Below are 116,168 nucleotides of genomic sequence, written 5' to 3'. Positions count from 1 at the left end.
CATTCTTGTTTTGCATCAAGAACTTGGCAGGATGGATTTTCTATAGCTTTCCTCCAGTAGTATGTAACAGATGGGACGCATAGATGAGCTTGCTTGTTAAATATTAGAATTATTCCTGTAGTGCTGTTTTGCATAAGAGAAGCAAACAAGCTATGTTCCTAATCTGAGGGAACATAATATGCACATAGAAAACAGGTATACAAAACTACTGAAAAAAGCAAAAGGCTCAAGAACAGTACAGGCAATGCAGTGAAAAAGGAGTTAGATATACCATACTTAAAGGAAAACAATATGAAAGGCTACAAAACAGTGTAGGCAAAAAGTTTTATTTTATCCTAAAATGTCTCTATGCTAGAAACATTTCAGTAACACGTAATATATTGTGCTGTTCATTTAGAACAAAAGGCAGTGCAGATTTGCACCTTTGTAGACTGACTAAATAAGTCAGATATGGAGAGCACAAGCTTTTGTGAAGTGAACTTGGGTTCATGAAAGCTTGTTCTCTACATATATTTTATTTAGTTAGTTTATAAGGTACATATCTACCCTGCCTTCTGACTGACTTCAGACTAACATAGCTAACTACCTCTCCCTGCATTTAGAAGAATTCAGCGCCAAGTGTCATGTTCTCTTAATTCATTTTGTGTGATATGTACAGAAGGAGGCAGGCATGCATGAAATCCATACATACTCCAAACATATTATCATGTTGTTACAGAAGAATTAATAGTGTAGCCCGGGTACACCCAAGGGTGTGCCCTATCCTCAGTCAGATGGGATGGGTAGGCAGGAGAGGGTGCTGTGAGAGGGACGCCAGAATTTCGAGAGGATTGCTTTTTATAGAGCTAGCCCAGCCCAAAGTTCTTAACTATATACAATTTATTGAGTTACCAATATATATATAACTCTTAAGATAGATATAATTACAAATATGGATACAAATATACATATAAAGGTCTGTTAGCAAGAGGAAGTTGGCCCTAGGGAGGACATTTGGATAAGTACCTGTGCCTCAGGCCTAAAAGAGGGGTGTATCCCAAGACAGTCAATCCAGCAAGTTAGTACCACAAGTGGGTTAGCTAATAAGGACATCCTTACAGAGCCCATTATACAAATTAATACACCCAACTATCTATAACACCAACAATAACAATAGATACCGAATAAGAAACATAACTTATCAGATATTAGACGCAACCTATCTGGGTTCCAACCATTTGGTCCCTCAAATGGGATAGGGTCTTCTCCCCCCAGGTTCTCTTGCCCAGGGATGCCTCCCCTGTGGGACCCAGGTTCCCTGTAACTCACGGTCCTTCCTCTGGGGGCTGTTGATCTGGCCTCTGGGTCCCCACACCGTCTCAGCCCTCCTGGAGCCGTTGGCCTCGAGTTGAGGGTTCTCCCCTCTGGCCCCTGGGCCCCACATTGGGCACGCAGGGAGCTCCTCTGGGAGCCGAGCCCTCGCTGGCTCTGGTTCCCCAGCCTCATGCCAGGGGCCTTTCCTCTTCCTGCGCCCTGCTCTGGGCACCGGGGCTCTTTTGGTTTAATGCTGAGCCACACTGTGGGACTCTGGTTATCTGGCCTAGAGCCAGGGCTAACTTGAGCAGCCTTGAGCTGCTCCCAGGGTTGGCTCTCCATGCACTGGGCTGCACACCATGTGGGGCCCAAGCAGCTTTGAGCTGCTCCCTGGGCCGGCTCTCCGTGCACCGATCCATGCACTGCCTCACCCAGCCACTTGCCAGGCTCAAGTCGCCTTGAGCGCCTCCCAGAGCCTGAGCACTGTGCGCACCATCAAGGCTCAGGCAGGGTCCGAATGCTGGTCTTCTCTGAAGCTCCTCTCTCCTCGCTGACCTTCACTGTGTCTGCCCAGCGTGCTCAGCATGCTGGGCTTTTATTTACACCGGAGGCCCCGCCCCTGAAGTCTGCCGGACCTGCAAAGTGCAGTCTTCAATCAGGTCCAGGGGCTTCTCGCATCCCCACCCTCTCTGAGCAGGGGCGGAACAAGTCCCTCCCAGCTGTTACCTGATTGGTGGAAGTGTTCCACCAATCCGAAGTGTCATTCTCCAAGCCAGGCTTGCCAGGCAAAAGCAGTGACCCATCACACTAGCATACAATTTTATGCAAGACCGAATTTGTGTGTTTGATAACGACATCAGGGCCCAAACCAAACTTCGCATCTACCAGGCGGTTGTCATCCCTACCCTGCTGCATGGGTATGAAATTTGGACAACATATCAGAAACACCTGAAATCTTTGGAAAATCCTCCATATCAGTTGGAAGGACAGAAGAATGAATGCTGGCATACTGACCCATAGTGCTGTTACTGAACGTAACATCGAGCACCCACCAACAACCAGCATTGAAGCCATGTTTATATGGAACCAGCTGCATTGGATAGGACATGTTGTAAGGATGCCTGACAACAGGCTCCTGAAACAGGCCTGAAACGGGCTCCTGAAACAGGTTATTCTCTACTAACTGACGGATACCACTCCAGAGGTGGGCAAAAGAGATGCAAGGACACTCTGAAGGCCAATCTGAAGAAATGTGAGATTAACATCAGTACCTGGGGGACTCAAGCACTGAATCATCCCCAGTCGTGCCATGATGTACAACAGGGCATCAATCATTTTGACCAAACTCACCTCACTATGGAGGCGGATAGACAAGAGAGACCAAAGAAAAGAGCTGTGACCTGACATCACCAGGATTTACTCCTTCCTTCTGTAATGATTTGCCACAGCTGCAGTTGAACATCTGGATCTCAAATTGGCCTCCTCAGTCGTCTACAGACTCACTGATGACTTCCATATTTCCTGGAAGACTGTCACCCTCCTATCAACGGGTTGCTGCTGAAGACAATGGGACTCAGAGTTTTTCATTTTCCCCAGTCTGCTGCTCTCCAACATGTCTGTCAAAGTGGGGAAGCTAAGGGATGCCTAAATAGTGATTCACTCTTCTTACTATTAGCTATCAGACAAGTACAGTGTTTTGTAACACCGATTTCCTTGTGGTGGCAGCCATCTTGCGGCTTGTCTGCCTTCTAGCAAGAACCTAGCAATAAAACACACCGTGAATCCCTGGTGTTGTTTTTAAATTGTGTGTCATGTGGTAGAGTAGAGAAAAAAACATAGAATTGGTTTAAAAGAAGATACAAACTTTTGATCTTACTTTCCTATTTTCCTTCTCCAGATGTGACTGGTGGGGGGGGGGGGGGCATGTGCCCCTCTGAGATTGTCTCCTGACTCAGCCCTGCTCAGGACAGGGCAGTTTTTTTGCCACGCAGGCCGGCAGCGTGTTGGCGGGGGGAGGGGAGGGGGGAGGGAACTAAGATGTGGCACAGAAGTATAGGAGTGGATATGGGGCTTTTGGCCTGCCCCAGGCCCAGCCACCAATTGTGCCCCCCCAGACTCAGGAGGCACCAGTCACCCCTGTCCGTCTTTATCACTGAATTATTGGGGCTGTATGCCCCCAATCATTCCCACAATGTGGTGCATTCAAAATTGAGATAAAACCCTTACAGGGGTATAGGTTTCATAGTTTCAATATGGCTATAGCCATGTTGGTCTAAGGACATAGGCAGACCAGATATAAACCTTGGAGTTCTGGGCTGTTTCTACACTCCACCTCTCTGTGCCTTAATTTCCTTTTCCTCTTCTGTGGAATAGGTATAATAATCACTCTGCAGGGGTGCGGCTTACAGTTTGCAAAATGGATTTGATGTCATTTAGTTAAAACCGTGATGTGAGTCCCACTTTGCCACTATAGTAAAACGTTACCTTTGTTAACAAACCTTTGTAACAAAAACTTCATCGTTCTTAAAAGCAACAGATAATTACAGGTTCAGAGAGGTTTGCAAAATTCAACAAATGACAAGAAAATCACAGTGGGTCTGACCATTTTTCCCCAGAAAATGTGGGGTAATTTCAACCCAAAAAAAAGGTGCCCATGAGCTAAGCCAAGGAGCTAGAGCTAACACTTTCTATGATGACACTCCTTTTCATGGACTTGCCTGCAGGAGGAAGGATCTTTTGACAGGCCTAAGGCTCAGATGGGAGTTTTAATTAGACGAAACTGCAGACTTTTTAGAGGGGGAAGGGTGAGGAGCGGAGCCTGTTGCTATGGGATTACTGTTAATTACCATAATAGCCTGTCCTCATTAGGGATGTTTGGAGGCAGGGATGAAGCCTAGCGTCACTCACTGCTTTTTCAGTTGTCTTGTGGTGCCCTCTTGAGGACAGCAAATCACAAAATGGAGAACAAACCGGATTCGCAGCTCTTAACTGTTTCCCTTGCTCGCCTGTGTGCTGAAATCAAAACCATGGTTCCTGCCATACAGCGTTTGAAAATCATTGCTGACTTCTTAAAGAAAAGTCCCACGTAATGGATGAAGAACTGAAACCTGAATCAGCAAATCACGTTGGTGCCGTCATTCATGGTTTCTAATGTATCAGGCTAGAAAAATCTCTTGTATCTCAATGGGATTTCCTATGCATTCCCAGTTCCATAAATGAAGACATCGTTTCAAAGAAAGCTTAGGTCATTCAAGTGTAACTTTTACATTCAATCCTTAAAAATAAGGGAAAGCCAAGTTAGGAAACGCTTCTTAACGGTACCCTGCTGCCCAAACAGGAAAGCTGTCTCTAGGCCAGTTGTAGATGAACTGGGTTAATTAGCCTGTGTTGATAGCCGTCATATGCCAGTTGTATATGGTTATACTGCTTCTGATACCCAAACTTATCATTTAGAGCTACGTAGCACTCTATGGGGGCATCGCTACATGGCACTGCATTGTGTCCTGCAGAGTTACTATATCACGTGCTAGGTCAAACTTCCTGTCTCCGGAAGATAAGGACCCACAAGGCCAGCAATATACAAATCCTTCACAATCCAACACAAAATCTTTGGTACAACTGCAGCAGCACTTGCAAATATTCAGTATTGGGTTATGGACAGTGGTTAAAATCGGTGATGTGTTCATGGGGAAGTAGGCGAGTGAGCTCTATGTCCTTCCTGGCTGTTTCAAAGTCAGTTCTCTGGTTTTGATTACTATTGCCACACTTCTCTGAGGGACAGCAAGAGGTCAGCTTCCCTTATAATAGCCATGGTTAGCCTAACCCTTGTTCTGGAAACCAGCTTTTATCACAGACAACCCCTTTATATATTATCTGCTCTTGAAACCAGGTTTGGGGAACCTGAAATATCTGGAGTTCTTGAACCTCATGAAATCAGTGAGTTTTGTTTTAGGTTGGGTAGAGGCTGGAGACTGCAGTGGAAGAGCTGGAGTAATGATCTTTGACTAATGAGGAACGAAGATCGTGGGTGCATGTTGAGTTATCTCAGCTACGTCTCATAATGTTGATTCTGGACTTTTATTGCCATGAATGTGATACTTTGTACGGGCAGAGGAGTCTGCTAGGCTGGCCTCACATCTCTCTTTTTTTAAGAGATCCTACAATAAAACAGGTCAATTTCTCATTGTTCCCATTCAGTGATTACGTGGGACTTTTGGGCACGAGAAAGTATGCGTGAAGCACGTTGCAAATACCAGTTTCCATATTCCCATCTCTTCTTACCAAGAAAAGTTGGAGATAACACATAGAGAGTAGAGGAGACGTCGTCCCTTGTATCCGTATCCCCAAAGGGAGTAGGACATTACTTACCATTTACCATTTTTTACTAAGGTCTTTAGACTGAGTCTCGCCGGCCTTCCAGCTGCTTCTAGATATGCAGACACTAGCAGTTGCTGAAAGTCTATCAATACACTGATCAAGGTCGAGAATTTGGTGATACTGTTCTGTTCTCTTCTTTTGGATGATGATCTTACCATGGTTATCCAGGACTTTGTCCCCTCCAGGCTGGGTTGCTGCAGCGTGCTCTCCATGGAGCTATACTTTCAAGCCATTTGGAAACTGCAACAAGGACAGAGCCTTTAGCCTTCACTTCTCCCAGCTGCTCTCCCAGAGCCCAGACCTGATGATCAACAAGACTTCTTCACTTGCAGTCTTCTGGGGAGGAAACACTAGCTTCCCACTCATTTGTGGGATAGGAGGGCTTGCTTTTTAATGCCTTTTAGGCCAGAGAGACCTGCTTTTTTAAAACATCTCTGCTTTTAGAGGGTTTAGGGATGGGCCTGGTTGGTAATCATCATAAGCAAATGTTGGGCAAGCGTCCAAGGCAGACAACACTAATCCCCCACAAATAGCTGCTCCTTTAAATTTAAGGCACCAGCCCCACTTGTCTGAAAAGGGGCATAATGGCCTAACAAGGAAAAAGGTGTTGATAAAGCCTGGGTTCCCTGTTACAACATGACAGTTCATGTGGTTTGGGAGTGGTGCCAAGCTGAAGCTGGCTTATTCCTCTTGTAACCACCGCGATTAGAAATCCGGGTTGTGAACTCTGCGGGGCAGGGGCCACGTTTTTGTTGTGTGTCTGTACAGTGCCTAGCACAATGGGGCCCTGCTCCACAAGCGGCGCGTCTCGATGTTGCAGTCATTCAAATAGAAAAACGAAGACCAGTAAGAAGCCCCGGCAAGGCAATCACACTCGCAAAAGAACAGGAGAGACAGAGAATGCATTTTCTGTCTCTGAGGAGCACGGCCCTTTGCAGCCTGGGTGCTGGAAAACCAGGGGTGCAGCCCATGGACCTGTCAGCCACTGAGTAAAGCTGGCAAACCAGGGACCCGCACCAGCGCTCTTCGTTGTTTCTCGGATCCCAGGCGTTGCAAAAGATGGTGTGCTCGAAGGAACAGAGCCAAACTCTAATCAAACACACAGAGAAAATAACAGAGGGAGAGTCTGTCCATCCCGCTCTGCTCCCAATCAGTGCCCCTCCCCCTCCTGCGAACCGGTGGCCGAGCAGGGCTGGTAGCTTTGTTTTGTTGGCATCGACCAATCACGACAGGCTCGCACGTCCTCATCCGTCTATAATGTCCCGGCTTGTTTGCCCATCAAATCGGTGACTTTACTGGGGCTCTCAAGGCCTCCCGCCACGGTCGCTGCAGTGTAAACCCGGCCCTTTCTTCCAGTCCGTTGCCAACTTTAGTCGAATTCCTCAAGCAAGTTACGCCAGAGGATGAGTTGGCTTTTCCATTTTTTTAAACCTGAATCAATTGACAGTATCAGCTTCTGCGTCAAGCTTAATCCTATATCCAGGACAGCGCTGCTTTCTTCCCAGGCCGAAGCAGTGTCCCTAACTCCCCCCATACCCATCATCACCCCACCACCTTCTCTCCTTTGATACACAATGTATTTAATGAGGTTTCCTTGTATGCAAGTGTAAGACAAGGCGCTGTGTTTTCCCTATGCTGACTGGGGGGGAAAAGCCTTGTCTTATATTTGAGTAAATATGGTAGTTCCCACTGTCTTTAATACAAATCCTTGTATTCCAAAATAAGGGTACAAGATCTTGCAGTCCTTGCTAGACCTGATGGCAACCTTGGACCTTATGAAGTATCCAGCATCCTGCTTTTTTACTAGTAGCCACCTCTCTCCTCCGCGGTCCCCGGCATACTCGGCCAGGAATCTCAGAGGAGGTTTTTGGATTTCTTCCAACTGACATACGTTGAACTAATTAACGTTTAAAGGAACGATTTTGGTGTGACATGAAACCAAATGGTGTGACATGAAACAACTTTAATGCTGTGTGTTGTATTGAGTGTATGAACTAGTCATGAAATGCAGGACTCTGGGAATTTTTTAAGAAGGACTACTTTTCTTGAGTAGGCGAAAGAGCGCTTACACTAAAAAGCACTAAAGTTTAGACACACAAACAGTCTCATTGAAGTCAAATGGCACTGACTGATGTGAATAACGTTACAGATTCACAGACTGTACGGTCGGAAGGGACCTGGGAAGATCATCGGGTCCAGCCCCCTGCACCAAGCTGGAGAGATAACGGGGGTGTGCTTAAATGATTGCCAGATTGGGGTCTCAGAGGCAAAGGAGTCGGGAACATAAATAATAGCTTTGCCTTCTCTCTCAGAGAGCAGAGCCAAAAAATAATGAGACCGTGTGAATAAAGAACAAACATAATAATCAAGCTCAAAACCTTTCTAGAAAATTAGCACCTTTTTCAAAATAGTAATGGCTGCTGCGAAAATGGTACAAAATATTAACTGTCAGGTTATAAGCACCCTGCCTTAATCAACATGCCTCAAGTACCACTGATGTGTCCTCAAAACTGTTGCTTAAATACTATTTAAGGTCAATTAAATAAACAAAAATGGTTCAAGCCCAATAACAGAAAAGACATAACTAGCATAAAGACCTGTAATGGTTAAATGATTTGGTGTTTAGCCCTTCTTGATATAAGACAGAGCAGTTTAAAATGTTGGAACTCGTGAAGGTGATTTTGAAGATGGAGAAGTGACTGCACTGCACAAACAGCAATCAGAGACAATTAAGAGAACTGGGACAAGTGCCTCATTCTCTCTGCGGACTGCATGGGAAATTATACTTTACATTGCCGTCTCGTTGCATTTAAAATACAGCCCCCGGCTAAGTCACTTTTCAAGACCAACTCCAATCAAAAGATATTGCTTAAAATCTTCCTATTACGGTAGAAGTGAAAGGAATGATTGTCTATGCTGATGAGCCTAGAAGATTGTCTTGGAAAGAATTTGACGGTTTTGTCTACCAGGCCCATTATAATGTTATTACCGCCCCTGAAGAAGGCTGACAAGGCCTGAATGAGTAGTGGGGTGGCTTAAGAAAGCACTCTCCTGCTGCAGATTTTGTACTGCTTCTGTAAACAGTGTTCCCTGCCACAGGGAGGGTTGGGTTTTTTCCAGGTTTACTCTTCGGATGAGTCTTGGATTGCGGGAACAGATCGGCGAAAACTTTAGCAAGGTACAGAAAATAGATCCAACATAAAGGCTGAAATCAGGGTTTCTTACAATGCGTTCTGAGTCTCTGCTGTACAACTGCAGCCAGTTAAAATCTTGCGAAGAGCGAGCTAACTACCCGTGAGCAATATACTCTACTAGAAGGCGCAGAACATTTTTTCATCTGATTCATGAGCAGATATATTGATGTGCTGCAGCTGCATAATGCCAGGGATCATTTTTTTTTTTTTGCAAATGCAGGAGTATAATCTGCCATCAGACCCCTCGCACCTGCCCAGAATTGAGGCTTTTAACAACACTTCACAGTGCTGAAATAGGGCCCTTCATTTCTGCTTAGGTGATCAAATACAGATTGAAGGGCTTAATTTTTAATTCCAGACTATACTGGCTTGCATATCAGTTACGTAATAACATAGCGCTCGTTCATGTGTACGCTGGTGTGAATGAGGAGGACAGGCCATACACAAGATGAAAATCCTACCCCGTCATTACTCAAACAAACGCTCCCTGTGACACACTAAGAAGATCGACCATTTTGGACTCACGACACCTATCAGAAAATGCCGGCTTTTTGTCTTCACTTGATTTTTGCCTACAGGGAAAAAGAGCAATTTTTCTGTCGCAAAGGACTCAGAAATCCCACAACAGGTCCGAATGCTTTCAATACCATGGAGTCCAATCTGAAAGCTCTGGGTTTCTCTGGCGAATTGGGTTTGCTCATCTAAGAGTGCTAACATTGTGTGGCACCCCACAGCACACCTGAAAGGATCTCAAGGCACCCCAGGGTGCTGCAACACCTTGCTTGAGAATTACTGATCTACATGTCAGAGTTACCGTGACATGGCCCATGAGCCCTGAGGAAGGGGAAGTGCTTGCTTGCTCTTTCCCGGGAGTCTGCAACCAGATGCAGCGAGTCTCAGGCTGGAAACGGATGTAACCGTTATGCCTCCATAACAATTTTTATGGCAGCACAAAAAGAAAGCAAAAAGATGCCCATGCCCATTGTCATGCTACAAATGCCTTTGTTTCTGGCACTAACAACAGATAGTTACAACTAGCAGGATTTAGTTGGCCTGAGAAAAGATATCACCTCTGCCCAAAGACTTCGCCTGCCTCTTATAATCAGTGCTGCTTTTGGGGGACGGATGTCTGTTTGCTTTTTGGTGGGAGAGCATGGGCAGCCCAGAGCTGCCTGCACCCGCCAGCTGCTCCAGGCAGATGCTGCCAGGGCAGCGGGACCTGGCCCCTACATTTCCTGCAGGATTGGGCCCTCTCTGTAAGTGGGGAATACGCCACCCATTGTCCTGCATGATCAACAGAAGGAACGACACGCGCTGTGTTTCACCCAAGGAAGCAGATCAGCTTCATATGGCAACTTTTATATATGTCTGCAGCATGGTCCTTGCTCCCCCTTTTTTCTAGCCTTCAGGGAAGTACTGTGAACAGCGCTGCCTATGGCTGCTTACTTTCCCCTCTACTTTAGCAGGCCAGTGCCACGGCAGGCTGGCGAGCGGCGGCTGCCTGCAGGCACCACCGGCAGTGTCGGCGGCGCTTCGTGCAGGGGTGCACCGTGAAGCTCGGGGGATGCACATGCACCCGCCGCGTCTAAGGCATCGTGCGTTACTGAGCTGGACGGTAGAATGAAGGGCTTGGAGGCCCCAGGGCACGTTGCTGAGGCTCCAGTGCTGGTCCACGCACTCCTGGCAAGTCATGCTGATTTCTAGGGGACCATCTGTGGAACGTGGTCCTGGGGGTGGCGGTACGCTGCATCCAACTGGAGGGCCTGCAGGCAATGTGGTGGAGCTACTCATGGCAGGGCAGCTCCTATGAAATACCACAATTGTGCAACCTCCGGAGTAAGGTGCCTCAAAACCCTAGCTCCCGCTGCCTTGTGGGTACTCCTGGGTTGGAGAAAGGCTAAGGGGCATCATCCTGACAGAAATGCGCCCTAGCTGAGGCATTAGGCAGTCCACAGCTGTTCTTATCTGTTGCTGTCTGGCAGAAGCTGCAGCCATTGAGGCGCTGAACGTCTGGACTTGGTCTGGCCTTTGGATTCTGTGTAAAGGGGAGCTGGTAGGTCTTGGGCAGCCTCCGCTCCTCCATCCTCTTGCCTCGGTGTACATGGCAAAGGTCTCGCTGTGATGGTTGCAGGCACCTGACTAGACCTCTGATGCATGCACCGTGATCCAGAGGATCGACAGGTGCCTGCTACCTGAAGTACTGCGCGTCAGGACAAATGGTGGCAGGCCTGGGCTTGAGGGCTGTTGAGAACTGGGATCTGGGCATTTGGGGAAAGTCACCTGATATGCGGGCAACATCCAGGGGCCAGGTACCGGGAAGCCCGGAGTCCAATGCTGGAGTCCTGCGGGAACCAGCAGCTGGTGCGGAGCAGGAGGAGCTGAGTCCGAACTGGAATCAGCAGCCCGAGCCAAATCAGGGTCTGCTGGAGGCAGGACCAGATTCAGGTATGCCAAGGCTCAGAGCTGGAGTCAGCTGACCAGGAATCCGGGCCAGAGATCCAAGGAGTAAAATAAGGAATCAGAGGAAGTAAGTACCTAACTCTCTGCCCAGGCAGGACGCTGCGGACCAGGCCTAGGGTTTAAGTGCCGGAGCAGGTGGGACCTGCTGCCTTGGCCTCAAAGTATTGGCTGCCCTGATTGCCCTGCTAAAATGAGCTGGGCCCAGGGCACTGATCTGGGCTCACTGCAGGTGACAAGTTTCTTTACAGTCTCAGGAGACAATCTGCCCTGATCCTGTGCTTGGGACCAGGGCTCTGATCTGGCCTCATTATGACATCCCACTTTTTGAAAAACACTTAGCAAAAATCTATTTTTAAAAAATCCTTGAATTATTATTGCTGGTTCGAATGAAGTCAACAGGATTTTTGTCATTGGCTTCAGTGGAATCCAGATGCATCCCCTAATGTTATACAAAGAAACAGCTGCTCTCATATGTACCCCAAATCTGTAACTCTTGAATGGAATGATCATACAGGAGTCAAATGGATGTAGAAATAAAAACATCCTGCCTTCAACTGCAGATCCATAGTTTGCTCTGTCTATACCTGCCTGAGGGACCAGTAGAAACAAAGATGCCAACACAACTTGGCAATCTAGAATGGAAAGAAATGCCAGGACTGAGATGGGATTTCAGCAGAAGAAATGGTTTTCAGTTATTCACATTATCTGCTCAAAGCCCCAGGTCTTCAGTACCCGCACAGTGGACAAAGGCCTGACTGACCTGAGAGCTGGTGCCAACCCATCCATGTAGCGGGACAGATCAAGCATTCAGGAGAAACAAGTGTGGGTTTTGGAGGCAGCATTCCCAGCAGAGGGTATCTGTACCGGGGGAAGTCAGGGAGTGAATGAAGTGCGGATAGGAACGGTGGAACGTGGGTCTTCTTGCTAACGGCCACGTTGCTAGAGGTGGCTTCATACGCGCAAAATGTGGGCAATCAAAAAAGGAACTTTCTTTTGAGTCCTGGCAAGAGCGGAGACCAAGGAAGACATTTGTGTGGCCACAGAGATCCCATGTGCTTCTGCAGAACTTCCTTCCTGGCTGGTGTGTGGAAGGGCAGCCCCTGGGAGATGTGTGGCTCATCACAAGCAGAAAGCTTGAGATCTAAGAGTGAAAACCTGGTGCTAGTAGGCATCTTGGCTTGGATAATATAGTTGGGGATGGCTCTGCTTTGAGCAGGAGGTTGGATTAGGTGACCTCCTGAGGTCCCTTCCAGCCCTCATTTTCTGTGATTCTGTGGGCTCCTGTAGACATGCAGGGAGCCAGCCCTGACACGCTTGAAATCCAGCACGTCGGACCAGACTCGATTAATCGAGTCTGCTGGAGCACGGAAATTAGTGCACTCGGGCCAACTCCAGCATCACGGGTATCAGCGCCCCCTCGCTGAAAAATGGTGGCAGGGTGCTTTGAACTAAAACTCGTTTGATGAACTTTAGTTCACTGTGGGGGGCGCTGATACACATGACGATCGGGCGCTTCTAATTAGCATGGCTCACTAATTAATGTGCTTCCTGGAGCACATGTGAAAATGCCCTATGATTCTATGATCTTCCCAAAGGAAATAGTTTGAAGTTAGCCAGAGCCCTACACTGAAATTACATTTTATTGTCAGTGTAATGTGAAGATCTGCAAGGCAAGCTGTTCTAGAGACATCAACGATCTGCACAATAAAATGAATTTAAATGATCCACTCCACAAATCAGGGGACAATAATAAAACAGAAATCTTTCCCATTCGAGTCTCCTATTGCAGGTTAGCTGTAGCTGGAAGCTGTTACCATGGGAGAACTCGTTCGTGTCATTTGTCAGCGGTCCACCCGTCTGCTTGCAGCAATAAATGTCATTACTGAACCCGACCCATCTTTACCTTGATTCTTGCTGGTTACAAAAGAGAGGCTAAGTTTAGTGTCTGTGGACCTGCAACTATATTTTCACCCCTACACATCAACACATCAGTGCTGAGGAATATCGGTGGGTCCATATAGGAAGCTGGCACTGTAACGTTTTAGGGTCTATCTCATTTTGACATATGCAGCACATTAACCTCAAAGCCTAATAAATCAGCACCTTTCATGGACACTAATACAATTTAAGAGGTTTTTTTTTTCAATCTAGTTTCCAAGGATGACCTCTATACTAGTGTATGAGCCTACAGCTCTTGCTGTGTCTGTAACATGTCATCTCAGTGCCTTTCTGAACCTCTTAATTTTGCATTTAGATGGGCGGGCAACTGAACTGCACTTTAAGGGTTTCTTCTACAGGTGATGCTTAAAGAGGCTATAATAAGTAGCATATGCAGAAAGTGAATTAAAGAGAAAAGGAAATATATTGGAAGACCATTAAACATATGAAACTACCAACAGGCATGATTACATGTATTGTTCAGGAGGAAATGTGGTCTTCCTGAATGCATGAATTTGGCCCTATCATGAAAGGACTGGACACTGCGTATGACCTGTCCTCCCTAATAGGCAGAAGCTAAAAGCAACTATCTCACCCCAACGTTAAGGCAATGTAGTTATGAAGTGAGCAAGGGGAGAGTGGATCAAAGATCTCTCTGCCCTGTTATGTTATTCACCCCCTCGAATGAAACAAGGCAAGCCACGTGCACAAGAATTAGAAGAATTAATGCAGGACTTAGGTTGCGTTGCAGACTAAACACATTCCTGTTAAGCAGAAGTGCACCATATGCTCTCCAGTACCTAGACACAAAGAGGAGCCACCTTCACCCCATTTTCCTATGGAGCTGGAGGACACATTGGTGGGTTTGGGGCAGAGCTGTAAAGGCCTTAAATACTTTGTGGTTGTGGTTGCAATAACACACAACCCAGCCACCTCTTTCTGAACATCAGTTGCTTTGCTAGGTTTTTATTTTGGAGGAGAAAGTAAGACAAACAACAAAATGCTGAAGGTGGGAGGGAGATTTAATGTAAAGCAGATTTAGGGGAGTTAAGTCTTCCTCTTTCCCACAGTCCAATGACATGCCTCCTGGAGCAGCTACCAGGCGAACTGCCACCATGGGACGGCATGTCTTGTAATCCGGTTGTCGGTCTCTCTCCATGAGACAGTCTCCAAGTAGATGAGTTTTGAATCTCCTTAGAATTAAGAAGGGTTTGGCAACCAAATTAATTGTTTTGGAAAAAAATCCTCCTTTATGGATCACAAAGAGGATAAAAAGGGGGGAAACATATCTTCTGCCGAGGTTAGTCAGATGTTCTTTTGGAATGACCATGATTGCCATTTTAATTCCTCTCCTTGTTGACATTTCCATTAAAAGACTAATGAGAACTATGTTTGCTGCCTTAATGCTACTCAACCTTGTGTACATTATGAAATCTTTGCATTAAGCAGCCAAATGGGTTGAATCCTAATATAAGGCAGACATTAAAAACAATTGCACTCCCCTGTAGGCAGGCATAAAAGCACCATATAAATTGATACACTACAGTACAAGTGATAATAATTGCCAGTACACTGTACAGTAATTTGTTTTAAAGAGGCGATTGGACCCAGACAACTGAGAGCATGCATCATACTGGCTCAGCAGAGCTGAATTATTTTGCCTTTGGATTTTTAATGTTTCTGTACTTACCCCTTTACCAGCAAGGTTGAGATACTTTGGAAAAATGTACAATATGTATTATTAATGCCCTGTTTAAATAATAGTAGGCGATTAAGCAATCAGTGGGTAATCATTTCCCAGGTGTATATCTATTTATGTATTTTGTGGATACACGATGTATTCTTGTAGGGTCTACATTACTTAATTATCCAATGCTTTTAAAGTGATTTGGTAAAAATAGGTGCCCCAGAGAAGGTATTATTACTTCAGAGGCCGCATAAAGGAAGCTGTGGTAAAGAGACTAGTGCTAATAATGCTTTAATACATAAAGCCAGGAGACAATTCTTTACATGGCAAATTAAACAGTGAAATATGTCAATTTTGACTCGAGTTCTATCCCCCTAAACTACCCTACATTCATTTGCTCTGGCTTTAAATCCCTCCATTCTAGTGTTCTCCAGCCTCCGTTATAGAATTGCAGCTTGCTTTTCACCTATCTCCTAACAGTTTAACATAGATGTCTGGGTCCAGTCCATTGTTCCAATTGTATATAGTTTAAAAAGCTCTGCAGTATTTTACTCTTTCCATTGTATCGTGGCTTCCCTGAGTGCTCTGCTCGCTGCATTTCACTTGTACTGGCTCTGTTTTCTAAACCCATTTATGCCTTTTTCTCCTCTACACACTTGTTCATTGGGGAGCTTAAATTGACTTCTCTCCATTCTGTTTCCTTAACTAAAAATGCACCATTAAGGTTGATTGAAGTCTTTTGAAAACACTTCATAAAAAATGAAAGGCCACAAGAAATTAGGCTACCAGTGTTTGCAAATACCTGTTTTCAGCCAAATTGATGGGAAGGAATAAGAAGGAATTGAAAACTTAAAAACATTATTGATATATGCCTGTATACTACCTATTTTGTGAGAATTGGAAAAACACATCTAAAGCATATTGGGGAATAAAATATTAAGACATTGCAACAAAATGTGCCATAACGTAGCTTTTTGTCACTTAAGACCTTTAGCCCCTGAACACAAGGAACAGTTTTGAAGAGAAAGAGAGAACTAGCAGATATTTGGATCATACTGTTATTATTTTAGTAGTTTTCCAATTTTAGAATTAAATAATTATTTTCAAAATATTCTTCAACTACTGCTACTGCCCTTGTAGTTGTAAACAATTTTTAAAAAGCACAGCAACATACTTCTCAGGTCTGAAGGTGTACGAAAGAGTCTGCTTTCAAATAGAGGGAAATTGTTAGGTTAAACAGTGAAACTGTAAGGCTTTTTCCAGCACAAACACTTCTGTGCAATGGCTGAAGACATCAGACACATCTAGCACTATGGACAACTAATTAACAAAGACACTTTATTTTTCTAACAAACCAACACAAGGAAATTCTGGACAGCACACATCTGTCAGGGAACCTTGTACGGGCATAGGGAAATGCATCTCACTTTAAAAAGAGAATTAGCATAAGGGTTTTGCACAGAAGTGAAAAACAAGTGCTTCAAAATCCAAAGTGATGTGATCGAAGATGGCAGCCAACTTGTCAGTTCAGCCCTCTCTGAACAAGATACATTCCAGCTGTTTCCAAACATCCCCAATGTTGCTATTTCTTACTAGTAAAAAAATTAGAAATTCCCTAACAGAATAATCCTCGGCTTTTAGATTACTCACGATATCTTTCTTTTTCAACCAACTACATTTTAAGCCCAGTAGGTTTTATCTGCTAGCTCTGTTAACTGGGATTTTTAAAAATTTTAGAAAGATTTCTCTACATGCACGTGGACAATAACTCCACCGTGCTGAAAGACCTTAAATGTCAGGGGGAAAATTCTCAAAAATTAGCATAATGTAGGCTTTGTAAAAAACCAAAAATCTAGTTTCTTTCATCACAAAATCTTAAAATGTAATATATAGAGATATCTATCTATCTAGACATGTTAACTCGAGTTAAACATAGACAAAATAACACGAGTTAAAATTGTTAAGGCTAAGTTAATGAGGACCAAACACCGTGGTGTGTAAACGCATATATAGATCTCTCTCTCTCTATGTATATATATATTGAAGGCTTTTGAAAACACTTCATAAAAAATGAAAAGCCATAAGAAATTAGGCTAACAGTTTTGCCTATATATAGAGATTTATATATATAGATATCTATATACATTATATTTTAAGATTTTGTGGTGGAAGAGGGTCTCTCTCTCTCTATGTGTACATGTATATGTATGTATGTATACGTGCGTGTGTGTATATATATAATACCAGCTTTTAGGTCTGTTCAGTGGAAACCCTTGCCATGGCAATATAGCATTGCCTTTAGCAACACAATTCATTTTAATTTGTGTTTTATTTTAATTTTATTTTATAATAGAACAAGATAACTGCCAGACTTAAACTACCCTATTATTTTATGGAATAGTGCGAACTCCAATTGCAGCTCATTCCCTTTAAGAATTCTCCCTTTAATGGAGAAAAAGAGCAGCAAGATCAACAAGAAAAGTAGCTAAGTACGCGGGGGTCATTCAGAAGCGATGAGTTCTATAGCAGACGTACAAGAAAAACCTGTCAGTTTCCATCCCATTAAACAAGCTAAGAGCCGTGTGTGCGACTCGCCGGGATTACCAGCCAACCCCTACTAAGATGTGCACCAGCCCCTGCTCACAGGGAGCTATAAATTATTCAGTTCCTTTTATGCAAATAATGTTTCATAGAAACCGGGGAGATCCATAATGGGAGGAAGCGTAACATCCATTTAGAAGAATTAAAAGCTAGATGAAATGAATGACACTTTACAGGCAAAACCTACTGAAGATGGCACAGTACCGGTACCTTTCTAAACGGGTCTGCACACACACAGATGCCAAGGTTTTTGGGGGGATTTTTTACCGTCGACTCTACACAGGTAGAGAGAATGAAGCAGTAGCCCATGATTCCTGCTTTCACGGATGTGCTCAAGGGGATCAGAGTCGCAGGCACCGTTCTCCAGAGTCCAGGGCTTCATTTCTTTTTCACAGATTTCATAGCCATTAGGGCTGGAAGGGACCTCATAAGATCATCGGGTCCAGCCTTCTGCCCAAGGGGCAGGAAGTCAGCTGGGGTCAAAGGACCCCAGCAAAAAAAAAGCATCCAAATGTTTCTTGAAAGTGTCCAGAGTAGATGCTTACACCACCTCTGGGGGAGTCTATTCCAGGCCTCGGGGGCTTGGACAGTAAAGAAATTTTTCCTTATGTTCAGCTTAAAACAGTCTTCCAGGAGTTTGTGACCACCAGACCTTGTCATTCCTTGGGGCGCTCTGGTGAACAGGCATTCCCCCAGATCTTGATGCACACCCCTGATGTACTTATAGGTGGCCACCAGGTCCCCCCGAGCCTGCACTTCTCCAAGCTGAAGAGTCCCATGGCTCGCAGCCTGTCTTCATAAGGCCTGTTCTCTTGCCCTCTGATCATGCGCGTGGCTCTCCTCTGGACTCTCTCAAGCTTCTCCACGTCCTTCCTAAATTGTGGAGCCCAGAACTGGATGCAGTTCTCCAGCTGCAGCCTCACCTAGGCCAAGTACAGTGGGAGGATGACATCCTGGGTTTTGCTCAAGATGTATCGGTAGATGCAAGCCAGAGTTTTATTTGCTTTGCCAGCTGTGGTATCGGATTGGTGGCTCATATTCAGCTTATGGTCAATCATGACCCCCTAGTTTTTTTTGGTCATGGTGATAGCAAGTATAGCATTGTCGAGCCTGTAAGTGTGATGTGGGTTATATGCTCAAGGTGGAGCACCTTGCATTTCTCTGTACTGAATGCCATCAGGTTTTCATCCGCCCACCTTGCAAGCCTGTCGAGGTTGGCCTGGGTCACCAGCCTATCCTCGAATATGGACACTCTTCCCCAAAGTTTGGTCTCATCAGTGAACTTTGCCAGTCTGCTTTTGACACCAGTGTTCATATCATTTATGAAGACATTAAAGAGTACAGGTCCAAGAACAGAGCCTAGGGGGATGCCACTAGTCACCGAGCGCCATGTTGATTCAGTTCAGTCACCTACCACTCTCTGGGTCTGACTTCGGAGCCAGTTCTCCAGCCATCGGGCTGTGGAGAAGTTGAGGCTGCATTTGCCCAATTTTTCCAAGAGGACATTATGGGACACCAGGTCAAAGGCTTTTTTAAAGTCCAAATATATGATGTCATGTGAATGCTTCTAAGATGCCTGGTTGTAAAGCAGTGTTGGGCAATTATTTGGGGTGGAGGGCCACTTTAGGAGTTTTGGTGAGCTCTAGAGGGCTAGAGGGCTGGCGGTGCTGACCTTGGTGGTGACCCCCTATCACAGCTGTTTTCACCATCCAGCCTAGTGCGGGCTGGTAGGGGTGGCCTGGGGAAATGCCAGTTTATCCTACTTAGCCCTAGGCCCATCCATCCTGCACCCATCACTGGGTTGCTGGATGAAGCGGGTGGGCAGGTATCGTCTCTGTGGAGACTGGCCTAGGAGCAACATCTAGGAGCAGGCTGGGTGGGAAGGGGATTGCAGGGTGGTGACAATGCGGAGCTGTGATCTGCTCCACGTCCATCCCTGTGACGGGCGCCAGTTCCATGGGGAACCACAGGCAGGGAACTGACACCTGCTGCAGGGACAGGCGGGAAGTGGATCGTTGCTCTGCCCAAGGCCCTGACCCTGTGCTGTCGCTGCCCTGCAATCCTGGCCCTGGCTGCGGCTACCACCTGCCTATCCCACTCTCAGATGTGCTCCCTGCCTGCCTGCAGCCCCATCCCACCCATCCCAAGCGCACCCTGCCCACAAGACTCCATCAGGCACCCCCACAGGGGTGAGGGGTGAATGGGTTGGGGTGTCCAGGCAGTGGGGCTGGCAGTGGCAGCAGCGGGACATGCACCTGCTCCCAGGCAGCAGGGTCAGGGGCTGCCAGGAAGCCAAGTCCAGCTGTTGTGCCACTCCGGCCCCCTGCCCAGCCACACAAACTACAGCTCCCGGCATGTTCAAGAACCAGGCATGGGGACAGAGCAGGCTGCACCAGATGGCACCTGTGTGTCCAGGGGGCAGTGGGACCAGCCGCGTGCACCACAGCCCGAGTCGCCCCCTGCACCTGGGCCAGTTGGGGGCAAGGGACCTGCTGCAGGCTGTATATGGCCCGCAGGCCGTATTTTGTCCACCTCTGCTGTAAAGGATGTTTTGAACAATGCATGGAGACTTTTTGACCCAAATCCACTCTTTCATATCTTAGGCTGCTTTCCTGTTAACTTTGATGGACATAGAGGGTCAAAAATGAATCTTTGATGTAATGTTGCGGGAATGTACTGGGCCAAATTCACCTTTGGCATTTGTAGGTGCAACTCCATTTCCTTCAGTGGAATGTAGCCTATTAAATGCAATGAATGATATACGGATGGCAAAGACATACCAAGGCTGCTGTCAGAGACCCTTCCAACAGCATGGGCTAGTAGGTGTGTTTAGAAAATGGGGGGGGAGGATCCAGACAAGGAACTGAGTGCATCTCTGCTGTCACCCTCTAAATCCATGTCTGGGCTCTTTCACTGGAGTTTATTCCTTTTCTAAAAACCAGTACCCTAATTAGAGAGAGCCCTTGTTGTAGCTTGTTTGCTTATCTGGGCCCAGTCTAAGATCAGTCAAGGGGACAGGTATTATTCACCACTGGTGCTGCTCCACTCTTCGTCACAACAGTAAGAGCAACAGCTAGTCACACTTACACAAAACCAGATAGCGAAGGAGGGGCAGGAGACGGGGACGTCTGTCTGTCCATGGGCCGAGATAACGGTGTGAGATGTTCCTGGTTCTACTCTGACTTCGCACTAAAGGAGGGAAGCATCAGGACACTTCGTTTTCAATTCTGCTGCTCTCATGCGGGCTCAGTTTATCAGTGTTACGACTAATGTTTTCAAGTCGTTGGGGTGCACAGTGAGTGCCGGTGACAAGTATTAACAAGCATCAGAACTTTTTTTCTGGTGGAAGGTGAATTTAAAAAAGATTAACACACATTTCCCTGCTAGAAATCAAATTGCCTCAGATTGACAGATGTAGTTTTAGGTCCCTGAGGGCAGCCAGCTGCCTTGTGACTCAGTGCATTTGTCATGTAAAAGCCCTTGGGATGTCACTGGATGCTATGTTGCTTCTATCTTTGATCAACATGAGCTACCCTGTTATTCACAAAGGAAGGAAATATTTTAATAAAGTGAGACTGAGCAAAGTATTGATGGGATCCAGCTAATACCCAAAAAACAGCCTGACGTTTTTGTTCCAGAGCTCTACCCTACTGGAAGAAAAAAAAAAATGGATATAGGCAGAATTTAAAAGACAGAGGTATAAAAATCTATGCAAGGCAGAGAGAAACGGAGCAAACTCAACAGAGCTGAAGCCACAGCAGCTGCATTTCTAATTGGATCAAGCTGGGCATTAACTGCTTTATGTAAAGAAAAACTGCTCACCTGGCACTGGAGGTCTCTCAACAGAACACATGTACCTGTCCAGCCACCGCATAGTCGGCTGAGTGTGCTAGGTCTGTGTGTGCACAGTTGTGCATCCACAGGGCGAGATAGAGCCAGAAATGCCCAGGGACATGGCTATGGGACTGCCACTTAGAAGCACAGAGAACAGACTGCCACCCCCAGTGTCCCCGTTTCAGACACACATCTCCCCTTCTTCTCTGTGTTGTCCGCATCACATCCTAATCTACACTGCAAGCTCTGAGGTCCGTCCTAAGTGGGATCAACCCTGTTGACTGCACAGCAGTCAGCCAGTGCCTTCGAAGTGGCAGGACTCAGGCCTAGGGCTTTCACAGGGAGCTCTCTCACTCCAAATAACCACTGAAGTGAATGGAGCTACTCTAAATTTCCATAGACGTGCATGAGAGCAGCATCTGCTCCAACAAGCCGCCAGCAGACATGCTGCAGCAAATCCACAGTGCAACAAAGACACCTCGTGGCTGTTCTGCGAACTGCTCACATCACCACCACACACAGAACAAAGAAAACAACCCAAAACTGTGCCCCACATAAACAGGAATGCTGGTAGCCAGTGCAGCAGCTATTGCGGAGTATCCGTCGGTACATCTGCTGCAAAGTGTAAGAAACCCCATTGTCCTCTTACAAATCCACAGCGCTTACAAGGGAAAAAGACAAATGTATTAATGGCTGATTAATACATTTGTAAATAAATGAATGGCTGATTTCATGATAAAAAAAATACTCAATTTACAACTATTAGAGGTTGATTACCAAAATATTAACAGACTCCAATTTTAAGACAATCCACTAATTTTTTAGCAGCCATTTAATTGGGGCCCAACATGAAAAATGTACATCATGCACATTACATAAAACTTGGAATGCACAGCTCGTTTTATTCCATTAGGACAAGTATCCTAAAGTCTTTTAATAAAGCCTGCTAATGCTTAATTTGTAACCTGGTCACTTATTCAGATGACTTTTTATATAACCATGCAGCTAGTCAGATTAAAGTAGATCAGTAGTTTACTGGCATTTTGGCATTTATCCTGGTGATATTCTGTGGTATCTTAAATGTTTGTTATAAAAAAGTACAGTACAATCCTACTCTAGGAATATCCTGTGGTATTTTAATTGTTGTCACTGAATAATTCTAAAAAATAAAAATGTAAGAAGCAGGTCTAATGGGGATATGAAAATTACAGGTCATATTCTGGCTTCAGAAATACCTGAATGACCCCTGTTGACTTCAGTGGCCACATGTGTGAGCATATGTATGTGAAAAGGTTGCTGTGGATAAAAAAACCCAAATGTGTACTATAATGAAGTGGCAGTTTCCATAATGCCCCACCCCTCCAGCATGTTTTCAGGGCAGTGGATGTAGGTGGGAGTTTTTCCAGTGTAAGAACTTACACATTGACATTTTTCTTCCTCATCTACCTTTGCGAGATGACACACTGAGTTCAGTAAAACTGAAAAGTAATTAACTCACACTGTGCAGAATGCAAGGAGTTCATTCACATTTTTCACACCAGTTGTTATGAGCTTTTATACCATGAGTGTGAACCTAAGCAGAATGGACTAAATTACCCCGGTGTAGCTCCCCTGTAGTTTGTGAAGGAACACGACGGAAGAAGCTGGCATGTTATTTCACTCGCGCTCATCATTCCTACAGAAAGTTACATTCGGGTTTGCCTGGAGGGGCTATTGGCGGGCCTCCTGCAAGAAAGAAGCATTGCGAAGTCAAACCACACAGACATTCACTTAAACTGGTATCAGCAGTAAGTCATGTATTTTTGAGCAAGATAATAAAGCAAATAATTGGCTTTTCAATTGTATTAGACACTCAGCAGGTGACTACTATGTTATCCTAGACGCAAAAACTCCAGGCTTGCTGGCCCTTGGGTAGCAATCTTTCTGGGCATATTTGCATATGAAATGGTTAGTAATTAAGGACACCTAAAGAAATTCCCAGAACAAAAATAAATAGATAAATATGAAGTTATGGTTAAGAGTAAATATGAGTAATTTAAATGTAAAATGCTATGACTACCCCCAAGACAAGCCCAGGAAATTCAGGTTTGGTTTTAAATAGATCACAGCCTGTTGAGGTACAAAAAAATTTTAAAAAGCATGGTTTAGACTCTGATCAACAGTGATGCCACGAGGGAAAAGATATGAAAAACAGGTCTAATTTACTTGTACACATGAGATGACAAACAATCTGTTGTCCTGTTGCTGTTGTGTGATGTCAGGCATGTGCTAAGGTCCTAGGGGTGCCATCACTCCATGTGTGATACTTTAATAGGGTTGGATTTCTTTGAAGTGTAATGTTCAGTGCAAGGCTCCTGCTTTTTCACACTCAGCTTTGTATTAGCACGAGATCCTGAAGAGGATCTGGAAGAGAGCTCAGGAACTAGGGAGGCACGTAAAGGGAGGCCAACTTTCCTGGTAACGCAGGATCCCTCCTCCAACAGCTCACAAACAGCTTGTTCTCAGCTTCCGTCCCTGGGCTCGTTGTGCAAATCGACCAGCCGCAGTCCCCAAGTAGTGTGTGCTGCTGTAAAGGAAACGCTGTTCTGCTCTACACGGAAAATAAGTACGTGCTCCGGACCAGTAGCATCCCAGACCTTATGGAGCATGAGTGAAGTTCAGCCCCGCAGGGAAGGGCAGCACAGTGCCTATACGCTGCAGTGACTCACACCCCACATAACTCAGGGCTTTTCCGCTGACTGTTTGTGTCTGGAATCGGCATATGACAACGGAATTGACTGGGCAAGTCAAGGCTTGTACAAGAGGCCCTGAGTTAATGTCCCCTGGGTCACAGGATGCGTTGAGCTAGTGAGTACTGAATCATTCCAGGAACGCCGAGCCTCTGCGCAGAGGAGCCAGCAGCTTGGCTGTCGGCATCATGCTCCTGACTGTGGTGCCTGTGATCAGATGAAAAACCTGCACCAGAGCTGCACTGAACAACTGGAGACAGAAGCCATTGCTTCCCCAGGGGAACTGGCCCATTGGAGCTAGGTTATTGTGTCAGCCCACCACACAGGTTCAGTCTTATCAGAGCTTTGGACTGGTCCATCTCTTCTGGGTAAATTTCAAAAGAGGTCTGCCCAACAATGCAGGAGACTAGAAATGTGCTTCCCACCATAAAGAAAAGGGCGTGGGCAGGGAAGAAGCTTGGTTTGCAGGAATCCAGCTGGCAGAGTTCTTATTTCTGTTCATAATTTTAGTGCTACTGGGGTTCTGCTATTAGTAGTATCACTAATTAGGGCAACCTAATAGGTAGGATGACCACATTATTTTTAAGGAAATCTGGGATGGGGGTATGAGTGTAAATGTTCTGGTAGGGAAATACAGATCACCCGAGCGAGGGACTAACAATAGAGGGATAAGGGTGAGGAGGGGAGCGCAACAAGTTACAGGAGATACAGTGTTAGCCAACTAAGCCTGGGGGTTCACTTATTAGAGCATCTAATAGGTAGGACGACCACATTATTTTTAAGGAAATCTGGGATGGGGGGGTCATGCGCACATGCACGTCTCCCACTGCCCCAGTGCTTCCACAACCGCCTCCCTGCCCAAATGTACACACGCACCCGCAGAGGGCAGCAGCATGGAGCGCATTCACACACAAGGGCACTGAACATGCCCAGCCCCAACCCCGTGGCTCCCAGGAGGCCTGATGATGGAGTGGGGCAGGGTAGGACAGCACAGAGGCCCACGGCCAGGCTCCATCCCGGGTGTGCAGGGGCTGGACTTGGCTGGGAGCAACCCTGTGTGGTGCTCCCTGGTCTCCACCAGCCCATGCTACACAGCTACACAGTGCCTCCCCCCTGCCACCAGCAGCTGCCCAGGGACACCATGCACGGCCCAGGCCTCAGCAGCCACAGCAGCAAGGCACGAGGATGCTGGTAGTAGGCAGCTATCCTGACTTGCCCTGCACAGGTGCCTGAGCCTCAGCAAAACTCAAACAACAAAACTCTTTTTCCATTGGAGATGGGAACCAAAACCTGGAACTTAAGCAATAGCTAGGTGCATTGTAAATGCTTCATTTGCAAATGTGTCAGCCTATACCCTACCGCATCTATGGAAGCCAAGCAAGCAGACTAAAATACAAGCCAAAGCAATGCATTAATGGTGGCCAAGTACCACACCATGGTAGGGAAACATGACAGCAAGAAACCAGGGTCTAACTTTAGTTCAGGTCTCCAGCATAGCTTTGTCTTCCCATTACAGGCTGGACCAGTCAAAAGCTTTGTCTATGCTAGAGATGTAGGGCCAGATGCTATTCTCTTAGGTGTTAAGTGATTTCTACCCTGCTCAAGTCCTTGAAAAATCATTAATGTACCTTTCTTGCTGGCTGTTTTGCCAGACAGCACAGGGACTGCAGCACACGCATGTGGGCTAGGGGCCTATACACTCTGACAGAGGGTCCCTATAAAAACATCTCATCTTGTTTGCTTTGGGGATGGTTGATGACAGCAAATTCCACCAGCTAGTTTTACTTTGTGTGTAAAATATGGATTTTTAAGAGTGCTGCTTTTAACTGAATGCTGTTAGGCATCTCCTGGCTCTTGGGTTCATGAAGAGGAAAAGGCCTTCTGTCCATAACACATTTTTATATTTTATGTCTTGGCCACTTCCCTTCTCTAAATGTTGGTAACCATTCCATACCTGTAAACAATTTTTCAGCATCTCTAGATTCTTCTTTTTGTTATATTTTTGAGATGGAGCAAACAGCTTGATTGTGCTATTGAAGGTGAAAGATTTATCCAATGTATACAATGGAAGGACAACATTTTTGGCATTATTTTCTAAGCCACACTTTACACTTCCTGATACTTGGTTTGCTCTTTTGATTGGCATTATGGCTTGTGTGAAAGCAGGAAAAATGTCACCCTTTATTTTCATTTTTATAGTAAAAATGAACCAGGATGTGTAATAATGTTGGTAAATAAGTCCTAAAGTTTTCTTTAGGTGCTAGCTGTTTTCGTTTTTGCTGTATGTCAGATACAATGACAAGAAATAGATTTTTAGTTGTCTCAGAATTCTGAAGTCTGGAGATAAGAAAAATGCTCTGTTGGAGCTCAGTCCTAAAAATACTAACCACTAAATACAGTACTTATTTTAATGTGCAAAGAGCACATCAGAGTGACACTGTAGCTGTGATGGTCCAGAAATTGTGAGAGGGGCAAGGAGTTCTTAGGGTGATATTTTTTTACTGGACCAACTGTGTAGCTGGGATAAAAGTAGACAAGCTTTCACATGCAGGACATTCTTCGCCAGATCTCACTGAGGCCTGATGAAGAAAAACTTGCATTTGAAAGTTTGCTTAACTTTATCCCAATTACACGGTTGGTCCAACAGCAACCAAAGGTGTCCAATAGCAACCAAAAGCACCAAAGTTGATGCCACCCTGAGATCTCCCCATGTGCAGATAAATGCATGATTTGATCCAATGCACGATCCACACTATTGCGCTTCCTGCCATGCCACAAATGCGTGGCAGGAGACACGATTGTGGGAGCATACATTAGATTCAATTGCACCTTATTGCCAGTGGAGGGGGAGTCTGATCCTGGGCTCCCTCTGCATTGGCAAGAAGCAAGCTCCCACAGCTGGGAGTCCCCTTTGCTGAGGGGGATCTCAGTTGCAGGGGCAACGTGGAGCCAGGACCAAGAGCCTTGTGCCTGACCTTTTAAGGCAGGATAACTAATCTACATCTTTAGCCAGTCTAAATTTATTGCACACTTAACAAAGTAAGTGCACAATATCCTCCCCCTCTACGTGACACTGGTCAGGCCACAGCTGGAGTACTGCGTCCAGTTCTGGGTGCCCCACTTCAGGAGAGATGTGGACAACATTGAGAGGGTCCAGAGGAGGCCACTCACGTGATCGGGGGCAGCAGGGCAGCCCCTACAATGAGAGACTGCAGGACCTGAACCTGTTCAGCCTTCACAAGAGAAGGCTGAGGGGGACCTGGTGACTGTCTATAAACTCACTAAGGGGGACCAGAAGGGTTTGGGAGAGACCTTGTTTCCCCGAGTGCCCCCTGGCATAGCAAGGAATAACGGCCAGAAGTTGTTGGAGGGGAGGTTTAGATTAGACATCCGTAAGAACTACTTCACAGTCAGGGCGGCTGGGAGCTGGAACCAACTTCCAGGGGAAGTGGTGCTGGCCCCTACCTTGGGGGTCTTTAAGAAGAGGCTTGATGCCTACCTGGCTGGAGTCATTTAAGCCCAGGTTTTCTCCTACCCAGGTGGGGGGTCGGACTTGAAGATCTACAAGGTCCCGTCTGACCCGACTGCTGTGATTCTATGAGTAGATAGAATATGTAAAAAGGACCTAGACACCTTTTCTTTTTTCATTGTATCATTGTTTTTTTAAATTACTAAATGAAAATTCTCAACTCTGAAGTGAAGAAAATCAAGGAAAGCTAGGAATAGCTACAGAACAAAATAACTGGACCTCTGGGATAGCTGCTTACACTTGAACCCATTTTCAGGACATTAATGAGTTTGAGTCATTATTCTAGTACTAAAATTTGTATATGAATCCATTTCTGTCTTTCTAGTCACCTTGGGAGTCCTTTCAAAGGAAAGAGAGAACAAAATCTCCAGCAGAGGCTGGCAAATTGTGCTGTTTTAGTGATGGGACAAAAAATTAGGAGGGGAAAAAAACTTAGTAGCCCTGAAAAGATAACACAGTAGGAATTCCCTGCATGTATATCGAAGGAAGGAGGAATGGAAGCGTTGTGCTAGTGGACACAGGAAACACCTGTTTATTGCTGATAAAAGTCTCACCTGCCCTCGTTTTCCTTGCTGCTCTGGTGTGCTGGTGCAGATCGAGGCGTACCGCTCTGATGCGTCAGATGGCTTAGGAGATTAGCCGTTGCTCCTCTGATTTGCCTGAGAGCTATTTCTGGGTGGATACTTCGAGGATTATTTGTCGCCATTCCTGGGTTCTTAGATTTCTTAGCTGAAGCACAAAATGTATATGGATGCACTAATCATAAAAGCAGGGCTCCAGCTGCATCCCCCCCAAACTGCGCTCACCTGTCTGTACTACCCAAGAGCTCTACCCATTCTTCTCCCCTATAGGCTGCTAGAGACAATTCCCCAACTTTCCTATTGCTTGCTGGTATGCATAACAAGAACTCTGCAGTTCAAGTCATCCCTTCTCTTTCCAGTTTTTGGTATAGTTAAACATGCCATTCATACATTAATATTAACACTCACTGTTTCTAGAATAAAAAGAAAGCCTCAGAAATAGGTTAATTTGCATGGGAAATATTTCAAATTGAACAGAAGTTCCAAAAGTGGAAAAAATATTGCTGAAAACTGATACAAGCTGAGGGAAAATACTAACTTTTTTTTCCTTTGAAAATCCTTGAGCTTCACTACAATCCTCTTTACAGAGTTTAAATATATATATAATTATTTCAAAATAGCTAATTAGAAAGGTAAGAGAAGTGCTAGAAGTTCCAGATCAATTTCAAAGATAGCAGTGGCACGTCAAAGTGCCCCTTTTACAATTATTCTATTTATCATGAATTTGCAAGAGAGGTGTAACAACATTTTGGCACCCTGGGTGGTGTGCGGTGGGAGTAAGTGCTTATGTCCTCACACAGGAGCTACTGCTGCCTCAATGCAAGCTTCCCAAACGGGATGCTGCTGGTGCTTTGCTTGCCCCCCACCCCCTCTCCAAGTTACACTACTGATGTGCAAAGTAACATCAAGTATTAGAAAATACATAAACCAACATGAACATGAGCCACCAATGCGATGCTGTAGCTGGCAGAGTGAATCAAACATTGGCATGCATCTACTGATGCATCTCGAGCAAGACTAAGTATGTCATCCTCCTGCTCTACTCGCCCTTGCTGAGACCACAGCTGGAGTACTGTGTCCAGTCCTGGGCACCGCACTTCAGGAAGGATGTGGAGAAGCTTGAGAGAGTCCAAAGGAGGTCTGGAGAGCAGGTGATATGAGGAGAGGCTGAAAGACTTGGGACTGTTCAGCCTGGAGAAGAGAACACCTAGAGGGGACTTGGTGGCAGCCTATATTAGGGGTGTACATGCAGGTCTAGGGGAACATCTGTTCACCAAGGCCCCCTGTGGGAAGACAAGAAACAACGGGCACAAACTAATTGAAGACCGCTTCAGATTGGACATAAGGAAAAACTTCTTCACAAGTCGAGTGCTGAGGGTCTGGAACAGACTTCTCCCAGAGGTGGTACAGGCACCCACCCTGGCGATCTTCAAAAAGCGTCTTGACACCCACTTTGCTGGGGTCATCTGACCTCAGCAGTCTTTCCTGCCTAAGTGCAAGGGTGTGCTGGACCTGATGATCTTGTAAGGTCCCTTCCAGCCCTTAACATCTATGAAGCTATCAATGTATGACTATTACAAGGAAATAAAGTGCTACTATTTTCTTACACTCACTTTTATTTGCCTCATTCCATAAAGGTTCTTCAACCGCATAAGTAAACGTAACGTCAGGTCCAAAAAAGTGGTTGATGCCTTCAAGCAGATTCACGTTTGTTATTTTGAGGGAAGTAGGTTTTAGGAAGGTAGCTGGGAATCCAGAAAACCCAGACTCCAAAGGAGAGGTTGCAACTGGGAAGCCCTTCAGAATAGCACGGAAAAAAAACAAAACAGTTTGTATATCTTGGTGTTTGCGACAAAAATATGCCTGATGTTACAACATGATCCTACAACTGCTGACTAACCTGAGATGGCCTTGGAGAGACAGAGAATGGTTTTGTGGTTAGGACACTGGACCAGAACTGAGAATTTCTTGACCTTGGCTTTGACTGAGAACTTAAGTGACTGCAGACAAGTCAGTTAATCTGTTTGCTTCAGTTCCCTTTCTATAAAATGGGAATATAACTTTTTTTTTTCCCTGCCCTCTCTGTTGTCATGTTGGTAGCAAGATATTAAAGGTAAGGATTGGCTCTTCCTACATAATATGATAGCCCCTAGCACAGTGTGGTTCAGATTTGTCCAGAATCTCAATTAACTCATGTAATACATACAAGAACAACAACCAGTAATAGTCATATCAATGCAGAAATTGAGAGAGTAAAAAACAGTAGGATCAGGCCTTCAGATTCCTGTTATCAACTTGAGATTTGACTTTTTCATTTTCAGGTGGGCTGCTTGAAGAGGGCGGTTTGGTCGGCAGCATGAGGACATATGAGGGACACCTCTGGAACTAATGTAGGAGCAGCGTGCTGGAGCTATTTCAAAACATTAGTAGGATGATACCTTTGAGTATGTAACCTGACTGTAAACTGCTTGCTGACAGAAGGCTTGTAAAAAGGCAGCAGTGAATGAGCATTTATAATGTTGTACCAAGTGTTTTGTAAGTAAGACTATGTACTCGCTACTTTCTGTCTTGACTGATCTAATACTGAGTGCAAGTAAGTGCCTATTTGTTTGTTTTGTTCAAAGAAATTCATTATTTTTAAGTGAAAAAAATTAAGTGCCAAAAAATATAAAATATACCATGTAATTGACTGTCTGTTGTTCAAGCCACCTCTAATTCAGCAGTGGAAACGTTCAATGTGGAAGACAAATATAATCAACAGAACAAATGTATTGGATGGAATATTATGTACAGAATGCTGTAATGACTGCTTCAAGAAGTGGTAAATAAGGTGCTAACCTAGTTTTTGCTGGGAAAATCTCTTTTGAAGCTTAACATCAAAAGTGGTTTTTAAAGTTTAGACACCACCACATGGCTTCATGTCTTGCTTTCTAACAAGCACTTAAAAAAGCACAGCTAAAACACAGCTGACAAACTTGAAAAATCTTTTGTGTTGTTCCACTTCAATGACCTAATGAGATAATGGCTCAGTTCTGTTCTAGCTAATGAGGTATAACATCTCCACTGAACCTTAATACCAAACAGAGATTTCTCTTAAGATATAGCCTTAACATGCTTCTCTTGCTTCTATTCATCCTGCCATGTTTTTATTTAAGTGACGTCCGATGTATAAAAGTATGGGTCAGTTTTGCAATAAAAAACACTTGCACACGAAGGGGCTGAATCCACAAGTGCTTTGAATTCTTGAATACAAGGGCTGAAGCTTCAAGTAGCAAAAATGTGCTCCTAGCAAAATAACTCACTCAGGCCCTGATTCTGCATAGGGTTGTGTCAAGTACATCTATGTAGAGAGCTGTGAGAGCAAATGATTCTGCAAACATGTGCTGAGGTGTACAGGGACATTGAGGTACCTGGTTGGAAGGTGACTTGCTATCAACATTAGCCCCAAGATCAAGGAAAAACAAATGCCACCTATTTTTTTATTTGTACTAAAAGAGCACCCAGGAGGCCCTTATCACAATAAGGCTTTTGACATGCATGACAAAAGAACTGTTTGTGCCCCCAAGGAGCTGACAGTGAGGATATGGAAGACACCAGGTGGATACAGCCAGCACACAGGGGGAGAACAAGGTAACAGATTTACATCAGTGCAATAAGCGGTGTTTGCAGCATGTAAGTGAAAACCTGTAATAATCCTTGCTATTTCTATATGGCGCTGTTTAATCCATACACTTCAAACTGGTGGGCATGAACCATTAAACAATTTCATACAGAAAAGAACCAAGACATGAACAGCAAAAGTAACTTTCTTAGTAATTCAGAGTCTCGCAGCATGTAAGTGGCAGAGCTGGGAGCAGAACCCAGGCCTCCTCATTATGTTACATTTATCCTGTCGTAGAAATGGGCAGTTTAAAAATGTGCATTGCGCTCTGCATAGAAGGAAAATCATGGGAGAAATTAAGCCAAGTTTTGGAGAAGCTCCACTTCTGGGTATGAGCAAACCCCAGTTTGCTGTGGTACGACAGAGCTCTCAGGATGTGGTCTGTAGTAATGAGCAGCTTTGGCTCTTGTGGGCAAGGCTGCGTGCTGGTCTCCTATCCCAGCCGGCTTGTTGTTACATCTAAGAAACAAAGTCAGGGATCAGGACCCCATAAATAAAGAGATGATTTGTGCCATATACGCTTACAATCTAAGTATAGGAAAAGAGGCAAGAGGTAGATACAGGCAAACAAATGGATAAGCAGGCACCAGGAAACAATATGAGGATACTGGCTGGAGAGACAATCATTGCTCTCAATACAAACAGCGGTCAAGGTTTTGTTGGTGTCACAGCACAGAGGAGTGTTAGGGAGAGATGTGAAGGAGGAAGATAAAGTAGCTTGGCTAGGGAGCTTCTCCTGAGCATAAGGGGCAGCCCAGGAGAAATATGAAGGTGGCTGACAGTTTAACAAGTGGATGATGAAGCTGGCAACAGTGGCCACGCAGGAAGTATCCTTCCCCCACCCCACAAGTAGCTTCTAAGCAGAAACAGGTGGCAGGGGATAGTACAGGAGGGGCAATGAAAAAGACAACAAGAAGCTTCTAACAGGAAAAGAAGAAAGCAAAATAGCTTGATACAGACAGCAGCAAAAGAGGTCAGTGCAGCTGTGGACAGCATATTGTAGAGACATCATTATGGAGAAGCAGGGAGGTAGCTATCCCAGACTGAGACTTTCAAAGGAGCCTGAAAGAACTGATCACCCTGATCCCACTGAAATTCAACTGCTTCTGTGGGTCTCATTTCTTCAGCTCCTTTGAACATCCCATCTGTTATCTACTCAGTGGTACAACTGCATCTGGAGTATTGTGCTCACTTCTGTGCATCTCCTCATCATAAAGCCATTTATAAATTGACAGTGACACAGAGGAAAGCACAACAATTACCACGGGGGCTATGAGGAAACATTAGAAAACTTCTCTACAACAACTATGGAGAAAAAGGTCATTAGAACAAGCTTGTAGAGCAGCAGTTCTCAACTTTGTTAGACTTAAAGAACCCCATAGAAAATGGCAGCTCTTAGTTTTTCTGACGATGAGAAAAGAGTAGATCAATCCTTCCATTTAAAAAACTTGGAAAGACCACAAGAGGCCAGAGTGTTTCTGACCTTATGGAATTCTCTCTGAAACCTCTGGGTTTGTCTTGTGAATCATGGCTATATATCTGCACACCTAACAGCGCCAATATTGTGCAGCACCCTTATAAGGATCCCACGGCAACCCAGAGTGCCAGAACACCCCGGCTGAGAATCACTGTTCTACTGTGATTTGAAGGGCGGAGGGAGGAATTCTGTGGAAAAGTAAGGGTGGATTAAATAAAGGTTAATGAAGTCTGAGAGGACAAATTTCTGACTGTGTGGGGCTGGAAACTGGTTTCCAACATGAAGTGGTGGAAGTTCTATTACTTGTGCCTGAATCAGACCTAATGTATCTATACATACAGAATAATTCTTCACTAACAGAGAGGAACTTAAGGACTGAAGAGGCCCTTTCCATTTCTATGCTCTGTGATTTCAGATGGAGTCCAATAGAGTGGACATCAGATTTACCTGCTGTTCTATTAAATGGAGCTCTGCTTTCAGCTTCTCCTCTGTGCTCACTGCAGTGCCATCTAACACCTGGAGGTTTGGCAGTCGACACACAAGCAATAGGCGGTGGAACCCCTTGCGAGACACCTAGGGAGAGGGAACAAAAGTTACCCTGAGAACTGAATCATTATCCAGAATGATACCAGGCAGATGATGTGGTCTGCAGAGCAAGTTTTTGAATCAAAACTTTCTCAGCTACCATCTAGGAAACAGAAATAAAAATGAAGAGAGAAGACCATACACTTGAAGGAAGGACCAGTGACGAGGCAGGGAGTGATAGACAGAAAGTGATAAACATCAAGTGTTATATTTTAGTCCAGAATGTGATTAAAAAAGAGGGCCCCTTTGTTACCTGAAGGCCTGTAACAGTGCAGCAAGTTCTACTGTTATTCCCCTTCATTAGCAGAGGTCTGAATGCTGCTAATCAGAGGCATAACAGCAGAGCTCTGTGCTTGGGGCAACACTGACTCCTGCTGTGCTGGTTGCAGCAGCCCTATCAGCTGCAACTGTAGCAATGGTTCCTTCTGTGTGTCCCCCTTCCAAAATGCAACACATGGGGTTGCTGCCTCAGTTGCCCCCCTCCTCAATTAAGCTACTGCTGCTGATAGAGGTTCACTGGTGCATGGTGATTTGTGGTAGCAGGGATTTCTTGTGAAGGCCATGTTGAATGTAAGCGGTGAAAGTGACTCTGAGTGAGGAGTCCAGAGGTCATGGCCCTAATTCTTATAAAGAACTGCCAGGGCCAGTGATTTCATAGATTTCATAGACATCAGGGCTGGAAGGGACCTCGGAAGATCATCGAGTCCAGCCCCTGCCCCAGGGGCAGGAAGTCACCTGGGGTCATAGGATCCCAGCAAGATAAGCATCCAATTTACTCTTGAAGGTGTTCAATGTAGGTGCTTGAACCACCTCCGCTGGCAGACTGTTCCAGACCTTGGGTGCTTGGACAGTAAAGAAATTCTTCCTTATGTCCAGCCTGAAACGGTCTTGCAGTAGTTTATAACCGTTCGACCTCATCATCCCTTGGGGCACTCTGGTGAACAGACGTTCCCCCAGACCCTGGTGGTCACCCCGATAAACTTATAGGTGGCCATCAGATCACACCTGAGCCTGTGCTTTTCCAGGCTGAAGAGTCCCATGGCTCTCAGCCTGTCGTTGTAAGGTCTGCTTTCCTGACCTCTGACCATGCACATGGCTCTTCTCTGGACTCTCTCAAGCTTCTCCACATCCTTTTTGAATTGCGGAGCCCAAAACTGGACGCAGTCCTCCAGCTGCGGCCTCACCGAGGCTGAGTACAAAGGGAGAATGACATCCTGGGATTTGCTCGAGAAGCATCTATGGATGCAAGCCAGCGTTTTGGTCGCTTTACTAGCCGCAGCATCGCATTGCAGGCTCATGTTCATCTTGTGGTCAATGATGACCCCCAAGTCTCTTTCTTCCGTAGTGCTAGCCAGCATAGCACTGCCGAGCCTGTAAGGATGCTGCAGGTTTTTCTTCCCAAGGTGGAGAACCTTGCATTTTTCGGTGTTAAACACCATCAGGTTCTCGTCTGCCCATTTGCTGAGCTTGTCTAGGTCAGCCTGGATCACCCGCCTATCTTCTGGCATGGATGCTTTGCCCCAAAGTTTGGTGTCAACAGAGAACTTGGCCAGTCTGCTCCTGACTCCAATGTCCACATCATTAATGAAGATGATGAACAATATGGGTCCAAGGACCGAGCCTTGGGGGACCCCACTGGTCACAGGGCACCATGATGAGTGACTGCCATCAATTACAACCCTCTGGGTCCAACCACGGAGCCAATTTCCCAGCCAGTGGATCGTGGTGGACCCCAGGCCACAGCTGGCCAGTTTGGCCAAGAGGTGATCATGGGATACCAGATCGAAGGCTTTTTTGAAGTCAAGATATATGACATCAATCTTTTCTCCCTTGTCCAGGTGAAAGGTCACCTGGTCGTAGAAGGAAATGACATTGGTCAAGCAAGACCTACCCACAACAAACCCATGCTGGCTATCCCTTAGGATGTTGGCATCAGCCAGTCCATTAAGGATGGCCTCTTTAATAATCTTGTGAGAACATGTGGGTAGGAGTTGATGCTGCTGGCCTTCGTTGAGCTCTTGTTTGTTGTCCAGGTCCTTCACACATTGCAGCCAGGTTTGTTTTTTTGCTAGAACTGCAGCTTGCTAGGAGTTGGGACTGCTGTGTCTTCATCCATTTACCTTTGTCATATAGCTCTGGCAGAGACTGTTTGGAAAAAAAATCTCACGACTCTAGGAACTAGTGTTGATAAGCAAATGGCATTTCCACCCTGCTCCAGAAACAGAGTGCATAGCCCTGTTGGGTAGGCTACTCTGAAGAGTTTGCCTGAAGTCTTGCTTCTAGTTCCTCTTCTCAGTATGTGAAATGTGAAGGGGTGTTTTCATCCTGGGCTAGGGCATGGGCTCTATTTTCACCCATGATAGTAATCTGCCCACTTTGAATTGATGACATAGGCTAAAATCACTTGAGTGCCAAGTCCTTCAGTGCCTTCCTATAATACTCCCCCTTGTCAGAAAGTATCATAGAATGTCTCAGACTTGATTAACTGAGGGGCACTTTAACTAAAGCTCATCAAACAAGCTTTAGTTAATGTGCTCCTGGCACCATTTTGAAGCGTGGGAATGCTGGTACATAAGAGATTGTGGGTGCTTTAATTACAGCAGCTGTTGGAGCCACTCTAATTAAAGCACACTCACCCCCTGCCCACAGCACGTGTAAAAACGCCCTCAGATCCTGATGCCTAGTGGCCTATGAAAGGCAATAAGTGCCATGGACAGGATTCATAGCTGAGATCCACATTGATGGAACAAAAGTCTATTTCATATTAGAAGCCAAACTTATTTCCAGTTTCCATTCACAGCTGAAAAGCATTTGCTTGATGACACTTTTAATTCTGACGCTTCTAAAGCACCTCAAATACATAAACTGAGATCCTAACTTACTCAAACTGTTGGTCCCACTGCATTCAAACCCACCCCTTTGAAGTCAATAGTGTTGTGTTTGACTGAATGGATCCAGTCACATGCATAAATGTTGACAGGGACCAGAGTTACATCTTTGTAGGCTTTTCTACAGAGGTGGAAAAGCCTGGTGATAACTTCATCCCCTCTGTATTATATTCTTCTAAATGTTATGTTCCCAAAGAAAGAAAACGCAAAACAAGTCTAACCAAACTGAAAAATAAAAGCAGAGTTAGGGGGAAAAAATAAGCATTTCATAGAGACCTTTTATGAGTGGAGTTATATAAATGAACAAAAATATAGTTGCGGAATATTTTTTATATTAAAAAAAATTCAGATCTTCTTTATCAAACTATGTTCTGGTTCCAAAATATGACCTATTTTTGGAATATGGAAAAGACAACTCACTACCACAGCACACATGTGCAAACACAAACTTTTTTTTATCTTGCAGCAAAACACATGAATTCTTGCATTCAAATTGCTCTGCCACTGTGACAGACACTGACGGTGAAAACAGACATTGCCTTTCTTCACCTTTGTGTTGCTATGAACATTTTTAAGGCAGCAACAAGCCCAAGCAAACTGATGTCCCTTGCCATGCCACAAATGCTCAAAATACATGGCTGTGATGAAGGTGGTATCAAGTTGTGCTGCTATTTAGTGACAGATATCTGTTTGCTTTATGGTGCGAGAGCATGAACAGCCTGGAGCTGCCTATGCTCTCTGGCTGCCCTGAGCAGGTATTCTGCGGGCTTGAGGGGCCCGATCTTGCGTACCCAGGAATTCTCACACAGGATTGGGTCTCTCAAGACCTGGAAGCCTCTGCCTGGCTTTCTCCTCTGCCCAGGACTCATCTCTGTAAATCTCAGGGCATGTCTTTATAAGCAGGGAAAGCCAAGGTTTCCCCACTTGCAGAGATGTGCCCTCAGGAATCTCTGGGGCGCATCTCTGTAAGTGCACTCAAGGCTCAAGAGTCCTGATCCTGCCTGGAAATTTCCAGGGAGCACAGGACCACGTCCCTCAAACCGCGGGAGAAATGAAACTTTGTAGTTAACTACAGAGAAATTCTTAATACTTTTAAATGAATCAGAAGGGTGATTACCCAGAACATTAACTGAAATGTGCCCCTAGTTTATGCATACTCACTGGATTTCCAGATATTGAAAGCTCTTTAAGGCTAGGAATAACTTCAAGTTTTTCCAGTTCAGACAGTTCCTGTTCAAATGTTAAAAAAGAAAGTTATTGCCAAGACATTTCAAGTCTTACAGTTAATTAATATACATTGGAGCAAATGCAGGGGTCTTAGCTCAGAAAAGTCCACTGAAAGTAAAGGGAGCTGGCCTGAGTAGGAGCTGCAACCTCTGGTCCACTGAATCTACAGTATCAACACTAACACACTGTACCTGGATTTTATTATATCCCAGGAAAAGTTTCTGCAGTTTTACCAACGACTGCAAATTGTTCAGCTCTCGTATTCGGTTTTCCTCCAGGTGAAGTGCACAAAGGGAGCTCTGCTTAGCAAAGGAGCTTTCCAAGATCGTTTTAATGCGGTTATGATCCAACACCAGCTCCTCCAGAAGCTGTAGGCCCTCAAGCCCCTCAATCTGACTGATTTCATTACCTGTTGGGCCAGCAGTAACAGTAGGGAGTGAGATGTAATATACCTGGCATTCAGTGTTACCCAAAAAACAATCTTCAGCCAAAGCAACCTATAAGCTTCCTAGATTACTTGAACAGTGTATAAACAGGTCTTTCTTTGTTAATCCATATTCAATCTACCACCTTCCAACTCCACTGGGTGCTCTGATGCAGAAACCAATGGTAGAAATTGCTTTGGTGAGCTCTATATAAAGCAAATTATCTAATTAATACTGGGGATCCTGAAGAACAAGCCACAGATAAGTCATTATGGCTGCTTAAATTCTTTGAAATGGTTGTAGCTAGTAAGGTAGTGCCACACATGCCAGCATCTCTCTCTGTCTTAGCTAAGGGTCCAATCTTGCAAGCGCTTGGAACAAAGCAGAGCACTAGCTCTTATATGTAGTTCTAGTGATGCCTTAGGGACTACATGTGGCAACAAGAACTGTGGGCTACATTCTTAAATGAAATCTAGAGAGGCCACATTCTAACTACAGTTAGTCAGCAGGGAATTTCCTCAGCATAGAACCAGCTGCTGGCAAAAAGCTGGAAGAGGAGTTTTTCTACGTTAGCTTCCCCTTCTCTTCCCAGGGTAGGGAGACTTAATGACAGTGCAAGGCAGAGGTCTGCTGTTCTATATGTAAAGCACCTTTTGTCAATGGCATAAGTGAGGGCAGTCCCACATGTGTTCTCTTTCTTACAGCACTAGTACAGGGACTAAGCCTTCCTAATCTAACACCCAACCTATACTGAGTGAATATGGAACCATCCATCGATTCTCCTATGGCCAAAGCAGTGTAACAATACACTGCAGAACATTAAATAATGGCAACAAAAATGCTGTTATTACTTACCCTGTAAAAAGAGAAACTTCAGGTTTTTCAATCTACTGAGCTGCAGCTGGGTCATGTTGCTAATTCCATTGTAGCCCAAATGCAGAACTTCTAAACTCTGCATTATTGGAGGCAGGTTTTCACCAAATCCTGCATCCCTACAACAGTATAGAAAATAGAAATATAAGTTCATTTTGTTCCCATTTTGTAACCCTCCCATACATACCAATTGGAGTAATTACATGGTGGTAAATAGGGATCTACCAACTGGACCAGGTTGAATATAAGTGATGCCAGGTTCCTACACAAAGTCTAACAAGTGCTGAAAGGAATCTAGTGTTTGGAGTTACACTAGGCTTAGGCAGACTTCCATGCTGGGAAGCTTGGTCAAGTTTAATTGGATGCAGACCACAGGCATCAAACAAACATGGAAAACCACTCTTCTGCCCACGGCAGCCTGAGCATGTATAAAGGAAATAGCTGGAAACTGCTGCTGAAGTCAGTAAAATATTTATGGCAAACTTTGGGTTTGTTCTCATGACAGCCAAACAGCAGGCAATATCCTACTACTTTGCTTGTGAAAGCTTCATTTTTGTTAAGCTTGACCCATAATCAGGCAGACTGAGAAAAATGCTGCAGTCCAGGGGTCTTATTGCACCTTTGCCACCGTCTCATGATGACCCCATTAACTTTACAAGGTACTGAGCAAACTCAGTTTTCACTGAGGTGTGTTGTTGCATTAGTACTACTGATGGTGACTTCACTATCCTGGTTGTGTGCAAGCAGAATACAACCCAATCAAGTATCAGCATATACATGGTGTTTCAAAAAGTCTGGTTTTACCAAGCTGAAGATAATTGTGAGCTGAATCAGCTGGAGAAACAAAGTTAAAGAGAAAAGAAGTGAATGTTGATTTGTACCCACTTGTGGATATTTTACTAAGAGCCTAAAAAAAGCTACAGTCCCACAACTGAGAAAGAAGTATACAAAAGTTCTAGGGAATTAAAAATAGTTGATAATGATGATAAAAATTAGAAGTTCGGTATCATAGAAAATTAAAAATAGTAGCATAAGGCCAGAAGGAGAAATCAGCAGCTAGCAGTTAAGGGGAATATATGAGTTTATAAAGTGTACTAGGAACAAAAGGAATCCTAACAATGGTGCTGCTCCATTACTAGATGGCAACAGAATTATCATCACAGATACATACAGAAAAGACTGAAGAATTAAATACATACTTCCAGTCTGTATTTTGGTAAAGGTCATTTGTCCTGACAATGATCATCTGAAACTTTCTATGTAACCAACAGGAACTGAGGAGGATGTTAAAGAACAGCTACTAAAGTTCTAGGTTTTTAAAAGAGCAAATGTGATAACTTGCACCTAAGTCTTGAAGGCCTGGTCAAAGAGCTCTCTGAGGCATGAATGCTCATCTTCAAAAAATCTGGGGAAGTTAGTAAATACTAAAACAAAGATAATGGTTGTCTTTCATTTAAGAAAGATAGATGCTACAAACTAAGTGTAAATCTGCCTGTCAGCTCAACATTGATCTGAGGCAAAATACTGGAATTGTTGACACATGACTGGACTAGTAAGAAAATAAAAGGGGACACACAATGAATGCCAATCAATATGGCTTTACTGAAAATAGGTCTTATCAAACAACCTTGATATCTTTTTTTGATGAGACTGCAAGCTTTGTTGGTAAAGATATAACATTGATATACTACTGCAAGGTATTTGACTCAGCAATGGCACAAAACACAAAATAAAGATATTAAAAACTAGCTAATTAAAATGTCTAATAATGTCACTGTAAATGGGGAAGCATCATGGAGCAAACATATTTTTTGTGGGTCCTACCAGAGTCAGTTCTTGGCCCTTTGCCACTGTACCTTCATATCAAGGAACTGGAAGAAAACAGCATAATTACTGATGGAGTTTGTGGATGACACAAAGATTTGGTGAGTTGTGAACACTGAGAAAGAAAGATTCTTGACATAGGTAAGCTGGGCACAAGTGAAAAAAACCACACTTGATTGCAGCCACATGTAAAATGATGCGTCTGGAAACAAAGGACACCTATACATGTGCAGTGAGACTGCTCTGATGCACTCTAATTACAGCACATCAGAGCAGACTTGATTAATTGCATCTGCTGGAGCATGGTAATTACTGCACTCCAGCAGACTCCAGTGTCACATGTATCAGTGTCCCTGTGCTGAAAAATGGTGGCAGGGATGCTTTACCTAAAGCTCATTCAACAAGCTTTAGTTAAAATGCCCCTGCCACCATTATTCAGTGTGGGGACGCCGATACACATGATGCTCCAGACACTTTAATTAGAGCGGTTCTCGGAGCCACTCTAATTAAAGCACACCCTGCTCCCACTTCTGGAGCAGGTCTATAAATGCCCAAAGAATACAGGCCAAATTTTAAACATGGGGATGTTACCTTGGGAAGCAGAGTTTGAAATGATCACCTAAAGAGGAGCTTCTATGCCATGCTGTGACCAAAAAGGCCAATGCAACATGCTGGTATAGCCACAGCAATACTGAGCAAGAGCTTAAAGAGACTGGTGTGGCTAATACGGGAAGAGTGTGTCTAGTTCTGTTGTCCACATTTCAAGGAGGATGTTGCAAAATTGGAAAGGATTCAGAGGAGGGGCACCAGAATTAATGAACTGGGAAATACATCCTCAGTATGCATATTACTTATTATACGGGATTCAATATATTTACCTTATCAAAGGCAAAATTAAAGGGCTATTACTGAAGAAAGAGCCCTTGGAGCTCTTGTGGATAGATCTCTGAAAACATCAGCCTAGTGGTTAGTAGTCATCAAGAAGGTGAACAGAGCATTAGGAATTGTTTAGAAAACAGAACAGAAAATGTCATTATGTCACAGTATAAATCCATGATGTACCCATCCCTTGAATAATGTGTGCAGTTCTGGTTCCCTTTTTCATCAAAAAGACAGAGAGTGCACAAGGAGCTTATAAGGAAACATTTAAAACTAACAGAAAGTTATTTGTTACACAGCACAGAGTTAACTTGGGAAACTTGTCACAAAATGTTGTGGAGACCAGTAATTTAACCAAGTTCCAAAGAGAATCAGGTACATTCATGCACAGCAGGCCAACTGATGGGTATTAAATATGTAGCTTCCAAACTAGGCCTCCCTGGTTCTCTGAATGCTGGATGCTATAGGGAAGAGGGTCAAAAAAACCCAGAAGGAAAAAAGATGGAGCAGCGCACGCATGGGCAGTGCTCCCTTGCACCGTGGAGAACATCTAAATGCGCAGTATGTGGTGGTGCAAATGTGTTTGTGGCACCACATATTGCATGGCCGTGCTCATCTGGACGTGGCCTGGGAGTCACTAAACACATTCTGCAGTATTGATCCTAATCTATAAATTCAAGTCACTTGGGCTGAACGCTTCAAAAGTAGCCCCTGATTTTAGGTGTTGCAGTCTTTGCCTATCCCAGACTTAGATGAGTGACAACAGTCTTAAATGGAACTCAAACAAACCCTCTAAATACAGAATCCTCTCTGGAAAATGTTGGCCATAACAGTTCTGTCTCATCAGTACAGTGAAGAAAATACTTATCTACCTCACGGGAGGGCTGGGATAATTAGTTCATAAGCCAAGTTCACTTCTGATGTAACTCGAGAAGACAAAGGAGTTATATCAGGGATACACCAGGCCCAATGTATGTGCCAAAGCAATAGCAATTTCCTCATAATTTAATTAAAAACCCTTGAATAACAGTTAATTGCAATGTTTATTTCATCGCAAGTCATTTTTTATTCCTCGCTTTCCTGTTTAAGAAGTTGGTGACATTATAAAATCCAAATAAAGCAACAGTAAAGAGGTGATTCAATGAATGTCATATGTGAGCACAGAAGCTATAGCTCCCAATGCAGTGGGCTATGTAATCCTGAGGATCACTAAAGGAAAAAGTCAGAAATTTCTCACACTTCAAACTTTCCCTGCCCACACAACCAGGCTCTGTGCGGACGGGGAAACAGAGATTGGGGTTAATGAAACCCACTGCACAACCCAGAGTGATGCTGTGGCCTCTGGATAGGAAGAGTGGGCAGCTTTAGCAGTGTGAGGCTTTTGTGTGGATCCTCTGAATTACCTCACTGGGAAGGCAGCACATCCCTTGGAAAGGAGATTTATCATTTAGAAAAGTGCCAGTGATGCATTAGTGGGGAGACACTCAGCTGTCTCCATCAGAGCCTCTGTATGAGCCCACAAGACCAGGAAAAAGCAGTAGTATCTCATGAGCATCCTAACCTAATGGAAATGAAAACAGACTCATCGTCTGACATACAGGAGAGCTGAACCAGCTCCACATGTACTTCTGCTAGTGTCTTTCCCCCTAAAGGATAAAAAAAAATTTAGGCACATAATCACACCCTCCAAAACGAAAGGGAAAAATCTGGGACAAGAAATACACCCAGGCAGATGCCAAACACACACCAACGAACGAAGTAAGGAGGAGCTGAATACTGGGCTGAGAAGTACACACGTGTGCAGCTACATCTTACATCTCTCTGTGATGTTCTGGAACTGTAATAATATTCACTAAAAAGTAGGATGGGAACCCTGGGTAGCAACTCCGCACAGCCTGTCTGATAGGACTGTAGTGAAACTGGCTGTGGTCGTTGTCAGAGCAGTAAAGCACTGACTGAATGAGCTTTGACATGTGCCTGAAGTTTCAATCCTCTTAGAATGCAAAAATAAGGACTGTAAACTGAAAGCTGATTTGGAAATGTTCTTCAGGACATGAGCTGACCTAATGTGTTGATGTCAAAAGAATGTAAAAAAGCTTTGTGGATGTCTGCTCCAGAGGGTGAGAAACAGAGGCATATCTGTGAGACGGGCACAGAAGAGGGTTATTGGCAGGATAAATGGCTGCCAGGACTAAATGAAGGATCAGGGAGGAAATGCGGATGAGGCTGTAAATACCTGTATAAAAACTTACTGCAGCATGAATGAGTCACTACGGCATGAAGCTCGCTGATTCTACTGATTGTGACTGCTATCGGGATACTTACATGCATAAGGCAAGCTGAGTTATCACACACCAGGCTCTAAGGCAGGGGCAGGCAATTATTTTGGGTGGAGGGCCGCTTACTGAGTTTTGGCAAGCCATTGAGGGGCTGCATGACAGGCAGCCAGGGGTAGATAAATAGGAATTTTCTAAATTTTTTAGGGGCCCCACGGGTCGGATAGAATGGCCTGGCAGGCAACATCCGGCCTGCAGGCCGCATTTTGCCCACCCCTGCTCTAAGGGGTCAGTATGACCTTTCAATACTGTCATGTCATTGTATACAGTTTTTGTTACTGATTTCAAATACAGAATGAGCTTAACTGTTGATTGACAAACATGACATCGCATACCAGGCAGAGGGACTGAGTTAAGGATCAATCAATACCAGATGCTTCAGAGGCAGGCAGGAACGTTCCATGCTATACTTAGACCAATGACTCTCAGTCAGGGTGCTATGACACCCTGAGGTGCCTTGAGATCCTTTTAGGGGTGCTGCAGGTTAGCAGGTAGGGGTGCAAACATGCTTCACAAGATAAACCAAAAGATTTAAAATAAGGATCCATAATGTTAAAAAAAAATTCTGACCTGCCGTGGTCTTTCTGAGTTCTCTGCATTAGAAAAATCGCTGTGTTAGTTATCCATAGTGAAAAAATGAGTGTAAACTAAGAACTGGCATTTTCCAAGCAGTGCCTTGGGTCTGAAAACGGGTGCCTTGAGCCTAAAAACCATTGAGAGCCACTGACATAGGCAGTTATGCTGTGCTATACAAGGAGAATGGGAGCAGAGAAGACAGGTACCTAATTTGTTTTCCAAAAGGTTAGAAGGTGTTGAGAGGCAGTAGTGGGGTTTCAGCAAAGAGCTTTTCCTCTGCCAAAAACGTTCTGCACAACCATCACTCAGGCTCTCAGTGCCTCAGTTTACCAAGCTGGGTCAGAACATAGAGCTGGTGATAGAAGCCTGAGCAGCCACTGATGTTACTGACTGAGAATGACACACTTCTGTCTCCTGAAGACAGCAGGGAGGGAAGCACCATGCTGCACTGTTAGTGGTCCCACCACCTCAGTAACTCAGGATGGAGGAAATGAATCAACCAGCTGCCCCACAAAGGATCTGTCTGTGTGCTCCCACATGTCAGGGGTGAGAGTGGCAGGGTGCAGAAGGCCCTGTCCTAATCAGAATACAGCCCAAGCAAGGTGGGGAGAAGAGAGTTTTTCAGACCCCTTGGGCTCTCCTTTTTCAGTAACAGAAGAAAGGACTAATAAGAAGTCATTGTAAAATGTGACTCTACCTGCTTCCTTTAGAAAGTCCTTGCTGCCCATAGCCACTAGAGGTCACTTTCTGGTACAGCAGCTGCCTGTTTGTTAAATGGCTTTGGGACTTTTGTCTGGGCATTATGGACTCAATATGATTGTAGTTCAGACACAATACCTGCATAAGCAAACCACATTGTTAGGCTATGACACAATTAATGTAATACAGATATTCCACTGCTGTCTGGTCATTATTTTGAAAAAAAAAATCTGACAGGCAGGAATAAGAGAGATTAGGAACTTTACAAAAGAGAAAACAGTTTATAATGAACATGGCTAGAAAAACAGGGAATAAAAGGACAGAATATGTGACTAACTCACCTTGACACTAGGCAGGAAGACTAAGCCACTGAAAGAGGTGAGATTGTTGTTCTGCAAATTCACATTGCAGACGTTTCTAAATTGATCGGCTGGCACCAAATCCACTGTTCTGAATTGAGTCAAGAACACAGTGAAAGATAAAAGTAGAAGCTGACGCAGACACGTGACCTAAACAAGCCCGCCTGTGTTGTGTTACTCACCAGAAAGCTAACATCTTCCATACAACAAACACACCCTTTTATTTCCTTAAGAGCAGTCAGCGAGAGTTAACTAATGCCCACATTAAAGGCAAATATCTGTTTTGTTCACATAATCGAACTAACTGGACTTTCTGAGGGCAATATATGAGCAGTGCAGACCTGGTGAGGAGAAATCCACCCCCCTCAGCCCAGAACCAAGGGATGAGCCTGCTACATGGGCTCTGAATCCGGATGGATGCCCCAACCCTGGCCCTGAGTCACCATCACTGCTACCCTCCACAGTGCCTGGTAAACTCTGGCTAATTCACATATGGGATGAATAATAAATCCACTAGGGTTCAATTAAACCCATATAACCCCACTAGGGTTTAATTAAAATGGCCACAGTCATAACTCGATTAGTAGACAACTGAAGTTTTGCCACTGGTGTCAATGGAAATGGGGTATTAGCCCTCAGTGAAACCCTTCTGGGCCATATAAGACCAAAGGCTAAGAGTCAATTGTTATAATCATCTTTACTGAGGTTCTTTCACTTTAAGAAACCAGGAGAGAAAAAACAATTGTCAGAGGACCAACATGTCTATGCAGACCACAGAAATGCTTTCCCTGTGGTTGTCACTACAAATGAAAGCTGGCAAAGTGTAAATGTTGGTAGGTGATGTGTGTGCTGCAGTAGGGCAGCGTATGGCCCGATGAATAGGCATTCTTATACTCTGGGGTATGTGAAAAAGCATGTAGTGCAAGTATTCTCTGATCATTCAGAAGTGAGTGCCCTTGAGGATTTACTGACGTGCGTTTAGATGCAGGATGGAATAACATCACATGGATCCTTCATAACACAGGAAACAGCAACACAAAAATATTTGTGCCCAATGTGCCAGTTTTCTGCATAGGTTTTTAGCTAGATTTCTGATGGATCAGAACAGGAATCAGCTAAGGCAAATACAGCTTTTCTGACCACAAGAAGTCACTTGCCCAGATGCCCATCCAAAATGTGCAAAGTCAGCGCAAATCCTTGTCTGGAGAAGAGAAGCATCTGAAGACAGAGACCATTTCCTCACCAACCCTGAGCAAAAGTATTCTGTTTGAGCTATGACATACCAACTCTGTGGATAAGACATGAAGATTTTACCCATAAACAGCTGCACATATGAGCTGCAAAAACTAAGCACAGGTTCTGCTTTGTTATATTTTCCTAACCATCATAGTAAATGCTATTTTTACCATATCAGTGACACTTTTGAAAATTACTGTACCTGATGGTGGAGCTTGTCCAGTTTAATTCTTGCATTTTAGTGAAGTTGGAATGCCCTAATCTTTCTGCAATAGTATCACAAGTCAGTCTACCACCAAATAAATCCTTGGCACTCTCGACTTCTGCTGGCTCCTGCAGGATGACATTTAAAAGTGAACTCTGCTGTATTAATGCAGACCTAGGACCTCCATAATATTGCAGGCATGTAAAGTTTCAGCTAATGCTGTCATTTTTAAAAAATGATAAGGACCTGAAAAATCAGACCTTGATATAAAGATGCCTTCAAAATTATAATTTAGCTCACAGATCAGCAATGTTTTTGGGCAGAGTGCCAACAACACCTGCAACCTCAACTTGTAAGATTTTGGCGTGCCAGGGGCAGACATTGGGAGAGCCTCCAGGGCCCTGATCCTTGTTGTGGTAGTGCAGCCCCAGCCCCTTCCCTGTCTGAAGGCACGCGTGTCAAGCAAAATGCCTTCACATGCCATGCAATGGCACATATGATGGGGGTTGCCTACCCTGATTTGGCTTTAAGACACTAATGTTATATTGGCTATATTTTTACTGAATAGGTTAATGACAAACATCCATGTGCTAAACTACAGAGCTGTGGCATAGACGATAACATTATTAGTTAACTAGCAAAATGTCCATCAAGAATGATGGGGAGAGACGGGGGCAGAGACGGAGCCCTGCATCTGGCTTTGTACCCTCCTCCCGCTGCTGCAGGTCTGGGACTGCTTGCCCCTTCCCCCCGCTGCTCCAGTTCCATCCCTGCTGTAACCCCACTCCACGCCACTCCAGGTCGAACTCTGCTCCCCTTGCTGCTCCTCGTCTGGCTCCGCTCCCCTCCTCACCTGCTGCTCCAGGTCCAGCCCTGCTCCCCTGCTTGCCCTGCCGCTCTGGGTCCAGCCCCATCCCCCTACTGTGGTCCAGCCCCACTTCCCCCTCCGCTGCTTCGGGTCCAGCCCTGCTCCCCCCACTCCCGCCACCATTCCAGGTCGGGCCACATTCCCTCCCCTCCCACCGCCGCTCTGGGTCCAGCCCCTTTTCCGCCACCTCCCACTGGTTCAGCCCCGCTCCCCACCTCCCCCTGCTGCTCCGCATCCAGCCCCATGCACCTCCCCCTCCCCACCTCTTGCCACTTCACCCCATGCCACCTCCCAGGAAGGAGGGGGGAGGGAAGCTTATATGCAGCGGCTGCAGCTGCCAGACAGTGCCCCCCACAGCAGTGGGCAGGGAGGAGAGGTGGCAGGGAGGAAGGGAGGGAGGGGAGTGGCGCCACGTCCCATGGCAGCATGGTCCACTGTATACTGGGTGGCCATGGGCCCTATGGCTGCACACCCCATAGTCACACACCGCACCCACCGTGGCAGCACGCCCCATGCCCATTGGTTGCAGTGCTGTGGCCACACACCTTGCGCCCCTTGGCTGCACAGCCGTGGCTACGCGCCCTGCGACTGCATGCCACATCTATGTGCCCCACCCTCCATGGCTGCACACCCCACAGCCATATACCCCAGGCCCCTTGGCTGCATGTCCCTTGGCTGTACACTGCAGCCACATGCCCTTCTCCCAATGGCCACATGCCCCATGCCCCTTGGCCGTGCTGCTGTGGATGTGCACCCCTTGGCTGCAGCCATACAGCCCCTGGCTGCATGTCCCACCCCAGCCGCCCCCATGGCCCTGCCCTGCTCCCTGATACCATGCACCCTGCACGCCCCTTGTCCATTGTCACATGGGGCGGAGCATGCAGCTGCGGGGCGCATGGCATGCGGACACAGGGCTAGGATAGGGCTGCGCGCCCTGCAGCAGTGCACCCCACCCTCCCACAGCTGCAAACCCCGCCCTGTCCCCTGCAGCTGCTTGCCCCACCCCCTGCGGCTATATTCCCTGCCCCCTGTGGCTGTGTGCCCCACCCTCCATGGCCCCAACTGCCTCCCCCTCCCTCCTGTCTGTCTGTGTGTCTGCCCTAATGCTCTGGGTCAATTGCCACCTGGCCTGGAGCGTTACAGACATACATACAGACAGACACACAGATGGAAGTACTACAGCTTTTATTATATTAGACTGATTTAGTAGGTGTTAGAATTTTTCAAGATGCTCATGCATCACTGTTGCTGCTGCACCTAGGATTGCTAATAATCATGGAGTAGGGTTCCTATAGTGCAAGGTGCTGTACAAATGGAAAGATGGCTTCTGCCTTACAGAGCTTGCTACCTAAGTATAAGACAAGAGTCAAAAGCTGAATAGAGACAGATGAGGGAATACTAGGAAACAGTGAGAATACTCGTCAGTGTGATAGGCAATGGTCTTGATTTAGAAAAAAATTGTTTTAACAAGATTATGGATGCATACAATAACTTACAACAGCAACACCATCTAAGGCTTTGAGTGATCCGAGATGGAAAATTACGAACAAGCGGTAGTTATCTTGTTTCCACACAATTAGATTACCATACATGTCCAGTATTATCAGATTAATTAAACCCTAAGAAAAAAATACACAGATTAAGCCTTATTATTATCATCACTCCAAACTTTAGTGAGCAAAGACATTGAGGCTGCTCTGTATGTTTGCCTGTAATCCTTTCTTCAGCTCACACCTCCATGTATCAAGTTTGCAACAACATTTTATAAAACCCAGGCCTTCTCATTTACACTTAGGCCACTTGATATCCATCTGGCTGCGTAAAGCAGGTATAAATTATGCTTGTACTTTGTTTAAAGCAATTCTGCCTTACCAGTCTGCTAAAGGATCTGAATGTAAATGAAAATCAGGCCTTCAGTCTCTTATTAAGTTAATAATGCTTGAGCCTTGGACTTGGTTCCTGGTAGCATTCACTGACTGCATCTGATGTGCAGAGTGGGTGGCTAAGGGAAGATAATTTTTAGCCCAATCCTGATGTGTTCAGCACCTCCTTCCCAGTGCTGAGCACACAAATCTAGATGGAAGATCAGACTAGAGGGTCTTAAGGACAATTATCATGGGTCCAATTTTTAAAAATGGACAAATGCAAGCCTTGCAGGGACAATTTAGGCAATCACTTGTTAACATGGCTGCCGACATTTATAGGAGGTATAAGGTAATTAGTAAAGAGCAATTTGCAAGTTTGTTCCCTGCTTTTCCCCAAACCTAAAGCAACAGCAGCCACCTTACCTTCAAGTGATATATCTCTTGGTTGGTAGATACATAGTTATTGCTTATGTAGAGTTCTATTAGTGGATAGGCTTTCTGCAAACCAGCCAATGACGTGATTCTGTTGCTCTCAAGAGAGAGGTAATGAAGATGAGACAGGTTGTCAAACACATGTCTCTCCAGGCTGATGAGAAGATTATTATTTACACTAAGTCGTGTTAGTTTGGTGAGTTTTGAAATTCCTGGGAAAATAAAGGAGATATCCTTAACAGACTACAGTGAAAAGCAAAAGGAATGGGCAACTGAGATGGTAAACCAAGCTACATGCAATATGATTTTGCTACCTGGGTCTGATGCCAGCAGGATCAGAAGGGACCACTGATGGCCTGTTCTCCTGGCAGCCCAAAGACTGTCTAGGGAGAGACCACTAGAGAGAGGCATCACCCTTAAAGCACCAGCAGAAGTCCTTGGGACAGGCTTTGAAGCAAAGGGGATGTGGAAGTTTGGAGGAGGATATAACAACTGCCCCAGGGTTACTGGAACATTGGATCTCAGAGTTTGCACACATAAATCTCTCCATTTAAAAGTGAATGTTTTATAACTTAGTTAATTACCATCACATTTTAGAGATTAATGACCAAAGAGATTCCAGCTATCACAGGAACTGTTATATTTCTTGTACCGAGTCTACAGGCTACAGCAAGTTTGTACGCTAAAAGTGCACATGCATCCAAACCTAAAAATGTTTTTTGATGTAAAGACCTAGACTTTGCTTTTCTGAAACACAGTTGCTCTGCCTCACATCTTTTCTTTGTTTCTGTCAAAGATTCATCACAAGAAATACCCTGGGGGTCTTCAAAAGGAGGCTGGATAATCACCTAGCTGGGGTCGTTTGACCTCAGCATCCTTTCCTGCCCATGGCAGGGGGTCAGACTTGATGATCTACTTAGGTTCCTTCTGACCCTACTAACTATGAATAGAGATCATTTATTTTTTAACCTGAAAACTTTAAATCATATAGTTCAGAAAGCAATAAAAATAAAAAGACACTAGAGTGGAAATGTTTCGATTGTGCCCAACTTAAATGTCTTGATTTAAATTAACTTTCTCAGTACAGTACCATCTAGGTTTGAAATGCAGTTTCCATCCAACGTGAGCTCTTCAAGGTTAAGGCAAGATTCCAATCCTTCTACTTTAGTTAGATTATTGTTGCTAAAAGATGCCCATTTTAAATTCCCCAGTTTCTCCAGGTTGGCAATTTTGGAGAGATGTTGTCCATCAAAATCTAAGACAGTGATCTGAATTAAAAGAAAAAGTCTCAGTCAGTCAATCTATCTGAAATTTAATTCTGACAAATGCTGCCATCACAATAATTCTATCAGCATTTTGCACTGATATCAATAAGAGTCTCTTCCTGAATAACACTGAATGTGCTACAGGTCCACAATACAATTGTGGAGGACTGGAAGAGGGCCAATGTGGTTCCCATCTTCAAAAAAGGCAGGAAGGAGGACCTGGGAAACTATAGGCCGGTTAGTCTTACCTTGATCCTAGGCAAGCTGTTTGAGAAAATTATGCTGGCACACATCCAGGAGGGGCCAGCAGGGGACTGCATGCTTAGGGGCAACCAACACGGGTTCATCAGTGGCAGGTCCTGTCAGACCAACCTGGTGGCCTTTTACGATCAGATCACCAGATCATTAGATGCAGGGGTAGCAGTGGAAATTGTCTTCCTGGACTTCCGGAAGGCTTTTGACACCGTCTCTCACCCTGTTCTCATTAAGAAACTGGGGGGCTGCGGTGTAGACACCCACACGGTCAAATGGGTCGCCAACTGGCTGGAGGGCCGCACCCAGAGGGTGGTAGTAGATGGGTCCTTCTCAGCCTGGAAGGACGTGGGCAGTGGGGTCCCGCAGGGCTCGGTCCTTGGGCCTGCACTGTTCAACATCTTCGTCAGTGATTTGGACGAGGGGGTACAAAGCACCCTGTTCAAATTTGCTGATGACACTAAGATGTGGGGGGACGTGGGCACACTGGAAGGATGCAACAGGCTACAATCAGACCTAGACAGGTTACAAGGGTGGGCGGATGAGAATAGGATGGGTTTCAACACAGACAAGTGCAAGGTGATGCACCTGGGGAGGAACAACCGGCACCATACCTACAGGTTCGGGAACTCCCCTCTTGTCAGCACGGAGGCGGAAAAGGATTTTGGGGTCATCATTGACTCCAAGATGAACATGGGCCGGCAGTGTGGGGACGCGGTCAGGAAGGCCAACTGCACCTTGTCATGCATCCACAGATGCATCTTGAGCAGGTCCAAAGAGGTGATCCTCCCCCTCTCTGCGGCACTGGTCAGGCCGCAGCTGGAGGACTGCGTCCAGTTCTGGGCACTGCACTTCAAGAAGGATGTGGACAACATGGAGAGGGTCCAGAGGAGGCCACTCGCATGGTCAGGGGGCAGCAGGGCAGGCCCTACGAGGAGAGGCGATGGGACCTGAACCTGTTCAGCCTCCACAAGAGAAGGCTGAGGGGGATCTTGTGGCCTGTTATAAACTAGTCAGGGGGGATCAGCAGGCATTGGGGGAGTCACTGTTCCCCTGAGCACCGCCAGGAGTGACCAGGAATAATGGTCACAAGCTGGCAGAGGGCAGGTTTAGGTTAGATATCAGGAGGCGCTACTTCATGGTCAGGGCGGCTAGGGTCTGGAACCAACTTCCAAGAGAAGTGGTGCAGGCTCCTACCCTGGGGGTGTTTAAGAGGAGGTTCGATGAACATCTTGCTGTGGTCGTTTGACCCCAGTACTCTTTCCTGCCATGGCAGGGGGTCGGACTAGATGATCTGCTCAGGTCCCTTCCGACCCTAGAAACTATGAAACTATGAAACAATTCAGGTTTTCATTTTAATATCTTCAAGAAGACTCCACCACCTGCACCAGAACAAACCATGATTGTGCAGCATAAATAAACATACTCTCAAATGCCCAATGCAGGTAAATCTAGCATCAGCATCATGCATAAAATGTTTCTAGTATAAACCGGATCTCAGTACTGGATTAATTTAACCCTTTCTGCAAACATGGAATAAGAATGATGTGATTTTGTTAGCCTGCTGTCACATGTCTTAATTCTAAATCCAGAGGTGAAATCTTGGTCTTGTTGAAGTCAACGGTAAAACTTTCATTTCCGATGGGTCAGGCTATCACCTGAATTTGTTAGCTTAGTATTCTATTAGGGGTTCAATGTTTATTAAAAAAGGATTAATCCTAATTTCATGGTTCCCTTTTATCTCTGATTCAGCATAAACATGTTCCTTTTTTTTCCTTTAATGTCTACATCATATTCATCTGTTTTGTTTTTCACGCCTGAAAAACTCTTGGGCAGGGATAAATTTAGATCCAAATGCATATTTCTCACTTAGCCTTGTCAAAGAACTGTTTTTCATCTGCAGTGACTGCAAACACTCACTTCTCAAAACCTTCGTGACAGACAGAAAGTGCAATCAATGATCTTTTCCACAATGTGACTGCATTGCCATGACACCACCCTTTCTCAGAAAACAACTAGTAAGGTTACTGTATATTTTATTAGACTAACCAAGCGTCTTAGCTTGGGAACTTGCAGGTTAGATCTTTGGGGGTCCAGGGTACTCAGCACCATCTCTGATCTACAACAAGCAATCGTTACAGAATTCAAAGCTGTTCTTTATTTTTGCTATGCTAATGGGCAAAGCATTCATTCTTCTAGGTCTTGTGATTTCCCTTTCTTTCTGCAAAAATATCTTCTGTCCCTACATGAACTCGGTTAATAATACCCCAAAAGTGTAACGCTGTGTGCAGAAACACTGGTTTTCTTGGCCGTTTCTGCAAACATGCACTTTGTAATGCACGCAGAGTAGGCCACTATGCTCATCAGCAGAAAATGTTTTCCTCTAGCTATTCTGTACTCTGCACAACAAATTGAACTGACAGAGGAGCTCTTAACCTTTTATCCTTGGGAGATTAACGTGATTTCAGATGACAGGTCAGAGCATGGACTATGACAGGTTAGGATGACCTTGGCTTTTCCTATATGGTTTTCAGTTGTATAATATGCTTCTAAACATAATTGGTCATTCAAGGTAAGAGACATTATTTGAAGCAATACCATCAATGTGCTTAGGCCTGAAATTAGACCTACCAGCTTTCTCCTTGTAATTGGGCTTGGTGTTGCATTTTCTTAGAACTCATTGAATACCAGAAAGTTTCAAACCTGCCGGCTCTGTAACTGAGAGTCACAAAGCTCCTGTTATTAGAGAATAAAAGACTAGCAGGCAGAGCAGGCTACAAGGAAAACAGCCAGCCAGGGGAAGTGGCAGAGGCTAGGAGTGCCCATCACACAGCTGATTACTCTGCAATAATCTAGCAAGGCAAAACCCTGCTTGGACCAGCAGTAGTAAGTTGCACCGGAGGCACATCAGCAAGCCCACTCAGGAAACACCTGTAGCAGCTCAGGGAGCTATGTGACCAAATGGGATGTGGCTTCCAGCTATATGAACCCAGGATCTGAGCCAGAGGAGGCAGTTGGAGGCAACAACTCCATAGCAATGCAGGAGATCTCTTAACTGGCACCAGGGCTATCTTGAGGAAGGCAAACAATGATGATGCCCTAGAAGGTAATATTACCTGGGGTAAGGGGGAAACCCTGTTATGCAGGCAGGTCACCATTGTCTATGTCTGGACCCAAAGGGGGCATAGTTTGTATTTGCCACAAGGCTTACTCCTGGGTTATAGTTTCAACGATGGTTTGAGAGTGGCTGAAAGGGGAGTGAGCAGAGGCCATGGTGGGGTGCCCGAGAGGTGCCTGGAGACACCTGGGGGCTTAACCCACAGCAGGGTGCTAGAGGGGCACACAGATGTTTAGAGCCCTGCTAGCAGCTCAGACCTGATGGGGAGATCCAAGCCTAGAGAGGGAGAAAGAAAGGCTGAAGCCTAGCTTGGACATGAGTTGGACAAGGGCCTGGGAAGGCCAGAACCAGGGCCAGGGGGTCCTGCGTACAGAGTAGACTCAATGTCTAAGGCAGGGCAGAGGCAGCTCTAGAGGGGTGAGACTGGTGCCAGGGGCCCAGATGAAGCCAGAGTAGGGTCAGTGCCCAAGGCAGGGCAGAGGTAGCCCCAGAGGGGCAAGATCTGGGCCAGTGGCCTATAGGCCAAGCAGGGCACAACCTGAGAGGGAATGATTCAGGCTGGGACCCAAAGAAAAGGGGCTGAAGCTGGGAAGGATGAGGTCCCAACAAGGGTATAGAGGACTTCGAAGTCATTCATTGGTAACTTTTGCGAGGCATGGCTGTGATGTAAGGGGCAGCTGGAACCATATAATTAACCCTAAGGCTCACAGGTGCCTTGGGTCATGGCCAGGCTGAAAGTGCTCATACAGCAAGGGAAGGATTGAGACTGGCGGAGTCCAGGAGGGACCTGCTGGCTCGCTCTAGGACCCATTAGGAAGCCTCTCTTCCAATCAAACAATTACATCAAAGGTGTGGCAGGAGAGTGAGAAGGGGCGGGCACACTACAGCTGGAGTAGAGTATGGGTTGTGCAGCCACCAGGGGCTGTTCCAGCCGCCCCTGGAGCACCAACTTGGTTACAGGCTCACAAGAAAGGAGCAGGTATACAGAGAAGAAAGAACTGCACTATACATATGTGAAACTGCAATTGTATCTTTTCAGCTTAAGGTCCAAAATAACTTGAACAGTCTAACAATTTTAGGGAAACAGTACATGTATGCTTAAAGATTAAGACCCCAGCTCCCCCTTCAGTTGCATACGTAGCACTTACACAACTATTTTAGCTAAGTAAGTGGCATTTTGAGCTATTCAGATGCTAGGTTCCTCTCACCATAGTGGGGTTGAATGTACTTATCTTAGCTCCCAGAGGTCCTAAGCAGCAGGCCAATGGCTAGATTCCCCTGCTGCTGAAGCTGGCTTACTGGACAACCAAAAGGAAAAGAGATGTGGGGCCAGGAGGGACTAAGCCAGGCGGTGTGTAGTTCAGTTAGAAGGATGCTGCCTGGAAGGCAACAACACTAGACATCATTGTATAAGATCTACTTTAACACAAACAGAAGTTGTGAGCTTGATACAGAAATTCCTAGGTGAGGTACTCTGGTTTGTTTTATGCAAGAGTTCTTTACGGGGCCCTTCCCACCTTAAAAATCTGGGAATGCTAGAAAGAAATTTCCACCATGGGAAGGTTATCTAATAAATGTTCATTGTGAGGGTTCTTACCACCTCCTAAGAGGAATCTGGAAGCAGCCACTATGACTGACAAGACACTCCATTGGCCTAATTGTCAGTTTAATCTGGCAAAGATTCCTGTTTTGTTGTCATTGTTGTTCTAAATGTTGCACTACACTGCATTTTAAAGTGCTCCAAAATATATTTATAATTAGCACATATCAAGTCATCAAACAAGCACAAAACAAAGACATGGCAGAAATCATCAGTGCAGACTTGCTTTATATTATACAGTTTCAACCTTACCATAGAATACCAGTTGCTCTTGAGGTGTGTCTGCAAATCCACTCTGTTCTTGCTAAACTGTGTCAGTATTTTGGCATAAGGGAATACACTAAGAACATGTCGCCTCTCTTCATCAGTCCTGGAGTTTTCTAACAGAGATGCCTGACAAAATGAAAATACTGTATAAGGTAATGTACATATTCCATAACTTACCATAAATGAAAAGACCTTATGGCTTGCAATCCTCCAATATAAGGAGATGGGTCAAATATTAATATATCTAACAGGTATTAATATATCTAATTCTATATCTAATATCAAATATTAACATATCTAACAGAGATCTACTAGGTCTAGAGCTCTATTTGTTAGATTTTTAGGATGTATTAATGAACAAACAAAAAAGTTCAAACAAAACTAATCGGAAGAAATCTTGAAGCCTTCCCTTCATTTCTGCTCATCCCCTGCTCTAATTAGTCCCAGTTCTAGTCAATGAGAGATTGTCTGAGTAAAGACAAAATAAAACCTGAGTAAGGGTCTCAGGAATTTGGGTCCAGTTGTTTAAAAAAAAGTTAATTATTCATGTAGTACTTTTTGTCTTCCCGCCTGTCTGTAAGAGGAAAAGCATAGTTAATTTTCTGCTTTCTAAGGGGAGTAGAAATTAAGCAGAGTTGTTTTCAACAATTTCAAAATTATATCAAATCTATCATACCAAGGCATTTCTTTGTGTACTACCATACTACCTGTGTCAGCAAAGTACTAAGCGGCAGCAGTATTTATTAAATGACTGCTCCTTCACCACAAATTCCTGACAGCACAAAACATGGCATTTTCAGAATGCATATGAAATGAAATGTTTTTAAAAAACAAAAAAACGATTAGAGAAGCCTTTTTAAAAAAAATGTTGAATGGCACGACTATGTCTATGACTTGATTTCTCCACTCTTACATGCACTATAAGTTACAAAAAAATGAAACATCAAACCTGAGTGATCTTGGACCCAGCGATATAACGCATAGCATCTGCAGCCTCTTCTTCCGTGATCAGGACCCTGTCTAAATGAGTAAGTGCCTTTAATCGGCCAATGACACTCAGACGCAATGAGGCTGGCTTGGGAAAGAAAACAAAGGCACTTCATTTCTTTGCATTTTATATATGATTTTATTTTAATCTGTTGATAATCTTTCCAATCCAATCTGCTCTAATTTTATGTAAGCAAATACTTACACCGAGATTGGTCTTGTCCATGTATTGGAGCCAAGGGCATAAGGTGCCCCCTTTCTGCCCTATACAGCCTACCCCTAGCCTGAGCAGCTGCGGGGTGGGAGAACAGCTGCCAGAAGGCCATCATGTTCTACCCACTTCTGTGGGCTGAGAGTGAGCGGAAAAGAGAGAAGAAGGGGCTGAATCTTGCTACCCCTGCACAGGCCACAAGGAATAATGTAAATGTGAGCAAAGTTTGAATGTGGCACTGATGTCAAAGCTACTCTAGGTGTATCAGCAAATAACCCTCCTTTGGAAGTGAGGAAAAGGGAAAATGTGTCTCTTAGGGACTCTGTTGTGTCAGATTTCTTCTAATATCATTTATGTAGCTTTCTTCCTAGAGGCTGTGACTAAAGAAAATGGGCATAATTATCCACTACACCAGGGGTGGCCCACCTGCGGCACAGGTGGCCTGTGTGTGTGGCAAGTGGCAGATGGGGAGGGGATAGGGAATAGATTCGGCAGGGGAAGGGATCAGAGTGGCACTTGTGGGGCTGGGGTGCAGCATGGGGCTTATATTGTGGCAGCCTTGTGGCAGCCCTGCCAAAAAAGTTGGCCCCCACTGTACTACATTAAGATCCTGACAAGCTAAAGGAAACTTCAAGTGAATGTAAAAATTACATTTACATCTGCTTTAAGGCCTCATATGTAGCTGAGTGGTGTAAGGGGGCTTTAACATATGGAAGAATCAGATCTAGCGTTTAGCTCCTTATTGTCAAATCACTGTTTTGGGTAGAAAGTTTTCCAGAGAGCATTAGGTTGTAACACATACCTTATGCCATGGGTTATGCCTGATATCAAGACTGAGTAAGTTGGGAGTGTGTTTACGTAAGACATTTATTTCTTCTCCCGTCTTTTTCAGCTGATTCCAGCTCAGGTCAAAGTATTTCAGTTTGCTCAAGCCTCTAATGCCTTCCAGTGTGATCACATGATTATGGCTTGCATCAAAATACTCCAGGTTGGGCTGCAACATAGTAGTGATTAGAGACTAACTGTACATAAAAAAACAACTGCAGCAAAAGGAAGTATTTGGTAATGCACTTGGTTTTAATGGATTTACAAAAGGTGTGATTCAACCAGATTACATGCTCAGGCTGTCCTTTACTTGGTAGCTCAAAGCCTGCCTGGACAGAACCCTGGATAAACAATTAAACCTTTGAATGTTATTTGAGCCCAGCCCATCTGCTGTCCATGTCTAGTTCATCTACCACCAATAAGAATGCCGGTGGAATTAATCCCCATCGTGGTCAGCAAAGGAAGGCCCTGTAGACCTTTCATATCAGGTTGAATGGGATAACTGTATCAGTTAAGAGTGGAGGAATCCACCGAGAGTCCTTATAGATTTCATAGATATTAGGGATGGAAGGGACCTCATAAGACCATTGGGTCCAGCCCCCTGCCCAAGGGGCAGTAAGTCAGCTACGGTTAAAGGATCCCAGCAAGATAAGCATTCAAATGTTTCTTTAAAAAGTGTCCAGAGTGTGTGCTTGCACCACCTCTGTAGGCAGTCTATTCCAGGCCTTGAGGGCTCGGACAATAAAGAAGTTTTTCCTTATGTCCAGCCTAAAATGGTCTTGCAGGAGTTTGTGACCATAACCAGAGTTTGTGACGGTAAACAGGAGTTCGAGGGTCCTTGGAAGACCCTCCCCATCATCATTATTCTCATTGTTCATGAGTCACAAGTATCCCCCAGAAAGTTCTTGTCTCCCTAAAAACCTGGGGGCCCCCCAGCCAATGGGCCATTTCTCTCAGATGCCTTTAGTTTAGAGTTGATTTCCCTATTACAGGAAAACAATGACTTGGGGCCCAACTCCTGCCTGTGTCTGGGAGTAGAAATTCTTCTTGCCCTAGTGCCAAAATAGCAAGAGAGATTTAACATTCCCACCCACTCCCCTTCCTTGACTAAACCATATCCTAAATCAAAATGATATATACAGACAACATAACATAGTCTCTACAGTGCTAACAGTCACTTAAATGGATACAGCATAATATGGGCTTTCCAAAGAGACAACACATACCACATCAGTACAATAAAACACAGGGAAATATTCATGACACACCACAAACCCCCAAAGTGTACCTGGGCTCATGACAGACATTGTTTTATTTAACAGATGGGGGATCTGAGGCAAGTGAGCTGAAATGACCTGCTAAAGGTCATCCAATAGGCCAGTGGCACAGCCAGAGACAGAATCCAGATCACCCAAATCCTAGTCCTGAGCTCAGTCTACAAGCCCACGTGGCAAAGGAGAGGTAGGGACAAAGGCTTGATTTGGAGGTGGTGGGTTTCCCCATTTATGCGTAAATCTAGCTTGCTGTCATGCAAGAAATATGAATCAATTGCAGAACTTCTGTTCTGTGTGCACAAAAGATTTTCTTCAGCCAAAATATCCCTTTAGTTCAAATTTCCCTTCAAAAAGATGCAGAACGGCATTACTTACCAAGTGGCAAATGTCATCTAATGAAGTAAATTCATTAAAGCTGACAATAAGCTTTCGAAGCCCCATCAGTCTAGGGATGTCCCGCAGTTTGCTCAGGCTGTTCCCATGCAAATTGAGAACCTAGGTCAAGAGTTGATTAACAGTTAAAACTCTTCTGAATACCCAATACCGAATACTGAATACCCAATACCTACAACTCTTCTGAACACCCAGTACCAGTACCAACCTGTCTCTAAACACTCAAAAGCCTTACATGTTAAGAATGTCACAAAAAAATGTAAGTAGTCTATGGCTACAAAGAAAGACTTAAATGCTAGGAAGATTGTGAGGGGGAGTCTTACAGACATGTGGGGAAACCGTTTCTTTTATTTCCTGTTTCAAAGGATATTTGTTCTTTTCTCCTTGAAGTAACAGTGGGAAGGCAACTTACACAGTGAATGGTGTCGTAGCAGGAGCAAAAAGTTAGTGTTTCCAATAGTGTTCTACAGATAATGGGAGAGGAGATGCCTTTGCAGAACAGGAAGAAAACTATTCCAGCATTTCAACAAAGGCTGCCTCCAAATGAACTTTAAAAGGGGCAAGACTATAACATCCTATAAACAGCAGGAGGGAAAATATAGTCAGTAGGTATGGGAAATGCTGTCAGCTCATGGGGCAGACCTGAGATTGGGACACCTGAGAAATGATTCAGCACTTGTAAATGCTAAATGTAAGGGGTAAATGTTCAGTCCAGTTTGTGCAGACAAAGTGGGGAAGTGCATGTTCAAGACAGCAGTTAAATGGGGAATGGCAGGCACTGCACATGCAAATACCTGTAAGTTTGGACTATTCGTAGAAATTATAGAAAAGTAGGGTTGGAAGTCTGAGGCAAAATCAACCCTAGCCAAATCATCCTATACAAATGCATTGTCTAACCTATTAACAAAACTACACAGACAACCCTGACACAACCACAAGATATAATACCTAACCTGCCACAGGTAAAGTGAAGGAACCATGGCAGTCAACATCTGGATGCTGCAAAGGTCGTTAAAATATGCTCAAGAAATCCCAGGAAAAGAGCCCATGATGCCATGCAACAGAGGAAGACAAAACCCCCATAGTCCACACCAAACTGACCATAGGGTAAAATTCCTTCCTGGCCCCAAATGTGGTGATTGGTCTGACTCTGAACAGGGAGGGTGCAGGCAAGACCATCTCTAGCAGGAATCTCCGAGTTTCCATCCCAGAAGAAGCACTGGCACACCCTGGTCAAAATCTCCAGCCCTGGCTGAAGTCGACACACAATGCTTCTGACAGAGGCCTACTGTATGTATGCCTCTTGCACTGATATTTGAAAATCTGTGGCTAAAATTTGAAGCTAGCTACATACCTTGGATGATTCTCCATCAAGTTGGATTTGTATTTTTCCAGTGCCAGAACTGGCATAAAGTCTGTCAAGAGCAAGCACTACAATTACACAGCTACACATCCAAGAAAACTCAAGGTTCAGGCTGGTCCCTTGGGCACTACCTTGTTCTCACATACACTAGCTTCCACAGTTTGCAGTGGAGTTACTTCCCATGGTAGAACCAGGAGTAAGATCAGAAACTGGTCCAATACTAGTAATGAGTATTGCTTTGCAAAATCATCAGCATAATCATGTAGAGACAGAAGACTGCGATCTCACACCAGATTGAAAACTTCTTTTACTTTTAATAATATTACTCTGGCCTTAAATTAATAGAAGCAACTCCAGAATCAAGAACAGATGATAGGGTTAAGTTTGGACTTCCTACTTTTCATTGGATTGGAAGGCAATCTAAAAAGATATGACACAGGTTAAAGAATGAATTTGTCCTGCTGCAGTTTAACAGAAAATGCTCACCATGATTTGGCTGTAAATATTGGCCTTAGCAACTGAAAGCACGGTTTTTTCATCCAAGCAAACAATTTTTGGTCTGGCCTTTACTGCAGGCTCCATGTTCAGTGCTTCGTTGTCCAGTTGCAAGTCATGAGACAGTATGAATCCTTCTGTGTTTCTGTTTCCTTCTTCTACAATCACATTGTTGAGTGTAGAGAACAGGGATTGAATTTTGACCTAAGCAAAATAGTATTCATCAATATTTGTCACGGTTCTAATTTTCAGTCAGGTAAATTATGTAAAAATGCATATAAAAATTCAGAAAATTAAAAGATTTTAAAATTAAAATTTTAAAATTAAAAGATGCCATTCATAAGAGATCTCTGATTTTGCTTAAGCAAGCACCTGAATATTAGCATTTGTTAAAAATGAAAAGCAACAGCCATATCTTGTCATACAGGATACTCCCACTAAGGCAACAGAAATCAGCTGTCTTGCCAAGCACCAAACCTTGCAGTTGTTCACTGTTCAGCTAAGGAGAATTCAGTAAAGCTATTTGGAGTAGGCTTGGCAGAGGCCAAGAACCCACGCAAATGCAATACAACCTCTTCCCCCTGAGTCTCTGCACACTCCTCCTTCTCTGCTCATTAAAGACACACAGGATCTGAACCAGGAATCCTTCCAAACAAGCTACAAAGCCACAGGTTCACAAGGCCAGTCCACTGTGGAACTTAAAAAAAAACAAACCCTCAAAAAAGAACAGAAAAACCTTTTTAATTATGGCAAAACCCGTTCAGACTTTCAGCTCATGTCTATTGCACAGTAATGTCGCATCACACTTCCTACCACACAACACTACTGCACAGTAGTCACGAGCTACAACAGAGTCAGCATCTCATGTAGACATGGCCATTCTCCCCTGGGCTCCCCATTTACTGCAGCAAAGATGATTTCATGTGACCTGTTGGGGGGCTTAGAGTCAAGCTGCTGCCGCATGTGTGGGGCAGGCATCGGTGGCAGCAGTGTTGGGACAGGTGGCTAAAGGGGGCTACAGGGAATTTTGGGGTGGCTATAGCCCCCACAAAGCCCTCCCTGGCACCACCCCTGCTGTCAGGGTGTGGAGTTGCTCCACAACCAGGCTGGGATTTTGTGGTGGTGATAGTGTGGTTTGGAGCTGGGGCACAGCTGTGATCTGCAGCCTGCATGCCCCAGGCAGGGATGTGCAGGCAGCAGATCGCAGCTCTGCCCTGGCTCTGGACCATACTGTCACCGCTTCAAGAAGCTGGGACATAGCCGCGATCTGCTGCCTGTATGCCCCTGCCCGGAGCATGCAGGCTGCTGACTGTGGCTCTGCCCCAGCTCTGGACCACGCTGTCACTGCCACAAGATCCCAGCCCAGCTGCAGACCAGCTCTGCACCTTGCTGCACATCTGCCAGTGCCGTCAGGGCCAGTCTCCATGGAAACCCTAGCCCCGCACTATCACAGTATGCCTGCTGCTGGGGTTTCCATGGAAACTGGCTCCAGGCATGCAGGCAGGAGCCGCTGGGAAATGGAGTCTGGTCACTGGCCAGATCCACCATTTGGGCCTCCTCTCCTCTACAGAGAGAGAGAAAATAACCAACTATGAGGTGAGGTCCTCGTAGGTAATATGAGTTGATGAGGGAGCTAGATTTCAACTGATTTTTTTCTCCTGACCTCCAAAGTCTGAAGCTGACCCTCCTATACCCCAGGAAGAAAAGCAAAGTTCATACCAGCGTAATGTACTCAAATTCAATGAGGTATTCCGGCAAGACCAGCTCACGATCGAACACAAACCACTCACACTGACGAAGGCTGCAGTCACAGCTTGTGTGTTCCATTGAAGAACATATTTCTGCAGTAGAAAAAAAGAACCACATTCAAGATGGTGTTTTACACAGGTTTTCCAGTTACGATGGGAGTAATGAAATTAAATATCTCTCTCATTTAAAAAGTTCAAATTTGAAATTTTTAAATTTGAAAAGAGAAGTCAGTATTTGATTTGTACCCTCTTTACATATCCTGCTGTGGTTTCCAAAAATATTATCAAATATTACTACAGAATCTGTTACTTAAATTTATCTTTTTCTTAGGCAAGGCTGTTCCTCTCCAGATCCTCCCAGGGCAGTAAAGAGTAGTTCCCCAGCAGACTTCAGTACTGAGGAGACATACACAAAAGAAACCACTGCTCCTTCCCTTGTGCAAGTTCTAGGAAGGCAGGGATGGGGAACTGGCAGAGACTTGACTCTAAACCCCCAACAAGTCAGATGAAATCATTTTTGCTGCAGTACGTGGAGAGCCAAGGAGAGAATGGCCATGTCTACATGAGATGCTGACTGCGCTATAGCTTGTGACTACTGTGCAGTAATGCTGTGTGGTAGGAAGCGTGATGTGACGCTACTGTGCAACAGCCACAATCTACTGCACAGTCAGCATCACAAAACAGCTGTTCTTTGGTGCAACTGCCCAGTAACTCCACTTAGTGCGCAGTCATGTAATACTTGTTTAGACTGCACAGTAACGACTACGCAGTCAGCATCTTGTGAAAATGCGGCCAGTAGCACATAAACACTGATGTAACCTTAACATTGTGCTAAGTGCCTCCAGGTACAGTACCTGTATCAAAAGCAGATGTACCACTCTGTAAATGCTTCCAAGGCCGGAACACCGAATTGACAACTGGATAGTTGACTTGACTGACGGAATCCTTCTCATGTGCTGGGGCACTACGGCCAAGAAAAACTTTGGCAAGTATGAGTTTCCCTAGATACAGAAAGAAGGGAAACATAGTGCTCACACTACCAAGCCTCACCTCAGTGCAGGGCAAGTAAAGTGTCAGTGGTCAGCTTAATAGTGGAAAGATAATCTGCTGGCCTTGGAGATGAAAGATCTAACAGGGACTATCTGCTTCAGCTCTTGTTATTATGATGTGATATTTATGTTGTTCATGAAATGCACATTTTGGGACAAGAGACTTCCCACAATTTATCTAGGGCTAGCAGTATTTAGCTAAAATATATAGGCGGCCATCTCTGAACTAGAAAAAGAAAATTGGCACTGATGTTTTTCTCTAAGCTGTCCTAGGTGCTCTGAGTTAGCGCCATCCCTTTGTTTCTGTGTTTCTTCTTATAGCTTGAGGCATTGAGTCTAGAAAGGGTCGGCTAATATCTCATAGTTCCCAGAGGGAGAATGTCTCCCTCAGCTGCTTCACAACCTTGTCTGACAATTACCTCCTCAAATGCCAGGCCATTATCTCAGTGAGCCAGGGCAGCAAGACTCTGAATTCCTCTCTGAGGACCTGCCCACTCTCTCACAGCTACCACTGAACTTAAAACAGAAGTTTTCCTAAGTTTTTCTAAATTTATGATTTAGGAAATAAGCCTTACAGCTGCCAATACACTTTAGACCATCTTTCCAAACTACTGCATTACCATGCCTGAATGGTTCCTCAGGATCACTGCTATTTTTGCCTTCAGCCTCAGCTTGTTGTTGCACGAATTCTATTCTGGGACATTCAGATATACTTAGACTGTTAGAGAGGAGAATGGCTTCTTCTCCGTTAGGCTGCTGCAAAGATTAAAGCAAGATCTGAGCATGTTTATTTGGCTCACAAGACTTATAAGAATTTAATGACATTTAACCATAAACTTGAAAATAAACAATTGATTTTTGGAGGAGCAAGAGGGGGAAGAGAGAAGAGTACAGGAGCAGAACGATCTCTATGATCTCATAACTTAGACAGGAAGAAAAAAAATTAGAGACAAGAAAAATCATAAACTCTTCGGAGCAAGGACTGTATCTTGCACCCTCAGGGGAGCCTGCGAATGCTGCCTTATCTAGACAATATGATTTGATTTTGCTCAGGGTTTCTAGGATATTCCTGCTGTGTCTGACTGGGGCCAGAGGAGTCCTGGGAAAGAAAGTCCAGCAGTAGTCATGTGGCTGAAACTGCCACTACCTGATGCAGGGAATGAGAAGGATGAAAAATGACAGTCATTGTTGTATGAACACAAAAACAAATTAAAATTATAAAACAAAATGGCTGGGAGAAACCACCAACTTGTTCCAGAGGTAGAAAACCTTGGGGCCTGAGTTGAAAGGCAGATCTAAGTCATGGAGCCTTCTGTAATGAAGCTGTACCACTCCTGATGCACCACTTGCATAGAGAAGGCACACAGACATTACAGAGAAGCTGTGCAACAAAAAGAGAAGGAGCTAGGAGAAGACAAAAGGGAAGTTGATAAGCCTATGCTGGGGATGGTAGTGAAAAAGCAAAGGATCCACAAGTATCTACAAGAAAGCAAGGAAGAAGAGAAGTAAATAGCAAGAGAAATAAGGGCAGGAAGAAAAAAGGGGAAAGAAGAACAGGAAGATAGGTATGAAGAGATGAAAAGAGAGGGGATGAGAGAAGCACCACTTAAGACAGCTTTGGGTTTTACCACAAGCTACTAAGCAATAAACATTTTTCTTTCTATATTTCATCTCACCTTGTGGTCTTCCATTCCCTGGAAACCATCCTCAAGTATTTGCAGCAGTTGCTTTTTCTTTACTGGCAATTTTGGGTCAAAGACATAAAAGAGATAATCCAGCATCTTCCTGTAGTTTCTTAATGAAAATAAAAAGCAGGGAAATATTTTAGTATTTCTGTTGCAACAATAGGCAAAAGGCAAAAGGCAAAAAACAAAACCCCAGATACCTTGCCTCAACAGTATTCATTCACTGTATGACACTAAGAACTACCTGGATTATAATTAAGGGAACTTCCCCTATCTAAGGAAGGAGATAAGTAATGTTGCTCAATAATGCTGATAGTATCCAATATCTGATAAACAGTAAAAGATCCTGGACTTGTGGCCTTTTGTCTATTACTGATCTTTCATAATGTAGGGGGGTTGTCTCCAACTCCAAAACCCACTTCTTATTTGTATCTGAAATATAAAATCCTTACCTCCCTCTCTTTCCTTGAGGTCCCTAGCAAGATAACGGAAATAGTGAAAAGGAGGCTGGCTGGGCCATAGCATCCCCATAGAAAACCCCACTTGGTTAATGGAATCATTGTTTCTTCAAATGATTCCACGTCTCGTGACTAGCATGCAGTGACCTCAGGAAACAGGCATGAGGAGTCTTGCTTAAATAAGAGTCACAGGGTCACTCTAACAAAATGAGGATCAGAATATGAAGCCTCCTTTAAGGAACAGTGCTGGGTGAGAGCCTGGGGTGATTTGCTGATAAATACATCAGCTCCACAAAGAAACAGCTCCTTACAAAGAGGAAATGAATACAGTTTATCTTGCCTACTGGCACAGACAATCATGCTGCTGCACTGCCTGTCGTCTCCCCAGACTACTAATCTGAGGAGGTAAGGCTGACGCTCTGTGCACTTCCTGTTCCCCAGGTACACTTCTGAGCGTGCAACATTTATGTCAAATGTAAGTCTCTACAGAATCTTCTTACAGAAAGAATCCTCTTGTGGAAAGAGTAACAGACTGAGAAGATATCAAGGATATGCCCCCATCGCGAGGGAAAATTTACCTGGATTTGTTTAGCTAAATCTTAGTACCAAGGAAGTCCCTAACACTCATTGAAGGTTGTATGCATACACACACAAATTCACTGCCCCAGTGAATGTAAAAAGACAAAAAACATTCATTAACTGTACTAAGATCTCTAGTAGTAACAATGTATTAACATGAGGTCATAGATTCATAGGTGTTAGGGGCTGGAAGGGACATCTCTAGATCATCAGGTCCAACTCCCAAGTGCTTGGGCAGAAAAGACAACCCCAGCAAGGTGAGTATCCAGACTTTTTTTGAAGATATCCAGAGTAGATGATTGCACCAACTCTGAGGGGAGTCTATTCCAGACCTTGGACACTTGAGTTGTAAAGAAGTTTTTCCTCCTAGGTCGGTAAGTCATAAAGCGTACAAGGAAATGGTTACTGCACAAACTGCATCCTGGAGTTGCAGGTTGCGAAGAGAGAACGAGTGACAATTATGCTCTGTTCTTTTCAGCAATGAAGGCCAAGCCCTGCAAACTGCTGAGACAAGTACATCGCAGTGCCTGCCCAGAGCTCACTGCAGGATTGGGACTTTCAGCTTTATTCATTTCACTACCTCCCCACCAAAATGGCGAGAGCTAACATTTCTAGACGTAAAGGTTGACAGCACTTTGTTGAGCAGATCTATCACTTGAACTTACACAGTTTAAATGGTTTACACAGGATTTGCTGCACTAAACTGCCCCTAAAATGCATACACTTACTCGGTTTCATTTACATTTTCTTTATCCAGCAGCATTTGTAACTTCTCTTCAAATTTCAACCCCAGAATACGGTTGTGTACTCTAAAGATGCGATTTATTTTCACTCCTGTGATACCATACGCTTTGAAGTCCCAGGCACAAAATCGGGACAGGATTAGATCAGAGCAGGAATTAAACCTGTGTCCAGGATGCATAACAAAGAGCACTGGATCAATAACATTTTTCTCTGTGACATTTCTGTAGAATGAAAAAAAAAATTACATAATGCAGAACCTGATTTTTTTCCCCTGCTTGCTATTGAAGGGGAAGAAAAAGACACTTTCAGCTGACCTCTTGTTACTTTTCATTCCATCCAGGAAGACCACACACCAACTGCTGAAACTTCCTCAGCCTGACGAAGGGTTTTTGAACCCAAAAGCTTGCTTAAATTTTTTTCCCCAACTATTTAAGTTGGTCTAATAAAAGATATCAGATTCACCCAAAGACCCTTGTCTGCCTTCCCTCTTACATGGCTTTACAACTGAGCATTTTTAACTATAAACAAAGGAACACATATTATCTTATTCAACCAACATACTGATATTATGTAGCAAACATTAACATTAAAGAATTTGTCATCCACCTGGTTTCTCTCCCATCTGCAGCAGTATGCCTAAAATGCCATATAGGACTATGAAGTCCTTAACATATCCCTATGGTCACTATGCTTAAGCATGAACGTTTCAGAATAGCAAAGCTGGAGCTCAACCCCTGTTTGTCTTACAAAGTGAGCAATCCCACAGGAATCAATGGGAGTACTTGTATAAAGTGATGTGAACCTATAAAGCTATCACTACAGCAAACTAGAGGAAGAATGGCTCTGTAGTTAGGGCACTATTCTGGGACTTGGGAGATAGGGTTCAATTAACTGTGTAAACTTGGGCAAGTTACTTTGCTTCTCTGTGCATTTATTACCTGTTTGTAAAGTAGAACAATATTTCCCTAGTCATAGGGGTGTGATGAGAACAAGTTTATTAGCAACTGTGATGTACTCAGGTGCACAAGGCTTAGAAAACTAAAATAACAGTTTTTAAAATAATTTGCTTCTGAAAATACACATGCAAATCAGCAAAACCTGAGGGAGCAAAAAAAAAAAGCAAACATATATATATATATATATATATTTTTATCAGTGGGCAATTTTCTTGAAAAAGACAAATGCAGATCTGCTTGCAGCTAATAAAAACAGTTGTTTCTTTAAAGGGCTTTCTGCTAAGATCATTCTTACCCAGACATCTGTATTTCTGTTCCCAACCCTATTGGCATCATTTCTCATTTCTCCTTGTCAATATGAAAACTCCTTGGCTTTCACCAACATTTCAAAAAGCTCAGACTGAAATCACTGTTTGTAAGGAAGCCACCAATGGTATGTCTGAGCACGCAGCAACCTACAGCGTTCTAACAAATATCCCTGAACATAAAAGAGCAGCACAGCCGAGGTGGACAAGCTTGGAGTACTCAAGCAGAAAACAGCCCCTGAAATATTGTCAACCTAAATTTGAGTCTCCCTCCAACACTGTCAGGATATGCACACAGAGACCATGTAAACAGATTTGAATGCTTCTTTACACCAAGTAGTAAAGCTAGCCAGGAACTTACTATCACTGCTGTCACGGTAGTCAAAATAGCTTTTAGGTATTTTAGTTTTCCATATATTGTTAGTATATCATTTCATAAAAAGCTTTATGCACGTAAAATAAAAGATAGCAATTATCAGGCAAACTCCTGGTGGTAAGTATTCCACTTTCTATTGAGTTACTTACTGATTCTTCCTTCAGCAAGCCCTCACAGTCGAGAACGATTGTCTTCCATGATTGTTTTACCTGTGTGTTTAAAGATGGCTGATGAGGCCTAACTGGGATTGACAGACTACCACAGCTCGGACGTGTTTCCGTGTGAGGTGGATGGTGCTGGATTCTTGATTTGGTCTCTGACACCGTTTCTGCTGCTCCTGCTTCTCCATCTCCTGTTGTTGTCGTTAGGTGTCAAAGTACTGAGATCCTTGCAGCAGACTCTTCCTCCATTTGGGGTGGTTCTGGGTGACAGTCTCCCATGACTTGACACTGATGTTGCATTTTTTTCAGTTGGTCTTAAGGACATCCCTGAAGTGCTTTCTCTGCCTTCCCCTTGAGTATACACCTTGGCTGAGCTGGGAGAATAAAACTAGTTTTGGGAATCTGGAGTCGGACATCTGGATGACATGGCCAGTCCAACAAAGCTGATGTCAGATGACCATCACCTCAATACTTGTGCCGTTTGCTTACAGGAGGACACTAACATTGGTGTGTCTTTCTTCCACTGGATTTGGAGGATCTTCCTCAGGCAGAGTTGATGGTACTTCTCCAACAACTTTAGAGGTCTCCTGTACATTATCTATGTCTCAGCTCCATGCAGTAAGGTGGGGATCACAACTGCCTGAGCTTGGTTTCAGATCTGTTGTTGTGATCTTAGGGCCAGTTTCTTCACTTGCACATTTGAGGCAATGTTGGATTTCATTGTCAATGACAGCCTCCTGCAGGAGGATCCCGGCTTCCAAAGTATGAGAAATGCTCAGTGTTCTCCGGAGTTGCACCGTGGACCTGGATTACCAGAGCTGGGAACTATTCATCAGGAACTTGTTGGTGGAGAACCTTAGTTATCTGAATGATGAGCATCAGTCACCATTTTCTTGTATGCCTCAGTAAAGATGTCAATGATTGCCTGAAGGTCTGTTTCCAAGTGAGCACACGCTATAGCATCATCAGTGTACTAGAGCTCAATGACTGATATCAGGGTGGTGTCAGTTTTGGCTCAGAGCTGGCTGAAGTTAAACAGCATATCATCCACTTGGTAGTTTAGCTCCACTCTGGCTGGAAATTTGTTGGTACAGCAAAAGCTGTGTTATCCAGCATCCCCCACGAATGGGGGATGCTCATTAATCAAATACGCCGGTTAATCAAACGTGCATTGTCTGGTGCACTCCCTGGTGTTAGCATGCCGGGGGACAGGGAGGGGGGCCCCGCACAGGCTGCTTTGCCCCACGCAGACTGCTTTGTTCTGGGCTGTGGGCCAAAGAAGTGAAGGAGAAGAACTCGGCTCGCAGTGGTGAAACCGGAAGTGGGACTTCCTGTTTTGCTTTTGCTGTGTACCTTGGATGCTGGTTAGCGGAGCTTTCCGGTTGATAAAGTGCCAGATAACACAGCTTTCGCTGTAGTCAGATGTAGCATCCCAGCAAGGAATATTGAGAAGATTGTTGGAGCAATGACGCAGCCTTGCTTAACTCCAGTTTTAACCTCAAAGGAATCTGTGAGAGATCCACTAGTGAGAACCAGCACTCACGCACTGTAATGGAGCAGATGGTGAATGGTAATCAATTTCAGTGGGCATCCATACTCAGAAAGATCCTCCACAAAACTTCTCGGTAGACAGTTGAAAGCTTTCATGAGGTCAAAGAAGGCCATGTAGAGGCTTATGTTGTTCCCAGAATTTCTCCTGCAGCTGGTGAGTTGTGAAAAACATGTCAGTTGTGCTTCTTGATGCCCTAAACCTGTACTAAGATTCTGGGAGGAGCTCTTCAGCAAGTGGAAGGAGATGGTTCAGGGGGATTCTCACAATGGTCTTTCTTGTGGTGTACATCAATGTGATCCCGCTGTAGTTTCCACAGCTGAACTTGTCTCCTTTCTTGAAGACTGTCACAATCATGGCATTCCTGAGGTCGTCTGGGATTTCCTCATCATTCCAGATCCTTAAGATGACAGCATGAAGCTGTGATGTGAGCTCTTGTCCTCTCTTCTTGAAGATTTCCATGGGGATTCCACCTGCTCTACATGCCTTGCCATTCTTCATCTGCTTGAGGATACCCCACACACTGCTGACATTCTCCTATTGTTGATTGGAATTCACCAATTTTTCATTGATGCACTGGAGGAAGAGTTCTCACGTGCTTGGGTCCTTGAGTTCTTCAGTGGTGATCTTCCATTGGCATTGGTTTTGCTGTAGCCATCATCAAGGAGCCAGTTTGAGTGACATAACCGAGTAGATGAGTCAGTGATCAGTCCAGCAATCAGCAGCTTCTAGCAAAGCTTGGGTGATGCAGGCATCGTTGTGACCCCAGACAATGACACAGTCAATCAGAAGATCTAACATTTTGCCTGCTCTGTCATTGAGGACTTCTAGACCCATGGCTGGGGTCTGGGCAGGCTTATATTAGTGGTGACCTGTAGTCACCATGTCAAAGCACCATCAAAGGATATATGTAGCTTTTCAGTAGGGAAATCATTGCCATCTGCTATCCTCAACACATCCTCAGCAGCAGCACATGGTGGTGTTGCTGCTATTTGGTCCACAACTACTTATTCATCAGAGTTACCCCTACTTATTTCATAGCTAACCTTCCCTGAAGGTCATTCCGCTATCTGCCACTTGTGGACACTTTGGGTAGCACTATAGCTCTGCCCCACAGTTACAGTTACTGACCCATTGAAATGAATGGCAAAACTCTCCTTGACCTCAGTAAGATTAAGATCAAGCCTCCTAACCTCCAGCCTTGTTTTGTCCAAGGAATATATAGGAGGATTCCATCAACTTTTAAATACTTTATACTCTTCGATCAAGTGCTAATGGAATGAAACTAAATTGAAATAGCTTTTACAATGAAAAATCCATATAATTTCAGTTTCATGTGTACTGAGAAGAAAGCTATGAGACAATGCTTTTATTTTTTTGAATATTTGTATATACACTGTGAAGATAACAGCTCATTTACATAATTACAGCTACTGGAACATTTTATTGAGTGACTAATTTAGACTATTAAAATTACTAAATCCCTTTTTCAAAATGCTTTTTAGAATAAAGAGCTAAACTGAATTCTTTGTTTTGAAGGTGTAAGTACTGCCAAAAGCTACTCAAAGTACTTGCCAGGCACCTTTTTTGATTTTACTAGGCAGCAATGTAGCTTAATCGCCAGATTACTATAGTGGGTTTTAGCTCTGTCTCCATTCCCTCTGGAACTCAGTCTCCCAGCCGTAAAATGTGAATAATGATATTACCTATTGCAAAGCAGTGTGAAACCAACTTATGAGAAGTGCTATTTCAGAGTATTTCCACAAACAGTAAAGGATAGAATGACAGATTTTTAAGGAATAATAAGACAATGAAAAATTAAAGAGGCAGTTCTTCTATACTTGTCCACTGGGGTTTTCTGGAAGGTGAGCAGGGGGACTGGGCATTCCACACCTTCCATGCCAGATATATGGGCTCTGTGTTGGCTGCTTCTGGGGTAGTATAGAGGAAGGTGGAAAAGGGCCAATTTATTGGTCACAAGATCCTTTACAGAAATCCAGATGACTCATTGCACTTACTCTAACCAGGGGTAGAAGCTATGGAAAAGCTATGAGCCCACTCCCCACTTTACCCATGGGTTAAGAATCAATTTCATTCTCAAGCTTCGGCACAGTTCTCCCAACAAACATAAAGGTTTTGAACTTAACCACAGAGACCAAATTTAGACTTAGCACTAGCAGGGTTATTTCCCACTGTATGTTAATGAGACCTGTGCCTAGACCTAGATATGTACCTGGAGAAAACAGTTCCTTTAGAGAACCACAGGTCATAACATACTTTCTGGTTAAAAAAATAATCACAAACCTTTACAGTAAGAAACGGGGCTTAAAATATTATTTTGCAAAGAGCTTTACCAGGAATCACTTGATGAACCTTCTTCAAAGCATGTGTTTCCCACTGTTTCCAATTCAGTCTGTAAAAACCGCACTACTAAACTATTGCTTTTCTTCTTCTTTTTAACTTCCATCTGGTATATTTTTTCAATTCTGTAACAGAAACAGAAAGGTCAATTTGGCCTGAATTGTCTTGGTTTCAGTTTTTACAGCATATGGTTAGGGTGGCCTTTTATGATTAATCCTGTTTTTTCTTATTTTGCTATTTATTTTTCTGTGAACTCTGATGCTTAGGAACAAGAAGGCATTTGCCATCATGCAGAGAAAGATCCTGTGTTGACCCAAGCTTCTCTCATTCTGCCCCAGCACAGGGGTTTCATTTTCTGTCCAGTACTGAAAACTGTGCTGGTCCAAATTCCAGCACCGAAGGGTTGACTTAACATTTAGGCCCTAAACAGACAACTACTCAGGATATCAAAGTTCAGGATATGGCCAAATGCTTGCACAACTCCCTCAAATGTTTCATACCTGAACAGTCTAGTACAGTTATTTTCAACCAGGGTGCTGTGGTACCATGTGCTGCCTTGAGATCCTTTCAAGGGTGCCACAGAGTGCCATGCAAAGTTAATACTGTTAGGCATGCAAACATAATTCACAAGATAAATCCAAAGAGTTAAAAAAATCCATCATGTTAAAACTATTCTGACTTATTGTGGTCTTTCTGAGTTCTTTGCAACAGAAGAATTGCTCTGTTATGCTTTTGTAGTCAAAAACTGAGCAAAAACTTAAGACGTGACACTTTCCAAGGGGTGCCTTGAGTCTATCAAGGGCAGCCTTTATTCTAAAAAGGTTAGGAACCACTGGTCTAGTAAAACTGTACATGCCTCATTTCCCTTCCTTATGGATTGTTCATCTGTTCCTCTTGGAACCATCTCTTGCTCAATGCATGATCCACTTCCCTCTGGGTCAGTGGTAAGGATGTGAACAGTTAAACATTTAAACGTTCACATACTGATAACCAGTAATACCTTACCAGTTATTGTTTAGCATGGAGTGGGATAGGGAGCAGTCCAGTGGAGAAAGGGGGGAGGGGGAAGAGGGAAGTGGTGCGGTGCCCCTGAAGGTGGCAGGACAGGCAGGAGAGAGGGAAGAGGTGAGGGGAAGAGAGGCCTAGTACTTAGTATGGCGAAGAAGTGGTGGGGGAGCTGCAAGGGACCTCATCCTTCTGCTGGTAGTGCACCCCAGCCCCTTTCCCACCGTCTGACCTGAGACACGTGCACCTGCTGCCAGCAATGAGCCAGGACTCTGCAGACCCTAGTGAAGCTGTTTACAGCTCCCGGCCACCTGCCACCACCAGCCTGGACTCCAGGCAGGCCCCTGCTGCCCACCATGGAGCCCATCACCTAAAATCTATAAAAGCCCTTTTTTGAAGGGAGATGTTGTACATGAGTCTTGTGCTGGTCACCTCCTCAGGGGTGGATTACAGTCATAAAGCACTTGTCTCTAACTCAAGAACTCCAAGACAAGTGCAAAAATTATGCTGGAATTACACTGCCAATAGCAGAGTGGCAATCAGAGGGTGCCTACAGATGTTAGGGGCTGCACTTTATACAAATCACCATGAGTTAGAGTCGTCTGCACCCCTGATCCAACAGACATTTGTCTGTTGGGTCGGGGGAGGGGACCGGGGGGGAATCAAGCCTGCTTGCACCAGCTCTCCTGGCCAGCAGGTGAGGGTGCTCCAGCAGCCTTGGAGGAATCTACTTAACTGCCCCTCTCCCTTCCCCTCCCCCCACCCCACCTCCAACTCTGGGGCTGTCAGCAGGGAAGGGAGCAGCACCCAGCCACAGGCTGTTTTGTTTTGCCAAGACTGAGCTGGAGTGGGGAAGAGGTGAAATGGAGCCCCCTTGCCTTGTGGGCCTGGCCTAGCTCCCCCTAGTACCCTAACTAGGGTAGCTGGAGGGCAAATGCAGTTAGGTGAGAGGGCTCCATTCCACCCCTCCCTGCCGTTCAGGTCAAGCAAAACAGCCCAAAGCTGGGCGCTGCTCCCTTTCCTTCCTCCCCTACTGACATCCCCAGGGCTGAGCCGAGCCAAGTTGGTCCATACCAGCCCAGCTCCACCTCTCACATGAAATCATACCCTAAAGGGAACATAAATTCCCAAGGCACTCTGCTTTACAGCACCTTAATCTAACAACTGATTTGACCAAGGTTCATTTTTCATGCAGTGGGCCATTTTAAAAGTACTTTGCAGCCTTGCACATGTATTACTTCACTTGTGTAAGCACTCAGAATAGCAGGAAGCTAAGGTTTGACCAAGGTTTGACCTGAGCTTCCAAGGCATTTTGGTGGATTTTTTGGGGATCAGTAAAGTTTTCCAAGCACTGCTTCCTATAACCAAGGAACTGTTTTAATCCTAGATATTTTTATTTAATCCTTGACCTATTGGTTGAAAGCACTAACACGTTTGTAACAAGTTCAGTTCCAACCAGTGTCCTTAATTCGGTAACCCGGTTCATAGAGGCTACTGAACAGCCACTTTAAAATATTTTTGGAACAGTATCTGCTTAGCAGTCATTTGAAATAAATGAGAGAGGCTCCAAATTCTATCATCAAAACTACCAAGCACCATCACGCACAGTTTAACAGTGCACATATTTCTAACTGCAGCTCTTACATAATTCATGGAACATACTCATCCAGTTTTCTGTTCCAGAATGTCATCCTTTCTCTCAGAGCATCTAACTTCTGAGAAAATATCTCTTCAAGACTTGGCTCCTCATTGGCCTCATCTGTGTAATCACTCCCATCGCCCAAGTTTTCAATATCAGTTTGTTTACTCTCAACAGATGATCTGTTGCTCTGGATTTTGCCTGATGTCTGCAGCTCTGCCAATTCACGTTCCAGCTGTTAAAAGAAAATGCTTTGACATGCAAAGGCAATATGTGAAGTTAATCTATGGTTGGAAACTTACTGTATTTATTTCTCAGGGAAGACAGGTCTTGAAGAATCACACTAAGAAGTGAATCTGAAAATATCAACTAGACAATTAATGCATTAAAATAATTGTTTCCTTAATTTGTCAGTAAATCCAGTGTTGCACTGTGCCTTTCCTGAGCAAGATGGCCAACTCTTGACCTGAGCAGCCTCACCAGCTCTTGAAAGCAGTAGAGCCCAGGGTTCATCCTTTTTGTTTACACCCGAGCAAGACTGAACCTGTAGCACTACAATGCTGACATAGAATTCTCTTACAATTGCAGTCCTAAATTTCTTTTGAGTAAGCTTGACTCTAAGACAGTGGTGCTCATTCTTTTGGCCCCACAGGCCAAATGAGTAGCACAAGGCTGGTCTGTGCACCTGGATCAAGCTCTGCACCACCTCAGCCTGGCCACAGGCCACCTCCTCAGACCATGGGCCAGATTCAGCCTGAGAAGCCATGTCATCTGGCCTGTAAGGTAACCCAGGGGGCCAGAAGTTTGGCAGCAGAGGAATAGCCACTGTTCCTCCACTGCCACATGTTTGGGCCTGCAGGGAGCCAGATAGCATGGCTCCACAGGCCAGGGATTGGGCACCCCTGCTCTAAGACTTAGGCAAATTCACATTAGGTGAAATTCACTCCTTTATGCTGAGACAACACAAGGCCTATGTAACACTTAGGTACCATTTATGATCTCTGTACAGATTAAGTACCTCACAGGTCCTGTACTGACCAGATGCACAGTGATAAATTTCCCCTACAATTCAGTGAATGGTTGAAAAATAAAGGGTCAAAAATCCACTGGACAGGGAAAAAAAAGAAAGATTTTCCTCTCTTATTTCTACTATTAGTTGAAGACGCATTTCAGACTGAAATTGCACTGTAATTGCACAGCAGTTACATCTTTACTTGAAATTCTTACTTGATAGATCAAAATCCCACTACAGTGAAAACAGAGGGATGGTGATAACTCAGGTAACTCTATGAACAAATCACTGAGTACAACTGAATGATGGCAGATAACATGCATGCATGCTTTTTTTGTAAACTGACTTCTTTCTTGAGCTTTGCTGACAAGTGAATGTTTCCTCTTATCAATTTAATGCACAGGGAGGTTAAGGGTTTGTTTGTTTTTAATTTCTAGCTGAACTGACAGAGAGAAATTATAGAACAAAACCCAAAGAAATTTAGGAATGCGCACGTGCACACACATGCTCTTTCAGTTTAGCTTCAGAATAGTGAAGCCTGATAATCTCAGCATGGTATCAGTCAACAAAAAACAGACTGCTCATTTAATCCCATTTCTTAAAAAGTGCATTCCATTTAACAACCCCCTGGGAATTTGCTACAGGAAAATTTTAGCTCATAATATTTTGGTAGGTGTCTAAAAGTTGTATAAGCAAGTGATTATCAGCTAGAAGGCTGCTCTTATTCAAAGCCACTTTGGACAGCTTTTGAATTACTTCAGTGAGAATCAAATATGGTGCATAAACTCTTAGGGTACATGCAGACATCAACCGCACCTGGTCTACAATCCTGCAGCTTATTTTAAACTGAGTGATTATCAAGGATCCTGGTTTTCTGTTTCCCACGGATAAACATAGAAAACCATGGATTTCCTGTTTTTATAAGAGAAAATGCGGATTTCTTCTTTCAGCAGAGAAACCTGTGGATTCCCTGCTTTTGCCAAGAGCTCTGCAGCTGGTTGAGCCCCAGCCTACAAGAGCTGTTTGCAAACAGGGCAGAAAACCTCCAGTCCTGCCTGGAGGGGAAGGGGCAGGGGGAGGGGCAGAACCTGAGGCTCTCAGTCAGTCACAGCTCTGCTCAGCTCAGCTTCACTCTTTGCTCCTGAAGCCTGAGGTAAGTGGGGCTTACAGGGTGCTGGGGGCACCTCTGGCAGGGCTGGGGGTTGTGGTTCATGGCTGGGGGGCACTGGCAGGGCTGGGGAGGGGGCAGGAGATGGCCCCGTCCCCACCTGAGCAGGCAGAACAGTGTAGGAGCCAGCTCCATGCTGCTTCTGCTGCAGCTGCCTGCTGTTGGGGGCAGGGAGCTGCAGACTTGGGTCCCTGGCCACATAGCCCTGGCAGCTGGGGGCCCCCTCCAGCAGGGCTGGGAGGCAGGAACTGTGGGTGGGAGCAAGAGGGATAAGTAGGGTGTTGTGGGGGGCAGTGAGGGGCACCAGCAGGGCTGGGGTGGTCATTGGGGCCACCAGCAGGGCTAGCAGGGGCTGCAGGGGGATTTTAATTTTAATAATGGATGTTGGGGGTTTTATCGGAGAATTTGTGATTTTTTTAATCAGAAAAAACCAGACTCCCTGGTGATCATAGGTAGGGAGTGATGAGTCTGGGGGTGGAAGGGAGGCTGGGGAGCTAAAAATAGCCCAATTAGGGACAGGGTGCAGGGTAAGAAGAGCACAGCCCCAGGGCTGAGGTAGGCAACTGGGCTTTCCCAGTCCCAGTGTTGTGCTCTAAACATGTGAAAACATTCACTAGAAAAGGCTAACCCATTCCTGAACTAATGTACTTCCACCTCCTCAGGTGATCTAATTTAGATTGGGGATGCCATTTTTTGCCCAATTTAACTTCCCCAAACATATGTACAGATTAGAACTTAGATCAACCTAAGCCTTGTTAGTAGGGTGTACCAATCGGCTGATACCAATCCTATCTCCAGTACAACTGCCTCTAGCTGGTAAATCCAGTGTGGTGGAAGGGGAGTGGGGAGGGAAGAGGCGCGGTGGGGGCAGATTAATGCCCCACTGCGGTGAAGGAGACAGCAGCAGGCACTGCCCAGGTGGGGCAGGAGGCGGGGCCAGAGCTGCAGTTTGTTGTGGGGGGGATGGCTCCTGCTGCTGCTCGCACCCCAGGAGGGCATGTGCCACCTGGATCTGCACAGAGCGGGGCAGGCTGCAGCTGGGGCTGCGTGGGGCTCTTTTCGGTGGGGGCTGGGCTCAGAGCAGGCAACAGCAGTGCTGGGAGGATGCTGCATCCACCCCAAATTTCACCGCCGCTGCATTCCCAGTGCCGCCGCCACCAGCCACCCAGCACAGCCCTGGCTCAACTCCCCGCCTCCACCCGCATGCTGGGAAGAACTGGGGCTTAACCTAGCAGCCGGCAGCGGCAGCACTGGGAAAGGAGCAGCAGCAAAATTGGGTGGATGCAGCATCCTCCCAGTGCCACTGGTGCCTGCTCCGAGCCCAGGTCCCACTGAGAAGAGCCCCACACAGCCCTGGTTGCAGCCTGCCCCACCCCACACAGATCTGTGGGGCACGCTGCCCCGGTGCCCTCCTGGGGTGCAAACAGCAGTGGAAGCCACCTTCCCCCCATTAGCCGTGGCTCTGGCCCCCCACTGCCCTGCCTAGGCAGGACCTGTCCCTGTCCCCTCCCTCACTGCAGAGGTCTTGATCTGCTACCCCAGCCCCTTCCCTCTCCCCACCCCTTCCACCCAGAGGTGACCTGAGCAGGGTGCAGGGCCCGGGGCAAATCAGCCCATGCGGGGCCCCATCCCCTCTCTGATCCCATGGGTCCTGGACCTGAAGAAGCTGGCAGTGGTGGTGTGAGGGGGTAGGAAATGGCTGGATGCAGAGCCACTGCTCCGCCCAGCTCTATGCTGCCACTGCTCTGTGGGGCCCCCCCAAAGCATGGGGCCCAAGGCAGTCACCCCAATTGCCCCCTCTACCCAAGGGACAGCTCTGCTTCCACCACACCGGAGAGCTAACCAGCTCTCCACACTGCCAGCTGTGCTCCTTGCTGCCTGGGTATTTATTGGCCAAATCATCGGCCCCATCAGACCAATAGCTGATACAGCTAGTTTTCTTTATATCAGTACCAATCCAATATCAGACTCATGTATCAGTGCACCTCTACTCGTTAGTTAGAAGTAATTTTAGTTGTGGGTGCTGTGGGGAACCAAAGAGAATCAAATGAGTCAATTAAAAATATCAAGGAGCTATGCTTCCCTTATTACAGTCAGTGCTGTAGCTACCAGCTTCCAAAAACTGTTCCTACATGGTGGCAATTGGATAACCTATGGTCACAGTGGTCACAGTTTGGTTCATAGTGAAGAAGACCTATTTCTAAGGGAATTTCAAAAATAATTCCAGTTTCAGTTGTGCCTGTGTGATGAAGAGAGCTGTAGTTTGTTTTTAAGGGAATCTACCCCATTACAAAACTCACCAGTACAGCACTGTACTTAGACTTCTGGCAGCCCCAGGTGGACTTTTAGTATTAGGCCCCCTTCTCCAGAGATAACGATAATAATAATATTTTAATTACCGTTTTTGGACCCCCTTTCTGTCCGGACCCTGGGCAGCCGCCTGGTTTGCCCATGGCTGTATTTGGCCCTGCACCAGTACAGACTGTATCTGTCCTCATCTACCTTGGATTGCCAACACGCTCCTTCCATTTAGAGGGAGAAAACAAAACACCTGTGTTGTGTGTGTTAAACTGCATATACTACTAATATATTTGGCACATGGTAACAGTTCTGCAGATTCTGTGCCCTCATTGGCAAGGCCAGGGTTGATAAAATGGATGCAGTCTGTACTGGTGGGTTTTGTAATTGGGGTAAATTTCCTTGAGACAAACTACAACACTCTTTGTGCTTATCACACAGCCACAACTGAAACTGGAATTATTTTTCAATCTTCAGCTGCCTTTGTTGTCTCAAGATATGTTTAAAGACTGACAAAAAATTCGGCGAGGACAGACTGTAAAAAAAAAAAAAGAGTTCTGCTGTTCAGAATTGTTGGGGTTTAACTGGCATAGCACAAAATAAACTGTTGCCTAATATGTTTCTTATGCTGTTTGCAAAGAAACAGGAAGAGAATGTGTTTTCATTAAAAACAGAAAACTGTAATACAAGAGCTGGGCAGGAAACAGTTTTCCAATTTTATGAACATTTTCTGTAAAAGGACGAACATGAGACTATTCTTGAGAAAACAGGGTACTCCACCCCAGAATGTCCCATGACATGTCAAGAAATACCTGTGAGAGATGCAGGTTCAAGCCCCTGGTCTGATCGATTCAGAGTACGGACCCAAATCCCAGTTATCCACATCCCAGGTAAGGGCAACAAACATCAGGTTATTGGCTATTCTAGGATAGGCCTCTCTCAATCTTTCCTACTGGAGCTGTATTGAATAAATGTTTATTAGGCCAAAGAGGCAAAGGGGCTCTCTTGCAATCAGACATTACAACCTGGATCTAAGAAACCTTTTGCAACAAAAGCTCTGTTGAAACTGGTTTATATCCAAATAGATACAACTGAAATCTGAATTTAGCACATATATCTATTTAAAGCATTCTGCTGTCCAAAGTTCTTCCTTCTGCCTAATGTTTTAATTACAACATTTCTCAGAAGATACATCTCCCTGATGTTAACTTTAAACTAATTAAACTTACGTGTTTTATGGTGCAGCTAAACAATTTTATTCGATCTTCTGGCAATTTCTGTAATTTGCATTTTCTTTCCTTTAGTTTTTCAAGTTCCTCATTGAGCTGCCTATGAACAGTCTTTATACGCATGTTGTAGTACATTATTTTTTTCATTGCTGTAGTCTTATGTGACAAAAACAACAGGAAAAATTATGAACCAGAATAACATTAGCAAAATAGGACCAGTAATACAAGTATCTTATTCTTCCTAAGAATATATTTTAATAGCAAAATATTGATGAATTCAGGTTTGCCTCTTACATTTATAATCTTAAAAATTAGTTTGGGAACTGTACATTAAATTCTTATGGCATTATAGAATGCACTATCTGTCTGGCAATGACAATAGTCTTAGCCACAAGAACTTTAAAAAAAAATATTAGTTTTCATAACCAAGTACTTGTTTTAACATATAAATTGAATAAATAAGTACATTCAAAATACTCTTAAACTACGCTGACTTAAATGAGTTATGCTTTATACCCAAAGAAGTAATCTGATAGGATCACAAGGAGTGATTTGCATTCAATAGATATGTTCATGTATTAGCTATTCCAACAGTTACACTTGTTGTGAATACTGTTCCTCTAGTGTTTTGAAAATGATTAGGCTGCATACACACATTCCAATAATTCCAATAGTAGAATTCTTCCAGGTTTGTTTACCTTGTAGAAAAACTTATCCAGAGTCACGTGTATAAACATTCAAATGCAGAGGCTCTGAAGACTGGAGAGTTTGCAGTGCTGATACCATGCAGCTCAGAGTTGAGAGGTCCCTGTGCACACATCTCAGAATGCTTTGCATGCTCCCTTAGTCTGCCTAGCAACAGATAGTAGCAGTGCATGCAGTAGCCCTGATTGGCTGACCCAGACTACCCATGGTCAGCCTGTATTTCCCTGCAGCATAATGTGGGGAGCATGAAGGGGGCATGTTTTGATCTCTGCTGGACCAGCAGAGTCCAATAAGTGACACACTGTCCTCCTGGGAATGGGGTGGAGAGGAGATGCTGGAGGACTATGTTCACTTCTGAGAGAAACCACAGCATGTACACACTCCAGGGAGTGATTTAATCTTGGTTGTTCTCAGGTTATTTTCTTCCTAGAGTGGCCATTTTTAGTCTGGGAGAACAAGCCTGAAATCTGTATACCCATGGTTTCTCCTGGGAGAGCAGCAGCAGCAGCTCTCCCAGAAGAAACTAGATGTTTGTACAAGACCTTTAAAAAAAAATTGTCATTTGTGACTATAGTTATACAAAGTCCCTAGTGCTATAGGCAAAAGACTGATGGCAGGCCTCAAAACCCAAATGTATCATATGACTTGCATTACAAAAAAGAAAAGACAGACTGTGTAAATATTTTTTGCTATCCTTTTCTAACTAAGAGTTACATTTGACATGATTTATTTTACAAACACCTTACTTGAACAGGAGGACTTGAAGAAGTTACTCCATTATAGGATGAACAAGGTAGCAAAAAAGGACAAAACTTTTAAAAAGTCTTTAGTCCTATGCTTGGAATACTGGAAACATTGCACATATTTCATCAGATTCTCTCATGGCCTCTGCTCTTAACTGATATATTTCTACATGACAATTATAAGCAAGTATACTAGTAAAGCTTTTAATTTTTTTTAATAACTGCATGCTAGATTTTTCTGTTATATTTCTTGTAATTATTGCCATTGCTTTAGCTACAATCTCTTAATATAAACACTTGTAGAAAGCAGAGTAGATTTGTACCTTATATAATGTCTGTATACATAGAAACTTGGCATTCTGTTTTAGATTATTTAAACCAAAGGTGCTCAACTCCCAGCCCATGGGCCAGATTTGGCCCCCAGCACCATGTCATCTGGCCCATGGGGTGCCCCACAGCCCTTTGGGCTATATCAGGCACAGGGTGGGGGGGCACTCCTGGTGCATGGGGGCTAGGCAAGGGTGGCACAAGACCCTAGAACCTGATCTCATCTGGGTGGGATTGGGCCCTAGGGTCCTGTGCCACCTTCTGCACCAGGATCAAAGCAGGAACCAGGACCATCTCCACCTGGCCAGGATTAGATGAAGGCAGTCTGGGGCCCTGGAGCCTGTGAGCAACACTGGTTTAAACAATGGCAGGTCCATTTTAAAATGACTTGCTTACACTACATTTTTGAGGGAGTCAAATAATTCTAATTCAGTAACATTCTGCCTCTCAACAGCAAAGAATAGTGGTGAATACTGACAACACCTGGCCTTCTAAAACTGTTACTTAGGCCTCTAAAAAACCAAAGATTTTAACAACAAAAAAGAGAGATAAAAATTGGGGGGTTTTTACATTTGCTTTCAGTTTTCAAAGCTTTAGTGGTTCATATATTCAATTATTTTATCTCAAGTTAAACATAAATTTTTTAAAGGAGAGAAGGGAGTCTCACATAATCATTTGAAAACCAAATATTTTGAGACTCCTGACAAATGACAAAGGTTGCCAGCACTGCATAACATTACACCTGAAACAGGTATTTCACCTGTTGGCTGAAAGACAAAAGCTGGGTAACAATGGCTAGTTGTCACTAAAAACAAATATCTAGAGAAAAAGAGAGCATTCATATTGTTGCCACAGCTAGAGGATAAAACCTATACTTGCCTCTGCCAGGACCTTGATTTGGGTGTGGGATACATCATATGTGTCAAGCCTTTGAAGCTGAGGCATGTGATACAACACATGAGTAGCATAATTACAGAGCAGACAGATGGGATTGGGCTCATACTGAGGATCATTCAGTCCCAAATCTTTTAGGTGAGGGAGCATTGCCAAGTTGGTAAGTTCCTGAAAAACCATGAAAAACCTTAAACAAAACATGATAACGGTCATTATTAAAATGAGCTTGCATTTCAGCATGAAGGCCAGTCACCATTTTTAACACTAAAGGCTTCGTACAATGAAGGTGGGGGGAGTGGGACTAGGCAGATCTGGGGTAGTCTCTGAAGGCAGAAGCATTGCATTATCTTCCTTTTCTGGCAGGCCCTGAGATCCTCCCCTGACACAACTCCCTTGGCATAAGGCTTCATGCCCTGGAGAAGACAAGGTCAGATCAAGGTGGCACATTCCCCAAACCTGTGATTCCTTTTCAGGTAATGGCTAACCCTGTAAATGTTAATGTGCCTGTTTCTCCCTTGGAGTTGTGATACACCAGCCCTCATTCTCTTCAAAAGGAGCTTTGTAGGGGCAACAGCTTGTGGATGATGTTTTCTCCAAGTAACAGCTGCAGGAGGGAGACTGGGAGGCAACAGAGTCTCAAAGTCTACATGTCAATGCATCTGTGCCTCTATGGAGTCCCCAAGACCTATGCAGATTTTAAGGGGTCCACTTATTTTCGGAGTTGCTCCAATTATGTGGGAGTGATAAGCCCTCCGAGGAAGGCGTCTGTGAAATGAAATTCTATTTCCAGCTGTCAGGAAGAAGCGGCTCCTCTGAGGGGAGAATATGAACCTCAGTATCCTGACTTGACCCTCCTTCTACTTCACAGCAACAAATCTGAGACCAGCAGCTCCACCACAAATTACCAAATCATCTGACTGTGCAAATATGTGGGGAGTTAACTACATGCTTCCCTGAACAGAATAATATAAAATGCTACACATGATGTAAGTTCAAAGGGGCCAGGTTAACGTTGCTGTGGGAAGTTTAACTCTTATAAACCCTGTGATAAATTCACTATTGGTATCAGTCACTAGAGACAATCCCACTTATAGCAGAGGTCAGGGTAGATCCGGGGTGGGGAGGGGTGGTGCAGTGGTGTGGACACCCCCTCCTTTCAGTCAATCACGCTGCAGAAGCAGCAGTTGGAGTCTTTTTTTTTAAGTCCTGGAATTAATGAAGAATCCCCCCTTTCCTTCTATGCTCAAATACCAGGTCCCTTCCCCTTCTTATCCCCGCCACTGTTGCTGTCTCCAGCTGTCCTGGAGATATGAGGGCAGAGCTCTAGAGCTGCTTCTGCCCACTCCAGCCAGGCTCCATGCACAGCCAAGCTCAGCCAGGAACAGCAGCAGCAGTGGATAGGTTCCTCCCCCCTGCTTGGTCCCCCATGTTCTCTGACAGCCAAAACCCATCCACTGTTGTCACTGTCACTAGCTGAGCCTGGCTCCACCACTCTTGAGCTCCCCCTTCCTGCCCCTGCATTAGCTGGGGACTGTGGCAGCAGCAGTGCATGGGGGAGAGAAGAGGAGGGGAGGGAATGTGCCACTGAACACTGAGGCCTAGGGAAGTGAGGAGGGAAAGTTTTTACCTGCTCGAGGGATTTAAAAATAGTCTCCTGCTCCTGCTCCTCTGGGGTGGTCTGCCCGCTATGGTGTTGGGGAGATGGGGAGGGGGAAGAGACGCAGCCATTCCTTCACTGCTCTTTACAAAATCCTGGAGTTGCCCATTGCAGGAGTGAATATGCCCCACCATATATTCTCAATGTTAACATAACATCAGTGCTCATTTTTGCATTTAACAGAATAGAACTTGAGTTTGGTTTTTTTTGCATATTTTCAGCAACTGATTCTGATGTTGGTTATTGTATCAAAACAGTCACAGCTCTCTACTTATTATACTCCAGCGTTAAGCGCTTGCTAGCAAATCACCCTGCTACTTTACTGCAGTGCTACTTGAGCTACGTGGCATGTTAAAGTTTAATTTCTTTGGTGACAGATTGCCTGGGATCAACATCAGACAGACAGCCTGCCTGCTTTTCTTCAGAGGGGACAAAATATGTATAAAACATGAACCTTTATGCTATCACATCACATCACAAAAATACCCTATGCTAGAAGATCAGTATGAAGTTTTGTAAAGTCAAACACTCAAGTTAGGAAATGACAGAACTGAGGTAGCCTGTGCAATCTTTTATTTAATTTTTCTTGGTTCCCCTGTGCAAATGCAATTTTTAAATACAGGGTCACATACTATCTGCTCCCATGGGCTCTGCCCCATTCTGTGCAAAGGTAGAAGTGCTCACTTAATGAGAAGCTATTCAATATTTCCATCTTCCAGGTACTTTTTTCCAATCTACTCCTTATCTTCCTCTACACCTATTTTTTGGCTCTTGCTGCTTCTGTGTTTGAGCCAAATAAATATCTTTCTCTTCTAGATTGCTTGGGCACTAGTAAATGGAGGGCTGACAGCAGAGCAGAGCCAAGCTCCCTCCTTTTAGTTCGGGTGCCTGGTCCCAGCCTGACCACCACAGCAGCAAAAATCTTACTGAGCAGGTACAGGCGTGAGCTGCAGCTCGCCCAGCTGTCCTGCTTGGTTGACATATGTACAGCCCTAGTCATGTGCAGCAGCTGTGAGAGGATGAGACATAAATCAGCTACTTTTATGCATGACACATGCACAGTCTGATCAGTGATGGGAGTTGCAAGAACTGGAACATGCTCAGGGAAGCTGGAATCTTTAGGGACTTTAGCAGCTGAATTCTACTAAGTCTCTAATAGGCATGTGCAAACTGAGATTTTTTTTTCTAATGCTTATAACTTGGCCAAACAGGAGAGGAATTTCACAGGAAGAGCCAAAGTCACCTCCCTAAACCAAAGCAGCTCCTTGCCAGATTGCAAACCCATGATCCAAAGTATGTTTGTGAACCAGAATGTCTCAAAGAAAAGGCTCTAATCTCTGGTTATTTTCCTTAACCTCATCTTCAGAAAAGGCTAGTTTAGCTGACACTTCATAAAGAAAACTTTTGGCCTGAGTCAGACACCCAGCAGGAAACATTTCCAGCCTACATGGCTAGAGTTAGCAAAGTTATAATCAACTGGCAAAAGGGTCTTCTGATGAGAACTGGTGGGCAACTTTAATATTAGGAAGAGCTACCAGTCCAAACTATTATAAAAGTCTGTAGAGCAAGGACATTTGTTTGTTCTGCTTGCACAACTGTTTTATGCTGCTGTGCACATTTACTGTGCTATCTAAACAAGTACCAGTAATACACAGATATCAAAAGAAATGCCAAAAATTAACACTGCATCCTCTTCCAGTTTGTATTAGACCTGCATATTACTCTTCACTTTGTGTCACAAATCAGTTCTCGATTACAAGTTAAAAGAACATAGAAATGAAACATGAGGCCTGAACATACCTTGAAGGAGCATATCCTGTTGCCAGAGAGGTTTAATATTTCCATTTGCTCGTTGAAGTCAAAACAATTTCCTAACATAAAACACCAGGGCAAGCAAAATTAAGAAGAGGTATATTTGCACCGCCCCCCATTAGGGGAAATTCACATTTCCATCAGATACAAAGTTATAATCATGCAAAATATAACCATACAAATATATGCTTTACTTTTACAAGGGATTAAATCATAGGCAGAGTAATTTTTTTTATTTCCATTCAAACATATATAGAATGTTTTTATTAATATATAAAATAAATGGTGAGAAAAAACCAACAGATTTACCACAAAGGGACTGATTCTGTTTTTACTGAGGACAGTAACAGCTTGCTCCTCATTACACCAAGGACCCTTTATACCATTCTGGCAGTGTGGAAGAGCCATAGCTGAGGCAGGGGTATAGGCTGTCGGTCCAAGGACACAGGCAGACAAGGTTCTTTAGGTAAATCTGATATCCTTTATTAGACCAACTCAAATAGTGGGGGCATACACCCATAGATGTCCACTTAAATAGTCACAGATAAAGCAACATAAAAGGGTCTTAGTGTAAATGTGAATTAGCCATGGAGGGTTTGCTACTAACTTTAGCAGGACCAGGATAAGACATATAAGACTTGACTCTGCACCTCTCAAGGCAACAGGAGTTGCCATCAACTTGAATGGAAGCAGGATCAACACAAAGACATTATTCATCATAAGCATAAAAATAATTATGCTGGAACACTATCACCTACCAATGGTTTCTATGAAGTTTCCAGCAAGATTAAGCTCCTTTAAATTTTGCAGTGTGTGCAAACCCTGTAAATATTGTAAATAAGATAGCTTTAGTCCAACATCAATACTGCAGCTGGTGAAGAGAAAATAGACTGAAAATCAAAAGCAGCTCATTTCAATTTAAAAAAGCAAATCAAATTAGGATCAAAATACATTTTTGTTCTTTTACTCTTTATTTTGACATGTAAATAGACCAACAACGAATGTTATTCAGTGTGAATTATTGTGGAAAATCATGTAAATTATACTGCAATTAAAATAGTCTTAGTCTGGGGGCTCCTTGACTTCACAGCTGCTACTTAAAAAGCCAATAGCACAGTACCCCGCCATGGGTACAGACTAACTATTGGCTGCAGCCCACATCTCCATCTGAGGACACCACTGGTGGCTGACTCATGCCCCCCAAATTTTTTGCCTCTTGCATATTTCTTGGAGCATTGTCACCATAACATGACATACATCATTTGATTCGCTGATATCAATCTCTTCTGGGTACGGCAGACATCATAGGCTGCTTACAGACATGAAAAAAACAAAATCAAACCATGCTTTGCTTGCAGCTTGGCATGTCCCTGCACCAAGTGCAGCACATGCCCAGAAAAGGCAGTGTTAGTTTGGCCCGGCTCACCCAACAACTGTATAGATCATGCATTTCAACAGGGCTTTTTGGTGCTTTTGTTTAATAGTTGATTGAATCAGCTTTAGGTAAGAATGCCAAAAAGCGCTGCTGAAGCCCCTGATCTATAAAAATGCTGGGGAGCTGGATCAAACTGACACACTGCCTCTTCTGGTAAAGCACTGGTTTTTGGGGGGGTTTCCCCCACATCTGTCAGTGGCCATAATGCCGGGAGATAAGATACCACCGTCATTTGCTGTGAGATTTCTAACAAACGGTTTTGTTAATGTATTTGGTCTTCTTCGATTTTGCTCTTCCTGATTACTTAGTCATTCTTTTCTCTCATTCTCCACAGACCCAGTCTTTCCTTTCTTTATATCCCATTCCCACGAATCATTCCATCTTCACTTCCAATGCTGCCTCAGTTTTGCCCTCGTATTCATGGAAATGGCTAGAAGACAATCTTTCCTCCTCCCCTATCTGTAACTATGAATATTTTGTGTCTAAATGTGATCTGATTTACCAAAAAACTGGGTCCTCTCATTCAGACCCTTCAGTCCAGCCAGTTCCCTCTCTCTAGGATTGACACTGGGTTTCTTTCTACACGTGAGTGCTATTTTTTCCCCACACCCAAGGGTCTTCAGCAGTCTGTCAACATCAATCAGCTGTGTGCTGTGCTGCCTGCTTCTAAATCTCTATTCCATGTGAAGCCCCATAGAGATGATTACCAGATGCCGGCGTTCCTGGGTCAATTCATCCTGCTAATAAATTCCTATAGAACTACATAGCTAAATCTCAGACTATTATCCCTTCCTCCACCCAGAGGAAATTTTAAGGTGGGGAGGGGTAAGACTCACCTCTATGTCCTTAATCTGATTATTATTCAACCAAACTACTTTCAGCTTAATTAGACTCTCCAGATTTTCAATTCTGGAAATCCTGTTGCAGTACAGGTAAAGCTTCTCCAGATCAACACAGTTTTGCAGGTTATCAATTTTCTGCAGCAGAGGGAGACACATTAGTTTTGAATAAGCACCAGTGTGCTCTTTGAGAAAAAAGGCATTCTGCTCTTCAAAACACCACAGGCTTGCACAGAAGACCAGAAAGACAGTTCTTAGCCAACCAGATCTCCTACTGGTTGAAGAAACTGTTTTAAACTTCCCAGGCCTTTGGATTGAGTCCACAAAGAAAAAAGAAAGTAGTTGCTAGAATTTAATGATATAAATATCAAAGAGGTTCTTTGGCAACAATATTATTTTCAATACAAAGCTTTTATTTTAGCCACTTTCCTAAAAACAGGGTTCACTGCATAGTTTAAAACTGTAGGGGTCAACCTTTTCAGCAGGCATGCCACAAAGTAGCCCCGTACCCTCCCAGAGTGCCACTCCAATCCTGCTTCCCTGCCCGATCTGCTGTTCTGCTTTTTGCTCCATGCCCTGTGCTATCTGTCCCCTCCCCAATTTGTATGCCACACACAGGCTGCCCATGTTGCCTGTGGCACATGTGCTATGGGCTGGCCCCCTTGGTTTAAAAAGAAAGTGGGGGGGTAGGTTGAAAGAGAAACAAAATGATGCATTTGCAGTGCAATGCTTTAAAAATAGATCACTTGAGTATGATTTAATGTGGAATCTCTTTATACTTAAAGAGCATAAGAGACTCTTTGTACCTAAGGAGTCTAAATATCAGTGCGCTTACAAATATTTGAGGGTCAGATTCTGTCCCCCTTACTGATTAGGATAGGCTTAGTCTTCAAATCAGTCAACAAAACTGCCTATAGAGGAAAAAGAGAAGCAAGGGTTTTTTTGGTGATTTAAGATTATTGGACCAACTATATAACTGGGAGAGATGTTAGTCAAGTTTTCAGGTATCAAGTGAACTGGTTGGAATGTGCTATTCAGTGTCAAGGGGTCAGAATCTGGCCATTGTTAGTTGAAAAGAAAAATCAGAGAATTCACTTACCGTTAAGCAACACTCAGAAATCCATAGCTCTTTGAGTAATGGGCAATACTCCAGGTCTGAAATCTTTTGAATGCTTTGTCCAACGAGAGTAAGAGTTGTTAAATTTGGGAAAAAAGACATGCCTACTATTCTGGGATAACCTGAGAAAAACATCTCCAGCACTGCAGTTTCTGGTCCATCCTGATCAACTTTCTCATAAGACAATCCATTACATGTGCACTGGAAATATAATGCAATCATTATTATTGCAATTATTATTGCTCCCTCCGTGTCTATTGTCTGAACAAATCATTCTGGATGAAAATATCTTAACTCGCACTTAAAGTCAATTAGAACTGGGTGCTTAAATATCACTTGAGTCTGAAAATCTCTGCAGTTAAATGTGTTTGCAACTTTGCTATACTTTTGGCAACAACTGCTATGTGATGTGAGTTACAGGAGACAAAATTATAAGTCCATTGCAGGAATTCTTCAAATCTAGCCTCAAAATGCACCTTCAATTCCAATCAAAGGATCAAATTTTCATTCTAATGTAATTATGATATGGACCAAAATTTCATAATGTTTCATTTAATCTATACTTATATGGCAAGAGGAATAGATAGTGTCATGGATAAGTGGGTCAATGTTTCAGTTCTGTGCCACTTAGTTCAAGTAATAACTGGTAAATACAAGGCTCGATCCAGAAAAAGTACACATAAAACGTCATTAAAACCTAGACATAAAAAAGATATTCTCTCTTCTTATAAGAAGTACCACTGAGCTTTTTCCTTCAGTCCCTGCTAACCAAAAACTCCCATTACTTTAACTAACAGCCTAATTCTACTCCGAACTGGGCCACTAAGGTGACTGGTATAGGATGGACTTTAAGAAATTTGGCTTCAGTAGAATTTATTTTGTTCGATGTCATTAAAAAGCTTCTTTATATATATCACAAGACTGAGAAAATTACCTTGAAATTCTGTTCTCTGAGGATGTCATCCTGCAAGATTCTCACTTTATTAACTTTGCTTCTTTCTTGCTTCTGGGAGGGGAGAATCACTCCCCTCCCGGAATGGTTTTTGATCTTTCCAGACTCCTACTGGCATCAAATGCCAGGTGCCAACCTATGAACTTCTCACAAGGGAGAGTTCTGTACAGGTGGCATTTTTACTTCAGTATAAATTAGAATCTATTTTGGCAAACATATATTGATATCGATTGATATTTTGAGAGTTACATGCCTCCCCCCAATAAATACAAAAAACTTGCAGACACTCACCAGCTCTTTAATGATATCTGCTGTGTACTGGTTTTGGTTTTCACTTTGGATCATGTTCCAAGCACTTACAAGTAATAATCACCATCTATCTGCTTGAAGAATGACAGTATAATTAAGCCGCTGTGTATCCACCCACAGAACTGAGCCACAGAATTTCAGTTTGAAAGAAAGTCTCAGTTCCTAATAAATACAGTATCAAATGTATCTTTAGCAGGGTCACAGTTATATTAACAGAGGAAAACGGGTAATTTTTACATGTTTGGACTTGTTCTTTTAATTCTATTTATATTCACAGATCTTAAGGTCAGCAGGGAAAACTAGTTCATTTAGTCGAAATTCCTATATATACAGGCCAAAGAATTTAATTCAGTTACCCCTGTCCTGAGCTTGACAGCTCAAGCTTGGCTAAAATGTATTTTCCAGGAAGTCACTGGGTCTTGATTTAAAACTCTGACGCCTGGAATACATACCACCTCCCCTGCAAATTCATTCCTGCATTGAATCACTACTAAAAAAAGTGTGCCTTATTCCTAACCTCAACTTGTCTAACTTTAACGTCTAGCCCTCAATTCTTGTGGTACCTATTTTTGTGTTAGATAAAGAGCCCTTTATCACTGGTATTTTCTTTCACTTCTCTGGCTTCTTTTGACAAGCTAAGTATATTCATTTCCTTTAGCCATTCATTGCAAGACATTTTCTCCAGGCCCCGTATAATGTTTGTGGTTCTCTGCTTTGCCCTCCCCACTTTTTCAACATCCTTTTTATAATCATGCACACAGATGCTAGCGCAGCTTTACCAGTGCCATTTGCAGAGGTTAACACACCTTCTTACTGATGCTCATCACTCGCTTGTACATCCATGGATTGCACTAGCTCTTTTTCCTACAGCATGGGAATTTCACTTCTATGTTCACTGGCTCCTAAATTCTTTAAGTTACTGTTTTTCAGGAACCAACTTCCCATTCTGCAAGTACAACCAGTTTCCTTGTTTCAAAAGCATGAGCTTCCATTTAGTACAAGATACATACCCGTTGTTTCTTTTTTACTTGCTATTTGAAAAAAAAAAAAGAAAAGATGCTTTCAAAATGAGACACGTTTAAGAAATTCATGGTTCCCAGGTAAGGTAATTTTCTAACAAAGAGGTGAAAAGCCCACATGCGCAGTCATGAAAATTGGCTGAAAAATATGAAAACACAACTAGCTGACACATTTTTAAAGAAATCACACATATTTCCTTTGGCTGAAGTTAAATGTTATCCAGTTGATCCTAATGTACAACCATTTTGTAATTAATGCTGCGCCTTTTTTCCCTCCAAAGATCAAAGAGCTCTTTTCTTGGCTTGTTAACAAATGACATTGCAAGGGATCATCCTGTCACCCTCGAGATACTGCTCTCGTACTCCTCCAAGCTTTCATCCAGCCATTTTGTAAAGGAAAAAGGCTTTATCCCATTTCAAGAGCTGGGGGAAACCTAACTGAAACAGGTGAGAGCTAGGATTTGGAGTGAACCCTGCTCTTTTCAGTGTCTCAAAGGACGATGAGCAATCGAGGCTGGGTTTTTCCCCGTCTCACCTTAAAGACGGCAAATGCACAGGCTCATGAAATAATGGAATAACAGAATCACAAGACCTCAGAATCAAATCATACTTCCCAGCAGCCGGCTAGCCCTGCTCAGGGCAGAATATGCTCCCAGACACTGAGACGGGCCTGAAGGAGCCCTGCTGGGCACATGGCTCCACGGCCTCGGCAGGTGCGTCAAACATAAAACCCACTGGTGAGATCCAACGTGCGCAGCCCTGTCATCCACATCCAGCCCCAGTGCTGGCCTTGGCTCTTCCACTGACTTGCCAGCAGCACATGGCAGGGGCCTGACCAGCCCAGGACATGGTCGCAAGCAGCACCAGCCCAGGCCCCTCCTCACATGCCAGATCCAACACCTGCGGTGCCTCCTCTGGCCAGTCCGGGACACGAGCCAGGTGCGGCACTTGCTCTGGCTGGTCTGGGGCACAAGCCACGCGCAGTGCCCGCTCTGAGACACAAGTCCTGTACAGTGGCTGATCCAGTTGCTTGGGGACACAAGCCACACGCAGTCCACGTGGCCACGTGTAGCGCCCGTTCCAAGACATGAGCCATGTGTGGCAACTTCCCTGGGACACGGGCCACATGTGGCACCCACTCCGGCCAGTCTGGGACACAAGCCACACAGGTGGCTGGTCCAGGACACAAGGCCCACATGGCGCCTGCTCTGGGGCGCAGGGGACACACCGTGTGGCGCAGCGTCACACCACCTGGAGCGGGGACTGGATTCATCTGGGGGCCACTCCTGCCGGATCCAGCCCCAGGGTGGCCAGCGGACGCTGCGGGGGGGTCCGGACCTGGGGGTTCCCGTGGGCTCCTGCCCCCGGGCCCTTGGGCGCCAGCAGGGGGCGCTGCCCCTCCCCTTCCCCCCAACGCCACCTACCTGGCGGACGGCACCGGCGGTTGTGTACCGCCGCCCCGCTGTTGCCTAGGCAACCCTCGCGCTCCCCCCAGCAGCCAACCAGAGGCGGCGGCGCACGGGATCACGTGGCGGATCCCGGGGGCGGGGCCGGAGCCGCTGCAGTCTGTGGGGCTCGAGGGCGTGTCTGACCCGCGCGGGCGGCCGGTGTGTGCGCGGGCTCGGACCCGGCCCTAATCGGCCAGCACCCGGGTTTTTGTCTTTATTATATACCTGATGTATCAGACTTACAGCTGTAATAATCAAGACAGCGCTGCTTGCAAATTAGACACGGTTATATCCTAGATGTGTGATTTGTAATCATGAAGAAAAATATATCATCTATATGACTGATAAAAATGAAAACACCTCATATATATGATTTATAATCAAAGAAAAAGCATCAGATACATATGATTTATAATCATGAAAAAATATATGATTTATAATAAAGAAAAATAGACCATATATATGATTTATAATCATAAAAATATGTCTCTCATATATATGTTTTATAAGCATTACAAAATATGCTCACTGAAAGTGGCCAGGTTATAGCCAAAGTGTGTGTGTGTGTGTCCATAAATGTCAGGGTTGCCAACCTTCCCAGACTGACCGGGAGCTCAGCAGCATCCATCTCCTGGTGACTACTGAAAGCAATCTGAGAGATTTTGATAGGATATTTAAAGGGGGAAAAAAGTCTCCCAGAATAGCTTCAGAGTTGGCAACCCTAGTAAGTGTGTGTGTGTGTATAAATAATACTTAGGTTTTAGCCTCTGTGTGAGGCTAAAACCTGACCATTTTATAGAAATATGTAAGCAGGCAATCACTGATCCTCTGGATCAAGGCGTATGTGTACAGTGGTGACGCTCGCCACCCCCTGCCTCTGACACCGCCTCCCCGGTCTGCAGGCAGTCTCCATGCCCCCACCAGTCTCCAGGGGCATGCGGCATTCAAGTATGTGTAAGAGGGTCTAACCAGGTACCTGCTGAATCCACTTGTACAGAGTCCTGCAACCATCAAGACCTCTGACGTCTACGCCTGGGCAAGAGCGTGGAGGTGGAGGCTGCCCCAGACTTACCACCCCCTTTACACAACTGACACAGAACCCAAAGGCCAGACCGAGTCCAGAGGTTCAGCACCTCAGTGGTTGTAGCTTCTGCTAAAGAGCAGTAGGTAAGAGCTGATGATGATTGCCTGATTTTTTTTGCATGTGTACATGTACTGGATCGTTAAAGGATTTTGTTGTTGCATCGTTGTCAACGTTTCCTCCAGGGAGAAGAGACCTGTTTTCTTAATAGCTTAAAAGTTGCCCCAGCCAATACTATCATCCTGCTCTTTTCCAGCTTTGCAGCACTCGTTCACATCGCCAGGTGTCACTCCAGTTCCATATAAATTCTAGTCCCATTCACTTCCAGCATCCGGTCCAGCATGGGTTAGTATTGGGCCTTTTTTTTTTCTTACGCCAAGGAGTTTGTAATAAAATAAACTTACAATTTTTATAAATTGGCTCTCCAGGTAACACATTATGACACAACTATGAACACAAGATGCAATCTGAACTTCTTACAGAAAAGGAGAAAGTTAAAATGATGCTAGGTATAACTAGGGAATAAAACTCTGCATCCTTTTAACTTCAAAATAAAAGCAGCTATTAGTACTACTATTAGTATTATTATTAGTTATTGGTTTTTAGTATTAGTCTTAACTGTTAGTATTATTGTAGGGCAGTGGTTCTCAACCAGGGTGGTGCAGCATCTTGGTGTGCTGTGAGATCTTTTTAAAGGTTCTGGGCAATATTAGCACTGTCAGGTATGCAAACACCTGCACATGATTCACAGGATAAAGCCAGAGATCTCAAATGGGAATCTATGGTATCAAAAACATTTTGCTCTATTGTGGTCTTTCTGAGTTCTTAGCAACAGTAGAATTTCTCTCATTTTTCTGTAAGCAAAAAACGAGTGAAAGCAAAGAGCTGGCATTTCCTGAAGCATGCCTTGAGTCTAACAGGGAGTTATTTGAGTCTAAAATGGTGGAGAACCACTGCTGTAGGGATGTATGTTTAAAATAAATGCTCGTTTCATATGCTGCCTTGCCCAACAAAAAGTTTGTCTTGTCCAGAAAGTGACAGTCACCAGTTATTTCTTGTGTGAATGGTGAGGTGCCAGAAAAGCCTGATCCTTCATTAAAACTAGCAAAGAAAGCTGGATCAGTTCATAGAATCACAGAATCACAGAAGTAGGGTTGGAAGGGACCTTGTAGATCTTCAAGCCCGACCCCCCATACCAACTGACATTCAGATTCATCATCTTAATAATAAGCGTCACAGATTTAAAAACAGGTAGACAACCATGCATTAAAAGTAGGCAGTTAGGTCTAAGACTGGATGACTAGTAGTACAAATAATCACAAAATGCAACAGCCTTTGTTTCTGAGCTTATTTCTGACTGATTCATTATTGGCACTGTGTAAGGAAGCCAAATGATCACATTTTGGCACAAGAACTTCTCTCTGAGAAGGAAATTTTCATGCACTCTTCTTCCACCAGTATTGTAAGATTAAGATGAACATCTTCCTAAAACACTTTCTGTCCTCTTGAGATGCAAACTACTTCCTGAGGTGACCTGTTGTGAAGAGATCAAATGTGTTTATGTACAACCTCTAATCTCTTCAGTTGCACCAGATGCTCAGAGCACCCTTCCAATATTAATCACAAACTCAGATTGTGAGAAGCAGAACTGGCATTCCCACTAGATAATTTTTCGCTTGCCAGTTTATTAAGCTGTTAAGCACTTCTGCCATATTTGTAGGTACAGACTTTTAAAGCCATGAGACTGCAGCCATTAGACCTATATTTGAATGTAAGCAATTTTCAGACAGGTCTCAGAATGACTGAATTAATCATCTGTTTCTGCAGTGTGTGATCTTTTCCCTGCCACTGTATCAAATTCTGCTAAAACATTTCAGTGTAATTTGAGACGTTCACAGTTTAGCAAAAGGACTTGTATAAATTCTGATGATGCTTCACAACTGTACATTTATTTTTGGATTTGCTTGCTTATAGTCTTGCTGATTATTTTAGTGAATTTTGAAACCACGGATCATCAGCTTTTCTTGTATTATGCATCACAAGTATGCCTATCTGTAATTGCTTTTTCCCAGTGTTGACATTTCTATAGGGCAGTGGGCAACATGTTCTCATTGGGGTTGGAAAACAGTCAACACTGTATTTGTTTCTGGAACCTTTACCACCCTGAATTCATAGTTGTTTCCAATCAATGTGCAGTTCTTAGGCTGCTGCTGTCTGCATCACCAATAGTCTTCTGATGTACAGTGCATCTTTTATTAATCCAGATGCCTCTAATATCATCTCTGCATACTTTCTTATACTTAGATAAAACATACTAATACCTGGCACAGATTATATTATAGAAATCAGGTTTCTCCCCCATGAGTCATAGTTAATAAAACTGATACAATCTTACCTGGCTTTTCATACCAAAAATATATAATACAGCTGTATGTTTTGTTTGCTATCCACTTTTAACAGCTTTGGTAGTCTGAGAGTGATATTGTAGCCATGATGGTTCAGGAATTATGTCAGAGGCAAGGATTTATTTGGGGCGATCTCTTTTATTGGATCAACTGCATGATTGCAATCAAGTTAGACAAGCTTTCAAATGCAAAACATTTTTCATTAGGTCTGAGGAGGGAAGCAGGCACAGCAAAAGTAAAGAGCAGAGAGTAGAGCTGTGAAATTGGAGTAGGGAGGGAAATTCCCAGGGATAGCAGACCAACAAGTAGCAGAAGAAAAGAAGCTCCTTACTGGGAGATCAAGACCCATCAGAAGGAAGTGGGGGTCACTCATTAATACCTGATTTGTGGAGGAAGAAATTCAGGAACTGAGTAGATTACAGTGTGTCAAAATATCAATATGGGTGTTCAATCCTTGATCCTTAGGCTAGGGACTAAAATGACACCTGAACCAGTATAAATGATCAGAAGCCTGTCTAAAAGTGTAACAGAACAGAAGTTCAGTGCACGTACTGTTTTCAAAATGGCCAAGCCTGGTTTAAGATAGTCCTGAGTGGAAGTAGTATCAGATCTAATAAGTATAGCTTAGACTGGTCTATCGAACTTCTGTCTGGCCTCCTGACTCAAGTTACCTTGCAGTTCCCCGGCATCCCAGGAGGAGTGGGGAAAGGAGTCCCCTTTCCTGGTGCCAACCCCTGAGGCAGGCATCTGCACACACCTAGGGGGAACCTCATGCCTTGGGGGGTTTCACCAGCCTGGGCTCACCTTTAACCAGAGACTGCCCAGATGTGGGGAGCCCTGTGCCAAGGTTGATTCCCCACCCCCACTCCTTGCAGCTGGGATGGCTGCTTAGCCTTATCCCTGGCACCAGGATGGGGGACTCCTTTCTTGCTCCCCACTGTGGGTAAGATACTCACAGGGGCTGGAGCTGAGCAGGTGGCCCCACTGCACAGTGGAGGGAGGGAATCCCCACAGCTGGGCAGACTAGGGCTCAGGAGGAGCCTGGGCCAGGGCTGAGGCATGGGGCTCCCCCCACATGGGCAGATGCCCAAATCCAGGGGGCCAGCACCAAGATGGGGAACTCCTCCCCTTCCCCTATGGGTCAGAGATTTGCATGGAGCGGGGAAGCAGGGTAGGAACTGAGCACCTGGCCTAGCCATGCTAGGGTAGGGAAGCCACCCAGCTGCAGTGCTCCCTGCAGCTGGTCAGACTGACTCCAGGGAACCCCAGGCCCAGGTAGTGAAAACCCCCTGAAGCATGGGGCTTCCCGCACATGGGCAGATGCCCCACTTGGGGGACTGGCATGGGGACAAGGGAGTCCTGCAGGGGGGCAGCAGGGAGTTGGGGCATGTGCTAGGCAGCTAATCAGGGATGGCCCCCACTTGGCTTGGCTCAGCAATGGCCAGCAGGCTGGGTGATGTGCTTGAGTGCCCCCCATCTTCTGGCTTCACCAGCTCAGGCTTCTGTGTGCCTTTTCCAACTGAAGAGGGAGCATGACTGCCCTTCGGTACTAATCCAGTCTACGCAGCTTAGAGAAACCTGCATTGATTGGATCGATTCCGCCTTGGGCTTTTTGATTGTCTGTACTTAGCATCCAGCCAGCTTATGAATTTTTGTTCCCAAGTTTGCCTTTTAAAGGTGTTCAGATTTCCCTTGAGCACAAGGGTAGTGAGGTCAGAAAGGGTATTGTGGTTCTGTAAAAAATGTGTTCCTACTGACATATGCACATCTCTGTCCTTTATGTTTTTCCTGTGCAGGTTCCTTCTGGCATGTAGTTGCTTTTTAGTTCTACTCACATAATTACCATGAGGGCAGTTGATGCATGGTACCTGCTGAATCTATATCACATTGTGGAAAAGCCACATGTAGGATCCATGGACTCGGATGGGTCTGTTGTGGGTGTATTGACTGTAGTGGTAGTGGAGATGCACTTGTTAAGCATCCCATTTTATGTCAGTTGAGAGGGGCGAGTTTGAGTTGGGCAAGGTTGGAGGGGTTGTTTGAAAGCTGAGGGGCAGGGAATACAGCATTGTATTTTAACTGACTTGGAGACAATGCTATGCCCTTTGATAGGTTTAAGAATATAGAAAGCCACTGATTACAGAAGTGGTGTTATTTTCCATTGTAAAGAAATCATTTGTATTTATTTATTTATTTTTAAATACTTGATTTTACCTTCATTTGGAAAGTAAAGCTGTGTAGATCCTTTCTGGATCTACACCATCTTGCCTGGAGAAACTTCTTGCCATTACAATGAATGCAATTGGAACTGTGATGAATGTAGGGTAGAGAGGGCTAAGGTGTTTGTACCACCAGTGTATATCATCCTCCTGAGAGCAAGTCTAAATGACACTGTAGAAGTCCCAGCAGGTGAATTATTATAACCTCTTCTGCAGCCCTGATGCTTCTGGCCTTTAATGTTCTTTAAATGCTCTGACTGATTGAGCCATATTAAAAAGGTATGGTTGACTGCTGCTGAGAATAAATACTTTGCAGCACTTTACAATCACATAAAGAGACAAGTATCATTTTAAGCACCCAGCCTTAGTTCAGAGAGAATAATACATATTTGAAGATTGGCTTAAATTCTTGCAGGCCATCTACTCTTGCCTTTTTCTCTGAGGTGTGCTATTCCAGTCCAAGTGTTTGGTGTTGCTCCCAAGCACAGAGAAGCCACAACTGATAAAAAGGTTGCTCTTTGGAATTAATTTTAAAACCTAACTAAACAGAAGGAAGGTCATCTATGTTGCTAGCTGGGTTAATTGAAAACCAGCACTCTTGATTAGACAGTCCTACAGATACAAGATGTGGTCTTATCCTGTTTGAGAACTGCTGTCATGACCGTTATTACCATCCTTTCAGACAGTAACTCCTGATTGCATGGAAAGACAGAGAAATAGATTTCATAGACATTAGGGCTGGAAGGGACCTCAGAAGATCGAGTCTAGCCCCCTGCCTCAGAGGCAGCGAGTCAGCTAGGGTCAAAGGATCCCACCAAGATAAGCATCCAAATGTTTCTTAAAAGTGTCCAGAGTAGGTGCTTACACCACCTCTGGAGGCAGTCTATTCCAGGCCTTGGGGGCTCGGACAGTAACGAAGTCTAGCCTAAAATGATCTTACAGGAGTTTGTGACCACTGGATCTTGTCATCCCTTGGGGTGCTCTGGTGAACAGGTGTTCCCCCAAATCCTGATGTACATCCCTTATATACTTATAGGCAGCCACTAAGTCACCCCTGAGCCTGCCCTTTTCCAGGGTGAAGAGTCCCATAGCTTGCAGCCTCTCATCATAGGGTCTGTTCTCTTGACCTCTGATAATGCACGAGGCTCTCCTCTGGACTCTCTCAAGCTTCTTGACATCCTTCTTGAATTGTGGAGCCCAGAACTGGATGCAGTACTCCAGCTGCGGCCTCACCAAGGCTGAGTACAGCAGGAGGATGACATCTTGAGATTTGCTTGAGAAGCATCTATGGATGCAAGCCAGAGCTTTGTTTGCTTTACCAGCTGTGACATCACATTGGTGGCTCGTGTTCATAAATAGTTGCATAACAATGCAGTGAAGTCTGGAGGTACTGTGACGGGGTAGTTCCGCTGGAGCCTTTCTGTTGGTGGCTCCGCCTTCCTGTCTTGGGCTAACCACCTGCTTACTTGCCTGCCATGCCTTGATCTTAATTGATTGAGTGATGTAATTAGCGGGACGCTGCCCACTTTATATGCCCGGTGTCAGGGGGCGCTATATGTGGCTCCTTTTCCTCCCCTACACCGCAGCCTGAGCCTCACAGATGGTACTTGACATGGTTTGCCCTATGCCTTGGCCCTCTCTTTACTTCCAGGGCTCCTCACTGCCCCCCCTCGCTCTGGGGCTCCTCACCGCCCCCCCTCGCTCCGGGACTGGGGTCAATGCACCCCCAAAATGCTGCGCCCTCTTGGCGCCAGGGCCCCACATTATCGTGGGGCTCCTATGAGGCCTCCTCCAACCCCTAATAGCCTCACCCGGTCCTCCCAGTTAAAACAGTAAACACAAAAAAAATAAAGCCCCTAGGCTATAACATAAAACTAAACCATCCAGTCAAAAAAACATCCTATCCCTACCGGGAAAATACTCCAACTCATAGCCGCAACCAGGGGATGCTCATGCAGTCTGTCTTCTCCTTTCTCTCTGCACTAGCCGAGCTCCCCACTCCTTGGCCGCCAGAGAGGAACTGCTCTCCTGGCCTCCTGCTTGGGCTTAAGAAGGGGCCAAACCTTGCCCCTTCCTGTCAGCTGATTCCCTTGGTTCCCCTAGCAACCAGCACCTGTGCTGCCCTGGTGACTGGCAGTTGAGCCTCCCCCTTCTCACCACCAGGGGTCTCTCCTGAGCCATTTCTGCTTTTAGGCGCAGGGCACCTGAGTACTCTGCGACAGGTACCTACACCAGCTCAGGTGCAGGAAGCATTCTAGTTGTGGCGGTGTAGACCACCTGGTAGGTAAATTAGCTTGCTGAACTATTACTGGGTACCATGAACTGCAGATGCCCTTGCCTGCTATGGGACAGGGAAATCTGGGTGAGGGGGATCCCCTACCCTCCATCAATGCTGACCTCGTGAAGGAACACCTTGAGAAGCTGGATACCTTCAAGTCAGCCGGCCCTGACAACCTGCACCCCAGGGTACTCAAGGAGCTGGCGAGCGTCATAGCCCAGCCCCTGGCACGGGTCTTTGAAAACTCCTGGCGCTCTGGTGTAGTGCCCGAAGACCGGAAGAAGGCCAATGTGGTGCCGATCTTCAAGAAAGGGAGGAGAGTAGATCCAGCTAACTACAGGCCCATTAGCCTGACTTCTGTCCTGGGGAAGATCTTAGAAAACTTTATTAAGGAGGCCATCCTTGAGGGACTGGCCCAGGCTAACATTCTAAGGGACAGCCAGCATGGGTTTGTTGCGGGTAGGTCTTGTTTGACCAATCTCATTTCCTTCTATGACCAGGTGACCTATCACCTGGACAAGGGAGAAGAGATTGATGTCATATATCTTGACTTCAAAAAAGCTTTTGATCTGGTATCCCATGATCACCTCTTGGCCAAACTGGCCAGTTGTGGCCTTGGCTCCACCATGATCCGCTGGCTGGGAAATTGGCTTCGTGGTCGGACCCAGAGGGTTGTGATTGATGGCAGTCACTCATCGTGGTGCCCTGTGACCAGTGGGGTCCCTCAAGGCTCTGTCCTGGGACCCATACTGTTCAACATATTCATTAACGATGTGGACATTGGAGTCAGGAGTGGACTGGCCAAGTTCGCCGATGACACCAAACTTTGGGGCAAAGCATCCACACCAGAAGATAGGCGGGTGATCCAGGCTGACCTGGACAAGCTCAGCAAACGGGCAGACGAGAATCTGATGGTGTTTAACACCGAAAAATGCAAGGTTCTCCACCTTGCGAGGAAAAACCTGCAGCACCCGTATAGGCTCGGCAGTGCTACGTTGGTTAGCACTACAGAAGAAAAAGACTTGGGGGTCATCATTGACCACAAGATGAACATGAGCCTGCAATGCGATGCTGCGGCTAATAAAGCGACCAAAATGCTGGCGTGCTTCCATAGATGCTTCTCGAGCAAATCCCGGGACGTCATTCTCCCCTTGTACTCGGCCTTGGTGAGGCCGCAGCTGGAGTACTGCGTCCAGTTTTGGGCTCCACAATTCAAAAAGGATGTGGAGAAGCTTGAGAGAGTCCAGAGGAGAGCCACGCGCATGATCAGAGGTCAGGAAAACAGATCTTACGATGACAGGCTGAGAGCCATGGGACTCTTGAGCCTGGAAAAGCGCAGGCTCAGGGGTGATCTGATGGCCACCTATAAATTTATCAGGGGTGAACACCAGGATCTGGGGGAACGTCTGTTCACCAGAGCACCCCGAGGGATGACGAGGTCGAACGGTCACAAACTCCTGCAAGACCGTTTCAGGCCGGACATAAGGAAGAATTTCTTTCCTGTCCGAGCCCCCAAGGTCTGGAACAGTGTGCCAGCGGAGGTGGTTCAAGCACCTACATTGAACACCTTCAAGAGTAAATTGGATGCTTATCTTGCTGGGATCCTATGACCCCAGCTGACTTCCTGCCCTTTGGGCAGGGGGCTGGACTCGATGATCTCCCGAGGTCCCTTCCAGCCCTAATGTCTATGAAATCTGTGAAATCTATGAAAGTCTAAGCTGCAGAGTTTGAACCAATAAGCAAATGAACACACGTTCACTTTTGATTCAGGAGATGCAGCTACATGCCTGCAGTGGCTCAAAACAGAAGCCTGCCAGCCACTCCATGGCTTTTCCCCCTTCCCTGCTAGAGTGGAGGGACTGTGGTCAGGCCCCAGCCATGCTCTGCTTGGGGGGGAAGTAACATTGAATTCATAAAAGCTTGAACAAAAATAGTTCTTTGCCTGAAAAATGATAAACTGAAATACAGCCTGGGAGGTGTGTTCACTTACTCTTCCTGCTGTCCCCCAGATCTCTGGGATTTGCAGTCCACAATCACAGCAGCAGGACTCTGTGGGGTTGCTCATCACTTCCTCTTCCTGCTTCCAGGTGCCTCTGGGATTTGTAGTCCATAGTTGCGCTGAGCAGTAAGCAAGCTGGTAGGGCAGCTCTGTACTCAGGGGAAGGTGAGTTTAACCTGCCTCCCTGGCCCCAGACCTCAGCCAGGGTTTGCCTGTGAGGGCTAATGAGCCAGCCCTTGTTGCCCGAGCTAGGGAGCAGAGGGGCAGGGGGAGGGCCAGCCCTTCTCTCTGGAGCAGACAACACAGCCCAGCCCGGGGCTGCAAAGCATGCTGGGGGACTGTGATTTAACTTGAAGTTTCATAAACCAATTTGACGTAAATCAGTTAAGTCTGATATTACATTCAACCAGGTTCATCTTAAACCAATTTCAGCCACTTTGAAACTGGTTTCTATACACTGAACTTCTGTTCTGTTGCAGGTTTAAACCAGTTTCTTTTCACTTAAACCGGGTTATTTGTAACTCCTGTCCCTAGCCTCTGTGATCATGCAGCAATAAACTTTTGACCTTTTCATTTTGACACTCAGTTCTCTTTATATTGTGGTTTTGTTTCCCAACATTAATTCCAGAACCCCTAAAAGAAGGGTGACTTTCTACCTTAGTAGCAGCAGCAGATTTTATGTAACATCTAAGCCAAAAAGAGTCTTCAATGAAACGAAGGAAATTGTCCACCCTTTTTTCTACTCTCACTTTTCTCTGCGTCATGTTGGCACGTCTCTTTGTCTGTGAGGCACCATGGAAATTGAAAAGCCTCTCAACTGGAACAAGTGCAGTCAGCTTTCTAATATGAAATAGTACCTTAATTGGTCTGTCTGCATGGAGGAAAAGGGCCAAACCCTATCGATCCAAACTGGGGGAATATGATGAGCAAAATCTTGGATCTAGTACAAACAAATTCTCACAGAGCTATTTACATCCTGCGATAAAGAAAGAGATCCAGACCCAGCATTTATAGCTTAAAAATGGTAGAAGTTGCTGTATCAGTCTGGATTTGATCACATTTAAAATTAGAAGATGTATTTGTTTCACAATGAGATTTCACAAAGGTTACAAAAAATTACTAGCGTAGCTGCATGATAAAGGTTGATGCTTATTGGTAAAGAAAAGCAGTGAATGCCAGAGACAGTCATAGCATGTTTAATGACACTTTTGTTCTATGCTGCCATTTAGATTTTGCTCCAGGAAAGCAAAAACCTGGCAAACTCCAATGCTCTGGTAATTAAACTATGAGAAACTGTCATTTTTTGCACTCCCTGTGAAAGTTTCTTCAATGAAGAAGCTAGTCATCCCTTCATAGGTGGCATGTTATATACCAATTTGCACCTCAGTTCTCAAATGGGAAGGCTGATACCAATGCATATGTCTTTAGTTTATTCCGGTGATGGAGAAAAATAACCTATTTATAATTTTAGGATGTAATGCATCTAAAAAACTCCAAGAACACAAAGCCATTCCACAAAGAAAGTTAAGTTTACATATGATTTGTCGTGTGTGTGTGTGTATGTGTATGTGTGTGTGTGTGTGCATGCATGTGTCTTAAAAGCTGAGATAAATATTGAGAATTGAATGAAACATCCTCTCCAATGTTACTGTTCTAATTATTTATTAAACCTCTTACCATGAACAAAGGAAAAATGAAAAATAGGGGAAAACAAGAGTAACTGCATAACAATACCTAACTCCGAAGGAGGACTCCAAAGTCCCTAGTTAGAAATTTAATTTTTAAAATTAGCAATAACACCATCCTTTCCCATTGTTTTGGAAGTCTCAACCAATGATTAAATAAGATTTAGCAAAAATGGTTCATACCTCTCTGGTCGTGTATGTGTGCATTATCAGTAGGGTAGATCTCCATTTCTAGCATGGCAGTAATTAGACTGATACTTGCACTGAGGTGTTAGTCATGACCAGTGCAAATGAGAGAGCTTCCAGAAGCATGAGCAGAGCTTGAATGACTATAGACTTGTATAGTCAATAATCACTTTGTGCCTGTGGTGCACCTGTCTTCTGCTTATCAAAGAATGTGATCTGTTTTTCACCAGCATATAGAATAGGAATGCAAATTTAAAAGCAACATTAAAAAAAGATCCAATTGTATTTCTGAAAAATTATTTGGTTGTATGGTGAGTTATATGACTGTAGCAGGCTAGTCTTCAGCCCAGTAGTACATGAAACTATGAAACTGGAGGCTCCAGCTTGGCATACCTTGCCATGGTCTCTCTATTGCTTCTGTGACATCCAAGAGGGGCAATGATTTCAGCACACCTCATTGCACAACAGCTGCCTGTTCAACTCAGCAATCAGCATGCAAAAATATCCCACCAAGAAAGCGCAGCTCTTTCTAATAAATAGTTTGACAGGCCTGAATACCTGGTAGGAACTTCATTAAAATTCCCTGTGAGGAGAAGCTAAATGTGGTGGGTGGAAAAAGGCAGAGACAGAAAGTAAACAAAATAATAAAGAATATGGATCGAATTGGAATCAGCTTAGAAGCAGCCAACAGGGCCTAATGCTTTTAGGCTCAACACTTTGAAGGAGTTATATCAAGGGCATGCCCTCAACATGCTACATCAGTGGGTGCAACACAGAAGAGAGAGAGACCACCTATCCCCCCAGAGCAGAGAATAAAGGTGGCAGAAAAGCCAAAACACATTGTGTGCCCCAGACCCGTTGCTCTTGGTGCCTGAACCATGTTTTTCAATCCTTTGGCTAGTTGTGATTAACATCACTCTTTCTGCTAACCTAGACTTCCCATAAGGAAATTCATAATCATATGCACAGACAAAATCTGCGAAGAATTCATTCACATAGAGCTTGGCGTGAGCAGTCTCAGCAGAAATGTATGCCTCCAGCAGTGACATACCACCCACTTCCACAATGACAGAAGAGGAAAAATTAGAGACAGCTTGAGAACGTGTTGTTTCCTGATTATATTTCCCAAAAGGTGATGGAGCTCAACTTACAGGGAGGCCACATAAGAAGAAACAGAGGAATGTTAGTTGCAGAGCTGTTTTTACAAACCCATTCTATTCTGTGCCCATTAGTTGACCTATTGCAGAAACAGACAATTGGAGGGGGTAGGGGGATGGGCTATGTTCTTTGAAGTAGAGCCCTTTGGGAATTTTTACTCTTTTTTGGCCAAAATCAACACTTTTTTGCAGGAGTGCATCCTTTTAAATTACACTTTCCTTGGGAAAGTGCCATGGTTAGCACTCTCTCTATCTGTGGGAGATCCAAGTTTAAATCCTTCTGAATCAAGAAGGGAGCAAATAAAATCAAATCTGATCTTCTACATCCCATCCGATCCTCTTGACTGGGATAGACAGAAGTCCTCACTTCTCATATAACGTTTACAAAAGCCTCTATTTCATTCCTCTGAAACAGGAAGAATTTTTAAAATCTTGAATATTTTCACAGACAGGAAATTGTTTCCTCTATGATACTATGCAATACCAGAATTTCTAGGAGAGAAAATAAAACTACAGATAGGACTGAAACTCATAGTAAAGATCAACATGCCAGGGAAAAAAACAATGGAGTACAAAATTGATAGCTTGGAATTAAAGACAATGGGAGGAGAACAGACTTAAGAAAGCAGGAAAGAGAGATGTGAATGAGTGGAGAAGAGATTGAGAAGCTGTGCCTGTAGTTTACATTTTGAGAAAATATAAGATTAAATAAGAGGACAACAGAAATGGGGTAGGAAAGGACTAAAGATCAGATGAAAGGGTGAAAGGACTAGAATAGGAATAAAGAAACAGAGGTGGAACTAGAGAAAGAAAACAGTATACGAAAGGCAAGAAAAGTCCCTTGACTGACTTTCTGTGTGAAACCTGTAATTTGGGGATGGTATGTGCACTGTAAAATGATTGTCCTGAGACCTACTCCTTCATACTTCACTAGAGCTAGGGACAGAAGTTACATATAAACCAGTTTAAGTGATCAAAAACTGGTTTAAACCTGTAACAGAACAGAAGCTCAGTGCTCACCAACCAGTTTCAAAATGGCTGAAGCTGGTTTAAGATAAACCTGGTTGAATTCAGTATCAGACTTAACTGATTTAGGTCAAATCAGTTTATGAAACTTCTGTCCCAGACCCTTCCTGGTTCAAGTTAAATCACAGTCCCCCAGCATTTTGCAGCCCTGGCCTGGGCTGTCTGCTCCACAAAGCAGGTCTGGTTCTGCTCCCTAGCTGGACCAGTGAGGGCTGGTTTGCTGGCTCACTGCCTTCCCCCCGACAAACTCTGGCTAGGGTCTGGGGCCAGGGAGGGGGGTTAAACTTGCCTTCCCCCAAGTACAGAGCTGCTCTGCTTTTCTGGCTTACATAGTTCTGGCTGCAGCTGTAAACTACAAATCCCAGAGGCACCTGGAAACAGGAAAAGGAAGTGATGAGCAACTCTGCAGAGTCCTGCTGCTGTAATTGTAGATTGCAAATCCCAGAGACCTCAGGGACAACAGGAAGAGGAAGCGAACCTACAGCCTATGCTGGCTATGTGCCAGAGAGCTGTGCTCTAGTGTCCCCTGGCGAATGTGCAAAGACTGAATCAATTCAATGACTTGATTCAGTATTTGCCTATGAGTTTGGTTTGAAATGAGGAGAGTGGGATGTGTAATTTCAAAAATTACAGACAAGAGTGGCAAATAATTTGTCTTTCTGGTTTTGAATCTCTAATTTGCAAGAACTAGGAAGATTAATAAGAAAGCCGTGAAGACAACTCATGCCCTGATTCGGTGTCTGACTCTGACACTACTTGTGCTTAAAGGCTAACACATACCAGAGTATTTTGCTGACTCAGTGCCTCCAAATGGAAAGCGCCGATGAAGGAAGGCTTGGTACAGGAGAGCCGATAGAACCCAGAAGAGAATTAACCCATGACGGTCTGGCTTCCCCAGACATCATAAGTGCTATTGATCGGGAAAGCCAAGCTTTTAGACTTAAGACTGATAGAGGAAAGGGCAAATTAATGTACTTGTCAGCATTATGCTTCTTTGGTTTTGGCAGGAAAGGCACATTAAAAGGGTCATACAATCTACATTGGCGTTTCCCTGGCCAGCAGATCGAAGGTAGTGCTGTTAGTGAGGGAAATGAAAAGGGGTCATCCAGCAATTACTCTCTTCCAAACCTAATTTGCAGTTCTAGTGAAATGCCTGAAACAAATATGGAGGGAGCAAGGATATAAGATCACTTTCTATCTGGAGGATAATGAAATCCTGAGCAGGAGGCAGCATGGGGTTACATGGGATATATCTGGTCAGGCAAACTTGATTGTTTTTTTAATAGAATTACAAATTTAGTGGATGGAAGGAATCCAGGAGTTTACTTTGATCCAAATACAGGACAAGTAGTTGAGAGGATGTATCATGAAGTCTCTTTAGAAACAAATAATATCAGTTATTTTAAATGCAAGGATTATCACTTATGAGAGGGTTAAACACTCACAGGGGCCCTTGTTAAAAGCTGGCCTCTAGGACCAGTAAAGGAGAATCTCCCTTTTCATAGAAAACAAAGTTTTTTTCTGGCAGTTTCCCAGGGAATCTGGTATATGCCAAGGCAAGCCAACAGGGAAGAATGAAAGGACTGTGCAGCTGGATATTACTTCTCTAGCAGGAAGTTGGAGCAGGCTATTAGGAATTTCCCTGTTCTTGGAGTAACCACGCAGCATTAGCCTAATTCTGCTCCCGTTGAAGTTAATGGACCAACCAGCAGTCCGACAGCTGAGGGTCTGCACCGCTGACTGTTAAGAATCACTGAGAACAGCCTTCCTCCCCAGTGAGCAGGCCAACCTGCTGCACAGTGCTGTGATGCAGATGGAAATTGGTGGGCAAACAGCTGAAGTCATTTTGTAGCCCACCCCAGAATTCGGGCTCTGCGTGTTGACAAGTCCAACCCTCTCCCACTGCATTTGGTATTGCCAGCTGCAGCAGCTACTGCAACAGGAACTCATTGACCCTTTCTAGTGATCTCGCTAGATGCACATATAACATGTACACCAGCTTCTTCCACCGAACACTCCTTGGTTTAATTTGTAGGTCTGTATTCAGGTTGCTGGGGATCCTGGTTTTGTCTGCTTAAAACTTACAAATTCTCTGATAGAAAAAATCACAGATTCTCTGATTAACACCCCCCGATCCATGTTTTTCTGTGATTAGAATGCAATGCCACTATATACATAAGTATCAGTTGAACACAATGTTTTACTGATACATTTATAATATTAAAGCAATTTGGAAGCCTACCAGTGCCTCAATCACTATAATAAAATAAATTCTAAATACCTACAAATTTCGGTGTTTGATTTTGGATTTTTTATCATGGAAAATCAGGGCTGCCCTTGCCCCCTTCACTCACCAGGGCGTGGGTCATAGTTTCATAGTTTTATAGTTTCTAGGGTCAGAAGGGACCTGAGCAGATTTCATAGATTTTATAGACATTAGGGCTGGAAGGGACCTCAGGAGATCATCGAGTCCAGCCCCCTGCCCAAAGGGCAGGAAGTCAGCTGGGGTCATAGATCATCAAGTCCGACCCCCTGCCATGGCAGGAAAGAGTACTGGGGTCAAACGACCCTGGCAAGATGTTCATCTAACCTCCTCTTAAAGACCTCCAGGGTAGGAGCCAGCACCACTACTCTTGGAAGCTGGTTCCAGATCCTAGCCACCCTGGCCATGAAGTCGCACCTCCTGATGTCTAATCTGAATCTACCCTCTGCCAGCTTGTGACCGTTATTCCTGGTCACTCCTGGCAGCGCACGGGGGAACAGGGACTCCCCCAATGCCTGCTGATCCCCTCTGACTAGTTTGTAACAGGCCACTAGATCCCCCTCAGTCTTCTCTTGTGGAGGCTGAACAGGTTCAGGTCCCGTAGCCTCTCCTCATAGGGCCTGCCCTGCTGCCCCCTGACCATGCGAGTGGCCTCCTTTGGACCCTCTCCATGCTGCCCACATCCCTCTTGAAGTGCGGCACCCAGAACTGGACGCAGTACTCCAGCTGCGGCCTGACCAGTACCACATAGAGGGGGAGGATCTCCCTGGACCTACTCAAGATGGATCTGTGGATGCATGCCAAGGTGCAGTTGGTCTTCCTGACCGCGTCCCCACACTGCCGGCCCATGTTCATCTTGGAGTCAATGATGACTTCAAGTTCCTTTTCTGCCTCTGTACTGACGGGAAGGGAGTTCCCCAGCCTGTAGGTATGATGCCAGTTTTTCCTCCCCAGGTGCAGCACTTTGTACTTGTCGGAGTTGAAATCCCATCCTATTCTCATCTGCCCACCCCTGTAACCTGTCTAGGTCCGATTGCAGCCTATTCCTCCCTTCTAGCATGCCCACATCCCCCCACATCTTAGTGTCCAGCTGTGGCTGTCCCCTCTCCCCTCTCCACTGCTTTGTGACATTTGAGCAGCCCTGATAAGCCAGTGTCCTGCATTTGCCAATGCTAGTGTGCCTCACTCCCAAGCCACAGCCCCCAGCCCTGCTGGTGCCCCTCACTCCTGACCCATGCCCTGCCCCCCAGTCCTGTTTGTGCTCCCCATTTCCCACCCACAGCTTCCTGGGCCCTGCTGGTGCCCCCCACTCCCTGCCCATAGTCTCTTGGCCCTGCTGATGACCCTCACTTCCTGCCCACAGCCCCCTGTGCCCCCCAACCCTGCTAGATGGGGCCCGGATGGTGGTACTTCTGGAGTGGAGCCCATGGGAGATGGGGCTGGGTGCAGGCAGCCTGCTGTGGGCTCAGGCTCCCCACCCAGCTGCCCCACCCCCACCCCAAAGGCCTTCGTTACCCAGCTGGCAAGACAATGAGATATTGAAATAATCTGAAGGAATCCCACCTGCTCTGCCTCTCATACATGGAGGGTTTTTCTTTCAACACTTAAATTACAGAAAGTTCTCTTGCAGATGGCATTCTGTATAGTGCTGCTGCAACATTTTGCAAGATCAATAGTAGAAGTGGCAGTATGGTGAGAGCAAAATGGGGAAGGATACAATAAGACAATACAATAAGTCAAAAGACTTGATTCTGAGAAGCAGTAACTGGAGAATACTTTAAGGGCACATCTGAAATAATGGAGTAGATCCTTTGTGAATGTACACTGCTGTGGATCCAGACCTATATATCCAATTATATTAGGAAGCTGATTTTCATCTATGCTGTTCCATGCTTTATACTTTAAATGTTTCTTAAGAACAGCTAGAGCTGATCCTTAGTATGAGGTGCAGATAGGAATCCTAATAATGCTGGTGCGTTGTCCTATTTTTAATTTGAAGACAAACCATAGTAAAACTATAAATATTTGGTGAAACAAAGCTTCCTGAGATGGCCTCCAGTTTTTGATATTTCATAGATTTCATAGATTTTTAGGGTTGGAAGGGACCTCAGTAGGAGTCCAACCCCCTGCCCTGGGCAGGAAAGAGTGCTGGGGTCAGATGACCCCAGGCAGGTGTTTGTCAGGCCTCCTCTTAAAGACCTCCAAGGGAGGCAGATTACAACCTCCCTTGGAAGCCCATTCCAGACTCTGGTAACCCTTACCATAAAGAAGTTCTTCCTAATGTCTAGTCTAAATCTGCTCTCTGTCAGTTGGTGGCTGTTGTTTCTGGTTACTCCAAAGGGCACCTTGGTAAACAGAGTATCTCCTATACCTTGCTGCTCCCCCTCCCCACTTCCCTCCCTGATGAATTTGTAGACAGCCACCAGATCCCCTCTCAGCTTTAGGTTCCTCAACCTCTCTTTGTAGGACCTTTCCTGCAGGCCCCTAGCCATCCGAGTAGCCCTCTTCTGGACCCTCTACCTGCATCCCTCTTGAAGTGTGGCACCCAAAACTGGATGCAATACTCCAGCTGTGGCCTTACCAGTGCTGCATAGAGGAGAAGTATCACCTCCTTAGACATGTTTGCGATGCACCTGTTAATGCATGATAGAGTGTGGTTAGCTCTATTGATCACTTTGTCACATTGTCGACTCATGTTCATCTTGGAGTCAGCTATGACTCCGAGATCCATTTCTGCTGCTGTGCTGCCCAGAAAGTAATTTCCCAATCGGTATGTGTGTTGGTGATTCCTTCTCCCCAGGTGCAGTACTCTGCACTTATCCTTGTTAAACTGCACCCTATTTTGTTCTGCCCACTTTTCCAGCCTGTCCAAATATGCCTGAATCCGTTCCCTGCCCTCCAGTGTGTCTACTTTGCCCCATAATTTGGTGTCATCCATGAATTTGGACAGTGTGCTCTCCATGCCCTTGTCCAAATCACTGACAAAGATGTTGAACAGCACTGGCCTGAGGACCAAGCCTTGGTGGATACCACCGCCCACATCTTTCCAGGTCGAGACCGACCTGTCTGCCATCCCATTAGCCAATTCGCCACCCACCTCACTGTGTACTCATCTAAGTCACAGCCACTTAGTTTTTTTATGAGAATGGGATGTGACACTGTGTCAAAAGATTTTTGTAAAATCCAAGTATATGTTTGGAAGTTTTGGTTCTTTGACATTACGACTTTTCCCCCTGCATTTCTGTAGACACGGATGTCATTATCCTGAAAGGGATCTTTTAATCTACCATCTTGACACCACATTCCTTAATGAAATAAATGCTCATTTGGGGCATTTTGGGACTCCCTGTGCCTGGTTACATGGTTGACTTCAAGCTGTTGCTCTTTATTCCTAACCAAACTGCCAAACTACTGGTATTTTAGAATGTATCCAAGAACCATAGATATGGAGAGCGAATAATTAATGTAGTAACAACAAGCTCAAATTCTCCAGTTACTTTAGCATGGAGTTGCTTGACATAACGTTGAATATTGCTAGTACCAGAGGGGGGCAATTTCTTTCAGCAAAAAAATGCATATTCAGGTAGACTGCAGTGTTTAAT

At 44.7% G+C, this 116,168-nt stretch overlaps 1 protein-coding gene across 1 annotated transcript; it reads right to left on the bottom strand.

Annotated features, from left to right (window-relative positions):
* Positions 1-22,222: 22,222 nt before the first annotated feature.
* On the bottom strand, positions 22,223-96,303 carry LRRC9 (leucine rich repeat containing 9). The gene is made up of 34 exons (XM_090034303.1): positions 96,244-96,303; positions 94,607-94,831; positions 93,783-93,871; positions 92,522-92,740; positions 91,420-91,560; positions 89,907-89,970; positions 89,137-89,207; positions 85,665-85,847; positions 83,011-83,166; positions 77,327-77,538; positions 74,653-74,784; positions 68,936-69,112; positions 67,162-67,279; positions 66,106-66,241; positions 65,291-65,437; positions 64,408-64,529; positions 62,680-62,892; positions 60,813-60,932; positions 59,141-59,332; positions 58,090-58,215; positions 57,126-57,266; positions 51,729-51,906; positions 50,630-50,850; positions 49,838-49,960; positions 47,471-47,601; positions 46,015-46,123; positions 45,672-45,811; positions 39,342-39,478; positions 38,253-38,470; positions 37,996-38,064; positions 33,809-33,934; positions 29,837-30,020; positions 28,197-28,371; positions 22,223-23,109 (listed from the first exon to the last, which is right to left on the bottom strand). Exons 3-34 carry the CDS (start codon positions 93,834-93,836, stop codon positions 23,070-23,072), a joined length of 4,575 nt encoding a protein of 1,524 aa, XP_089890429.1. The 5' UTR covers positions 93,837-93,871; positions 94,607-94,831; positions 96,244-96,303; the 3' UTR covers positions 22,223-23,069.
* Between the last annotated feature and the right edge of the window lie 19,865 nt (positions 96,304-116,168).

The sequence above is a fragment of the Crocodylus siamensis genome, chromosome 2 (genome assembly GCF_052110815.1).
Source record: "Crocodylus siamensis isolate JL-2025a chromosome 2, ASM5211081v1, whole genome shotgun sequence".
NCBI classification, from domain to species: domain Eukaryota; kingdom Metazoa; phylum Chordata; order Crocodylia; family Crocodylidae; genus Crocodylus; species Crocodylus siamensis.
The sequence above is the reverse complement of the archived record's forward strand: the minus strand, read 5'-3'. Positions and strand labels throughout refer to the sequence as shown.

Coding starts and splice junctions, on each gene's coding strand:
- LRRC9 (XM_090034303.1), bottom strand. CDS start 93,836: ATGATCCAAAGTGAAAACCAAAACCAGTACACAGCAGATATCATTAAA. Junction 91,561..92,521: donor TTTCTGAGTGTTGCTTAACG/GTAAGTGAATTC, acceptor CCTCTGCTGCAG/AAAATTGATAACCTGCAAAA. Junction 65,438..66,105: donor TGAGGAACCATTCAGGCATG/GTAATGCAGTAG, acceptor TTCTGTATCTAG/GGAAACTCATACTTGCCAAA.